The sequence below is a fragment of the Puccinia triticina genome, chromosome 6A, assembly GCF_026914185.1.
Source record: "Puccinia triticina chromosome 6A, complete sequence".
NCBI classification, from domain to species: domain Eukaryota; kingdom Fungi; phylum Basidiomycota; class Pucciniomycetes; order Pucciniales; family Pucciniaceae; genus Puccinia; species Puccinia triticina.
In genome coordinates, this window is record NC_070563.1 from 832,021 (window position 1) to 950,322 (window position 118,302).

The 118,302-nt window shown below is 47.0% G+C and overlaps 20 protein-coding genes across 20 annotated transcripts; 7 read left to right on the plus strand and 13 right to left on the minus strand.

Annotated features, from left to right (window-relative positions):
* Positions 1-18,758: 18,758 nt before the first annotated feature.
* Positions 18,759-19,157, plus strand: PtA15_6A93 (uncharacterized protein; the record flags this gene model as incomplete). Its single annotated transcript, XM_053170664.1, has 2 exons — positions 18,759-18,857; positions 18,948-19,157. 2 exons carry the CDS (start codon positions 18,759-18,761, stop codon positions 19,155-19,157), a joined length of 309 nt encoding a protein of 102 aa, XP_053021020.1.
* An 833-nt stretch (positions 19,158-19,990) lies between these two features.
* PtA15_6A94 (uncharacterized protein) lies at positions 19,991-20,906 on the minus strand (the record flags this gene model as incomplete). Its single annotated transcript, XM_053170665.1, has 4 exons — positions 19,991-20,089; positions 20,175-20,374; positions 20,460-20,541; positions 20,643-20,906. 4 exons carry the CDS (start codon positions 20,904-20,906, stop codon positions 19,991-19,993), a joined length of 645 nt encoding a protein of 214 aa, XP_053021021.1.
* Positions 20,907-21,117: 211 nt separating this feature from the next.
* Positions 21,118-23,405, plus strand: PtA15_6A95 (uncharacterized protein; the record flags this gene model as incomplete). The annotated part of the gene is made up of 9 exons (XM_053170666.1): positions 21,118-21,185; positions 21,380-21,470; positions 21,579-21,964; positions 22,099-22,220; positions 22,309-22,416; positions 22,504-22,788; positions 22,881-23,061; positions 23,138-23,282; positions 23,388-23,405. The coding sequence occupies 9 exons, from the start codon at positions 21,118-21,120 to the stop codon at positions 23,403-23,405; spliced, it is 1,404 nt and encodes a 467-aa protein (XP_053021022.1).
* Positions 23,406-24,847: 1,442 nt separating this feature from the next.
* On the plus strand, positions 24,848-28,466 carry PtA15_6A96 (uncharacterized protein; the record flags this gene model as incomplete). The annotated part of the gene is made up of 13 exons (XM_053170667.1): positions 24,848-25,387; positions 25,525-25,722; positions 25,794-26,208; positions 26,306-26,397; positions 26,483-26,688; positions 26,782-26,936; positions 27,052-27,187; positions 27,259-27,282; positions 27,377-27,472; positions 27,548-27,621; positions 27,710-27,824; positions 27,952-28,303; positions 28,410-28,466. The coding sequence occupies 13 exons, from the start codon at positions 24,848-24,850 to the stop codon at positions 28,464-28,466; spliced, it is 2,460 nt and encodes an 819-aa protein (XP_053021023.1).
* Positions 28,467-38,294: 9,828 nt separating this feature from the next.
* PtA15_6A97 (uncharacterized protein) lies at positions 38,295-39,393 on the minus strand (the record flags this gene model as incomplete). The annotated part of the gene is made up of 2 exons (XM_053170668.1): positions 38,295-39,088; positions 39,165-39,393. 2 exons carry the CDS (start codon positions 39,391-39,393, stop codon positions 38,295-38,297), a joined length of 1,023 nt encoding a protein of 340 aa, XP_053021024.1.
* A 725-nt stretch (positions 39,394-40,118) lies between these two features.
* Positions 40,119-42,030, minus strand: PtA15_6A98 (uncharacterized protein; the record flags this gene model as incomplete). Its single annotated transcript, XM_053170669.1, has 11 exons — positions 40,119-40,193; positions 40,284-40,372; positions 40,454-40,589; positions 40,666-40,723; positions 40,823-40,831; positions 40,925-41,019; positions 41,109-41,153; positions 41,263-41,317; positions 41,420-41,463; positions 41,560-41,588; positions 41,670-42,030. The coding sequence occupies 11 exons, from the start codon at positions 42,028-42,030 to the stop codon at positions 40,119-40,121; spliced, it is 996 nt and encodes a 331-aa protein (XP_053021025.1).
* Positions 42,031-49,914: 7,884 nt separating this feature from the next.
* On the plus strand, positions 49,915-50,487 carry PtA15_6A99 (uncharacterized protein; the record flags this gene model as incomplete). Its single annotated transcript, XM_053170670.1, has 1 exon — positions 49,915-50,487. The coding sequence occupies one exon, from the start codon at positions 49,915-49,917 to the stop codon at positions 50,485-50,487; it is 573 nt and encodes a 190-aa protein (XP_053021026.1).
* Positions 50,488-55,248: 4,761 nt separating this feature from the next.
* PtA15_6A100 (uncharacterized protein) lies at positions 55,249-55,509 on the minus strand (the record flags this gene model as incomplete). The annotated part of the gene is made up of 1 exon (XM_053169770.1): positions 55,249-55,509. The coding sequence occupies one exon, from the start codon at positions 55,507-55,509 to the stop codon at positions 55,249-55,251; it is 261 nt and encodes an 86-aa protein (XP_053021027.1).
* Positions 55,510-57,268: 1,759 nt separating this feature from the next.
* On the minus strand, positions 57,269-58,786 carry PtA15_6A101 (uncharacterized protein; the record flags this gene model as incomplete). The annotated part of the gene is made up of 7 exons (XM_053169771.1): positions 57,269-57,353; positions 57,425-57,506; positions 57,598-57,735; positions 57,798-57,844; positions 57,949-58,115; positions 58,186-58,395; positions 58,466-58,786. The coding sequence occupies 7 exons, from the start codon at positions 58,784-58,786 to the stop codon at positions 57,269-57,271; spliced, it is 1,050 nt and encodes a 349-aa protein (XP_053021028.1).
* Positions 58,787-59,516: 730 nt separating this feature from the next.
* Positions 59,517-60,095, minus strand: PtA15_6A102 (uncharacterized protein; the record flags this gene model as incomplete). The annotated part of the gene is made up of 2 exons (XM_053169772.1): positions 59,517-59,810; positions 59,907-60,095. 2 exons carry the CDS (start codon positions 60,093-60,095, stop codon positions 59,517-59,519), a joined length of 483 nt encoding a protein of 160 aa, XP_053021029.1.
* A 16,338-nt stretch (positions 60,096-76,433) lies between these two features.
* Positions 76,434-77,180, minus strand: PtA15_6A103 (uncharacterized protein; the record flags this gene model as incomplete). Its single annotated transcript, XM_053169773.1, has 2 exons — positions 76,434-76,478; positions 76,989-77,180. 2 exons carry the CDS (start codon positions 77,178-77,180, stop codon positions 76,434-76,436), a joined length of 237 nt encoding a protein of 78 aa, XP_053021030.1.
* A 2,689-nt stretch (positions 77,181-79,869) lies between these two features.
* PtA15_6A104 (uncharacterized protein) lies at positions 79,870-81,169 on the plus strand (the record flags this gene model as incomplete). The annotated part of the gene is made up of 2 exons (XM_053169774.1): positions 79,870-79,894; positions 79,965-81,169. The coding sequence occupies 2 exons, from the start codon at positions 79,870-79,872 to the stop codon at positions 81,167-81,169; spliced, it is 1,230 nt and encodes a 409-aa protein (XP_053021031.1).
* Positions 81,170-87,061: 5,892 nt separating this feature from the next.
* Positions 87,062-88,428, minus strand: PtA15_6A105 (uncharacterized protein; the record flags this gene model as incomplete). Its single annotated transcript, XM_053169775.1, has 5 exons — positions 87,062-87,101; positions 87,193-87,546; positions 87,674-87,773; positions 87,864-88,170; positions 88,309-88,428. The coding sequence occupies 5 exons, from the start codon at positions 88,426-88,428 to the stop codon at positions 87,062-87,064; spliced, it is 921 nt and encodes a 306-aa protein (XP_053021032.1).
* Positions 88,429-91,253: 2,825 nt separating this feature from the next.
* Positions 91,254-92,893, plus strand: PtA15_6A106 (uncharacterized protein; the record flags this gene model as incomplete). The annotated part of the gene is made up of 11 exons (XM_053169776.1): positions 91,254-91,287; positions 91,400-91,533; positions 91,604-91,655; positions 91,757-91,862; positions 91,934-91,960; positions 92,040-92,106; positions 92,169-92,240; positions 92,311-92,343; positions 92,506-92,625; positions 92,695-92,821; positions 92,883-92,893. The coding sequence occupies 11 exons, from the start codon at positions 91,254-91,256 to the stop codon at positions 92,891-92,893; spliced, it is 783 nt and encodes a 260-aa protein (XP_053021033.1).
* A 1,958-nt stretch (positions 92,894-94,851) lies between these two features.
* PtA15_6A107 (uncharacterized protein) lies at positions 94,852-97,066 on the minus strand (the record flags this gene model as incomplete). The annotated part of the gene is made up of 3 exons (XM_053169777.1): positions 94,852-96,122; positions 96,209-96,773; positions 96,860-97,066. The coding sequence occupies 3 exons, from the start codon at positions 97,064-97,066 to the stop codon at positions 94,852-94,854; spliced, it is 2,043 nt and encodes a 680-aa protein (XP_053021034.1).
* Positions 97,067-98,535: 1,469 nt separating this feature from the next.
* On the minus strand, positions 98,536-101,267 carry PtA15_6A108 (uncharacterized protein; the record flags this gene model as incomplete). Its single annotated transcript, XM_053169778.1, has 6 exons — positions 98,536-98,640; positions 98,733-99,119; positions 99,215-99,631; positions 99,726-99,863; positions 99,937-101,142; positions 101,217-101,267. The coding sequence occupies 6 exons, from the start codon at positions 101,265-101,267 to the stop codon at positions 98,536-98,538; spliced, it is 2,304 nt and encodes a 767-aa protein (XP_053021035.1).
* An 809-nt stretch (positions 101,268-102,076) lies between these two features.
* On the minus strand, positions 102,077-103,985 carry PtA15_6A109 (uncharacterized protein; the record flags this gene model as incomplete). Its single annotated transcript, XM_053169779.1, has 11 exons — positions 102,077-102,133; positions 102,233-102,292; positions 102,367-102,462; positions 102,566-102,657; positions 102,744-102,839; positions 102,948-103,022; positions 103,117-103,137; positions 103,214-103,409; positions 103,481-103,542; positions 103,635-103,785; positions 103,953-103,985. 11 exons carry the CDS (start codon positions 103,983-103,985, stop codon positions 102,077-102,079), a joined length of 939 nt encoding a protein of 312 aa, XP_053021036.1.
* A 3,367-nt stretch (positions 103,986-107,352) lies between these two features.
* Positions 107,353-108,966, minus strand: PtA15_6A110 (uncharacterized protein; the record flags this gene model as incomplete). The annotated part of the gene is made up of 10 exons (XM_053169781.1): positions 107,353-107,400; positions 107,494-107,553; positions 107,623-107,718; positions 107,796-107,887; positions 107,961-108,059; positions 108,144-108,218; positions 108,306-108,326; positions 108,436-108,631; positions 108,715-108,776; positions 108,870-108,966. 10 exons carry the CDS (start codon positions 108,964-108,966, stop codon positions 107,353-107,355), a joined length of 846 nt encoding a protein of 281 aa, XP_053021037.1.
* A 3,501-nt stretch (positions 108,967-112,467) lies between these two features.
* PtA15_6A111 (uncharacterized protein) lies at positions 112,468-114,676 on the plus strand (the record flags this gene model as incomplete). Its single annotated transcript, XM_053169782.1, has 5 exons — positions 112,468-112,510; positions 112,596-112,686; positions 112,763-113,028; positions 113,095-114,601; positions 114,670-114,676. The coding sequence occupies 5 exons, from the start codon at positions 112,468-112,470 to the stop codon at positions 114,674-114,676; spliced, it is 1,914 nt and encodes a 637-aa protein (XP_053021038.1).
* Positions 114,677-116,745: 2,069 nt separating this feature from the next.
* PtA15_6A112 (uncharacterized protein) lies at positions 116,746-117,090 on the minus strand (the record flags this gene model as incomplete). The annotated part of the gene is made up of 3 exons (XM_053169783.1): positions 116,746-116,869; positions 116,935-116,974; positions 117,048-117,090. 3 exons carry the CDS (start codon positions 117,088-117,090, stop codon positions 116,746-116,748), a joined length of 207 nt encoding a protein of 68 aa, XP_053021039.1.
* Positions 117,091-118,302: the final 1,212 nt, after the last annotated feature.

A 118,302-nucleotide genomic window follows, 5' to 3' on the forward strand; every position in this document is an offset into this window, starting at 1 on the left:
TCTTTTCACTACAATCTTTATTTCAGCGAAAGAATTTTGAAATAAAAATAATTACCAGAAAGAACTTTGATATATATTTCCAAGTCAAGTTGGAAATAGAAAATAAATGGTCTGATTGTAGATTAAACAAGATATATATGCAGGGTCGCCTTCTTTGCACATCATCTTCCAATTCTCCATCAGTGCAGGTCGACGGTGCACTTGATTTGGAATCAGCTTCTTCTAACTCAATGTTGTTTGACCAATCGACTTCGTCCGCATACCCTGGTACCCTCTGCATGTACCGCCTCACCTCCATAATTTTCCCTGGGGGGGCTACCATGTGAGGCAACTAGACTGTACAATGGACCTGTGATAGGGATGATAATCAATTCGGGCGCGCTCAAAAAAATAGTACATTTTTTTATTTTTAACATTAGTTTTGCCTTTTACTACATTATAATGTGTTCCTACCTTATAAGAAGGGAGGGGCAACCTGTGATGTGCAGGACTGGGTGTCCCCTGAGAATCAGAGCAACTTCTTCATTTTTTAAAAAATTGTTCATAAAGGCCTTAAAAGTAGCTCTCAAGTTTTATTTTTATCCTATTGTGAACCCCCCTAATGTTTTGTCCTGTCTGTTTGCGTGCAAACGGACAGGACGGAGCCAATGTTTTTTCCTGTCCGTTTGCATGCAAACAGACAGGATGGAGCCAATGTTTTGTCCTGTCTGTTTGCATGCAAACGCACAGAGCCTGTCAGAGGTCCTGTGACACTGTTTCAGACTTGTCACAGGTCCGTTGTTTGCATACATATCCAATTGCACTCACCACCTCAGATCAACACATCATGGCATCCAACCGCAAGAGAAACAAGCGACCTCGTGCATCATCAAGCTCCTCCCCTCAACCTTGCGATTGGGATGACAGCCAACCCACTATAATCCAACCACAAGAAATCAATCCACTCATCACTCCAAGCAGCACTCAGCCCCCTTCAGAAACAAATCATGAAGCAAGTGAAGCACAGGAGCTACGTGGGTAGTTTCTTTATCCAATTGCTAAAGCTCAACACTAACCAGAGACTTGCGCATTCAGGAAAAGCCCAGAGAATTGCTGCCAATGCCCTTAGTACCAGCTATAAGTCTTTCATGATACCCGAGCTCTCCAACCAAATTTGCAAGAACGGAAGGCGCATGATATCCTACCCATGTAAAATGTGAGCTAGCTTGTTCAACTCAAAATACGGAAATGATCTGATTTTTTAGCTTACATCAAAACTCAGATGTGGCACTTGCATAAACCGGCCGACCTCAGACTCCTCCTGTAGCAACCTCAACAAACATGCATCAATTTGCCTCCACAAGCAAAACCAGTTGAAGTCCAATCAGTCTCTTGTTCAATTTGGGATCAAAGGAACGGGAGACATCAATCCCCGAGAGGTAAGAAATTCTTTGAACCATTTGATCCATTTGTATGTAGCCCAGCTGGTTTTTTGAGCTTCATGATATTTATAGGTTAATCAGCTATGTGTGATATGGTAAGGGTGTTCAAAGTTGAAATCATAAAATTTTCAATGCATAAAATCATAGAATCATAAAACTTTCAAGTGATGATTTCATATGTACCATTCTAGAAATGTTGCTCTAATTTGAGTGCTTGGGTTCAACATATTTTTTCATCTTAGAATTTTATGATTTTATGGTGTTATGATTTTATGCAAGTAAACTTTGAACACCCTAGGTGTGCCGAGGCAGCTAGGCCTTTTTCACCTCTAGTCAAAGTTAGCCATAAAGCACTGTAGAGACTGTAAAATGAAGATGTGTCTGATGAGAGTCGAACTCACAACCTCAGCTATGCTGAGACACATACTAGAGTGCTGCCTTTACCAACTAGGCTACAGACGCTTGTGGCTGCCAGCTGGGTGGTTGGTTGGTAGTGCTCATGGGTCAATCCAACAGCCCTCCATACTGTGGTGATACATCATGGTAGCAGACTAACAGACAACTCAACATACTTCATCCAACAATAATAAAATTATTTCCCGGAAGACTGATGGTTTTGAGAGACATCCACATGATATACTTGGCTGTACAAAATGAGTATAAGTCTGTTCTGGAGGTGAGCTCGGATTTTTATTACAAACATCATGTCTTAATGATCCAAGATTATGATCCCACCAATTGCTAATCAAAATTTATCATGTTCTCAATTCTAGGCACACAAAGGAGTGTTGTACTTGGGTGTTGATGCCTGGCAGTCACCAAACGGATTTGACGTCTTGGCCATTGTTATCTATTGGTTAGCTGACGACAACAACTCTGGCAATCCAAAGCTTGAGGTGGTGCCTCTTGACTTTATTTGTCTTACAAAAAGTCACACTGGCAATTATTTGGCCCAGAAGGTAGTGTTGGTTGTGGAGAAGTTTGAGATTCAGGATCAGGTACATTTAATCATTTCACTCAGTATCCCATATCCCCTCTCAAGGCTGACCGGCAACCCCTTAGATATGCGGTATTGTCAGTGACAATGCATCCAACAACAAGGTCATGGTAAGCGAACTAAAGAAGAAGATGTGGCCATGTTTCAAAGGCGAGCCGCAGTGGATACGGTGTTTTGCGCATGTCCTCAACTTAATAGTTCAAGGTATCCACCGACTGTTTGGAACTCAGAAGAAAGACAATTCAAAAAACACATCAACGATGGATCTGGATTCCTCAGGCAATTCCGATGCTGAGGATGAAGATACCAATAGACAAATACCATTGTAAGTTGAACTTGATTCCCTTGCAATCACTGTTTTTTTCTCACTTGTTATTGATTTTGTGCACTATAGGTTGCATGAAGACAGAGAAGACTCATGCTCAGACAATCAAGATTCAGAAAGTAAGGCCAACTCAATAATAAACAACCAAGACAATACTGAATCACTCAGTCTAGACAATATTGAAAACAATAGTGATGAGGATGAATCCAATATGTATACAACACAGAGTTGCGGACAGACATTGGCAAAAGTAAGCATGTTTTGTTTGTTCTTTTTTGACAGATCACATCACCGACTGAAACAAGAAATTTTTTTAGTTTTGTGTGATTGCCAAGAAGCTCAGGAACTCCCCCAACTCAAAAATTGAGTTTATTCAGATCTGTCAGGAAAAGCAATGTCCAACTCCTCACACAATTGAACGGGACGTACAAACCAGATGGAACTCTACCAACTCCCAACTCATCAGCATAATCAGGGGTGAGAAAGCCATGTAAGTCCATCTTTGGATTGTTTATTATATGTATTGAACTGAACCAGAATTTTTACCCCAGTCTTGAATGGCAGCATCATAAAAGGCATGGGGTTGATAGGAAGTACCACTTGGACGAATCAGACTTTGACTTGGCCCGCGACCTGGTGGAGGTACTGAACCTTTTTCACAAGATCACCCTTCAAATCTCAACCTCTGGCTTGGCTTGATTATCAAATGTTGTTGTATTCATTGATCAAATAACTGACCATCTGTCAACAGCAATCAGTGGAAAAAAATATCCACCAGCCTTGAGGAATGTGTGTTGGGTTGGGTTGAAGATAACCAATAAGTATTATAGCTTGACCGATTCCTATCCCTTTTTAGGATTGCAATTTGTAAGTTTTTCTTCCTACTCTCAATTGAAATATTGATTCACTAACTCAATTGTATGCTGCAGTGCTGCACCCATTGTTCCAGGACAAGTATTTCAAGCTGGCTCACTGGGAACCAGAGTGGATAACCGAAGCTATACGGCTCGCACGGCATATGTAGTTATCTATTTACAAGCCTACACCAGTAGCTCCTTTGGCCTCAGCCGCGGTGGTCATCCACAAGGTAAGCATTCAGATTAAATCAATCAAACCAATCATTCTTTCCGGTCTTGATTGCCATCATCAATATTACAGCCCAAGACTGTAACACTTGCTGGCCTGGGAGAGGCAGCTGCAGCCCGAGGAGGCAACTCCTTATCTGACCCTTTGGAAATCTGGCTAGCAGGAGCGTCATCCTGGACAATAACAAACCAGTCAATGCCCTGAAGTGGTGGTTGCAACAGAAGCGGATTGGGAACACACATGGCGGCCTGTTACAAATGGCGTTGGATGTGCTGAGTTGTCCAGGTGGGTGTACATCATTGACCCTAGCCCCGGCCTGGTATGTTGCACAAACTGACCTCTCTTCATCTTTTTTCAGCCACATCTGTTGACCTTGAGAGGGCATTTAGCTTTGGAGGTGATTATGTTTCATCCAAGAGGCACCGGCTCTTGGCGCAGTCACTAACTAGGGGAATGGCTGTTGCCTTCTATTCAAAAAATGGGATGATCAAGGAGGGTGTTCTTGCAAAGTGGAAAGATAGAATTCAGACTGCCAAGAAGGCAAAATCCAAAATAAGGCCCAAGGGTAAAAGAAAAGTGATAGAATTAGATGATTAGTGATGACTGAGGTTTTAGTGAAACTTTATGCAATTCAGAATCAAAAGCAATGAAATTTACACTTCTGGTACCGCTTGTACCGGTGGTAAGTACCGCCTGCACAAGCTGGGCAGTGCCGGGTGCAGTGCCGGGTGCCTATTTTGGCCCAAAAAACACCCGGTACCCGGGTGCCAATGATCATCCTTAGTCCACAGCTGAGCATCAGCTGAGCCAAGGCTGGTCCACATCTGAGCATCAGCTGAGCCAATGCTGGTACACAGATGAGCATCAGCTGTTACAGGAGTGGTCAGAAGCTGAGCATTGGCTGGGCCAAGATTGATCCAAAGCTGAAAGACAGCTGAGCCAATACTGGTCCAAAGCTGAGCATTGGCTAGGCCAATGATAGTCCTAATCTGAGTCTAAGCTGAGCCATGAATGGAGTAAAGCTGAGATTAAGCTGGGCAAGGACTGGTTCAAAGCTGAGCATCAGCTGGGCACCAAAGCTGAGTATCAGCTGACCAGAAATGAGGATTATTGGTGCCCAGCCAAAACTGAGGATCTCCTGTGGAAATTCTGGAAGGTAAGTAGATGGGGGGGAGATGTGATTAGATGTAGGGTAGATGGTGGGTAGATGATGGGTAGATGGCGGGTAGATGATGGGTAGATGGTGGATAGTCCGCTGGAGCTGGCATCATGTCACTTGTCATCAAGTGACTATTTTTTTTCCTGGTGTAACTACCCTATGTTGGTAATGGGCCATTTGATTGGCATATGGTCAGAGTAACATGTCTCTTTCCAACACCAATACCCTATTTCATCACCTGGATAACGCAATAAGGAGCCCTCAAGGGCCGTTTTGGCACTGAAATTGGCTTGTTGTCTGGTGAGCCGCAATATTTAACAAGTGGAAAAGAATGATATAAGAAGTACCCAATGGCCGGTATTCACCAGCCATGGAGCTTGTTATGTAGCAAGGTATAAGACTTGAGTGGCAGCCAAAAACTTGAGTCATGTGGAAGTATTTGGAAATTGAAAGTTATGTGTATCACATTATGTGAGTGTCATAACATCATTGCTGCCAAACGGGGCCTTTATGATTTTATGGTCTTACTAGGGAACTCGCGGCTCTGCCGCGGATCACGACCATCCTCAACCTCTCCCACGCACATTAACATAAACATTGGCAGAATACATACCGCACAAAATGAGAGGAAATATGCTACAAGTACAGGAACCAAAATATATTCAGAAAGCAAAACTTACCCACAATATTGTAAAACATTGTGCTACTCCACCCCCTCTTCTACCACACCCAAATGAACCACATTTGAAGTTGCACATGATTTGCACGTGTCCGCGACTAAGCCTACCATGACACCGTCCACACTCCTTGTTCTGAATAGAGCCACGTACAACTGACCATGTGAAAACAATGGTTTTGGTAGAAAAACTCCAACTTGCCCAAGCGTTTGACCTTGAGCCTTGTTGATGGTCATTGCAAAAGCCAGGCCTACCAGGAAGTGATATTGGGAAAATTTGGTTCCAAATTCCTCATCCGCTTCATGGATGACCTTTGGAAGGGCAAATTCTGTTCCCACTGTTGGCCCATTCAGTATCTGGCACCTCAAAACATGAGTTTCAATACCTGTGACTAACAGCCTAGTGCCATTGCATAAGCCTGTACATATGGTCAGGTTTTGGAGACAGAATACCGGCATGCCTTCCTTCAGCCTGAGAAATGGCAAAGAAAAGCTAGGCAACACAACCTTGCCCAAAATTTCTGTACCCACTGTCTTGTTGGTGTCACTGAGAACTTGATCAACTGCCTGGACCACAAGACAACAACCCAGCAACCGGTTGAGGCAGAGTAAATTGTTGGAATCAATGCTGACATTCAGCGGTGTCAATATAGCCCAAGAACTGTAGTAAGCTGTTCCCATCTCAGTCCACCCAATGTCAAGGACTGATCCTAGAAAAAAAACTTGACCAATTCATCAAGAAATACCAAGTGGACATGACCCGTCAAAATGCGCACCTGGTCTAGATCCATGGACTCTGCATTAGTCTTCATGCCGGTACCAAATCCTATACCAAGCAACCAAGATCCAAAATGTCTCAAGTGCAGCTTGGCATATCCACCATGAATAGAAGACGCAGCCAGGTGCATTTTATCCAATAACCTGAATCAGGTGACCTGCAACCATAAATACAATCCAATCAAACTTGCTGAACCCTGCGCAAATATATTCCCACCTCAAAAAACTGGCAATGTCTGACGGAAATTCCCCCCCAAACACAACATGGACTCCTCTGAAGCACCAGTTTTTCTTGCGTAAATCTCTTAATCCATTTCTCAGCTGGGCATTCGCCAGTGGAGAGAGGCGGAAGAACCGCCTCACCTCTTAGAGTAATTTCCTCTCTAAATTTCAGCGCCTTAACTAAGGGCGCTTGGATAAACCCGGGAGCTATCACGATAGGTCCCCAAGTTCACCCGGTACGGGCTGAGGGGAGTAGTTTCTTTTCCCTTCCCTTTCTCCCTTTGCCTTGTGCTTTCGCGTCAGGGTCAGGAGTCCTTCTTCTAGGAAGGGAAGGGATGGCTTTCCTTTGGAGAAAGAGTTCATGACTCTCTCCTAGAAACTTTGACTCAAAAGAGATTGGGATCTCTGGCCTTAGCGCAGAGATCTCTCCCAAAGGTAGGAGCCCGCTCCTGTAACTCAGATTTTTCTGAGCCTGGCTCCGTGCCTCTGTCTCTCCCTCAGCGGCTGTATCACCCATTTCTGCTTTCCTATTCCTAGGTCAGTATTTTCATTTCATCCTAATGATCTACTTGTATGATTAGTTCTTCTAGATCGCGTGGAACCGTAATGTAAATTTGATCTATGGTTCTATGGCCTTCTCGGATTCCTCTGGATAGTGCGTCGGCGCGGTTTTCCGCTGACACGACTCTTTTTGCCACTAGATTAATCTGATGTTTGATTAGCATCTTTTGGATAATCTTCCATTCTGCGTTTACAAATCTGTCTCCCGACTTCCTTTTGGTGATCACGGACTCGGTTGTTGAGTTGTCTGTCCAGACAATGAAAGTCTTGCTCTTCTTGGCGCCGATCTTGATTAGCATCATTAGTCCCAGTTGGACCGCTATTGTTTCTAGCCTTGCAATACGCTCTTCTTCAGAGTTTTCCACTAATCCTCTTCCCAGCTTCTCTATTGAATGGAGACGGAATTGGGCCCATTTGCGGCCAATAAGCACGCCTATGCCGAAGCTAGTGGACGCATCCCCCACCCACCCAATCTCTGTTGGATAGGGATTTGCTATCAATCTTGTTGATTTGAAGTTTCCTAGGGTGTATAGCCATTCATGCAGGTCTTTGTTGACGTCGTCCGGGACCGGTCGATATGACCGCTGTGGTAAGCCAATCCTGATCTACCCAGAAAACCAGCAAACATCAATCACAAGGCTGTCACACCTCAAGACTAAATCCCATACCTCTGGCCCCCTTGTCAGCAAAGCCCAAGGTCCTCAACATCCCCACTCAATGGTCATACCCTGGATAATAGTATTCCCTCTTCCCACACTCCCCCTCTCTTGGATAAACCCTCTCCCTAGTCTCAAACATCTACCCAGATCACATGTTACCCCCTTCTTCTAGTGTTTCCTTAGAACCATGTGCTCAAAGATGTATAAGCAACCTTGAAACCCTTCACCCTCCAAACCCAACATGATACACATTATACTAGACATAGCCCCAAACCCCACCTAGATTTTTTCTCCCTGAAACACTTCCTGAAACGCTTCCTGAAACGCTTCCTGAAACACCTAACTCCTCCTATCTTCAATCCCTAGATGAATTCTTCCTGAAACACTTCCTGAAACACCTAACTCCTCCTATCTTAGATCATAGAATATTCTACCCCTGTTATGTCTCACATATCCCCTCCTCCAACTAGGAAGATTGCACCATATCCCCCAGAAGATGGCATCATCCCCACCCACTATTACACCATCATGTGACTCCTTGACCCACTACTCTGACCACAGGGCTGTTTCATCCTATAGAAGTAGAATGTTCTATGCTTCCCTTCAGGTTATCCTTGTTTCCTCATGGCTCCTCTTTCTTGTGTATATAAACTGGGTTGTTTTCCTCTTCCTTTGTTCCCCATCAGATCCTGTCAAAGTAATTCAGATCACTGGTCACCTATCATTAGCCTTGCTTATGCCAATAAATCAGATTGGACAAGCTTGTTATCTGTGTACAAAATATTAGATTAGTAGAAAAGTAACCCTCAAGACATACCTCAAGAATCCTCTATAGCCACACCTTTCCATAAGAGTCCACACTCTTATATCTTTTTCTTGTTCCCAGAGAGGCAGCCCATTAAAGCACCATTCCCTCTCCAGCTCTATTCATCCCAAGAGTAGCTCCACAAGTGGTGTCCCAACAGTGGCTTGAAGATCTTCAGTTTTCAGTCTTACTTTTGGAGTACTATTCTAATAGATAGTTACAGATTAGCTAGTGCATTTACAAAACTTCATATTTTAACAAATCTACATACCTGGACAGATTTCCCTGATATCCCAAGTTCCCCAGGATCATCTTCAATCAACTCTTACTCCTATCAACTCACTTAACAAACCTTATCCTCCCACCACCCAAGCATCCTTAGAATCATGTCTTACCAACCTAGAAGAAAATCCTTTTCTGGACCTGTCCCCAAGTGGACACACATACCCAACCTAGTAATACCCCCATTTGGTGGTCACACAAGACAAGCAAACACTGGATCAGTACCTAATCAATTTGGAAACCCTGGACCTACTGAACAGCCCTGGAATGGAAATTATGTCCCTGCAAACTTTGGAGTCAATTACCCTGGAAATCCATACCTACCCACCAATCCTGGCCCCATGAGGAATGCCAATCCTCCTAGTTCTGGAAGCCCTGCCTTGGACCCTCTCCCTGAACCATTTCAACCTGTAGCAGACCAGTCAGCAAGTATCTCTGCAGCCCAAAATTACCAGATGGGAACCAACACTAGCAATCCTCACCATTTCTTGGAAGCCAATATCCAACTCCCAGCCTACAACCCAGAACCTTTTGGAAGAAAACCTGTCAAGATCAAATCCATGGCCAAAGGCCTCTTTTTTGATGGTTCCAACATGGAAATCAGTAACTTCATCAAGAGGCTAGAAAATGCTGCTCAACTGGATGGTGCCCTAGGATGTGATATAGCCATCCAAATCACTGTCTTCTTGGAAGGAGAATCACTGATCAATGAGGTACAGGAAATGACTGAACAGGTTGGCCATGATTGGGAAAATCTTAAACTGAAATTAGTCCAAAGATGGGGAAAAATGTTACCTCTCCTCAAGTACACCAGGAATGATTTGGACAAGCTCCTTTTCACTACTCAGGCCAAAGGAATCAAAACTCAGAAGGAATTCCAGGACTTCAGCATCAAGTTGGACAACCTGGTAGCTTACCTAGTTAGGTGTCAGCATATGGCTAGTGCAGAAGAAATAAGACATGCGGTACTCAACTGTGTCAGCACCCCTATCAAGGTATCAGTCTGTAGAGAGCTCCTTAGGGATAGACAAATGCAAAGCTCTGTGGATGGTTCCCATATTCTCCCTCCTTACCTAGTCATTATGCAATACATCTCCAAGGAATTCAAGACCCTGTCAATTTTGGAGGAAGAAACAACCCAGGAAAAACCCTTAGGAATTCAACAGCCTGCAAAAATGAGTCAACAAAACCCAACTCAGGATAAATCCATGGATCAACTCACTAGGAACCTTGCCAGTTGGAATGTCCAAAAGCCTTCCCCCTTTATCTCTTCCAGTCATGTCCCCTACAAACCAGCTCAATATGAGAGGGACCCTGCAACCCTGAAGTGCAATTACTGTCATATGATGGGCCACACCATGCATAGATGCAACCTGATAAACCTGGATGAACTCAATGGCCTCTGCAAGAAAGAAGGAAATACAGTCAGACTTCCTGATGGATCTCAAGTTCCCTGGGACAGGAATACTCCCTACAAGGCAACTGTGGATCAGTTTCACCAAGCAAAGAAGCAACCAGGAGTTATCCACTTACCCTCTGGAACACTCAACCCAAATGCACAAGCAAGTAACCTGGAACCTCAGGTATCCTTTGGAATAATAGAGCACATGGACCAAGATGTGGAAGCCTTGATGATCAGTTCTAGAAGATTACCCTTGGATTCAACGCTGAAGATCAAAGTCAATAGTGAAGACCTGGAAGATGAAGACAGCTCCCCAGTTAGACTTATGACACCTTTCTTGTCAAAAATCACATCCCAGGTCTTTGGAAATCTTGGAACCTCAGAAAAATTGGACAAAACAAGAGCAGAGCAATTAGGATCAGCCAGTGGAACCAATGAAGAAACTTCTATCCCTGAGATTCTCTCACCAAACTTAATATTTAAAGAGCCTCCAGATACTCTATTTGCCTTTGAAACTAAATTGGAATTAACTGAAGAAGAGGCCACAGAAAATCTCAGCCAAAATTTTCCCCCAGAAGAAACTCACTCACCCAAGCATGACTCAACCATTGAAGCTAAATCTGAAGAAAAGAAAACCTCAAAAGAACCCACCCTTGGATGTTGCCAATCCTTCTTTCTAGAAAATTCTTTTCATTCAAGTCCACTACCCTTGGATATTCTTGGAGCCCAGGCAGCTTTTACAGATAGTAAAATAGACTCTTCCTTGGAACAATTCCCATTACTTTCCACTCAGAATTTTGAGCCCATTCATCTTTCCAACCAATCCTCAGCCAAATTAGAGACTTGCATTTTTCAGAAGGATCCTGGTAAACTTATAGACAAAATATCTTCATCAGCCTCCATCACAAAGAGATCAACCTTGGATTTAGTAGGAAAACCCACATTGGAATTTGGTCCACCTTTTTTTGAAGAAAATTATTCCCAGCCAAACTTGCCTTCCTCAAATTATCATGGTGCAAATTTATCCCTAGTTGATAAAACCTCCATTCCCAACTCAGAATCCATTTGTAGTTTGGGAAGACATGTTTTTCACAAAGACCCTGGTAAACCCACAGAAAGAAAATTGGAATCAGCCTCTCTAACAAACAATCCACAGGAATCACATTCTCTTCCAACTCACCAGTTTATCCCTATTCACCTTGAATATCCACTCTTCAAACCCCCTGACACAAGCCAAAAGGATTCTGGAGCTCAATTTTTTCTGAAATTCCTAAAGCAAATAATCAAGTCAACCAGTATTCAGCATAAACTTCCAGTACCTTGGTTTTCCCCAACTCCCCTTCCAAAAATCCAAAAAATTAATCAATGGAATATTTGGATCCTTGCTAACTTCAAGTTCCATAGGTTGAAGGGCATGTCTCATATTGGTTTTGGTAGAACTCCAGGAACTTTCATATCTAACGGACATGGACTATCCCTACTAGTCAGAATCTCATAAGCCTTGCTACCTAGTCACACTCACCCAATTTGGGGGTGGCTGTTGTTGTTTCCTCATTTCCCCAAGAGATCAGTCCCTTCTCTCAGTTTTTTTTAGATTAATCTTCACACCCCAGCTCAAGCTCACCCAATTTGGGGGTGGCAAGCCAATATACTTCCCTTTCCTCTCATGATTTCTCCCCTCAAATTCAAGTTCATATATAGGAAAAAGGTGAAGATATAAAAAAAACATGTCTCCCCCTCAGCCTTCACATAAAATCTTTCTCATCCTCAATTTCACTTTTTGGGCATCATAAAATCTACACAACATAGTTCCTTTTTTGCTTCAGCTCATCTCTTCCTTTGTCCCCTGTCATATGCTAGCTTTTCTTCTCTCCTCAGGATTGGCCTCTTTTCTTTTTTTCTGGATGATGGGGAAATCATCTAATTTGGGGGTGGATGTGGTAAGCCAATCCTGATCTACCCAGAAAACCAGCAAACATCAATCACAAGGCTGTCACACCTCAAGACTAAATCCCATACCTCTGGCCCCCTTGTCAGCAAAGCCCTGCAAGGTCCTCAACATCCCCACTCAATGGTCATACCCTGGATAATAGTATTCCCTCTTCCCACACTCCCCCTCTCTTGGATAAACCCTCTCCCTAGTCTCAAACATCTACCCAGATCACATGTTACCCCCTTCTTCTAGTGTTTCCTTAGAACCATGTGCTCAAAGATGTATAAGCAACCTTGAAACCCTTCACCCTCCAAACCCAACATGATACACATTATACTAGACATAGCCCCAAACCCCACCTAGATTATTTCTCCCTGAAACACTTCCTGAAACGCTTCCTGAAACGCTTCCTGAAACGCTTCCTGAAACGCTTCCTGAAACACCTAACTCCTCCTATCTTCAATCCCTAGATGAATTCTTCCTGAAACACCTAACTCCTCCTATCTTAGATCATAGAATATTCTACCCCTGTTATGTCTCACATATCCCCTCCTCCAACTAGGAAGATTGCACCATAGCCCCCAGAAGATGGCATCATCCCCACCCACTATTACAACATCATGTGACTCCTTGACCCACTACTCTGACCACAGGGCTGTTTCATCCTATAGAAGTAGAATGTTCTATGCTTCCCTTCAGGTTATCCTTGTTTCCTCATGGCTCCTCTTTCTTGTGTATATAAACTGGGTTGTTTTCCTCTTCCTTTGTTCCCCATCAGATCCTGTCAAAGTAATTCAGATCACTGGTCACCTATCATTAGCCTTGCTTATGCCAATAAATCAGATTGGACAAGCTTGTTATCTGTGTACAAAATATTAGATCAGTAGAAAAGTAACCCTCAAGACATACCTCAAGAATCCTCTATAGCCACACCTTTCCATAAGAGTCCACACTCTTATATCTTTTTCTTGTTCCCAGAGAGGCAGCCCATTAAAGCACCATTCCCTCTCCAGCTCTATTCATCCCAAGAGTAGTTCCACACCGCCTGTCTATCCACTCCATCATCCACTTGTAGAGGCTGCAGAGGTAGCAGCGCAACTGGGGGAGTACGTACGAGACGTGGTTGAGGCGGCCCACCAGGATTTCGACTTCGCTATATCTAAATGTTGCTCCCAGTTCAAGGAAAACTTGGATCTGTGTGATTTGTTTTGCTAATATATCCTCGGGCAGGCGGACTGTCTTTTGGAATCCATTCCAAATGAATCCCACGTACTTCTGTTCTTGGAGGAACGGGGAGAACTCCTCTTTATTCGTCTTCACTCCTAGCTCTGTTGCCCGCTTTACTATGTCTTCCATCTGCACATTGGATCGAGTGCTCTTCACAAACATGTTGTCGTCGACCCATTGGAAGATGGTCATCACGTCAAACTCCTTCAACATCAACTGTTTCCATGCGTCGGCCGGTCGCCCAAATGAGCCGCATCCCGCAACGCCTCCAAACAAAATTCTTGTATCCAGAATCATCTGGTTGTTGAAGGTTCTAGTCATCAGAAAGGGCCACTGGTCCGGTGCCGTTGGGATCTGGCGGTAAGCCTTCTCCCAGTCGAATATCGCGAGAAGTACCGGTTCTTTGAGCTCTCGGATGAATTTTGCTACAACGTTGAAGTCATCCCATGTTGTAAGTCTTCTGAATCAACAAAAGAATTTACCAAGGGGATTCCTTGATGTCCATGCGGGAATGACAGGTCATTAATCGGCCGGAGAGAGCCGTCACCGTTAATCACAGCTCCTAAGGGGCTGGTTTGGAAGAAAGGGAAGTGCCGTAGCACTTCTTCTGGGCTGAAGGGGCCAAACATTCTTCCGGCATCAATTTCCTTCCTTATTGAGTCCTCAATTTTGGCTCGCGCCTGGAGGGCAGACTTGTGATTTGGCGGGGAGTAAAAGCCGTCTAGAGTTTTGATCGTGTGGTTAGGAATACCCTGATTGAACCCCCTGGTGAAGCCTTCTAGTACATCTGCAAATTGTGGTAAGAGCTCCCACTTGCGGAGCGCCTTTTCCCACTCTTCCAAGTTCATCTCACAGCTTACTTTTGTTGGCCACCTATTTGCGGAGGGTTCCTTGATTTCCTTGCTTTCAGTTTTCCTCACTATCTTACAAGACTTGGGTGGCACAATGTGGCTCGGTGTGTTGTTACACATCTGGCTATGGATTGCGGACATACAAGCATGAAACTTATTAGATGACTATTCTAACCAGAAGAAAATATACACAGGTATTGGGTATATTCTATGCTTTGGGGTTACGTTCCCGCCCGTTGGACAAAAAGAGGGGGGGGGGGTTGAGCTTCCTGGTAGGTTGCTCACACCCGGACCTCAACAACAAAATTTGGGGGGTATAGGGCTAGACGACAAAGATGGTGTCAACGAAGCGCCTTACTAAAAGTTTCTTCCTCTCTCCTTTCCGCCCGCTCGATCCCCGCCCCGATCATTGCCTCGATTGCCTCCTCTGTCGCCACCCCGGTCGTTGTATCCTCCATCCCAGCGGTTGCCTTTGTATCCTTGGGACCGCGCCTGCCGCCCAGACCCTTGCCCTCGCTCCGGGGGGGACTGGCCTCGTTGGTTGTTCTGGTTCTTGCTGGTTGATTGGTGATTGCCCCCGTTTCCTTTCGCGTTTGTGTTACCAGACCCATTCTCGGCTTTTATTGGATCTTGACCGGTTACTGGGTCCCAAGTCCTCCTAGGACCCCCCTTTGCATAGGGGTTCTCGGGGAAATCGATCTCTTTGAATTTCCTAGTCCTTGCGATAATCTTCTGCGCGATTTCTTCATTGAGCACCGAGATGTTGCTGATCAAAATCTGCCCGTCTGGCATGATGACCCAATGCGCGAAGGCGTTCATCCGTACGTTTATGTCGTAGCGGAGGCCTGTCATAAACCCATGTTGGGTCACCAGTCGATCGCAATGCCTCTTGTGGGCCAAGAGCCACCCGGCAAACTTTGGGTAGTTGCAAACCCTGATCAAGGCAGCGTGAAATCCTTGATGATTAATTGACCACTCCGCGTATGTTTGGGTGTACTCGCATGGGTAAGGGTACCCCGTGTAGCGGTATCGATCGGTGTTGCTATCATCCGCTTTCGACCGTTTTTTGGCGTAGTGTATGATCGCCTTGTCCTGCCAGACCTCATTGAAGATGGTCAACGGCAACGGACTCCTGAGCTCTCAAAGGTTCCTTTCAAAGAATGGGGTGAATCCCACATCATGACTGGCCGGTCTTGCTGTGTCATCAAAGATAATCCCCCCTGGCATCGTGTCCGCTGGAAAATTAATCCTTGGAGGAGCTGTCCGCCTGGTGATCGGTTTGTCAAAGGTGGTGTTTGGAGCCGGACAGACTAGGTTGTGCGTGGCCGGGAGTACCTCCGGTATGACCCGCCTTGTGGGTTGCAGGCCGCAGCCGCAGTGCCCTCCAGGTGTCCCTTGCGGTGCCGCGCAGCTTCACCACGCCTTGAAGGTGCTGTGCTGCTAGCGCACCGGGTGGAGCTCATTAGGCGCCGCTTCATGGATCAGGCCCACATCCGCTGCGCTCCTGTAAACTAACAAGATTGATCAACCATTTCCACAGAAGAACAATGTGTCATGGTTATTTTGTCCCAGATCAAAACTTGGAGCTGGGGAAGTTGCTGACCCAATTTTGTTTGCGGGTCATAATTGGTGTGTGAAGATGATTTAACCTTCCGCGTAATCTTGAGCTTCAAATGTGCAGTTCCCCCACTGTCAAGAACCATGGATGCAACACCGGAGGAAGCAACAGCCATGACTTCAACTCTGTTGTTTATTGCAATAACCAATTGAGTTTAAGAAAGCCTTACTGTGAGAGCCCCACAGGGTCTCTGTCTCACAGAGAGGCTTATATGAAAAAACCTGTACCTGGCCTGAAAGCCCCAGCAATATCTGCCTGTATTGGGCTTTTTTCACTTTTTCATTTTTTCAAAAATCAACTGTTGGCCTGTGGAGGTTGCCCTTCTGGACTTAAGATTTGCTTGGGAGTGCGCTTCTTCTGATGCAATTTGGGCCTTGTAGCTGCTGATATAAGGCCTGATCCTCCTGATTGAAGTTCCCAATCACAGAGGAAAAGTGGCTGTCTAGGGAGTGAGATTTACTGTACAGAACTGTACAACTCTATTAGTCATCTGAAAGGATTCTCAGAAAGTGATCTCCTTTGAGCCCATCTCCAGCTCATGGGAGGAGGGCAATGGTAGCATGCCTACCACCAATTTGAAGAGGAGATGCAGGTCTTTCACTGGTTCAAAAGGCGGGCAACATGACCTCTGGGAAGTGGGGTATTTGGGGGCACAAAGTTGGCCACCTGCAAAAAACACCAACTGCATGCGGGGCTCTCACACCAGAAATTGTGGATTGCACGCAAGTCCCTCCCTGAATCACACTTTGTGCGAGGTGCTTTGCGCCCCTGCCCCCCGGCAGGCGAGAGACTTGTACTAAGTTTGGTTTACCAGGAGCATGCAAAACATAGCCCAAAGGTGGTTACAGCAGTGCATTGGTTATGCAATATCCCATCACGGACCAGTATGCGTTTGGTGCTGCACATGCCGTGCCAACAGACTGTTTGTTACAAGACTGCTCAAGGAGCTCGTCAACATGCTTTCAGGCGTAGCCAGAATCACGAACTTGACTCAATTTTTTGAGTTGAAGATCACAAACGCCGTCGGATATGGCAAGTTTGCGTGTGAATTGCTGTACACAGAAATACCAGATCATTTCTATTGGACAAGGTCAAAGGAATGAATTGTCCGCGAGAAGCCTTCAGACACAATAGGACGGCTCTATTTTGCGAGCCCAACCAATGGGGAGCGGTAGTTTCTGGGGGTACTTTTGCTTAACGTGCGTGGTCCAAAAAGTTTTGAAGATCTTCAAACTGTTGGTGGAACCGTGTACCAAACATTTAGGGAATCCGCCAAAGCGAGAGGGTCATTGATGAGTGAAAAGCACCATGGAGCTTGTCTGCAAGAAGCGTCCTGTTGGATGTGCCATGGCCTTTGGGCTATACCCACATAAAAATTGGAAAAGGGAAGAGTACCAACCCAAATAAAGAATGTGAATAAAACATGACGGAATCAGGGGAGTGCAGGTGGTCGGTTCAAAAGCGTAAGTGATATTCATTGCAGGTAAGCTGAAATCATCAACAAAAGCACTGTGAGGCCAAGCCGTAAGAGGAAGTAAGATTAACCATTTGGGAAATGGGAAAAGTTGCTGTAACAAGGAGGTGGACAATGTCGGAAGGTGTCCAATCAAGGAAAAAGCAATCTGGTGATTGTAATAGATGCAAAAGGAAGATAAGTGTGAAATGTGTTGAAACGCAGTTGCATTATTTTGTGTAGGCGAGTTGAGACCGGCGTGTTGAGCGCGCTCAAATCACTAACAATTCAGCTGAACCGGTTCGTGCAAAAGAGTGAGATGAACTTTTTGGGCAGGTGGAAAAGTAGCTAAGACAAGCAGGTGGACAAACTTGGTAGGTGTCAAATCAAGTGCATAGCAATTCGGTGATTGTGAGCAGCTGAGACATTTTAAAAAAGCAAATGAAAAGGATTTCAAGTTACCTAATTAAGCAATTGGAAAAGGGATAGGCACAATAATGAGTGCAAAAGGAAGATGAGTGTGAAAAGTATTGAAATGCAGGTGCATTGATGTGTGTAGGCGAGGTCACACCAGCATGGTGAGCGCATTTTCAGGAGACATAAAAGGAGGCCATCAACGCCCAGCAGGATACACCAAGGCTGCCGGGTGTATTGATTGGCTGTGTCCAAATTATCGTCTCCCTGCAATCGTGCCTTTGTACAGATGATTGCGTTGATAATGGGTTTTTTTTGGTCGGAGCTTCCACAGGGAACTGCTGCCAAAAAAAAAAAGCCTTATCCACGCAATTATCTGTTTTTAATGATTTTATTACAACTATAGGGGGGTTATTAGGTGGGTTCACAATTACTAAACTTTGGAGCCAAATTTAAGGCCTATATGAACAAAATTTTCAAATTTTGGGGAAATGCACAGCAGCAGGGGTAACTATCAATCAGTTCAGCTTATCAACTTTTTAAAAACATGTTCATAAACACCTTCAATTAGGTCCTAAAGTTTTGTAAATTTCAATTGTGAACCCCCTATTACACCCCCCAAACCAGCTTGAATGCTTTTTTTTGAAATTTTGTGCTCTAGAAGAGGCTTGAGCACCAAATTGCAAAAGTGCATGATGCATGGTCAACTTTGAATTCCCCTTTATTGCCTATATTTACCCGGGCCCCAGGCCCGTCAGCTTCCATGCCAGACTTAAGCTCGGGGTTCGGGACGACGTTGACCCCCCGCCCGAGCCCCCCGGGTCTCAGTCTCTCGAGAGCGGAAAAAATTAAGAAAATTACAAGTGCCTCGGACCACCAACTGCTCAACCATGGAATCGCTGCTTTCCCCACCCCTGAATATTCAACTGGTCGACACGTCCCCAGCCCAGTCCTACGAAGTGGTTCAGAATTCTCTTTCTGCTCCCCTGGTGAGTTATCTGCAATCTATCAGGATCGCGACTCCATCAGGAGTGAACGAACGTTTTCTCATAATTACATTTTATGCAAAACTTGTTCAGGACGATCACGAATTGTTACCTTACGTGATTGGTGGGAACACCCACCAAACTAAGAATCGTCTGTACCAAATGAGGGACGAAGTTACCGTACTCCGTCGAAATAGTAAACGTGGATCGAGCCGACACCCGCACACCTCTAAAAAGCAGAAGCACGACCCCAGCAAGCCCCGGCGTAAATCCAAGTCGTCGACTCAAGCCGTTGTCTCCTGAAATCTATGTACTTTTCTGACGCTTTCCCAAGCTTCTCGCCGTAATTGGCTGAATCAATCGATCGGAGAACCTGGTTTCGATGAGCGGCCCACAACTTTGTTTCGACGAGAGAATCGGACAAACACCTCGCAAACGTAAACACAACCTATCAGCGGCCGTTCGGCCAACAAGTCTACCACCACCTCCAGCCTGTCAGCATTTCCCCTGTTTAGAGTGATCCTGCCCTAGGGGGCTTGCTGTACAAAGGAGGGATTTGCTATTGTCGACTTGTTGAAGCCAGAGCAGAAATTATCACTTTTCCGGACCGCGGATTTTTTTTTTTTTAGATTTTCAGAACATGCAGTTCGCTACATCGGAGCAATAATCAAAGCTTTCTGAAACTTCAACATCTTCCTTAAATTTGTATTGACAGATTCGCTCATCAGTCACCATTGATATTCGTATCTAAACACAACAAAACTTCAAAGCACAATAACCAATGAATTCTGAAGTAAGGGTCTAGCCACCAACATTGCTGTTTGTTATTGTCAATTCTTCTGGCAATGATTTGGTGTAATTGGAAGTATTGAATATATTGTGTGATGTTTGTCTATCAATGGGCTGAGTTTATTACAACCTACGGTCAAAAAACTTCCTCCGATACAACCCAGGAAAAGAACTCTACAATTGTTCGCAGTGATGTTTGAAAGCGGTATTAGGCGATTGAAGATGATGGAAAATGTGGAAGAGATCAAAGACGACGTAAAGGAATTGGATATGCTGAGTGAAATTAAAGACGACATCTATTTTCTTCAAGATCAGGAGAGTTGAGGTGGTCTTGCATGTTCGTAAGGTCACACAGTACAATCTATTGCATGAATGTCTTCCTGAAATACGATTTCCCTGATCCCTTTCCAAACTGTGACCAAATATTCCAGTCGAGGTTGAAGGTTCTATCGATCGAATGGCAAAGTTGAATATGAATACAGTGGATAATTGTTCTTTACTGCAAGGTGGTGGGAATGACGGAAAGCTAACCTTGAAGACTTGATGGACATACATTGGAGCTCCATCAGGTTCGACCACTAGTCCAAGAAAGAAGACGATATCCCAGCCCACAATGGCTTCATGAATGATTGCCTGACGTATATGTTCACGTGCAACGAACCGGCGTGTGACCCCGATGAAGTTTGTAGAACTGAATTGGATACCTAGGGGACCGAGGATCAGGACGCTCTCTGTGAGGAGTGAGAGTGAAATCTTGTCTATTAAGCCGGGGCTTTTGTGTACTCCCTATGATTTAAGGGAAGCGGGAAAGCAAACCTGAGTAGACTCTAGCTAGCTTCCTATAGATCCAGCCGATCATGAAAAGTGATAATATAAACGCCGGAAGAGAAGGCCAAGTCTATGCACGAGGGACATGAAAATTTTTAGTTAATCAGCTTCAAACTTAGCTGCCAAGCCTTGTCAGTTGCACTGATGAAGGACCCAATCAAATTTACTGACTAGACAAGGGATGAAGGCTGCGATTGAGCCTATGAGTAGTCCATCCTGAACGGGACGAAAGACCGGCCGATTGGAGTGGAGCGAATAGAGTCTGGTGGTTGGACTGAAGTGCTGGATCGTAAGTGTCCACTCCTTGGACGGTGACAGCCGCATTCCATCTTTCCAAAACTGTCGTCGCCAGACTCGAGAGCTCTTGCGTCGGACGTGGGGTGGAGGTGGTTGCTTGCTCAAGGCGCGATGGACGAGCCGGTGCGCGAGCTTCATTTTGGCCCACCACCATCCGTCATGCAGCATGCATACAAACTGTAACAGACTCTAACAACTGATCGGATAATACGACGGGTATGCGAGCTACTCTGGAATCAATGTATCAGCTGATTTGTTTTATAAACGCAAGACTGACATGAGCTCCTCTTCGTGTAAATTTCGCCAGCAGACATTCAGCGTAGCTTGGAATTGCAAGGCGACTAAATAAATGTCGCAACCCAATCCGAGTTATCAAGATGCGCCATCATCTCCCGGGCGCCACAGGTTGAACATTGCGTGAGTTCCAGCGGACGCGTGTTATTATTTTTAGAATTAGGTACAAAAATGGCACCGGATATTTATAGCACTAGATTTGAGTGCTTGTTGACCGAGTCTACCAAGTTAAACACAGCTTGTCATGAACTTGTATAGTTCCGGGATCGGAGTAAATGGTGACGCTTGTTGTCTCGCAATCGTTGTTAATCCGCTAGGATGGTCTCCGATTACTTTTACCCTAACGTCGGGGGCGTCGAGTCTCACATCTACATCCTTTCTCAGAAATTAATTCAACGTGGACATAAAGTAGGTTTCTTTGTGTATTGCTTTATTTGCTCAATTGATTAATCCGGATCGGTCCCACAGTCCGAATCATAAGGCGGCTGAAGACTTACTTTGACTAACTTGTTTCAGGTTATCGTCATCACCCACCATTACGGTAATCGTTGTGGAATTCGCCACTTACCTGCCGGCCTCAAGGTATATCATATTCCGATTGGCACTTTACCTTTTTCTTCAACTGCGGCGACGGTCCCGAACATGTTTGGATGTCTACCCCTCATCCGTGCAATACTCCTTCGTGAACGGATACAAATCTTACATGCCCATCAAGCTCTTAGCTCCGTTGGACTGGAGTCCACCATGCATGCGAAAACGCTACAAATCGGAATCCGCACGATTTTCACCGATCATTCGCTCTTCGGTCTCGGTGGTGGTGGTTGGGGTGAAGTGAGCGGGAATAAGATCGTAAAGGGTATCATGAGTGATATCGACGGCGTGATTTGTGTCAGTCACACTGGGTGCGTGACAAATTTAAGCTGCCAATATCTCCTCTGCACATGGTCTCTGACATTTCTTGCGATGTTTCTGTGACCTCAAACTTGCTCAATTTGTAACGCTCAATTTTATATTCATCGGTGGATCGATTCATCAGGAAAGAGAACACGGTTTTAAGAGCTATGCTGAACCCCGACATAGTTTATGTAATACCCAACGCCATTGTTGCCGACAGCTTTCAGCCTGACCGCAAGAAATCCCGTTATTCCGGTGGTCCATGTACATCTTTCAATGTCTCTACCATTCACATATGAATCATTCGACTGAGATTTGGTGCTGGGCGACCTGTGGAAGCCATCCATTCTAGTGACCATTGTCTGTGTTTCTAGGTTAGCATATCGTAAAGGGATCGACCTTTTAATTGCGGCGATCCCAAAGCTGTGTAAAAAGTACCCCACGATCCGGTTTTTAATAGGTTGATTTCGATTTCTTTGGGCACTCAAGTTTTAGGATCCACTCAGCATTCTATCAACTGACTGCCTTGCTTCTTCTTACTAACCAGGTGGGACAGGACCAAAGCTAATTGAGCTGGAGCAAATGAAAGAAAAATATCAAACAGTAATCAAACCTGACCAAGTTAGAATACTGGGACCGATTCGAGCTGATCAAGTTCGGGATCTCATGGTCCAAGGAGATATCTTCTTGAATGCATCATTGACTGAGGCCTTCGGAATGACCCTACTGGAAGCTGCATGTACCGGCTTGCTAGTTGTGTCCACGCGTGTTGGAGGAATCCCGGAGGTACTTCCTGAAGGGTTGATCGAGTTTGCCGAACCAGAAGTAGATGGTATGTATTTCCATGCGGAAAGCATTAATCCATGTGTTCATCATGGTTCATAGCAATTAGCCCTGATGACTTCACTTTTGTACGTCTATAAGATCTTGTTCGCGCCACTGAGAGGGCCATCGAAGTGATCCAATCCGGGACCCACGACCCGCAGAAGGTTCACGAAAGAGTGCGGGGAATGTACAGCTGGACTGACATTGCAGCTCGAACGGAACATGTATATTATGAAGCTTTCAAGATCGAGCCTGCTCCATTGATTGAGAGATTTCGAAGGTCAGCAGAATATACGGTGATTTTGTATTGTCTGTGCTTCATCCGCTATGACTGAGTTTCTTGCTGAACTTTGTAGATTCTACGGATCGGGAAGTATCTTTGGGAAAGTAATGTGTATCGTTGTCATGTGCCAGTATATATTTATGGGCATCTTGGATTGGTGGCTGCCTCGGGAGAACATTGATTACGCTCCTGATTTCAATTACGATGCTTATGTTCAGGTAGGCCACTTCATGTATACTTTTTTTCCAAAAAAAAAACCTTCCTGATGTGATGGTCTTGTTGTAATGAATTGCTAATATTAATGAATGTCCATCTCTTATCAGGCGTACGGTATAGACTGATTTTATCCGGCCATATTTTTCTATTATCTGTCAAGTCTTAATCGACCTCATTCCACATGCAAGAGGATTGATTTTCGTTTTTTTGGACAGCAAAGCGGATGCTATCAATCAAACTGGGGCATGTCAAGAAATGAATGATGATGGAAAACAAAGTAAAATGTACGAGTAGTAGTTTCAGCTTCGTATACTCGACTGCCGTCGTTGCAAATTGCAATCCCCGAATACGTGATCGTTTGAGGAGGAAAGGTTCGCACTATTGGCGAAAAGCGGCATCGCATCGCATCACACCGAACCCGAGTTTAGCTAAGCCCTCGAAACAGTAGTAAGGATTGAAGCTGCCCACGACAGCAGATTGCTTCACGGCAAGCAGATTGACCAGACACTGACTAGATCAAAGTATAATGAGTCACGTGTACGTTATTTACAAACAAGATGATCACCAGTCCCTCGATTCAGCAGGCCGGGTGTTATCTGCTTCATATTCCGGGAAAGATTCGTTCAGTACATATTTTCTGTCAAGGTAGCAACCTGAGCAGCCATCTTGAGTATTAAAAGTTGGTTGGGCTACATTTCTGTGGAAAGTTTTTCATGCTGCCACCGCAAGTTTTTCTTGGACAGCTTGCCTGTTGAAGCAAATGATTGTACCCAACGCTTGACAGCTTCACAATAATCAGCGTGATGGCGACAGCTGGAAAGTGGTCAAAACATTCATACACTTGAAGAAATCACCTGCGACAATGTATCTTTGTCAACATGGGTGGCCTTGAAGGAAGCCTCGGTCGCTATCTTACCGACATGCTCGTTTCTGGGACAACTTGAATCCGGTAAACAAGGCTAAAACAAGGCCTCGGCGCCCGAGCACACCTCATTTGCCGGCTCCGTCTACTCCCTCTTCATCGCCTTCGTAGTGAAGAACATGACTTCAGAGGGTTTCATGAAGAGGAAGCTGCCTCTTTGATACATGATAACTGCATCATTGCTTCTCTCATAGGTTTCCCATTGAAGGAAGGGTGTTTGTTCATTCAGAATAAATCTTCGTATCAACACGCATAAGCAATTTTATTCCACAGACAACCGCAACAATTCGGACAATCAGCAGACGACCTGAGTTTTTATAAAGCAAGTGGGCATTCCTCCGTTTTCCGTTGAAAACGACACATCCTTATTAACTGGTAGACAGGCACGTGTGTTCACTTCACGTCCGACTTAGTCCTGATCAATTACGGCACTTTCCTCCAACCAATTCGATAACATCCTCAAGCTTGACCCTTCTCAAGAACTCGTGAAACAAGACTACTGAGAAGCTGTCTTGAACCTGCCAGGCGCCACCAGTTTGTGCACTTCTTCTACACGGTTGCGGGATATTCTGAGATACGATTTCTCCAGAAATACAGTTTCCCAGAGTTTCCCCCTGAACAGCCGATAAAAAAAATCAAAAACAGATGCAGAACCCCCAACATAAGTCAGGACATCGGTCTGAGTTGGACTCAACTGTCAACAGCGAGTTTGATGACAACGCGGACAAGTATAGAGAGCTCAGGACAGAATCATTTCTAGGTTACCTCAATCGAGGGAACCCAGACGGCCTGAATAGTCCAGTTCCATCATTACCGGAGCTACCGGACCCAATTCCTCGTACTGACAATCACTCAGTGTCGGCATACACGGTACAGGAAACATCTGAGGTTCTCAATCAGCCAATCAGTAGACCAAACTTTTCACATTATTCCCCTCAAAATCCAGACAATGTTTTCCAAACCGATCGTATAGACGACGAATATCGTCGGGCATCCCCAGCCACACCCTTCTCCGAGACGCCCACGCGGGATACAAGAGCACTAACACCATTGATCATCAATCCTCCAACAGCCATCTCTCGCTATTCGCATCACACTGTTGGATCCGGATTAGCGGATCCTTATGACTGTGAAGGCTACCGTTACTCAGGCATGAGCTTTGGAGATAAACCACTTAAAAGTAGGGTAAGCATCTCGCTTGAAGTATCAAGGCTTCACTTCGAATAATGCCATGAAAATCATCAATTATTGACACACATCCATGCGATCAAAAAAACCTCATTAATGTCTGTTCCGTCTTGTACCATTTCCCACATAATCAGGTCAACAGGACACTCAAACCGTCCCGTCGGAAACGTGTAATATTCGTAGTCTGTGTCGTAGTCGTCGTTTGCACCTGCGCCATTATTGGACTAGTAATTGGCGTGATAACCAAGGGCAAAGGGGTAAACGAGAGTGATGGTGTTACTCGGCTGCCGCGAGGTGATAAAATGTGGGGTGTTGGAGGGGATACCATTACTGTGAGTTTCGATACGTATGCATTCTCTATAAGTTTGAATGCTCACTGCGCTTCCTTTCACAAATTACAAAGACCGACAAAGGAAACAAATTTTTATATAATAATACCTTGGGCGGGACATGGGTTGGAATTCCTTACAACGATACTGCTCGTGCCCAGGGCAACCAACCAGCATTGAACGAACGGTGGGACTACTCGACAAACAAAATTATTGGGGTTAACCTGGGTGGTTGGCTAGTAATCGAACCGTTCATCACGCCTGGTCTTTTCGATCCTTATGTCCAAGAACAGAACCCTCCCAGTGATGAATGGGAACTTAGTGTTCGGTTAGGAAGTTCACTGGCGAAAACAGTCGAGGCGCATTATGACAGCTTTATAGTTGAAGAAGATTTCGCCCAGATTGCAAGTGCAGGCTTGAATTGGGTTAGGATTCCAGTGGGTTGGTGGATGATCGAGACTTTGGGATCCGAGCCCTTCTTAGCAGGAGGTAGGCTTTGTAACTAGCGCAAGTTTTTGGGTGTTCCCTAACAGCTTTGAATGTTTTTCTTTTCTTTCTTCTATTTTTCAACCGAAAATTTCGAAAGTGTCTTGGAAATATTTCTTTCGTGCTATCGTTTGGGCAAGGAAGTATGGTCTTCGAATCAACCTTGACTTACACGCGGTTCCTGGCTCTCAGGTGCGCGCCCAAATGCCAAGATAAATTAACAAACAGAAGCCATAACTGAAATCAAACAAGATAAAATATTTATTGATAAAATTAGAATGGCTGGAATCACTCGGGTAGATTAGGAACTGTTGGCTTCTTGTCAGGAGCCATGGGGATTGCCAATGCTCAAAGAACTCTCAATTACATTCGTACTTTGACTCAATTCATCAGCCAGCCAGAATTCAAAAACGTGGTACCTATGTTTTCTATCTTGAATGAGCCTGATGTCAGCTTGGGGTCAAACAAAGTCTTGGTATCATGGTAAGAACATGATTGCATCACTCCCCCAGAGAGTTCCTGGATCTATTCTGCCTTAAAGCGATGGGTTAAAGTTATTTTTTGGGGTCATCTTAGGTATTATGAATCTTACAAGTCGATTCGACAAATTGGTGGAATCGGAGAAGGAAACGGACCATTCATAGTCATCCATGATGGCTTTCAGGGAATCGGAACCGGTGGACCAGCCAAAAACCCTTGGAGTGGGATCTTACAGGGTTCAGATAGGATCGGTAAGATCGCAATACACTTGAATATCTAAAAAAGTACACGTATCTCTTGGCCAAATTGCTAATGTCGTCATGAACGTTTGAACTTGATAAATTTGATTGCGGTCGAATTATGCAGGACTAGATTCTCATACCTACTTTGCTTTTACCACCCAGCTGAGCGATGTGAACGCCACACGGCCTTGCAACGCCTGGGCAGCTCGGAGCAACCAGACTATGGAGGGATTTGGTCTCACGATGAGTGGAGAGTGGTCGTACGCAATTATTCAAGCGCTCCAAAAATTCGGTAAAATTGCCATGAGCTGACTTGAGTCTCTTTGCTTAGTTTGGCAATCAACGATTGTGGCCTGTAAGCCATTCCACATCACGATTCCTCCGTGGTTACTTATTTTAATCATCGTGGAAAATTTTGACATGTTTTTTGTTGTATTCACTCCACACAGATACGTGAACAACGTTGGTTGGGGACAGCGCTACGAGGGTACCTACCCTAATGCCACCAGGCCGGACCGTCGGTTCCCAAAAGTTGGCAGTTGCGAGTAAGTCCATCTTGGTTATTCTCCGGCTCCTTCACTTTTGCAAGCTACATTTCTCATCATATCCTACGTTCACAGTGAATGGCTTGACCATCGAAAATGGTCTGAAGCTCAGAAGAAAGGATTCGCGGAAACCGCCTTAGCTTCTCAAGGTGGGTTTCCCTGAGCGAACCCGGACTGGCTGCATGCTACCAAAGCTCGAGGACCCATGAGACTAAATTTTGTATCACCGTTTTGCAGATGCGTTGATCAATTCGTTTTTCTGGACATGGAAAATTGGAAAATCTATCAGGCAAGACTTCCCGCCAAATCCAATGTGGAACTATAAGCTGGGGCTTGAAGCTGGATACATCAGGTCAGAGAGCTACCTCATACAATAAAAAAAACCCGCTGATTTAAATGATTGCTACTTTATTGAAACAAATGTTCTTATCAAACCAAACATTCCAAATTTGGATTTTATTTTGCTGCGACTACGACAGACCGGATGCCCGAGCCAGCGCAGGGCGATGTGCGGCGCTTGCATCCGAATATCAGGTACCACTGACTACATACGATTGGTCAGGAACTTTGGCTTCATGGCAGACAGGTGGTGCGGGGGCAGGCAACATTGCCCAGAGTCAGATAGATGCAGTTGGACCGTTCCCGCCGGCAACCATTTTAGGCGCAGCTCCGAACGGCCAGGGGACCTACAATACTCAAAGTCTTCCTCAGCTTGCTCCAACGGGGGCTCCCATAGTCCTCAAGCCAATCCCAATCGTAATGGATTCAAAAACTTTCAGTGGCGGAGACGGCTGGTTCAATAGAGCTGATAAAGCCGGATACTTTGCTCCCGTAACTGGCTGCCAATATCTTGATCCTTGGTCTGCTGTTGATGTACCTGTACCTCCAGCTTGCAATCCAAATTCTTCAAGCTCAAAACAACCAAAACAATCCACAGCTAATACTTCAAATTCAGCCTCAAAAACATGATTATAAAGTAGAAACTTCAACCTAATTTTCCTTATTTCACCAACATATGTAACATAAATATGTCATTGCCTTAATTGGTCTTTTATGGGAGTTTTTTGTTGTGGCAAAGATTTGATCCGGAATGTTGGGCATCACAGCTAATGGGTTATCTGTGAGCTGTTAGCAGCTGACCTGTGCATGCGCCACCAAAAAGTGGTTGCAACAGTGCATCCAGGGTGTTCAAAGTTGACTTGCATAAAATCCCAACACCATAAACTCATAAAATTCTAAGCTGAAAAAAAATGTACTGCCCAAACACTCAGATTAGAGCAACATTTCCAAATGGTACATATCAAATCATCATGAAAGTTTTATGATTTGATGATTTTATGTATTGAAAATTTTATGATTTCAACTTTGAACACCTTATGGTAGCACTTGTAGGCAATTCTTTGCAGCTGGATATACTGTAAACATCTTTGTGAAAAAAAAGTGTAGCATCAAGTATTCCTATGATTTCTCTACTCAAGTGCAGTATCCAAAACCCGTGGATGAGTTTTTTGATAGAATGCCACTACTGCAATGGTTACTGTTTTTCTGATACAGTATGCATTTTTTTGGAGAATTAGGGGAAGAGTTTGTTGCGAGCAAATTGATGGTCATATGTACATACCAACCTGTGGACACTGGTGTGTTATATAATTCTATCTTAAGAATCCACCTAACTCACTTGCTATAAATTTCAGATGTAGCCGGTTCATGAGGCACCTACATATGCCCACTTTATTTCAGGGTTTTTTGAATTATGGTGTTGCAAGCGCGTCTGGGCACATACCCAACTCCTGCTTGGCCGAGTGCCTCCGGTGTAAGACTCAAAAGTGGTAATGAAACCCTTTTGCTGAATGGTGAAGGGTATGATGGAGTTGCAAGCTCTGCCCTTCTGTTATCAGTCAACAAGACCCACCAAGCTCAGCTTGGCAAGTTTTATTAAGTGATAGGTCTGGTCTGTTCCAGATGAAATCTGTTTGACTGGCAACGTGTAAGTGTTTCAATTACTTTGTTATAAGGGTTGAAATGTTGTTATAAGGGTTGATTTATTGTTATAAGGGTTTTAGGATTTGAGTGTGGATGAGTGTTGGGTGACTTGTGAGTTCTGGGTGAGGAACTGGGGAGCAGGCCACTGGGGGTGGAGAGAGCTCCTTTTATAGACAAAAGGGGAGCCCCTGAGGGGCTTGTGGGTTAGGGTTTCAGCTAATCTAGACAACAGGGTGAGGGATTTTAGCTGGTGGGAGTAGATACAAATGATGTCATAACCCCTCAGGGGCACATGAATGGTGTCAGAATATACAACAGAACATTCTAATGCATGCATGAGGTAACAGTAGACTGCATGAGCTGTCATACAGGGGGAATTAGTGTATACACAAAGTCTGAGGCTGCAGAAACAGTGTAAATGATGTCATGCTATGTATATAAAGGAGTGTATGTAGTTAATATGTAATGAGTGTAGCCTGACAGGGAGATGTATGTTTGTATCCTGTGATATGTATAAGTGTACTACTGTGAAACTCGGGTTGGGGCAGATGACAGCTGGGTTACTGGGGCTGGCCGTGTGATATGTGTCCATGAGGTGTAACTTCCACACTAGAGGGGGTCCAGGGGTGCTTCCAGTGGTGGCTAGGGGTGAAATTGGCCGTAGAATCCATTTCTGGGGTCCATTCAATGGTATCTTGAGGCCTAGTATGAGTAATTATGTGGCATAGAAAAAACTTTTTATTTTTCCACTTTTCCGTCTACCACACCGGGGGTTGGGTATGTGCCCAGCGGGTTTGATTGGGCAGGTTGCGCAGTCCCTCCCTCACACCTACGCTTGGGGGGGCCCAAAGGGCCCGCCTCCCGAAGGGAGGGACTTGCACCTAAAGTCCGCTTGCAAGGGGGAGAGCCACCAGCCAAAGGGTGTGGAATTGATCTCACCCCCCTCTTTTCCCCAGTAGCTCACCTATAAACCTCTGTCCCTTGGCACCATTAGGAGCACAAGGCGTCCAGCATACTGATTCCAGCTTGAAAAGCCCAAATATCTCTATCCCCTCCCAATAATCCACATGTAAATAAAATAACATTGTAACCAATCCAACCTATTCAAGCCCGGATATCCAATAGATAAATCCAGAGCTAAATGCATGAACAAGTATCACACAGGAGCCACAATTGTAATACATATTATCAATCTGGCCTTTTCCCTATGTACATGTGTATATATCTCCCCTCAAGACACAAATACACCAATTGTGCAACAAACATTTCACAGCAACACTGTGGATTTTTGTCCTGTGTATTATCTAAAAGGTTCCTTTTCTAATGATTTGCTTGGGAATTTTTTTGTTTCCCTTCTCCTTGAGAGGCGACTTGATAGTGTATATATGAGTTGCCAATGCTATACAATCTCTCTCTTTTGCACTTTGACCAATAAAAAAGCTATCCTTCATCAATTATGAACCTTGAAATGACCGCTGAAACCACAATTTTTCCAGACATCCAACGGACTAATGCCGCTCCCCCCCTGACTGAAGTTGAAAAAGTTATGATTATATGTTGCAACCTCCAACAAATGAACATGACCCCAAAGCAGTTCATCACTTCATTCCTTAATGATAATGATCCGGCGCTTGCTTTTCGCTGACGTTTCTGGGGCACTGCAACCGGTTGGACTTCTACCCAGGAGATGCTTAATGCAATCAAGGACGAATGCACACAATCTCAAAATGGAGACAGTGGATTCAACAAGAAGTGAGTTATCTACTTAATCAATCAATGATACTTTGAAAACAGCGGCTAAGTGGAATTGAATCACCGTCTGAAATAGGCAATCGAAATTCTGAATGGCCAACAACCACCAAGGGGAAATTTCCCAAATGGTTCATTCCATAGCACCTGTTCTGTTGAACCACTGTTCTTTGAAGAAGATGCAGCCCGAACTCGCGAACAGACACTCACTTGGAGCCATATGCCATTTCTCCTCAATATCCTTCTGGCCACATTGGATCCTAACGCGGAAGAGCCTGCCAATGAAGTTCCAGACCCAGCTGATGGACCTGACAACATCAATCCCAACTCCAAAGAAGAAACCATGTTGGACTTGGAGGAAGATTGCTACAAAGGCACCTCCAGTGTTTGTATTCGCAAGGAGAAGGTAAGCTTACATTATGAGGAAATGGAATCCACTGTCAGTAGGTCCTAATGCCTTGGTTTTGGAATCCACAGATAGCCTCAACAATCTGCTCCATGGTTGCTTTTGGAAGGAATCGTCGAAGTAACGGACTACAGCTGTTTAACAGTGTACGCTTCATGGCCGGTGGCGTCTTGGAAAGGATCAACGACTACTTGCACCTCATTGGGCTGACTTCCTCCCAAAAAACAGCTTTAAGGGCTCTGAGGCGGTTGTCAAACATGGCGGCACGGGATCTAAGGACTTCAATGGCTGTGGAGGAGGGAAGGCCACTACGGCCTTCAATTTGTATCGACAATCTTGACATCAAGGAGCATATTCATACAAACTCCATTGGCCATCAATCCATGATGTTTCATGGTACATGGGGCTATATCCTCCATCCCAACCCTGCGCTGCTCCAGTCACTTGATCATTCCAAACTTACTCTTGCCTTGTACTACAAAGCTCTTAGTAAAATTCCGAAATTGCAGATTGTCCCACGAATATTTCTGCCAACTCACCAGGATGACCTGCACTTTGAAGCCGTGTTGAAAAGCCAGATGGCTTGTGTAATGATGTGTTACATTGCTGAACCCTCCAACAAGAACTCCTTGATTCCCTTAAATCCCCCACCAATTGATCTGATTGATTTCTCCGTGCCTTGAATCCAGATGCTCAAGCTCATGGAAGCATCTGACAATTCAGCTGAAGGAATTGGTCAGGTTATCGAAAGCATAGTAGGACAAACCGGCCTCTCCCCGGAAGAATTCAGCTCGCAACTACAACTGATGGATGGCGATCTTGGTACCTGTGCAAAGCTCAATTCTCTTCGGGCCTTGAGAACACCTAGCGCTCATCCAGATCACAGCTTGCTCAACCTCTGCATGCAACTTGGCTCGTCTCACACGTTATGGAACATATCACAAGCCATTTTTGAGATGCACTTCGGTGATCCAAGCAAGACAAATGACTTAGGAGCCTGGCACTATTTGCATGCCCTCGGTATACCATCTGAGAAGGCCATACCTAAGAAAGATTTCAACTCAATGATGAATAACATCAAGAAGGTACACAAGGCTTCTATCTTTTATTTTCTTTGGTATGTTTTTTGGATTGTTTTTAAGCCATCTCAAATATGAAGCACTGATTTTATTAATTTATCTCAGGGTAATTATGAAGACAGAACGTGATCCGGTGACCAAAGAGCTACCAAAACTCCAATTTGATCAGTGGAACAAGGTTGTTGAGCAATGCTACAACCAATTCTTTGTGCCTCAAGCCCGTTGATCAGTATCCAAAGAAGATTCACCCAAATTGCATACTCTAATGAACCGCTTGCACGACTTTGCCACTATTGTTGAGGCCAATCGTGCGATGAAGTCAGGCGACATAGGACAACTGATGAATATGTGGAAGATATGGTCCGTTATGTCCCAAGCCCTCACTGGCCTGGTAAACTATTGATCATATTTGCCTCGCATGGTTCTCCTTCTCACCAAGGTGCTACCCCCTGCACTCCGAAAATATATACTCCACGGTATGCTGTTCTCCCCAACAGGCCAACCGGATCACTTTGTAGCCAAAGATTACTATCTTGAGTTACAAAACTATCTGCTGAAGTTTCTATACAACTGAAGTGGGATCGGTACCCAAGTCGAGCGGTTGCAAGAGGTGTTCTCTTTGAACATGCCAATAGTAAGTCATTAATCTCTATCTCACTGATTGTGAAAGTCAATCTAATATGTTGAATTGATCTCACCAAATTTATGTTCAGCTCCGCTCAACGTGTCACAGTTTCAAGATTGAAGGAGGAGCTTGGGTCATTTACCAATCACATAAAAACCACATCCAAATAAGGTCACTCAAAATGTTCCTCCAGATGGCACGCAACTACAATATTCTTGATCAGTGCCCTGGATTGAACGAATACACCATCCCCAATTGTGAAGATACTCTTACTGCTGGATTAAACAAGATCAAGTCTGAGATCGCGGAGAAGGGTGACTTATCTCACTTCAAACTCCATTTTATGTGGGAGATTTCTCCGGGTGAAATTAATGACAGTTTCATACAAGAACATGCAACTACACCCAATAATAAAGAAGGCAACAATGAAGAAGAGAACGAAGAGAACTCCTCCAATACCCCTGGGTCACCAATGGAAATCTGATTTTGACTCCTACTCAGCCATCAATCTATCTTCAACCACAGCTGCCCCCTGTTCCACCACTTGTAGCCCTGTTGCCTGTTCCGCCGATTGCCTTCCTGAACCGTCCAAAATCAATCCAATTCCAGCAACAGCTCCTGGGTCCCCAGAACACAAATATGATGCCAATTCCGAGTCCGCCGCCGGAGCCCTCAGATCTTTGGGTACCTCTGAAATAGGGGCCCCGTTATCCGATGCTGTTGCTTTTTTTGCCTCTGCTGCCGCTAGGTCTTGGGCTTGCTTGTTTGCCCAATATCGCGCGTTGGCCTCTTTTTTCTTTTGTTTCCTCATCTTGTCTGTTTGTTTTCCCTGTGTTTTATCTAGGTTGTTGGCCGGCATGTTTCTAACCGGTTCAATTGCTGAAGCCAGTCTAGATCTTTGGTTCGTGCGGTATCAAGCATCAGCTTCCCTTTTCTTTTGTCTCTTGATCTCCTTGGCTTCTTCTCTCATTTTTCTTTGATAATCCAACTGCTTGTGATATAAAGGATCATTATGAAAATCTTCAATTAGTCCCATTAAGAAATCAAGCTGTCCATCCATTGTTTCCCCACCAATGAGTTTGTTGAGCTTGACCATGTCTGGAATGTCGGATAAGTTGGCAACTATGGCTTCGGCTTCCTTGTCACCAAAAAGGTCTGCAGCTGATGAATGTCCTGATTTTCCAACCTTATTCTCATGAAACTTGCCGAACATGTAAATCAGGTGCTTTTTGAACTCATATATTGTTTGTGAATCACTTCCAGCCGTGTCATTTGGGGCTGTCCAAGTGTATTTTCTCTTCTTGACAGTGTTACTAATACCAAAATCTAAGCAATCATTGATTGCTTCATCAAAGTTATTCTTATTCAACTTGCGCAAATTCTCAATCAAATTTTCACCCGATTTGACCATGCAATTGGAGCAACAACAGTCTGGAAAGTTTGCGTCTTTTTGTCGGTTTAATTCTGCTATGTAGTGAGGGTCGTCCTTCAATAATGGGATGTACCCATGCAAGTTGTCCATGTTGTATAGCGCAATGCTTAGACAGACCGGTGTAACCGCGAGCGCATCCATACGGTCATTGTCCGACTGCTTGGTTAAGTTATTGAAATCAGCTATGCTGTTTTTTCCTCCCTTGCGCTTTGATTCCACGAAGAGGATAGCCAGTCCATCCCTCCCGCACCTGCATCCCAACCAAATCTTAGTTAGTATCTGTCTTAATCAAAAAATGAACCGTGTTGACAGTCTTACCTCCCTATCATCTGACATATATTTGCCAGGTTGCCTCTTCCCATGTGAATTACACTCCTCATGCGCTTCCAATTTTGTCCCAACCCAAGTGCCATGGTTGAGGAGATGATTGGAAACTTATCTTCTGAATAACTTTGGATGATCTCTTCCTTTTCCTTTGCTCCAGTGCACAAATGGAACCTCCTCAAAAATGTGTTAAATGGATCTAAGCAGGCCCCAGGTGTTCCTCATGCAATATCCAACACCTCTAAAACGGTGAGTGTTTGTGCTCGGGTTCTGCTGTAGATCAGCATAGGTACTATGTCTTTGTCTGAGGTTTCGTTCCTTAGCGCAAAAACATCCAATAGGTCTAGATTTGATTTCAAAGAATTGGACATGTTGATGCGGATGATACGAATTTTGGTCCAAGTTAATTTGCCTCAAATCACATTGATTAGCTTGGTCGTCAATTTCATGCTTCTCAAAATAGAATCCACAGCAATTGGCCGGCATGTTGCAGAAAGTAAAAGGATTGGAGCCTTGTTTTGACACTGTAGATGCAAGCCTATTTTACCATAACAGGGACGGAATATTGAAAAGTCTTGAAGTCGTACAATTATGGAGAATGACTTCTTTCCATGTGAGCTCTCAACAAGTCCCCATATGTAGATCATATGGGCTTTGTCAACAACAACAAGGCCCAGGCGTTGTTGAAATTCCGAGCTGAAGTAAATTTCATCCCACATTTTGTTGTTCATGAAAATCTCAGGACTGAGATACACAAAATTGTAGACTCCACACTTGATATCCTCGGCAACTTGCCTGTTGAAAGTAAGCTTTGTCAGATTAATTGCCGTAAAATTGGATCTTATCTTCTCCTCCACCTGGTTGTTGCCCAACGCATCCAGTGGGTTGAACACCAAAATGACGGGTTTTGCAGAGGATGGTAACAAGTTAAAATACATTTCTGAGATCCTTGACTTTTTGAATCCCGTGCTGGCTAACAGAAAGGTGTTTTGTCCTTGCGCAAGGCTGGCTACTGCCTGAATTTGAAGTGGCTTTAATGCCTCTTGACCACCGTAAAACTTCTTTGCTCGAGTGGCAATTTCCATCTCCAAGGCTTCACCTTTCTTTCGAGAGACCTTTTGCACGACATGAATACCAGTAGTGGGGTCTTTGGAGCTCTGTGATTGTTTGCGCTTATTTACCAACTTTTTCGAGCTAGATGAGGACTTGAGAGGTAATTTCAATGAGTTGATTGGGCTTTGGGATGACTTTGTTGGAAGCTTGGATGGAGTAGTCAAGCTTTTCTTTTTTATCACCATTCTTGATTGTTTGGTTTCACAAAAAAAAGTGTGATATTTGAAGAATTGGTTACTTGGATCTCAGCGCACTACATAACCAAACCGTTGTTCACTGGTATTTTGACTAGACTAACAATCATGATCATCAGATTCAAAAATCTATGGATTTAACACTCCCAACTGGCTGTATTTAGTCAAAAGCCCGTGAGAGGGTCCATGGACCAATGATCCAAATGGATCTGCACCTGTCAAACTCTAGTTCCGAAAAAACCAGGGGATGATGGACTAAAAATTACAAGCCACTGGCTATTTTTGGCCAATTGTTTCCAAAAAAAAAAGGGAATACACCTGAGACGCAAGGCTACAGCTTTGTCTGCTCAGAATTATTTTTGAGAGGTTCTGTATTTTTTAAACAGAGGTTGAGTTTAAAAAATGTGAAAATCAGGCCAATTTCTCAAAGTGCTCAGGCCGTGTGGCTGACTTTTGGGGTAAGCCTCTCCTACGGAGAGTCCCTTCGGGACCCCCGTTCGAGAGGCTTTGTTAAGCTCGGGTAGAGCTTGGCACACAGCCAAGTCCCGCTTGGCCGAGATCAAGCTCTGGGCCGATGGGATCTGTGACCTGGCATGCAACGCGCCGGCCCTCGTCTCTGCCTCAAAAGGCAAGAACAACGTATCCTCGAGGAGGGGAAACGTTCTGCCTTCTCGACATCGCACATCGGACATCAGGGAGCTTTTCCTTCTCGATGGCTGGTCTGTAGGCTGGTCATCGGGGAGGAAAGACTCCCTTCGCGGTGGGTGATACTAAGTCTTGTATCGATCATCAAGAAGGGAGTCTTCCCTTCTCGATGACCGGTTTGTAGACCGACCATCGAGGAGGGAAACTTCTCTCCTTGATGGCCGGCACAGCGTTTGGCGTGCGCGGCACCCTCGCTTGAAATCGGCCCAGCGGGGCTTTGTGCCGAACCCCGCCCACTTTGCGATATGCCAAGCGGGGGTTGGGAGTGTGCCAGGCGGGTTTGAGGATCGGCCAAGCGGGCTTTAGGGCCGGCCACGCGCACTTGGCCTTTTTTCGGCCAAACTTTGGTGAGTGCCCAGACAGGCTTGCAACACCATATATCGGGGTGCCCCTGCCTCAGGGCATCCAAATGGGGCCTGATTGGACCAAATTGCTGTTGATGTCAACAGTATACTCATAGTAAACAGTGTTTGCACAACAAGAGGGACATCTTGATTTAGTTGAGTATGGATTGATGGATAATGAAGAGGAGGAATTTGAGTGCAAAGAACTTCTCTACACATAGAGACCAATAAAAAGATAACTTAAGTGGTGAGATGGAGGAAATCGATAAAGTGGATTCTCGGGAGTGAAAGAACGAGGAGTAGACACTGGTAGGACTGCGGATAACTAAAACATGATATTATGTATGACAAGAGAAGCAAGGTCGGATGTTGGATCTCTGTAACTCCACAGAAACCAAAACTAAACGGACCCCCCCCAAAAAAAAACCTCTACTGATAAACGAAAAAGGAAACTACACATGTATGGATAAGAAAACAAGAAAAGTTACAGCAACTGCGCGACTTGGAAGAACATAAATCAGTGTGTGCAGCAAGGGGGTGTATAATTTACCGAGAGGCGATAGTCTGTGAGGGGGAATGAAAGATAGCCAGCAGGAAAGAGAATATATATATATATATATATATGCGTGTGTGCGAAGGGTGTAGATGATTTACAAGAGAAGAGAAAAGGAGAAGAAAGAGGGATGAGACTGGAGATTCGCCGAGGAGAGGGTGATCGATGTGTATAGAAAGTCTGGATCGAGGGCCATGTGACGCGCATAGACGATCTCGGTGAGCGGATCGTGCGAACCAGCGCCGCTGATATGGATGGGCTTGCGAGATGTATGAAGTATTTTGGGGGATATAGGTTGCAGAGGAGGCGATGGGGCTACCGTTCCCACCAGTTGGTGGCCGGCCTGGAGGCGGCATTGTCGAGGGCATGCTGGAGGAGCGAGAGGCTCGGGTCGAGGGTATGGCTCTGCGAGCGCCGATGGGCGGGGCTGGCGGATGGGGAGGGGGGGAGGAGGGGGGAGTGGGAGTTGGGGATGGGGGGCAGGAGGGGGGGTCTGGAGGCGAGTGCGGCCTGGCCTTGGACGATGAGCCCCTGGATCTGCGCCTTGAACGCCCGCATCTCCGGGTCGTCCTCCTCGTCCTCTTCCTCGGGGTCGTTGGCGTGCTCGGGCGAGAGGGGGTCGGAGGGCGGGGGGACGTAGGGGTCGAGGGAGCAGACGAAGTCGGCCATCAGCTCGTCGTCGATCTGGGCCGTGTGTCTGCGGACGGGGAGCCGGTGGTGGCGGGTGGGGTTGGCTGTTCTGCGAGGGGCGGGCATTGCGGCGGCGGCGGAGGGCTGGAGGACGAAGTTGATGGGGGGACGGAAGGCGGGCGGGCCGGGCGGGGCAGGGCGGGAGGCGGGGTGGAGGCGGGAGACGGAGGCGCGGAGGCGCGGGCGACGAGGGGGCGGATGTGGAGGGGCGGGGTGGTCGGCCTGGCGCGGCTCGTAGGGCGGCGGCGGGGGGGACGAGAGGATCTGGTGGGCGGCTGGGTGGGCGGCGTGGGTGCTGGCTGGGCTGGATGGCGAGGGCTTGGCGGGGATGGGCCTGGGGGAGATCGGGGCTACGAAGCTGTGTGGGTCCTGCTCGTCCTCTGCGAGTGTCCGGCCGCACCAGAACTGATAGGCAGCATCTAGACGCCAAAACAGGAAAGCTCCGTCAGTCAGTCAGTCAGTCAGTCTCTTGGGATGGTGTGTGTGCAGACTGACATCCGATGGCCGATGTGAAGAGGGCTGCGTCGAGTGCGGTGGAGAGGATGCCGGCGACGCCCTTGCGTCGTTTCTTGGCCGGCTGCTGCTGCTGCTCTTTCTCCTGCGTCATGGGCTGGCGGTGGTCATGGTGGGGGGGGTGCTGGGCTGGGGGGTGTTCGGAGGAGGCTGCTCGGGTGCGCTTGCGTCTGCTGGTCCTGTTTTCTGCGCCTGCCACTCCCAATGCCATCCTTCTTCGTCGTCTTCTCCGGCTCAAATAGAAATTAAAGTTTGCGGGTGCTGTCGCTGGGAAGAGCTGGCCTGATTGCGGTGGGGCTGTGAAGAATTCTCAAGCCCCCCAGCTCTATGGTCTCCTAACCCCCGCTGAGTCAACTCCCTCTCACTCTCACTTCAGCCAATCACACGCCACAGTAGAACAGAACAGCCCATCTTATGTACATAAATAAATAAATAAACATTCCAACCAGAACACTCAGCCATCAGTTACAGGAGACACGCCGTTCCCTGCAGTTCCAAGCTGCTTAGACTGGAGTCTTACCACATCACCCTCCTAAAAAAAAAGAAACATGCAGACCTCACGAGCCTATCAAGTTATGAACAAGAGCTTGGCAAATCCAAAAGGAACCAACCCATAACGAATCTTCTTGGATCAACCCATCTCTGATCATATCTATCCTGGAGATCGGTGAGAGTCGGATGGCAAACAAGGTTCTCTACTTGCAGCTGCATTGCGAAGATATAGAGAACAGAGATGGAACTTGGATGGAGAAGATACCAGAAACAAAAAAAAAAAACGAGACCTGAACTAGACAATTGATCAAGGAGATATAAAATGGTATAAAATTACAACGGGGTTTCCGACGAACAAGACTGACTCTATTGGTCTATCAGGAGCATGGCCCGGCGTCTGCTTCCCCGCGAGCCTATGGCTCCCGCTGAGATATCGCGAAAGTGTCATGGTAGTTTTGGCGAGCCCGACGCCTGGGCCAACTTGTTATGGGCATCAATATCCTTGGCTTCCCATGGATACTTCAAAGGCACATTCAAACCCCCACCGGAAGAAACAGTATCAGTTTTCTGGGACCAGGAGGCGGAACCAAGGATGGACGGCGGGCTTACATCGATCCACAGATCCCCGACGGTCTTGCCGGCGAAGTATTTGATGTGCCCGGGGATGCTAGCCGCCTTCGGTTTGTCCTTGTTGTGGACTACACAAAAGCCGCCAACTCGATCGTCAACACTGGGCCATCCCAAAAAAAAAAAGAGGATAAGGGGGGAGACGGACGGACCGACAAAGATGGCGAATCGGGTGGCCGGGAGCTGGGCCTGTTCGGCCGCACTGAGCTTAGCCAGCTGGCTCTGCACGTCTTTCTCCAGCTCGTGGATCGCATACGAGAGCGTCGTCCGGGTGTCGTCTACTTCGTCCTACACACGCGCGCGCTCACAGGAGTCGGGATGAGTATCAGTGGAGTGGGACTTATGAGGCAGCGACAGGACTTACGACTATCAATATCCTCTTGCCTAAAAGCGGGTTCCGGCCTAGAGTTGTAAAGTCAAGCCTGGACCAGAAAACAAGAAACACGGTTGTTTAGGTGTGAATTGGGGGCGATGGAGGAAAGAAGCGAGCAGGAGGATCGAGAGAGAAAAGTGGTGATTACCATTGAGTCCTGGAGGATCAGATGAATACAGACTCAGTCAATGCCTTTTTCTTGCCGATTATGATGACAAATTAAGACCGTAGCAAATGGAAGGCAACATACCTGACGACTTCCTTGCCGACTTTTTCCTCGGTAGTCGGCAGCCCGTCGGCCTGGTCGCTCGTCCCCAGCTCCTCATACAACGACAATCCGATGGCCTGCAATGGTCCATTCAATCAGCATAGCACATCGCTCGCGGCCTTCTCTTGAGCATGTCTGCGTTCTTCGGGATAGCGGCCACACATACCTGGATCGGGATGTTTTTCTTGCTGGGATCCTTCAGAAACGTCCGCTGCAAAAAAAACATGCGAAATGAGATGATACTTCTTGCCCCAGAAAACCCTCCTTTGTTCTTTCTTTGCGATTCCCATGGAGTTAGAAGATCGGTAAAGCTAACCAACCAATACTCTCGCTGGAAAAAACCCGCCGCCTCCAATGGCGATCATAATTTCGGGCCTGCAAAAAATTCAACGACGGGAGGTGATGGATTGACGGATATACATGAGTTTTTTTTTGTGCGTGTGTTTGGCGGGTCCGGTCTGAGATGGTGTAACTTGCCCGAACTCATCCCGGATCGTTGCAGAAGCGTTAGCGATAGTCGTCTAACCACGCCAGAAGGATAAGAAAAGAAGTGGAAAAGTTAAAGGTTATGGTCAGTGACTGATGGAGCGAGATAAATGGGGAGGGATTGTGCTCACGTGGATATCCTCATAGGTCACCCGAACATCTGCGAGTCCGGACAAGTCAAAAGGAAAGGATCGGTCAACTACAAGTGGTGGTTTCTGGAGAGTCGGGGGTGGGAGCTTACGTCCGTCGTCAGATGCCATTGTTTGGTCGCTTGTAGCGGAAGTAGGATACGCGTGTGGGCTGGGTTCAAGCAGGTGACTCGGTGTTGGTAAAGGAACCACAAGTTGTCGGAGTTTCAAAAACTTTGCGGCGCCGGAGCTCGGAAGACGAAGCGCCCCGGGCCCCGAAACTCTCCCAGCCGACACAACTTCACGTAAAACCATGATTATTTCTTCTTCTTTTTGCGTCAGGTGGTGTCTGAATCCGGACCGACACGCTTCGAGATCCCTGAATGGCCTCGTCATCGGGCTCCAAGAAAGATTTCCAACCGATGTGAAACAACCTATTTTCACCCGAGCAGCCATCCCCCCGCCGGTGTTCATCTCAATTCCCCTTTTCGAGGCAGGTTTCCGTTTGGAAGTGAGAATTTCCTGTGACTTTTCACATCCTACGTACGCTGAGGATTTCTTACCTCAATCGTGTTTAATTCTTCTCATCAATCAGGTTGTCATCTCGAGAGGCTAGATTCACCCAAAAATGGTCGTCCTCCTTTTAGTTCGTCAGGAGGGTTGACCATCAAGGTAAGTCTCAACAATACGAATAGTAACTCTCTTCATTCCCTTGGGAAGTAAACTCACTATGCTTATTCATTCCCATCCGTTGTATCTTGGTCCAGCCACTAGAAAACAGCGAAGAACCAGACCCTCTCTGATCCGGGCACAAGCACGAACCCAAGTGCAAGTTAGTCAAAGCTCCCCGGAAACAGAGCTATGATTTCGAGAAACTCACAGATAACAAAAATTACACTCCTTACAGATTGGAGCCGATGGGCCTTGATTATGCACTCTACACTCTGTCCGCGCACACACGATGTTTGAGGATGCGGAAGCTGATAAGGTGATGTTCGAGGGCATGGGCAAGAAAATTGAGCTGTTGAACATCATCGAAACCTGAACCCCGAAACAATCTTTGAAGATACAACAAATCTTATGAAATTTCAGCTCATATCACGTGTTTGGTTCAGAAAATGACGACCGATTCATCACCAGTCAACACTCATGTCCATCAGTTAGAAAAACCCGATCTAGCTCTTCTTCACCAAGATTGGCTCGCACCAGCACCATCAATCAATCCAGTACTTGAGCTTTTAACACCCATCCCACCCTAAAATCGAAGACTCAATAGTGCAGAAGATGGAACCAATAGAAAACATCTTGTTCGAGTGGGTCGATCGATCATACCGCCCCTCAAGCTAATCAGACTCTTCTCGTATAAGATCTCAAAACCAACATCAAGCACACTGCCGTTCACGTTTGATACAGCAATCAATACCGACACACTCAACCGCTTAAGCCGCAATCCCGGGGACATTGTTGAAATATTCAAACTGATTGTACAATTGCTTTTCCGCATACTATCAAAGAAAGCAGCAAATTAATCATGAAGATCAGCTTGGGTCTCACTTCGACAGGCTCTTTGCAACCTGTGATTCAACTCTACTTCTGCTATCCTTTTATCTGGTTCCGCTTGGAAATCGTCCCATATAAGAATCCCTTCAAGATGTACTCCTCGATTTGGCGGTTCTTTGGCGTATGGCTATGGGACGTTTTCAAGCCGCTCTTGGAGGATGTTATTGAGGAATTCGAGTAAAAAATGTACGCAACCTTCCTCTTCAATGGCCTGCATCCACTTAGCCATCCCATCTCACTGCCTCACTGACACTGCTGTTCAGATATACCCCAGCCGAACGTCCCTCCAGGTTCTGCTTTCGTTCCGCGATCTGCCACATCTATGGCATCGCAATGTGTATCGATTTCAATGGGGCTGTTGTTTGCTCTTGAAGCTGAGTACATATGTACAAACAAGAAATTCTGGTCCCGCTCAGATGTGTACCCACAAACGCAGCCGCCGTTGGTATATTCATGATAGCAGCAGCTCACACCGTGTTTGGTACAAAAAAATAAACTCTTACATCACTGCTTGATTTTGATGTGTGTGTTCGTGTTTGTTTGTCCATCCGTCTTGAGCTGGGGTTGTAGATTTTCCTTGGATGGCATGGCTTGAACCTAGAACCAATCTTAAATCGTGTCTTGCTTCTTGTCTTTACTTGAGTACACATTCCTCTTGATGATTGGTTCTAACTGGTCGTTGAGAGGGCTCAGCTTCAAACCATCACTGCATGAGTATCGCGTAGCCTCGCGTAGCACGGGTGCCCTTGAGAGCTGGCGAGGTCTGGCGAGGTGCAACCCAATTCGTGATTATACAAGCATCCTGCTGGTCGATCTGGATGGTGTTGGAAACGGGAATGGTACAGCCATGTCAGAAAAGCTTGCCGGCTCGCGTGGCTGAAACGATTTCAGCGTTTCAGCCACAGGCCTGTACAGCTTCACTGTACAGGCAGACAAAACCCGTTCGGGCAGCCGGTTTCGCCTGACAAGGGTGCCGGGCCGGGCGAGGGGCGAGGGAGGCAGGGGCGGAAAAGTTGGGCCTGCCCGAAAGCAAGCTTTTCTAACATGGCTGTATACATATCTGTTCAGCTTGTACAGCAATATCGAGAAAGCTTGCGTTTCCAGCGGTCCGACTTTGGACCGCCAACTTGACTTCAGCCACAGCTGACTTCAGCCAACAGAAGAATACAGCTTCTGTATCTCTCTGTCCCCCTCCTCTCTCTCTCTCCTCTCTCCATGCCCCCCCCCCCCCCCCCGAATCCGGTCAGCCGCTGTGCCTCCCCCCCCCCCAAGCCACCGACCCACATTCCGGCCGCCGGAGTTTTTATCCAGCAACCGCCGAGTTTTTTTTCCAGCAGCCCCCGCCCGCCTGCCGTCCATCAATCGGCCTCACTAATCGACCCAAAATCTTTTGACCGGCCGATCGTGAGCTCCATTTCTCTTCCCCCTCCCCCATCGGCATCCTCTCCAGACTATCAGATCTGACAGTCCCACATCTTCAATCCAGCCTAACCGTCTCCCACCAACCCAAGTTTTGGACCCGCCCGCCCCAAAATCCAGACCCGGCAAAGAAATCTATTGTATGTTTTTATTTTTCACACTTGTGTTCCCTGCGCCTTCACATGCTGATCCGGCCATGTTGTACACGGCAGGGACCCATGTATACCCACCAAAGCTCAACCATTCCGCCCCTCCCTTTCCCTAATGATCCAAATGGATCACAGGAATCCTACTTGGGGCCGTCCCTCGGCGATGTCGGCGACTCGCGATCGTATGTCTTGTTTGGGGATTCGCAAGCCCCCTCTCAGTCCCAGCCAAACCAACCCGTGCCTCAGTCCCAGCCAAACCAACCCGTACCAACTGCGCCAAAAAAGGTAGAAAATGTCAGAACGATCGCCCTTGAATGTGCGGTATTTGCCCCCGCGGTGGCCCACCAGCTTGCGGTGGCTCATAATGGAAAGGCGGCGGCGTCGACCCCGGAATGGTCCAAGTTGGGCCACAGCGCCACGGATCGGCCTACTTGGACGACCAGCATCACCTCGCATTCGTGGACCAACTTCAAGTCGGAGGTCATGAACCGCGTCGGTGGCGAACGCGCCTACGTTGCGTTGCACCTCCGTACTATGGAGGCACAAGGAGGTACCCTGCAGTGGAGGTGCATCATCCGCAACAACCGAGTTTTTGGTGTCAAGGCCAACGTGGCAATTTCGACCGAGAAGGAATTCAAGGCTTTTGTCGCCGAGGTAGTCCGCAACCCTTCAAACGATGTGGTCATTAGGATCACTATGGATGATCCCGGGGCCCAGCAGAAGCAAGCTGCAGCGGTTTGTCCCTGCGCCAACATATTTTTACGTTGATTGCTTCAAAGCTAATGTGTTTTTCGTTTTTCTTTTGGATTCTAGGCAAGAGCTCAGGATGAAAACCTGGCTCTGAATTATGCCCCAGAAGAGACCCGGTTAGCACTGCAACGCAAGGCCAATTGGTTGGTCATGAATGTATGTTTATTTTTACCTTTGGTTTGTTTTATTCTAACCTTCTCCAAAGCTGATATGTTTGGCCACACATTCAGCCCAAGTCAGATGTGGACTCGGCCGAAATTATCAAGCTTGTTGGGGCAATAACCGCACACATCGTGACGAAGTATGGCGCGAATGGCGAGACTAAATTCATCAAAGATCCGATGAATCCGACGCATAACTCAATTGGGATATACACCAATAACCTCTGGATTTGGGCCCGAGCGCTCTATTTCTCGGCCCCCCACGTTGACATGGATACTCCCCCGGCGACCAAAGATTTCCCAACAACCAAAAAGCCAGTATATACCCTTGAAGAGCTCGCCAACCGGATGCCTATTAATGCACGCACGGCGAAGGGGGCCACAAATACCGGCCAGACAAACGAGCACCCTGTGAAGGTCACCCCCAAGTGGGTTTCATCTTCTGGTCGCATTTTGCCAACCCGTGTGATGCCTGCCAGTCACGCTGCAACACCCTCAGGTTCAGGAACTGACGCTCCACCCTCGGATCGACTCACCGCCGATGACTCGCCTTCCCTGAACACAAAGAGAGCGACGTGTGCCCCGCCTGCTTCGACTACTCATTGGGGCGAGCCTTACAGTGGAGATATGGCACCTATATCTCAACCACGGGTCCTCTCCTCGGGCCCCGTGGGGATCCCCCTGGCCTCACCCACATCCCTCGGCCGCGAAGATCTCCCTGAATTGGATCAACTTGTGCCTCCCCTCAATTCCCTCCCGGGCTCGCCACTCCCGTCGAAGGGCCCCTCCCTGTCCGTCAGTGACATGTTCCCTGCGGATCTCGGCCCAGAACCCGATGAGCTCGAAAGCTCTCACTCCGCCTCGGCCTCGGGCCTGCGCTCTCAAGCGAGTACGGATATAGAATACATCTCAGGCGGTCAAGACCGATCACCTGTTTGCAAACTTCCGCGGAGCCCTGCCACAGACGGCATGGCACACACCATGAGCCGGCTCAAATTCAACAATCGCCGGTCCCCGCCTCGTCCCAGTGGCTTATCTCCGACTCGTAAAGCCCCTGGTTCAGGTTCTACCTCAGCGAAGCTGGCCGCCCCCCCGCCCGTGGCGATACGGCCGCACCAGTTGACTCTCTGGACGGCTGGGTATCTGATTCTAGTCCGCCGAGGGTGATTCGCAAGCACGGACCCGGACGACTTAATGCAGCCGGCCGCGCGCTTGGAATGGAGGAGTTCCTCGATCACTGCAACTTCAGCCGAACTAACCCCAACCCACGTGGTTTAATCAACATTGCGCTGGTCAGCCACTGGAGTTTTTTCGCAGAGACCGACTTGCGCGAGTTGAGAACCATGAACTTCCCAATCCCGATTGCGCGACAGCTTCTATCTGGGGCTCAAGACCTGATTCCTACTCACTACAACGAATGAGTCGGTATGAATAACTCACCGGGCATTTGTGAGCTGCTGAGTATCCCAAGGTTTTTTTTGGAGGCATGTGCCCTTTTTTTCCTTGCGGATCAGCCCCATAGCAGCCACAACACACGCTCTTTCTTATATTTATCTTGATCCCATGATTGATTTCTTTTGATGCCTTGGAATTTTCTTGCTTCACTACTAGTAGTTTATCATATCTCGGATTGTTTTTGCTTAACAATGATTGACTTGTTTTTATATATTGATGATATCGGGAATACACGCATAATTCTCTCTTATGTTGTCATGCACTGCACCCGCGGAAGTTACGAGTGCATGTCTGCAAAACAGACAAGTCCCACACTCCCACATGCGGGCAAAAGCAAATTTGGGGTAAGTCCCGCGTTTTTGACTGGCAGACAGGCCCCTCATAAACGAGGCAAAAACGGACAAGTCCCTCACTCCCAAGGGGCCTGTCAAAAACGGACAAGTCCCTCACTCCCTCATGCGGGGGAAAGCAAATTCACATTGGTGCACTCATCACTTAGAGCTGGTTCACAGCGCCGTCGGCGCGGTCCAGGCCGCTGGAAAACAGGGTAAGAGTATGTGTTGAGAGTTCTGGCCCCTCGGGCCCGTGGATTACCAAATTTATTGAGACTAATGTGATAACTCAATGATATGGGATACAAGGCAATAATTGACCATTGAACAAGGGGGGTAGCAGATTAGGAAGCAAGCAAAGGAGGTGCAGTTCCCCGTGGTTGGGATCTAGGGTCGATACCCACTGCCCCTGAAGAGGTTGCTCATCATGCCAGGGTTCACCAGCGTGGGGAGGAACGCCTTGATGATGTCGGCGTCAATCTCGGTACCCGTGAGTAATCGCTGTCGTTTCAGTTGAGATTTGAGGGCCGAAAAAACCTTCTCAATCGGATTCATATCCGGAGAATAAGGCGGTAAGTACACCAACAACACCTGATTGTCCATACATATGTCGGCGATCCTACCCCGGTGATGGATCGCCGCGTTGTCCATGATAAGGACACTGTTGCGGCCGGGGAACGGATTCATGACAGGCATCTAAAACCCAAGAAATTGACAAATGTTTAGCTTGTGCGGATGCGCATAAGGGGACATTCGAATGATATGGCCTACCAGGACGTCCTCCAGGAAATATTCAATGTCTATTCGCCGCATGGACCCCTCTTGAGCCATCACACAGAGCATCCCATCAAGGGATACCGCAGGCAACACCGACACGCGCGTGGCATTGTGTTCTCAATGAATCCGACTTGTCCGACGTCCGCGGGTAGCCCACGCCTTGTTGCGGGAGTGTGTGCCAAGAGACACACCACACTCATCTGGGAACAAACAGGAATTTCAGCTGCGTCGGTGGGGAATATGTGAGCATCAGAAAATAACAGACGCACCGATGAAAACAAAGTAGTTTGACGGGTATGGGCCGATAGTGGCCGTAAATACCGCCCTTTTGTGAGGACATTGCTTCGGGTGAACCGTCCGGGCTACTTTCTTCGTAAAGTTGAGCCAGTTCCTCAATTCGTCCGATATAGAAGAAAGCGGGTGCAGTTCCCCGGTCATGGCTGCAAGGTGGGATTGGATCTCATCCAAGTACAGCGTTGGTTCTAAGTCCAGCGCGGCTAATATAAAATCTCTTTCCTCCGCGGTGAAAGATAGGGGACGGCCGCGGTCGGCGTATAAGGCGGGGTCGCGCACAACATCCCGGGTGGTCCGGTACAGCCGATTCCAACGGCCAAGCAAGTCTGGAGACACCTTGTGGTCAATGGTGCTGTTGATCTCGTCGAGCATGAGTCCTTGGAGGCTAAGCTTTACCACAATCACTTTGACGTCTCGCGAGTATTTCACAAATACCATTCTGGTTACTGCATTCAGCGGGTGTAGTTGGAGACTGGTCAGTATCCTTGGTGTTGCGGAAATGATATCTAATGAGTACTGGCCAACGGAGAACCCACAGGGGGGTTCCGTTGATTCTGTCGGGTAATCAAATGGCGGCTAGGTGTTGCGGCTCCTGTGATGGGAGAGGGGACTGTCAGATCTGATAGTCTGGAGAGGATGCCGATGGGGGAGGGGGAAGAGAAATGGAGCTCACGATTGGCCGGTCAAAAGATTTTGGGTTGATTAGTGAGGCCGATTGATGGACGGCAGGCGGGCGGGGGCTGCTGGAAAAAAAACTCGGCGGTTGCTGGATAAAAACTCCGGCGGCCGGAATGTGGGTCGGTGGCTTGGGGGGGGGGGGAGGCACAGCGGCTGACCGGATTCGGGGGGGGGGGGGGCATGGAGAGAGGAGAGAGAGAGAGGAGGGGGACAGAGAGATACAGAAGCTGTATTCTTCTGTTGGCTGAAGTCAGCTGTGGCTGAAGTCAAGTTGGCGGTCCAAAGTCGGACCGCTGGAAACGCAAGCTTTCTCGATATTGCTGTACACATAAGTAAATATGTATGATGACTGCAAACAACTTTCAAAATCCCATCAGGAGGATAAACACATGTATTGATCCAAATGGAAAAGGTCTCTATCCTTTGGAGTTGAGATGCTCTTCTCCCGGACCCCAGCCTCTTTGCTCTTCAAGACAGGTTTCGAATAAGGTGTGCACTTGCTGTTACCTATTTGCTATCTGAAATAGTCCCAAGGCTCATCTCCATTATTTAGCGTGTTAAGATTCAGCCCGAAAAAGTCGTCCTGACCATGTCTGATCCGGATAACAAAAGCAATCCAGGGAATCCAGGTCAGTCACAGCTTCGAAGCAAAAGTTGAGAAACACATTGATTGATAAAAACATGCTTTGACATCGTAATTATTTAGAAATTGTTTCTTATGTTAAGGAAAGGTTGGCCCAGATGGGCTTTCAATATACACTGTTACATCTATTGGAGCATACAATGTATGGATTTGGGTTCGAGGATGAGGATGAGGAGCCATTGACGGTTGAGAGCGTGGGCGAGAAACTCAAAGTGTTGGAGCAACTCGAAACACTCCATCTGCCATCGTTCAAAGACACGGTCATCGGTATTTTAAGCTTACTCAGCGGCTGCCCACCAGATTGCGGCGAAACTCATGAAAGTCTGAAAGGCAAATTAATCTTAGAAATCTTGGAAAGGGTATTGGATCTCATGGAAATTTTGTGTGAAATAATGGGTGTGGTGAAGGGCGTGGCAGCCGAGCCACCCCTACCTGTCAATAACGACGACCATCACTTGACTTCATGCAAAAAATTTCGCTGTTCTCGTCTCCAAGAAAGAACTCGGACTTTCCTCGGAACAGCCACAAAACTTTCCGGGGAAGCGATGGAAATTGTGAGGGTCTGGTCACGCATAACCATTGAACCAGGAAGCTCGGACGATGAAGCGAAGATATCTGATCTCACCAAATCAGTAATCCTCTCCAACACATTGATCGTCTTCATCACTTGTTGCAAAAATCGGATTTCGCTCTTCTTCAAGAAAACTGGCTAGCGACAGCCAAATCAATCGACCCGGTACTAGGACTTGTAGCTAATATTAACAATTCCAATTGCGCAGACAACAAAAACAACAGAAAAAGTATTGTTAAAGTTGGACAATCAATAATGGTGCTCCTCAAGCTCATGCGAGTCTTCCTGCACAAGATCTCAAAACCGACGTCAAATAAACTGCCGTTCCAATTTGATAGTGCAGCCAATACCTGTTGAATTATGCTTATATTCATTATACAGTATGCTTCAAACATAACACTAGCAATCTTGTATATAGTCTATACTAGATTGCCGTAGGCGTTTCTCTCCTTAGTGAATCAGAATCATCTCTTTCCTCACTCCTGAGTGTCACTAGACTTCACGTCTGTGAACTTCAGTGTTCATCTCCTGTCACCCTCAACAGGTTATGAGGCCCATCACTCAGCCTGCTCGCGACAAAATTTTTTATCATTCACCTTTGATCTCGCTCCCTTCAAAACTGAATCCGAAACTTGCTTGATAAGTCTTCACTAAGCTCACCAAATCGAATAAAGAAATGCCTCCACGATCAATCCAAAACCCCTCGGCCCTCATCAGTAATGTGCCAGTCCTCGATGGGAACTCGGTCGGATTTCCTTCTTGGCGCACTCGACTAGAGGAGCTCTTTGCGATTGTGGGGGTGCACAACATTGTTACCGGCAAACTCCCTCGACCCGAGACGGATTACAAGGACAAGGAAATTAAGCCACTCACCCAGGGTTCCCAGCGCCTTTACTACGCCGAAGAGTCCGGTTCCGACTGGGACACCCTCTCTGACATGTGTTGGGCAACCCTGAAGATGACTCTATCAATCGATCTGGCCATTCGCTACAAGGAAACAAAGCCGGTGAACGTCCTCTTCAAGACTATCTGCGATGCGTACAAGAAGAACACCCGAGCTAGACAGATGATGCTCCAAGATGCTTTCTGGTCAGCTCGTCACGACCCGAACAAACCCATTGCCACTTGGATCACCTGTGACACTCAAATTCTTTGGTCCCAAACCAAGAAAAAAAAGTACTCATCTCCGGTTTGGGACCGTATTCATTGCTGAGCTGGGGAGGCTGGCTCACCAGCACATACCTCATGGCTCATGCAGCTCACCGAATGCAGGCACTGAGTCAGCTCCTCCAGCTCCACCCACCACACACCTTTTCAGCTCTCCCAGCTCTGGCCCAAGGCAAGATTGCCAGCTCTCCCAGCTCCACCCACCACACACCATCCCAGCTCTTCCAGCTCTGGCCCAAGGCAAGACTGCCAGCCCTGCCAGCTCTGTGACCAACAACACACCATCACAGCTCTTCCAGCTCTGGCCCAAGGCAAGACTGCCAGCCCTGCCAGCTCTGTGACCCACAACACACCATCCCAGCTCTTCCAGTTCTGGCCCAAGGCATGACTACCAGCTCTCCCAGCTCTGGCCCCAACCACCATCCCAGCTCTTCCAGCTCTGGCCCAAGGCAAGACTGCCAGCCCTGCCAGCTCCGTGACCCACCACACACCTTCCCAGCTCTTCCAGCTCTGGCCCAAGGCAAGATTGCCAGCTCTCCCAGCTCCACCCACCACACACCATCCCAGCTCTTCCAGCTCTGGCCCAAGGCAAGACTGCCAGCCCTGCCAGCTCCGTGACCCACCACACACTTTCCCAGCTCTTCCAGCTCTGGCCCAAGGCAAGATTGCCAGCTCTCCCAGCTCCACCCACCACACACCATCCCAGCTCTTCCAGCTCTGCCCCAACGCAAAACTGCCAGTCCTCCCAGCTCCACCCACCACACAATCCAGGCTCTTCCAGCTCTGGACAGAGGCCTGACTTCCAGTCCTCCCAGCTCCACCCACCACACACCATCCCAGCTCTGGCCCAAAGCAAGATTGCCAGCTCTCCCAGCTCCACCCACCACACACCATCCCAGCTCTGGCCCAAGGCAAGATTGCCAGCTCTCCCAGCTCAGGCTTCCAAGACTGCCAGCCCTCCCAGACCCACCCACCACACACCATCCCAGCTCTTCCAGCTCTGGCCCAAGGCAACATTGCCAGCTCTTCCAGCTCCGGCCGTCACACACCATCCCAGCTCTTCCAGCTCTGGCCCAAGGCAAGACTGCCAGCCCTGCCAGCTCCACCCACCACACACCTTCCCAGCTCTTCCAGCTCTGGCCCAAGGCAAGATTTCCAGCTCTCCCAGCTCCAGATGCCAAGACTGCCAGCCCTCCCAGCTCCACCCACCACACACCATCCCAGCTCATCCAGCTCTGGCCCCAGGCAAGACTACCAGCCCTCCCAGCTCCACCCACCACACAACATCCCAGCTCTTCCAGCTCTGGCCCAAGGAAAGACTGCCAGCCCTGCCAGCTCCACCCACCACCCACCTTCCCTGTGAGCCTGAGTCTCTAAAGTGACACAAAGAAAAGGTGGGCACTGTTTGTATTTCTTGGGATAAAGAACTACAAACAAAAAGAGGAAAGAAGAGAGAGAAGAAAATAGAGAAAGAGAGAGATATGATCTGGAGGTGGTCTATCTACTCTTTATAAGAGGATCCTCAAAGTCAACTTGAACAACCTGGAAAAGTTGTAAGGAAAGCTGTGCCAGACCAAGAAGGGCTACAGCCTCTGTGCGCACCAGTGAGACTGTGGGGGGACACTGAACAGTAAACTACTCAGCTCTGATTTTTAGACAAAGTCTAGGTTTAACAGAGGAACATTTGATCTTGAGAGAGTTGGGTAAAATGTGAAGAAAGAGAAACAGTCAAGAGACAACAGAGTTTTACTCTGAGATAATCAAGGTTCAAAGAAAGGTATACTCACTGTCAATATCCTAGGTGCCTGTGACAGTACGTGTATCCTTTTGGGGTGATCCTGGGTTATCTGGGGGTGTGGTTCTGGTGTGCTGAAGTCTGTAGATCCTTCTCAGGCAAGGGGGATCCTGACTTCGAAAATTTTCAGAGTTTGCTTACATAATTACATATGTACAAGTGGTTGGCGCGCCTGGTAGCGCTGCCACGTCACAACTGTGCATGCACACCATAACTCAAGAACTCAGGGAAGGAGTAGAGTTACAAGGAATTGGTGAGTTGTAACTAGGGTTAAAATTGCATGAGGAAACAGAATAAATATGCAGTCAAAATAAGTGTAACTCTTGAGATTAAAAATATATGAAGTAATTTATATGTAAGAGTGTAGAAAAGGCAGACTTTATGGCAGCTACACTGACTCTAAGGCTGACATTCCCAGCTCTTCCAGCTCTGGCCCAAGGCAAGATTTCCATCTCCCCAAGCTGGGGCCGCCACACACCATCCCAGCTCTTCCAGCTCTGGCCCAAGGCAAGACTACCTGCTCTCCCAGCTCTGGCAGCCACACACCATCCCAACTCTTCCAGCTCACAACCAGCTCATCCAGCTCCTCCTGCCACATAAATACCCAGCTCTTAGGCCCCCCCCCTTCCACACCAATATCTCAATATGCACTTCTGCCACCTATCCAGCTAATAGAGCTCCTTCTGACACACATATACAAAGCCCATACCCCATGCGCCTAGCTCTTGTAGCTCCTCTGGCCACATAAATATCCAACTCTTCCAGCCCTTTTTCCACATATATAACCAGCTCTTACACCCATAAAGGGTAGTGGCATTACAGATAACAGTAATGTAATGTTAATTTAAGTGTTTTACACTGTAATAGTTACAGTTAATATTAACAGTGGTGTGCCACATTATTGCACCCCTGCTTTCATCATTTTTTTCTACTCTTTATGTTATTGGGGAAAGCCTTGCACCAGATAAAAAGCTGATTTTAGCGCCAAAGAAGCCTGTGCAGGCTTCTTACCACTTTATCCAAGCAATAAAGTAGCATAACAGCTTCAAAAAAAACCTGGTATGCTAACCATATGCCTATCAAATGTCAGTTAGTAGTAACATAACATCATTTGGAGTGTATGTTATGTATTTTTGAACTAAATGCATGAAATTTATGCATATGAGTGTGATCCCTATACATTTTGGATTTAGTGGAGATCTGTTTGGAAAACTCAATCTGATGCAGATGTTGGGTTAAACTTGCCTTAATTGGAAGTAACGCTCTGTTTGGACCCCATTTTAAACTTCCTAAATGGCAATGCTGAAAAAAAGTGGTCTTTTAGCACAGCGCAGCTGGAACTGCTGCGCAGTCAGCTTAAAAAGCAGTAGCACAGCCCCATTCCTGCTGTGCTACCAGGCCCTGCTTTTTACCCACAGAGCAGTAGCTCAGTGGGCAGCGCAGCTCCTTTCAGCACTGGGCAGCAGCCACCAAACAGCTGCACTGTGCTTTTTTGGCTGGCAGCTGGGCTATACTGCCAGCTCAAAAAGCTGTAGCGCAGCAATGGTTTGGCTGAGCTACCGGATCCCTGCTTCTTGCCAGACCCAAAAAGCTGTTGCGCAGCGGCGGCTACTGTCAGTGCCGGAAAACAGCTGAGCTTCACGCTGCGCTGCGCTTTTTGAAGCGCAGGGCTTTCACCCTTGTAAAGGGGTTAATTTCTCACACTGAAGCCCTGGGGGGGTCCGGAACATGAACCCAAGATGGGGGGCAAACTTTGAGTCACACTGAAAGTCGGTGCTCAAACCACAAAGAAAAACCAAGCAACTCAACCCAAAAACCACCTAGGCTCACCCAAATTCACCTGAACCAAACAGCAAATCACCTCACCAATCAACTCAAAACCTCTCACCAAATCCAATTCATCTCACCATTATTTCAAATACAACCATGCCTCAAACCCGATCAAGTTGCCAAACTCAATCCCCAAATGGTGAATTGAGAGGTGGAAATGGAAGTGACATCAGACAGGGCGTAGATCGCAGTTGCGGAAGTGGTGGCAGTCGCGGTCCTGGCGGTGGTCGTGGTGGTCGTGGCGGCAGTCGTGGCGGTACTGGCGGCAGTCGCGGCGGTGGTGGCGGCGGTCGTGGTGGTTGTGGCGGTCGTGGCGGCGTTTTTGGAAGTCGCGGTGGTCGTGGCGGTGGGGGAGCTGGTGGCAGTGGTCATGCTGGAGTGGGTGGTGGTCCGGTCAGAAGCAATTCATCAGATGAAGAGGAGGGGGAAGATTACAATCGGACCGATTTAACACTAGAAAACTTTGAGAGCCAACTACCTTCGTGGACTGAGAACCAACTCCGGCAGGTGATGGCAAATCAAACTAGACCCTCCAACAAAATATCGACTCAAATTCAAGAAGTACTCCTATTCCACAAAAAGAACTACATCAAGACCAAATTGATGCTTGCTTTGATTGGGAACATTACAGAGAAGATGGTCAATTCTTTCTTGTAAGTTTGCTTGCATTAACCTCCAACTTTCCGAAGATACTGATCAAACATCTACTCAGAGGAGAAGATCAGCCCCCAAGACAAAAAAGCAATTGGAATCGATATGTTGCTTTCAGCAGAGAAAGTTTGATCACACCAGGTGGGGGCATGTAATTACAATTTGGTTTTATGTAACAGCTTGTTGATAAATCTTGATTTTAGTTCCTCCAAGGGGGACCTCGTTGGGATGGGATGAAAGGAATGTCCATCTTGGCCATGCGTGGGCTGCTCTCTCAATTGATGAGAAAAAAGTATTTGATGCAAGAATATTTCATTACTTTTCAAAACTTCCGACTTCTCTGGAGGAGAATGAAGACAAAAATGATGATGATGAACAGGACAACCCCGAAGATGGAGAGGATGTTCAACCCAAGAAGGGTCTTAACCCGGATGAAGAAGCCCTCTATGGACCCCTTTATCTAAAATTAGTGAATCACGAGAAGATCGAGTTCTTAATTGGCGAATCTCAGTCTCCTAGACCCAAATCTGGAATTTCGAAAAGAGCTTTAAACCACATCCTCCGAATCAATTCTGAGGTGAGTATTTTTCATTTACTTTACCATATTGCTTCAAGAACTAATATTGGTTTTTATTATAGCTTTTCACGGTGTCAAATATCTACAACTTGACATTCTACTTGCTGTCAGCCACTTGTTCCCCTGGACCTGGAAGCTTTTGTGAAGAGCTAACCAATGATTCAGCCTGGTTAAAAGTTGCAAACAAAAAGTGGTTGGCAAAGGAAAACTTTGAAGCCTATAGTCAAGGAAGAGACATTCAAGCTTTCCTTGAAAACGACAGCAGCTCTTCCCACCCCCTGCAAAGACCCCTGCAGCTAAAAGACCCAAACATTCCGACGAAGTTAGAACCCAGCTGCGCGGAGAACTTAATAAATTACTTGGTGAGCCATCCAAACCGATCCCAAACTGGATCGATATCATATGCTAATGCTTCATTTTTCTCCTAGCTGATGCCCTTGGGTGTGATAAGGCGACTTTCCCCAAGATGAAAGATCCTATAGCTCTTGTGGCAAAGGATTACCCCACTGTGAGGATTGTACGCTCTGAAAATTCGACCCTTGGGGTGGAAGCTTTAGCAATTGGTTTAGAAGCTATGATTAGTAAATATAGAGAAATGTGGCTAAAAGATATTCAAACTGGTGCCTTTACCATTGTTGCAAACAGCACCGAAGAATTGTAGTTGTGTTTGTTTTTTTCTGACTTGCAGTTTCCCATTACACCAAAATGCCAGTATTATTTTTAATAATACGCACAAGTCTTTAGCTAAATTTTGAACATGCTTTGGTTGATTGGTAGTTTAATTGAATATTAAGAGGAAAATGTGCAGCACAACCAACAAAAACAATAAATTCCGTAAAGAAAAATCAATGATGAACTATTTGGCAATTTTAACCTTCTTTGCACCACGTTTTGAATTGGCAGTCACTTGAGCTTTGAGGAGACCTGTAACTTTTGCAGAATCATATTCTGGATAAACCGGAAGCCAAAATCTACAGTCGCTAAATTTCTATACATTTAAAGGATAAAAATATTCAGTTTTATGTGAGAACAGGGTGGGCCTATCAATTTTCTGCGTACCTCATTCCCTTTTTGGTAGGCTGAAAATCAAGCAATTGATGAAAAGGAGGAAGCTCTGCTCCACATGGCCACTGAATATCGCCTGGGATGGTTGGTAGCTTTGGAAAAGTAGAATTGGGCCACCCCATGGAAGAGAATACGAAAGGGTCCATGGAACGAATAACCGTGCAAACCTGGATAAGCTAGGCCTAGTGAAGGGAGAAGAAACTGTCCCCCAAGATGATTTCCAAAGAAAAAGACGCTGTCCATCAACAAGGCGTTTTTTTTGTCTCGGTGGGTGTTGGGGAGCGTATTGACTGATACTGTGCGTGCTTTGGTGATTAAATGTCAGAAATGATGTATTATAAAATCCTACAATTGGAGAAAAGCATACCTGCAATTATCACATTGTCCTCCAGCCCATTGACTTCTTTCACCGAACTAGAAGCACTTTTTTCTAAGTAATCAACGGCTTGCTCAGCAATTAATGAAGCTTCAGGAAGGAATGCCTTGTTTATCCAGTAAGACAATCTATGATAAAATACCATATCGTGTCGAAGTTCAACAAGCCCGCATGCCCGTGGACCGGTTTCAGTACGAAGAGGTTCCGGAAGATTGGGTTCAGGTTCGGATTTCCAATGGTCCCCGTGGCCCTGTAGCTCTTCTTTCTTGATATCATGGGTGGAACATTTGATGGTTTTGTCCGCAGCACCTGCAGAGAGAGGCTAAATTGGAAGCTCTTAGTCCAGTCTCACTTTGGAGAGTTAAGATCATGAACTTACACTTCCCAAGCCATATCCATAAGCTTGATAGGAGACTGTTGATTTTTTGGCCCCCTCGCCTGCACGTACCTCCCCCTTGGTATCCAAAGAAAGAGGCAAAGTAGAAACTGGGAACTGATTAGACATATGACTGGACCGTATTACACTGTCTTCATTGCTTTGAAGCACGTTGTCTACCACAAATCGATCCAATTGCTCCCTGGCCCTAACCTGAGAAACCAACATGGTCAGCCCACGTATAATTCAAACATGTAAGTTGGGCAGCATGGATTATACTAACATCACGAGGGACATGCAAGCTCTTTGTTGATTGTGGCTTTGGAGGGAGGCCTACCCCAATACATATTCCCCCCTCATCAATAAGAATGACCATTACGTCACCAGGTAGGACCTCACACTTATCCTCAGAGGAAATCGAGTGCTTGATTACATCAATGTAGGTGGGATATCGGAGACAGAACGGCTTTTTTACAGTTGGATTGGCTTGTTGATTTTTGTGGTAAACTTGCATCCGATGTTCAACCAATTTTGCAGCACCGACCAACTGACTTTGTAAGGTCGTTTTGGGTGGAAAATCTTCATCATATGTCTTTCGGATCATCCTGACAATCTTCTGGATAGAATCGGACCTCCCGAACTCTTGCATCAAGAAAACAGCATGTAAGTAGAAATCAACTACTTTCCTGGTGGCTCACATATGTTGAGAGTGGAGAAATCCAATTGCTTGGGAATTCAACGAGTCCGTATTCAGGTAATCCGATCCCCGCTTCAGATCTTCAATTTTGAAGACCTCGCCTTCATCCATACTAAGCCAAACAAATCATTATCAGCCCTCCATATCTGCTGGGATTGCGTTGGCAGGAGTCAAACATGGCAGAGTCTTCGCGACAATGCCTCAGTAGCCCCACAATGTGATGGCAGGCGAGCTTCGCGTTCAAACCCACCATCACACAGCACCAATGCAATCCGGCATGAAAAAAAAAGTGAGGTTTGGGGCGAGGATGTGGGGTTGACTTACTTTTGAGCCATTTGAGTTTTTGGTGGATAGTAATATTTTGTACAGTCTGGCAAAAGGGACAAAAATCACAAGGTCAATTCTACCCTGTGTTTTTGGAAAGGGTGAAAGGGGGGGTTAGTTAGCGTGGAAAAAAAGGAGTTGTTAGCTTGTGTGCAGGGTGGGAATGGTTCGGGGTGGCCATGGGAGCAGTGTGTGCAGGAAGATAGGCGTCAGGAGAAGATGCCGGGGCAGCAAGGCGCGAGCTCTGTGAGCGGAGAGGATCGCAGCAATGGCTGTTGAGGTTGGAGGCGCGGAGATTGGCAGACCGGTTAGACTACATGGTTCGCTGGCGGGCCATTGCAGCAATTGGCGGGTGCTTTCTTTGTGCTGGGGGGATGGAGACATGTTGAGCAACTCGGGTTTGGAGGTCCTGATGGACACAAACGGCCGGGTCTTCACTGGGGATGGTACAGACAGAGGACGAGTCAGCTCTGGTGTTGAGATTGGTGGAGGGGGAAAGCAAAGAAGGGGAGTACTCGCGAAGGGGAAGCGAATGAGTGGAGTCCTCGCAGGAGTTAGAGTCCTGCTGATGATGCAGTGCTAGTGTGCGAGCATGCTGAGAAGCTATCTGCTGGGAGATATGCTCGAGGGTCGGGCAATCAGGAAGACCAATCAAGAATGATCAACAGCCCGCTGACAGTTGGAATTGGAGAAACTGATGTACAAGCACCAGTAGCATCCCGGCAGCCTGAAGTTCGTCAGAGCGCCCCAAGTTTGTCGGAGCGAAGGAGGCCCTTAAACAACTGTTGAATGCTGACCAGCGCCAATTTGAACGATCACAATGTGTATGAGCAGGACAGACGATGGCGGTTGATTTGGGGGTTGGCGGCCAAGGGGCGACCTTCCGAATCATATGTTGTTGGGGCTTTGATCGCTTCATGTCAAGATTGTTGTCTCCGATTAAAAGAAAGCTGGCCCCAAGTCTCAAGCCGCAAGGGTAGAAGTGTCGTCTCCGTGGTCCTTCTCGATGACCCACCTCCATCGGACGGGGCACCCATCGCCAGCCAACAGTCCTGCTGTCGTTGAAAACGAGGCTATGGTCCTTATCAGTCGCTCAGCGTTTGTCATTGCGGCCTTCATGGGGAGATTGAGCCGGGCACCCATCGCCAGCCAACAGTCCTGCTGTCGTTGAAAACGAGGCTACCGTCCTTATCAGTCGCTCGGCGTTTGTCATCGCGGCCTTCATGGGGAGATTGAGCCGGGCACCCATCGCCTGCCAACAGTCCTGCCTTCCTTGAAAACAAGGCTACGGTCCTTATCAGTCGCTCGGCGTTTGTCATTGCGGCCTTCATGGGGAGATTGAGCCCGTCCATCTTCTGTCGGAACTGATTGGTCGTCTGCTGGAGCTGTAGTATCTAGATGAAAATCTTGTGATAAAATGGAACTTACTGGGTTTGGCGAAGCTGATTTTCTGGAAGTGGAGTCGGAATTGGCCAGTTGGGCACTGGGCGAGTGACTTAACAAGTCTCCCCTGGGCGCAAGCACCTGCCCTGGCCCCCTTTTGCTTAGCCCCCAGGAGGAACTTTGTTGAGATCCACCAGCAAGTCTGGCTGAAAGGGAAAATGGTCCTTGTTTTTGAGAAAGGTCTAACAAGTCATGTAAATCCCAACATGAAATTATTGAATCCTTCATTCCTACTCGAAATCAAATTTGGCAATCATAAAGGTATAATCACTTCAAACAGCCATTTTTTGGGAAGCATTTCCCCTGAAGGGTGTTAACAAAAAACGGCCTGCTGGTTGTTATCATGCTTGTTGATTGAAGATGACTGTGGTGGGAGAGGGACAATCACCCCTTAGCAAGTCAATAACTCCCAGCAGCCTTACTGGTTATCTCTTGGAATAGCCCCCAGATTTTATATTGGGGGGCTGAAACTCATGATTTTAGTTGGCCTTTGCTATTTGCTATCTGTGAAACACAATTCACTTTTATGTTGTACCATAGATGCAAATTACTATTGTGCTTAATTGCACCTCCCTAAGATATTGTCTCCACTTATTCCCAACTTAAATTACTATGTTTTGGAAACATATTCCTTTACCTGTTAGGTCTTGACTGGTGCTGCTTTGACAACAGTGCATTTGGGAAAGTGGGAATTTGGTTGGATGGCAAAATCATTGGGCAGCTTTGATATTATGTCATTACTGTTATTTTTAAGAATAACTGGTTATTTCTGTGGAATTTTCATTTGACTTGCTCTGCTCCTCAAGATTGCACTTTGAAAAGTGGATTTTGGGTTGGAAAAATAATCAGAGCCTTTTCAAGTTGTTTCTCTAAATGTGATACCTGCTCTATAGAACAAAATCTTATCAACAGTTCCAAACATAATCCCTACGCAAAATCCCTTGAAATTGCCAAGGCACACAATTATTGCACAATTTGCCTTTTTGCTTGAGAATACCTTCAGAAAAGGGCCTCTATTTCAAACTTCCTAGTAATAAATGATGGTAAAATTATTTTGAATTTTCACAACCCCCTTGACAAGATGTCCAAATGGGAATTTTATAAGTAGCTAAGCAGAAACTTCTCACCTCAATGATTGAAAAATTCATGGAAAAATGTGACCAGAATAAATTTCCCCATCAGAAACAGGCTTGTCAGAACAGTTCCTTCATGTTCAGAACAATTACTTCATGATGAAAAGTTATATGAACCAACAACTGTAAAAACAACTGGTATTGGCTTGATTCCAATGCTGTGGTAAATTTGCCTTGAATTTCACAATGAAAAGCTCCAAACTTGGCCCAGATAAGCCAACCATGGTGAAATCTGCTAACATTTAGCTTAGTGCAATTCCACTGGATCTTTGCTAATGCTACTGGTACAGGGCGCCAAAAAGCGCCTGTTAAGATGTGCTTCTGACAGTATTTTTGGTGTTTTTTGCTGATAATAAAACTGTAGGTTAGTGTAACACAGGAGCCTCACACCTTTGACAGTGCCCCCCTACTATAATTTTTGGTTTGTCCCAGACATAGGGAACTAGTGGGGACCTTTGATCCATGTGGGTTTCATCCAATTGCACATGTACTTGTGCAAATAATCAATTCCATTCAAGTACAACCAGGGTGCAAAAGCGTGCAGCAAGATCTGGATCTCTGATTCACTTGTACATGTAAGGGGGTTGCAGTGCCATTGCGTTCGTTGTTCAAGTGCTCAGGATGGGTAGCTCATTCAGTACTGTGAGAACAGAATGGCAGATTGCTGTGCCTGCAGAGTGTTGGACTTCTTTTTTTTTGAAGGGGGAAAGGGAAATATTTGCAATGCCAGTGTAAATATGTATATACATGTATTGGAATGGATTGGAATTCAAGCAAGTGCGGTCTTCTGGAACAAGTCTCCCACACATTATCTTCCAGATTTAACGGTAGCCTACAACCACAAAAATCAAGTCCACCAAATCTGTAAGTCGGTTTAACTTTCATTCATTCTTTGTTAAATCTTCATCTACTTGTTGACTTTTGTTGTTCTTCTGGTTTCTTGAAGGCAGGTAATTACAACCATTGAAGTCGGTTTTTGATGTTCAATATTATGGGAGAATAAATTTTAGGGGAGTGATCCTTGATCTAACATTCATAATTTGTTTTGTTTTGTGGATTTATCTAGTTCTGAGGTGATTGTCAAATGAGAGGATTCAGGGGGGAGGGGGGCAAGAAGCCACGAAAACACAAGAAGCCTAGAACGGAGAAGGGGAAAATTTTACTTCGAGAAACCGAGGAACAAAGCCGACAGTTTCTAACACCAGTCGAGGGAGATTCCAGTACCCCATCTCATCATCGAAATCAGCAAACAGCCTTGAACAATGACGAAACACCCAGCCATCAGACGGATTTCTATAGACAACCAGATGGACAAGAAAATGAACAAATCGATCCTCAAGTACAGAGCCAAACCTACCGGAGAAGGAAGGAATTGGAGGAGAGAAACTGGGAAGATGTATATGATTCAATGTTTTCTTGCTTCTTTCAGTGTTCAGCTAAAACATCGACTTGGGGGAATCTTCAAAAATGGGATCATGACTGGAAATCACCCTGCACATGTGCCCAGAAGCGGAGGAGGTTTGTGGTACTTGTGGATATTTTAAGTTGAGTTCCGATTTCAGATTACAATCCAAGACCAACTCTGATTCAATTTTTTGAGAAATTTCAGCCCGAAAGGAGTCTGAAGTGGAATTTTGTCAATGCCAAAATGATCAAGTTCGACTGATACAGATGGGATACATTGGAGGATCCCCCATGTACCCCAAGACAGCTTTCTCTATTCGGCTTTTGCGACTTCACCACATCCTTTGGAAACATAGTGCAGTTGCAATGTCTCCTTTCTCCAAAGCCATTGACGAGTTTTTGGATGCACACAATCCTCTAATTTTAGTGCCAAATCGGAATGGAGAGTCCGATGTTTCCTTCAGTGTGAGTCGTTCTCCAGCAATACAATCTACATGATTTTATATGATCTAATATTTTTTTACTAGACCTGAGAGTGGAGGCGCACACTTTCTTCTGCGGTCGATGCTTTCAGGGAAATGATTTCGAGGGAGGAGACCATATCAGCTGAACTTCTTGGACCGCGACCAATTGATAAGATGGCTGACATATGTCCACCATGTTATGGCCCTCATGTTACTGGGAAAAGGGAAGATGAACCGGACTTCATTGTATGCATGGATGGCAACTTCCAGCATCGGAGACACCTAGCTGCAAGTATAGAAATACCAGGATCTCTGAAAACACCTAGCCTTTTTATAAATCCTGTAGAGGTATCCGAGATGAAAGCATCAATGGAAGGAGAATTACAAGCAGAACCAGAGACAGACAGGGTGGTGGGTTTATAACCTACTAATCATCTTATACTGCAGCTTTAATTCTTACTCATTTGCAACGCAGGATCCATGTACTCAGCAACACACTGCAGCAGACGATATCCGAAACCAGAATACCTGGAAGGAGTGCGACGATACTGGATTGTTTGGAATGGCTTGTAGACATGATCAGATGTTGCAAATGATCAACATTGTGAAGAGCGGTGAGAAGTGTGTAAAAATTGAACCAGTAATGAATTTATCTCATTTTTCTCACCCAAAGTTCGAAAATCTCATTCCAATATTCAGAGCGTATTACCCTATGACCATGATCAATAACCTGATTAATAAAACCAAACAACACCCGGAGCGGAGAAAGTTGGGAATCCTGTATGATATTGGCTGCAACATTGAAAAGGGAGTAATACGAGTATGTTTAAATTCATCTGTAAGGTGCAAACAATGTTTGGAAGCACTGATTGTGGTTTTTTGGAAGCGTCATCAATTTCCTGAAGAACAAGAACTAAACCTTTTAAAATTTGGGACAAGTGTTTTCCATGCGTATGTGCATGAGTGGTCTTGTCAACTGCAATATAATCCACGCTTGAATGAAGGTTGGGGAATGTCTGATGGAGAGGGTATGGAGAGAAACTGGGCATTTTTGTCGCCGTTAATCAGTCAGCTACGGTATTCTTCTGCAAATCACCGTCTTGGGGGACTAAATATTCGTCTGGTCCATCATAATGACATGGGAAAGATTAATTCAGGTGGGTATCGATTATTTCTCAGGGTGTGAACATGCCTGAACTAATTAAAATGCTGCCTCAGTCCGCCTTCTGTTAGAAAGAGGTAAAAATATTGAGCAGGTCATGAGGGATTCTCAGGATGTGTTGAGAGCTCTCGAGGCACGGACCGGCCACCAATTTGAATATTTCCAGACTCAATGGGAGCGCCAAAGGGAGATGCAATTATCTGCAATTGAGACTCCAACCAAAAAGGAAACCAGGGAACTAGTGGAGGAGCTGGTATTATTGGAGGATAAGCTTCGAGATGCACAGTGAGATCCCTTTGTCTTCCCCATAAGAAACCACAATTACAATTCTTTGGAAATCAAATTAATTCAACTCTACATATTTATTTAGTCAAGAAATGCTTGAACTTTGCCAGACTCGCAGGAGGAACAGGACCAATTTGCAGCTGAGACAGTTGGAGCAACTTCCTGATACGCTAGTCATGTTGGAACACCAGATTGAAATTATTGTGGATGAACTTGGTTCAGATTACTTTCATAACTTACCAGGAGGTTCTGGTCTGTAATTTTTACTTTCTTGAATCGAACAAAATAATTTGAAATTGACAATATACTTTCACCTCACCCAGATGCCCAGATAAAAGCTTTGATCAAATTGAAAATAAGCAAGTCCAAGCTTTATGAAGCCAAAGTGGGGGTTATTGAGATGCAAAAGCGGTGGGACCAACAACAATCAGGTAAGATTACATTAGATACCAGATTTTGGGCTGTCTATCTGATGCTTTAAGTTAAATAAATTCACAGGAACACGAGTGCAAGCACGTTTCAAGAAACAAATGAATTCCAAGATGAATATTTTTCGTAAGAAAGGGAACGCCTATAACAACCGAGCTATAAATTTCAACAACGAATTCTCCCCTCAACTTCCGCTAGCTACACCTGCTTTCGATGAAGTGAAACTTCTTGGAATAGAGAGTCCTTTTTGGAATACCAGTCAGCTTGATCATCCCAGTGAGCCATGGGCTGTTGATCCCGACACCCAAAGCGGAATTCAGGCATACCTTACTCTAACACATTGCCAGGACGAATTGCACCGGATCGCACAAGAGACCAGACAGGCATTGAAATGGGCTATTGCTAAGTGGAGAAACATGGAACAAATTCTTCAAGATTTGCAAGTTGGTTAGTATCTTTTAATGAATATAATGTTAAATCACTCTTAAAATCTAAATTTATTTCTTGTTATGCTTCCAGAAAATCTAGAAACAGATGTCCTCAACGAAAGGCAACAATGGCTTCAAAACATCTGCTCCCAATTCAACTGCACCAGGCCAGTTTTGCAATCAGTCTTGGACAATCTGGCCAAAAAAAACTTCCGTCTTTGGCTGCCTTGGAACTCTCAGAGTCTGGAACTTTTGAAGTGGAGTAAGAGCTACCTGGATGTTTCCGAAGAAGCTGAAGCATCTCTAGAATATCAATGGGATTTAATAGTCATGCAATCCAAGGCAATGTGGGAGACACTTGTATCTGGGAACTCTGACATGATGGAGTATGAAAGTGGAGAAGATCAACTAGAGGAGGATATGCTTGCTCAAGAACAAAATGATTTTTATGAACAGGATAACTTGTAATCATCATTTAATAGTATATAAATACCACATTGATCAATAATTACAATGTGAAAAATCAATCTATGAAACACAAACACAAGACATCCAAGCTAAAGATGAAATGATACATGATGCGCAGACATGATACATGATGCGCAGACATGATACATGATGCGCAGACATGATACATGATGCGCAGACATGATACATGATGCGCAGACATGATACATGATGCGCAGACATGATACATGATGCTTGCATCATGTATATGGTGTGCACCAACAGGATACATCATACATGATGCACAGACATGATACTTGAGCGCAGACATGATACATGATGCACAGACATGATACATGATGCGCAGACATGATACATGATGTGCAGACATGATACATGATGTGCAGACATGATACATGATGTGCGGACATGATACATGATGCGCAGACGTAATACATGATGTGCAGACATGATAAATTATGCGCAGACATGATGATACATGATGCGCAGACATGATACATGATGTGTGCATACATGATGCACAGACATGATACATGTACATGATGCACAGACATGATTGCGCAGACATGATACATGATGCGCAGAGATGATACATGATGTGCAGACATAATACATGATGTGCGGACATGATACATGATGCGCACATGATGCACAGACATGTCCATACAGGATGCACAGACATGATTGCCCAGACATGATACATGATGCGCAGACATGATACATGATGTGTGCATACATGATGCACAGACATGATACATGATGCACAGACATGATGCATGATGTGCAGACATGATACATGCTGCCCAGACATGATACATGATCCACAGACATTGTGTGCATCATATATGTGGTGTGCACAGACATGATACATGATGTGCAGACATGATACATGATGCACAGACATGGTACGTGATGCGCAGACATGATGATACATGATGCGCAGACATGATACATGATGTGCGGACATGATACATGATGCGCAGACATGATGATACATGATGCGCAGACATGATACATGATGTGCGGACATGATACATGATGCGCAGACATGATACATGATGCGCAGACATGATACATGATGCGCAGACATAATACATGAGGTGCGGTCATGATAAATGATGCACAGACATGATGATACATGATGCGCAGACATGATGATACATGATGTGCAAACATGATACATGATGCTACATGATGCGCGGACATGATACATGATGCGCGGACATGATACATGATGCGCAGACATGATGATACATGATGCGCAGACATGATACATGATGCACAGACATAATACATGATGTGCAGACATGATACATGATGCACAGACATGGTACATGATGCACAGACATGATACATGATACCTGATGCAAGCATCATGTATATGGTGCGCACTGACATGAAATGTGATGGGCAGACATGTTGCAAGGTGCGCAGACATGATACATGATGCGCAGACATGATACCTGATGTGCAGACATGATACATGATGCATGGACATGGCACATGTTTCATGATGGGCGGACATGATACACCATGCAGGATGCAATATGGCATGCGTGGAGGTGTTACAAGGTGTGCGCACACACTTTCAAGAGTGCGCCAACATGTCAAAGGGTGGGCAGAAATGTAAAAGGGTGCGCGCAAACAATTCAAAGAGTCAGTGGACATTTAAAGGGGTCCAAAGGGTGCGCGCGCACATTCTAAAGAGCACACAGACATGAAGCATGATTCAGCACGTATGTCAAAGAGTAAACAGACATGTAAAAGGGTACACAGACCTGTAAAAGGGTGGGCCCACATGTTACAGGGCGAAACCACATATTTTAAAGAGTGCGCAAACATGAACAGTGGTGCGCAGACATGTAGAAAGTGGTGTGCAGACATGTAAAAGAGTGCACACATGTTGGTGAATCATATAACATGTCTGTACATCATGTATCATGTCTGCGCACCCTTTAACATTTATGCAGGCACCCTATAACATGTCCACACATCAAATAACATGTCCACAAATCTTGTATCATCCCTGCAGCATGTCCGCGCATCACATATCATGTCTGCTTTCATGTCGATGTGTCACATGTCATGTCCGCAGATCACACATTGTGTCTGTGCAGGCTTTTATGTGTAGGGGCACTCTTTGAATGTGCTTGCACAACCTGTAACATGACCATCAATCACATATCATGTCCGCGCATTGTGTATCATATGTATCATGTCTGCTCATCATGGATTTCTGCAGGATGTAAAATTTTTGTGGGCTTTCAGTACCCCAGTGAGGGGGTATGATTTTTGTTAAAAAAATTTCATTTTTGGACAAAGTACATGCCTGACTCCCATTTCATGCAGCGGAATTACATTCCAACTCCCAAAAAAATATGATTTGGCAGTTGGAAAGTAATTTTTGGGAGTTGATTAGTTAAGCCCCTATGTATATTATGTATATATATACAGCAGACAGCCATTCAAGTGCCAGGGTTGTACAGCTTTGGCAGCCAGAAAATTCCTCCCTGCTGCCAAGGTCATACAACCTCTTTGACCAGAAGAATTCCTTCAGGTTGCCAGATATCAGCAACCAACCGGAAGGAAATACTCCTGATTGCAGATGTTATACAGCCTTGGCAACCAGAAGGAAGTCCTCCTGGTTGCAGAGGCTATACAGCCTTGGCAACCAGAATGAGACTCCTGGTTGCAGGCTATCCAACCTCTGCAACCAGAGGTTATACAGCCTCTGAAACCAGAGGGCAATATCCTTGGATTGTTTCATACCGCCAAAAATGGGGCACACACCCGCAGGTACCTGGGTGCCAGCCCTTTCTTCCCTGTGGGGTGCCAGTGCGCAAAATTTCCGGATTTTAAGGCTGGTACCCGTACTTGTTGGCAGGTACCCAGGTACAAGGGGCCATCTTGAATTCAAGCAAGCTTGGCAGAATTTAGCCTAAATACAAGATGAAAACTGGCATAACACAGCAAAGAAGGCTTGGTTTATGCTTTGCAGAAATTAAACAGCTAACAGGGCACTGGTTAGTTTTAGCGGAATCAAGCTAAACTCAACTGGGTACAGGGAACATTTATACTAGCATAGCCTTGCTAACAGTGGCCCTGTTTAACCCGCTAGAGAGTGCTGCAGAGCAGCTTATTGGGTACATTTTTTGCACCACTGGCAGATAGTGTTAGCACAGAGACAGCTGAATTGCACTAACACTACATTAAAAGGTAGCAGATTTCCACTATGCTACCCTACACTGGGAGGGCTGGCAGTCTTGCCTTGGGCCAGACCTGGAAGAGCTGGGATGGTGTGTGGCTGCCAGAGCTGGGAGAGCTGGCAATCTTGCCTTGGGCCAGAGCTGGGAAGGTGTGTGGTGGGTCACATAGCTGGCAGAGCTGGCAGTCTTGCCTTGGGCAAGAGCTGGAAGAGCTGGGATGGTGGTTGGGGGCCGGAGCTGGGAGAGCTGGTAGTTTTGCCTTGGGCCAGAGCTGGAAGAGCTGGGATGGTGTGTGGTGGGTGGAGCTGGGAGAGCTGGCAATCTTGCCTTGGGCCAGAGCTGGAAGAGCTGGGAAGGTGTGTGGTGGGTCACAGAGCTGGCAGGGCTGGCATTCTTGCCTTGGGCCAGAGCTGGAAGAGCTGGGAAGGTGTGTGGTGGGTGGAGCTGGCAGGGCTGGCAGTCTTGCCTTGGGCCAGAGCTGGAAGAGCTGGGATGGTGTGTGGTGGGTGGAGCTGGGAGAGCTGGCAATCTTGCCTTGGGCCAGAGCTGGGAAGGTGTGTGGTGGGTCACGGAGCTGGCAGGTCTGGCAGTCTTGCCTTGGGCCAGAGCTTGAAGAGCTGGGATGGTGTGTGGCCGCCAGAGCTGGAAGAGCTGGCAATGTTGCCTTGGGCCAGAGCTGGAAGAGCTGGTATTGTGTGTGGTGGGTGGAGCTGGGAGGGCTGGCAGTCTTAGCATCCGGAGCTGGGAGGGCTGGCAATCTTGCCTTGGGCCAGAGCTTGAAAAGCTGGGATGGTGTGTGGTGGGTGGAGCTGGGAGGGCTGGCAGTCTTGCCTTGGGCCAGAGCTGGAAGAGATGGGATGGTGTGTGGTTGGTGGAGCTGGGAGAGCTGGCAATCTTGCCTTGGGCCAGAGCTGGAAGAGCTGGGATGGTGTGTGGCGGGCGGAGCTGGGAGAGCTGGCAATCTTGCCTTGGGCCAGAGCTGGAAGAGCTGGAAAGATGTGTGGTGGGTGGAGCTGGAGGAGCTGACTCAGTGCCTGCATTGGGTGAGCTGGATGAGCCATGAGGTATGTGCTGGTGAGCCAGCCTCCCCAGCTCAGCAATGATTACGGTCCCAAACCAGAGATGAGTACTTTTTTTCCTCGGTTTGGGACCGAAGAATGTGGATGCCAAAACTCACGTGGATAGCTCGAATCCGCAACACCGCCTCCGATCTGAAGTCGGTAAAGCTATCTCCAGCCGATCAACAGATCTGTGACCGGCTCCTCCGCAGCTGGAAACCAATTCGCGGTCACCTTGTATACTCGCCAAACGAGATCTCGCTCGACGATGCCATTGGGGCCCTCGAAGCGCACGAAGTTTCCATGCAGGTCTCCTTTGATCAACCCCCGGAAACTTTTGCAGCTCCAGCAGTCGTTAGGAAGAAGAAACCCGGATGTTGGAACTGCGGCCAGGTTGGCCATCACTCCTTGGCCTGTCCCAACCCTCCGGCGAAAAACAAAGGAAAAGCACGATTTGAAACTCGGGCTGGTGCGACGTCGGTGGTACAACTAGGTGGAGGCGATCAAAGCGAATATGAGGATGAAGAAGAAGAAGACGATTTCGACAGAGAAATCGACGTCGTCTGGGGATGAACTCTGAAGTAGAAAGAACTTTTAATTCGTAGGAAGGGCAACACCGGCACGACCTGATAGCTAATTCCTCATGGCGATATGTTTAGTATATTTGTTGTCATGACAGTTCCCTGCTTCATATTTCCACTGGATCTCTGGCTTGATTATACTTTTCATTTCTGTCCCCCCTTAGGAAATATCACTACCAGTCAACTTATGTAGTTCTCATTATTTCAATTAACTTAGTTCTGTTTTCAGCAAGGGGGTGTGTTGAATTATGCTTATATTCATTATACAGTATGCTTCAAACATAACACTAGCAATCTTGTATATAGTCTATACTAGATTGCCGTAGGCGTTTCTCTCCTTAGTGAATCAGAATCATCTCTTTCCTCACTCCTGAGTGTCACTAGACTTCACGTCTGTGAACTTCAGTGTTCATCTCCTGTCACCCTCAACAATACCAGGTCGGCAAACCGCCTCTCCACAACTCCTAGGGGCATCGTGGAAACGTTCGAAATGCTTGCAAAATGGTTACCAAGATTTTATCAGAGCAATGAAGTTGATCAAGATCAGATGCGGACTCACTTTGGCCGCCTCACGGAAATATTTGAATCAATCTTACTTCTTCTCTCGTTTTATCTAATTCCGTTGCCTGACGCACACCAAACGGTCCCTTCTGAAAGCCCCTTCAAAACATATTTCCTCAATCTGTTGATTCTATGGCGCAAGGCTATGGCCAATCTTCAGGCGGCTTATGGAGGCTCTGAATCTCAAGACGGCGAGGTCTAGGAACAACAGTAAGTGAATTTCCCATTTTCATTATGCTTGATCATGTTGTCAGATTGGCCCACTAAAAACAAGGAATCCCTCATAGTCTGATCAGGAGTGAAAGTTAGGATTGGCGCATAATGCTTCCGAGTGAAAACATAACTTGTAGTTAGAAAAGCATCAGAAGGAGTCTCTCTGAAACCAGATGAATATTTGTGGTGCTATAACATATGTACGTTTCTTCCACAACAATGCAGATCAGTCGATGAAAACAAAAGTATAGATCACAGTGGGTGATATAAAGACAAAAAAGAGCCAGATCATCCGGATGAGGAAGAGAAAAGTAGATCAAGCGCAAAGTGTAGAACGGGACCCATAACTACCAATACCGTCTTGTCCGACAGGCGGTTCCGGCCTGTTCCGGTCCAGAGCAAGCAGGAATACAACAGCAGATGAGAGATTTGAAGCAATAAAAGATAGAGCCAGTCCAGAGAATTGAGAGCTAAGAAGTGATTGCCATTGAGTTCTGGAGGAGAATATAAGAGCCTCGGTCAATGACCTTTTTTTCTTGGCGGATGACGCTCAAGCATGACCGAGATGGAAAGCTAGTCCCCGGACGACTTCCTTGCCAACATTTTCATCGGTAATTGGAAGCCCATTGCCTCGGTCAGTCGTTCCCGCCTCCTCACATAACAACAATCCTATGGCCTGTAGCGGGGTAGATGATCCATTCAATCAGCTTCAGGACCGCTCGCTCGTTGTCTTTTTTAACCGTATTGCCCGAGCTCATCCCAAATCATCGTTGAATGGTGGTCGTCTAACCAACAACAACGAGTCAAGTAAGGGGATTGAGAACAAGGAGTGGCGAGTGAGTGATAAAATGGAATGTCCAAGAAGGTAGTTTGCTCGCAACATGTAAAGGATCAAGCAGCTCTGAGCGTTGATTTCCGTATACATGGTCGTGGATGAGAGGACACTCTTACATTTGTATCTATCCACTCCCCGGCTGGGTGTTCGCTGGTGTGACAGGTGTTGTCGCCGCCGGACCCCTTTTGGGGTGGCGTTCTCCCTCTGTGGGGCTTCCAGACTGCTTCCTGTCTGGGTGGGTAGTCCCGGGAGCTACTCCTGTAGGTCCCCAAGGCTACCCCGTACGGGCTGAGGGTGAGGGAGGTCTTCCTTCTCTTCCTTCACTCAGTACTCCTGAGCGATGGGAGAAGCTGTTTGGGGGAAGTGGTGCTTCCCTCTTCAGTTAGACCTGCCTCCTTAGGCGGTAGATCTCACACGTCAGTGTGGAACACTCTTGAGAAAAGGCCGGAGCCCGCACCCATAACTCAGGGGGGGGGGGGGGGGGAAATCCTGAGCCTGGCTCCGCGCCTATGCCTATCCCTCAGCGGTTGAACCCGCCTGTCTGCTGGTTTACGTCAGTTAAGCCTATGGCTCTCCTAAGTTTCCGTGGTTGGTATATCATTGCACAACTTGAGAAATTAGCTCCTCTAGATCACGTGGTACCGCTATGATGAGTTGATCTTGTGCCCTGTGGCCGTCGCGTCGTCCTCGCGAGAGCGCGTCTGCACGGTTTTCTGCGGATATCACCCGTTTGGCCACTAGATTAATCTGGTGTCTGATGAGTATTTTTTGAATTATTTTCCACTCCGAATTTACGAAGCGATCCCCGGATTTCCTCCGGAGGATGACTGATTCTGTGGTCGAGTTGTCGGTCCACACGATAAATGTTTTGCTACTTTGCGCTCCTAGCTTGATGAGCATCAGCAGACCCAGCCGCACGGCGATGGTCTCTAGTCGTGTGATGCGTTCCTTTTCTGAGTTTGAAGGCAAGCCTTTCGCCAATAGCTCAGCCGACCGCAGTCTGAATTGCGCCCACTTCCGGCCGATCAGAACTCCTATTCCGAACTTCGTCGATGCGTCTCCTACCCAACCGACTTCTGTAGGGTCTGGGTTTGCGATGAGCCTTGTTGCCTCAAAGTCCTTCAGGGATGTCAGCCACTCGTGCAAGTCCTTGTTGACGTCCGCGGGTACTGGTCTGCGCGACCTCCTGTCTTACCATTCGATCATCCATTTGTACAGGCTGCAGATGTAACAGCGCAGTTGTGGTAGCGCGTAGGCTACATGGTTTAATCTTCCCGCTAGTATTTCGACCTCCCCGTAGCTGAATTTTGCGCCTTGTCCCAGAAACTCCTGGATCTGCTTGATTCTCTTCTCTAACTTATCTTTAGGAAGTCGGACTGTCTTGTGCTGGCCGTTCCATACGAATCCGAGGTACTTTTGTTCTTCTGCAAATGGAGAGAATTTTTCCTTATTCGTCTTCACCCCCAGCTGGTCGGCACGCCTCACAACATCGGTCATCTCTAGGTCTGAGTGTGCACTCTTGACGAATAGGTTGTTGTCTACCCATCGAAAAATGGCGAGGACATCGAATTCCTTCATCATGAGTGTCTTCCACGCATCTGCCGGTCTACCAAACAATCCGCATCCCGCGACGCCGCCAAAGCTTATCCTTGTGTCCAGCAGGAATTAATCGTCGAAAGTCCTTACCATTAGGTAGGGCCATTGGTTTGGTGCCGTAGGGATTTGGCGGTAAGCCTTCTCCCAATCAAATATGGCGAGAAGGACCGGCTCTTCCAGCTCGCGGATGAACTTAGCCACCGTGTTGAAGTCGTCCCACGTGGTCGGAAATTTGGCGGAGTTCACGAATGAGTTGACGGAAGGTATGCCTTGCCTTCCATGCGGGAAGAAGAGGTCGTTTATGGGGCGTAGTGAGCCATCCCCGTTTATCACGGCGCCGAGTGGGCTAGTTCGAAAGAACTCAAAGTGCCAAAGAACCTCTTCCTTCTTGAAGGGTCCAAACATCCTCCCGGCTGCTAGTTCTTTCTGGAAAGAGTCCTCAATTTTTGCCCTGGCTTCCCACGCCGAGTCGTGGTTTGGTGGTGAGTAGAAACGTTCTGCTGTATCTACGAAATGTCGAGGAATCCCCTGGGTGAAACCCCTCCTGAAACCTTCTAGCGCGTCTTCGTCTTCGGGCAGCAGATCCCACTTCATGAGTGCTGTTGTCCATTCTTGGATGTTCATCTCGCAGGACACCGAGGTTGGCCATGATTTGCTATCACTTCTTCCGCCTCTCTGGTACCCGGTGTCCTTGCTCATCCTTGGACCTCGCTCGGATCTCACAATCTCACAGGGGTAGGTGCCTGGATTCATGGCCTCATGACCTATCAGCCTAGGGTTGCGCAAAAATAAAATTGTTGATTGTATGCATCAGCCCATTGCAAACATACATGGGTCAGGCAAGACGGGATGGTGGCCAATATGTACAAGGCAAGCGTGGGGGGGGGGGGGGGGGGGGGAAGGGTGTGAACACATGTAGTGGATGGGGGATATCCATGCCGTTAACCATGGTTAATGGAGCAACTATTGCTTCGTCTCCCGACCATGCGCAACAGTCGATGATGGTATCAACGAACTGGGCCTTACTGGTTTTGTCGGCCTCTGCCTTTCCCATTCCCGCGCCAATCTCCTCTGGCCTCTCCTCGCTCGTTCCCTCGCTCCTCGCAATCTCTGCAGCGGTCGCGATTCCTCTCGTTGTAGCCGCCATCCCACCGGTTACCTTTGTACCCTTGAGTTCGCCCCTGCCTGCCTCCGCTCGGTCCGCGGTCGCCTGGTGATTGAGCTCTGCTTGACGATGCCTGGTGTCGAGCCTGGTTGTTGTTGTTGTGCTTCTGACTCGGTCCGGGGTTCGCTTGGTTGGCGGCCTTCGCTGGATCCTGGCCGGTTACCGGGTCCCACGTCTTCCTTTCGCCTCCTTTCGCATAGGGGTTCTCGGTGAAGTCCAGTTCATCGAACTTCCTCGTTCGGGCGATGATCTTTTGTGCAATCTCCTCGTTCTTGATGGAGATGTTGCTGATGGAAATCTTCCCGGTGGGCGAATGCGTTCATCCGAACGTTGATATCATAACGGAGCCCGGTCATGAACCCATACTGGGTGACGAGCTGGTCGCAAATCTTCTTGTGGGCTTGGACCCACCCTGCGAACTTGACGTAATTACACACTTTGATTAAAGCTGCCAGGAATCCCTGGTGGTTGATGGACCATTCAGCGTATGTCTGGGTATACTCGCACGGGTACGGGTATCCGGTATATCTGTATTTATCGGTGTTGTTTTCATCCGCTTTCGAGCGTTTCTCTGCGTAGTGGATTATGGCTTTGTCTTGCCAAACCTCATTAAAGATCGTCAAAGGCAGGGGGCTCCTCAATTCCCGGAGGTTGCGTTCGAAAAACGGTGTAAAGCCGACGTCACCGCTAGTCGGTCTTGCTGCGTCGTCAAAGACTACACCAGAAGGCATGGTGTCTACCGGGCCTATGGTCGGGATTGTGTCCGCGGTTTGGGTATCCGTGGGGTTTGGCGTGGGAATCAGAGCGAGCAGTTTGTTGCTGCTGGAAAGTGCGCCGACTTTTTCTGGCAAGCGCTTGACGGTGTCGATCAGAGGCGCTTGTTTAGAGATTGTTTTGGGATCGGCTTTCCCCAGATTCTCGCTGATCTTGAAGAACATCAGTGCCAAGTCGGCATTCCCTGCTGCCTCTGCCGCTAGCGCCCGATCGACCATAAGGGACACCTTCGATTGGACCTCGGCTCCTTGGGTCAGGGGTTGCCGTGGGTTCAACAATTCGATCTCGTCGTGGTCGACGAGATTGGCAGCTAAGTTGTGGTAGCAACGTGCGCTCAGTTATTCCTCTGGGTCGATCCGCGCCATTTGGCTATCACATTCGAATGCTTACCTTTTGCGCTTCCTTTCGCCTGGGATTTCTGCGACTTATCCCCCAGCAGGTCTCGGTAGAGTGCTGCTGCCGAGGGAGCGCCGTCGGTCAACGGACCTTCCTCCTGGATGGTTTGGTCGTCCCGGGGTGTGTTCGATCCGGTTGGTGTCTTAGAGGATGACCTCGTCGCGCGGTCCGTCGGAGGAAAGACCTTCTTCGAGGGCTTGGCCTTCCCTTTCTCTAGCTGTCCCGCCTCTTCGCCTCCTTGAAGGTTAGGTGGTTGCTCTGCTTCTTGGTCTTCGTCTTGCGTTTGGGTCGGTCCCCCTTCTGGTTCCGGTGGTTGTCGGTTTCCAGTCATCGAGGATCTGGCAAGGTTTGCGAGGTTGGATAGTCTGTTGGCCATTGGGCAAATTTTTCTCTCGGCGGTACGGCGACGGCGAAAAGGTTGCTGATCCTGCGATGAGTTCTCGGTGCTGGGTCCTAGATCTTCTAGGTTCAGCTGCCGGGACCTTGGCGCTAATGTCTGCGTCGTGGTTCCTCTCCCGCAGCCGCAACTCTTCTCTCTTGGGCCGGGCTGCGCCGCGTCGCCGGCCCGCGCGTATTTGGGGCTCACTGGTCGCCGCTCCATGGACCGGCCCACATCCGCTATGCTCCTGTAAACTACCATCACTCATAGCGGGCATACAATGCGTGTGCTAGGTCGAAGCTGAAACGTGACCCGGGTGATGTGCAATTGCTAGCTTAACACAAGCCCCTCGTTTTAGAGTGAGGCGCAACGAGGGCATGATGTTTGCAGGTTACGCCGAGCTGCACACATGGACGTTACCTTTTACTTGAAGATAGGAGTCAGGACTGGGAGCCCCGGGCCCCGAAACGATAGCCGCTGATATTTCAAGGGACAAAGGGCGCCACAGATTTACGTCAGGATTTACACAGTCGGCGGGGCCCTCGAGCCATGGATCGAAAAAACAACTTGCCACCCTTCGATTATAGAGGGGGACAGCCGACCGTCGGATGGATCATGATGACAAACTCGAGCGATTGGAGGCGCTCAAGTCCAGTCCTTCAAGGAGTCCATACCACGACTCTCTCACAATCATTTGGACTCAACAATCCAAGGAATCAATCAAGACGAGACTTCGAATCGACCTTGGAAATCCCATATGGTTTTATCTTTCGAACTCACTCCGCCCTATTTCTACCATCCGAGAGCGAGATCTGAAGTTTTTTTTAACGATTTCGGCGCTTTAGTCTGCTAATGGGACGTTCAAGAGTATCTGCATGCATCTAAATTTTTTCGAGTCTGGCAATGCTGCGTTCGCGATATAGGAAACTCGAGACATGATCAAATCGGGTTATCTCGCAAGCCAAAAGATAGACTGATGAGTGCAGATTTCTAATCACCCTTATTAATCCGACCAAAGAGCTAGCAGCAGAATCGGGTCCGATTGATACATATACTCCAGATGATGGACAGAAGAGAGGACATATCCTCAAAATAGCTCCATCAATTATACCGTTCCCCAAACGCTCCAACGAGAGCACTGGAAGCCTGCCGTTCTTGTTGATGCAAAAATCACTAGCAAGGTGCTGAACCAGTTACATGGTGCAAAAACTTGTTGAAACGGTTGAGAAACTGGGGCCAGATCCCTCTAGACATCTTACCAGAAAATGGATGACTCTCTGTATTGGACGTTCTTTCGATGGCCTCACCGAAATCCTCGAAGCCTTTGGCTCATCCTATAGCCTTCTGAATCATTCCTCTGCGTCACGTGCTCGAAAATGCCCGAGCCGGAAGTGTATTCAGGCTCTGGCTACGCATTCCGGGATGCTGTTAATGGCTAGTTCTGGGTAAATGGTCCCAATCTTGTCCCACTTTTTCGCTTGCATGTTTATCTTGAACACAACTTTTTGACTCAAAAAGGCTAAAACAGTCTCCAAGTATCTTGGATCTGAAAAAGCAGCTAGCCACCGGTATGGATTTGGCCTCTATGAAGCCAATTTCAATCATATGCTGCCCATTGTCCTACCTACACACTTGGCTGTCCAGTTCCAAAGCATCCCACCTTAGCGTTTCAGGGCATTCAAAAACCACAAGCTTAGATGACGTACCACGGGTACCGTTGAGAGCTGGGAATGAGAGCTTTGGAAGGGCCGCACTCCAAGCAGCGTTCCAGGTGTGCCCACTCCATGTACAAAAGAGTATGCATCATGGCCAACATGTCTTTGGAGAGTGCTGGCGGAGATGATACCTTCCCAGTGCGGAGCTTTTAGAATTCATCAGTTTCGATCATGAATTAGGCATCATTCGAGATACTCAAGTTCTACGGAATATCCAAGTAAGATGACTGCATGTTGACCCAGATCCACGAAGAGACTACATATAGAGGGCATCGCGAGACTGCCCGAATAAAATGGCGCAAACTTTTTGACTCAGTCTCTCTTGTCCCCCAGACTTCAGATTGATTTTCCCCTTTCGACTGCAAAAGTAATCCTCGCTTAAAATCAGAATCCCGAGTTCACATTCAGGTAAGCATGGAGAATCCGAAAATCAGCTACTTTTATGTTTTCAAGCCTCCGAGCCCAATTCTTTTGATCCCATCTCTTACCCTTCTTCCCTTCGCTTACATGCCAACTTAATTTCTCCCCGAATGACTCTTTGAAATGATGATGATGATAATGACCGACTTCCACACTGTTTTCTTGCATCTTACTCAGTCCGATAACCCATCACCGATGGCCTTGATCAATCAAGTCGTTCCCGACTGAGATCACCATCATCACATCCTCGAAGTCAGTATATTCAGCAGTCTGTATCCACGCAAGAATCTGTGGAATTGAATTGGTTTTGGTTCCAAAAACACGCCCGTGCTTTTCAGCTCTGAAAACTCACCCAAACATTCATTACCTGCCTTTCTTCACAGTTATTTTGCAGGCCGAGTTCTACTGTCAACTTGGTGAGCAATAAAAACTCGATAGAAAATGAGAGGATATGAATACATGTTACCAGCAAACTTACTATTCTTAGCCATCAATTTCTTTCTCTGTGATCTCTATCTCGCTCCGGCCACCGCGAAAGAGTAAACAAGACGATGGCTGATCCGGACACAAGACAAGGTCAGTCAACCTTCATGTTGATGAAACAGGGAATTTGAGAAACCAGCTAATCAGAACAAGCCATCTGTAGAAGCCGTTGACCTGCTGCAACTGCTATACAACAGACACTCCTTGTCATTACATCTGCTATTATCTGAGGAAGACGATGCAACTGAAAATCTAACAATTAATGACATGAGCATGAAAGAGGGGCTCTTGAATGAACTCGAAACAATCCTTTTACCTTATCTCACAGCGCGAATCGCCGCTCTTTCGAGCTCACTCAACCTAAACAATTTCGCCAATAAGGATCCAGACCTGAACCTCACGCTAGTCTTGATAAATACATCACATCTCGATATAATATTAAGCGAGATAATGTATTGCATCGAGAAGGTTACGCTCGGGTCGCCGCTACCAACGGAAAGCGACGATCATTACTTGAATCGCTGCAAGCGATTTCGATTTTCTCTCCTCCAAACTAGAGCTACAATTTTAGTTAGAGAAAACGTCTCTCTCCTATTCCAGAAATCTAGCGAACTTATCCAAGCCTGTACAACCTCACGCGATGATCCAGCAAACTCCGAACATCAAGCAAGGATATGCGATATCAAGGAAGCAACACTCATGATTGTTAACAATTCTTGTAAACTAACCAGTTCTCTCACCAACCTGTTGCAAAAAACTGATGTCGCTCTTGTTCAAGAGGAATGGCTGGCGACAGCACAATCAATCAATTCGGTACTAGAGCTTCTAGCTCACATCAACAATCCCAGCATAGAATCAAACCTGGAACGTGATCCGACCCATATCGTAGACAATGGAAAGAACAGAAAACATATCGTCGAAGTGGGGCGATCATTCATACCGTTTGTCAAGCTAATCAGACTCCTATTATATAAGATCTCGACGACAAGCGAAAACAAACTACCATTCATCTCCAATACAATGAATACTGACAAACTCGATCGCTTGAGCCGAAATCCTAAGGTCATCATTGAAGCGTTGACCCTACTCATGCAAGGCTTGGTAACACTTTATCAAACAAATCAACCGATCCGCGATCAAGATCAGATTTGCGCTGATTTTGACACAATCACGGAAACCTTTCATTCAACATCACTTGACATCTGTCGTTATCTGGTTCCTCTGCGTGACCCATCGGCAGATTTGCTATGGGAAAATATCTTCGGGGATTACTTTGTGGATTTGACGATTCTATGGCATAAAGCTCTGCTCAATTTCCGAACTATTATTGGTGGCTCTAGACCTGAAAACGAGGAACCTGTGGAATAGCACTATGCGGTAAAAGGAGCTCAGCCAATGTATACTTGATGTGATTTGTAGAATTGGGAACATCCGCTCTTATCTCTGTACATCAAATCTTTTTTGGACTACTGGTATTATCCTAGTAACGGTTCAACATTAAACAAACCGGAGGCCACCGCTCAAAAAAATTGAGCAGCTCTTCCCCCCTCCCCCTCCAAGTTTGCCAAATGCGGGTATTGTCCGCTTGACTCATAAGCGATTGGCGCCCAAACAAGAGGCAAGCGGTGCCGTTCAAATCAATTGAAGCCTGCCCTTTAAATAGTTTCCAGCTTGCCTTTTGCTCCCATTCAGAAAAACTAACACTCAACCCTTTTTTGCAATATCCTTTGTGACTGAGTATGGCCTTTAGCTTCCTTCCAGCCCCACTTGCAGCAATGCAAACCACTTCTCATGGCCATTGCCAGCTAACTAATTCTGTTGCCCGCTATATGTCTTCCTTCACTGGGTATGTGTATCTATCCACTTAAAGCAACATATCATCAATCACTTCTAATGGTGAAGATCAGCCCAGCTTCCCAGAATCAGCTCCTATCTGAGACCTCTTCACTGTGAAAAAAACTCAAGAAAGCGCTGCCAGTTGACATGCAGCATACTCAATTCAATACTCAATTAGAACCAGGTTCATACAAACTAATCCCAGGCTGGAACACTGGAATATTTGGAAGTTGCTCAACTTCTTGTAGGGCACAGTGCACTAGACAAGCTGAGCTTTGAGGCAATTGCTCAGCTGGGATCTGCATGGTGTCTGAGGGAAATGCTCAGCTGGGATCCATTGGGCTTGCCAGGCAGCATCAGCCCCTCCTCCCCGGTCAAGAGGACCAGACAAACAAGCACTTTGAGGACTCCCCTCCCGGTTGACATCAGCATACACATGTCGACCGGAAGGAGTCCCTCCCAGTCGAGAATCGCATACCACAGTCGACCAGGAGGAGTCCCTCCCGGTCAACAGTCACCTCCAACAGGCGACCGGGAGCGGCCCCTCCCGGTCAACATCAACATCCACATGTTGACCGGGAGGAGTCCCTCCTGGTCAACAGTCACCTCCAACAGGCGACCGGGAGGAGTCCCTCCCGGAAGACATCAGCATACACATGTCGACCGGGAGGACTCCCTCCCGGAAGACATCAACATACGGTCTATTGGGACTGTGGTATGCGATTCTTGACCGGGAGGGACTCCTCCCGGTCGACATGTGTATGGTGATGTCGACCGGGAGGGACTCCTCCCGGTCGGCATGTGTATGTTGATGTCTTCCGGGAGGGACTCCTCCCGGTCGACATGTGTATGTTGATGTCAACCAGGAGGGGCCGCTCCCGGTTGCCTGTTATAGGTGACTGTTGACCGGGAGGGACTCCTCCCGGTTGACATGTGTATGGTGATGTTGACCGGGAGGGACTCCTCCTGGCCGACATGTGTATGTTGATGTCTTCCGGGAGGGACTCCTCCCGGTTGACATGTGTATGTTGATGTCAACCGGGAGGGGCCACTCCCAGTTGCCTGTTGGAGGTGACTGTTGACCGGGAGGGACTCCTCCCGGTTGACATGTGTATGGTGATGTCGACCGGGAGGGACTCCTCCCGGTCGACTGTGGTATGCAATCCTCGACTGTGGTATGCAATCCTCGACCGGGAGGGACTCCTCCCGGTTGACATGTGTATGTTGATGTCGACCGGGAGGGGCTGCTCCCGGTTGCCTGTTGGAGGTGACTGTTGACCGGGAGGGACTGCTCCCGGTCAACATGTGGATGTTGATGTTGACCGGGAGGGGCCGCTCCCGGTCGCCTGTTGGAGGTGACTGTTGACCGGGAGGGACTCCTCCCGGTCGACTGTGGTATGCAATTCTCGACCGGGAGGGACTCCTTCCGGTCAACATGTGCTCCCGGTCCACTGTTGTGTACAGTGGTCAACAAGGGGGAATAGTTGACCCTTGTCCCAGCTGAGGACTTCTTAGGGGGCGCATTCATGAGCACTAATTACTGAGCTGCACAGATCTGGTGGGCTTAGCACCAGGCCATGCTGAGCAATTCTGGAAGACTCGTGGACTCAACAGGGAAGGAACAGGGAAGAACCCTTGTACAAATCAAAGTAATATCAAAGACATCACATGTCAACTGACACCGATTTCTTGAGTTTTTTTCACAGTGCTTGTGCTTTGTATGATATGTTTGCTCTCATCACAGCAAATGGATACATTCAGACCACATTTTCCAATCTCTATTTTACTTTAAACCTCCTGGATGGGCAAAAAAACATTCATATCACTTTTCTCTCCCCACAACTGTCTTGGTTCTATTTTTTCTACCCATCTACACTGTTGTTGTTCTTGGCAGCTTCATGTTTTGTCAACAGCTACCAATGGAACTTTAATTGTAAATGGTGTACCTCTGACCCAAAATGAGCATTAAAATTTGAAGGAATACAGAAGAATATGATAAGATTTATTTCTTTCATTAGAATCTGTAACAACTTTAACAACTTGAACAATATTTAACTGAAGTTGTGATCTGAGCATCTACCTAGGAGCAGGCAACTTACCACTCTCTACTGAGAATGATAAAGAAACAGGTAGAGAACAATAGGAACACAGATTGGATTGAGTTGATCTGTATTCCATTGAGTCATATCAGTTCTCATTCACTCTTCTGATGTAGGAGAGGTACAATGGTCCTGAAACTTGTAGAGCTTTTGGCCCTCATGCTCTGTCTGTTTTGGCTTTGGTGAAATGGTGGAGGAGCAGGGTGATATTTTATAGAGAAGTGTATTGCGCCTCATGAGGGGGGTTCACTTAAAGCTGATTTCAAAATAAGTCATCAAAACCATCACCTGCAGCTTTCACTTATGCTGAGAAAGCTACAAGGTTCTGGTGGGCAGCTCCCCTTTGGAAGCAGTTCACCATGGATAAACCTTGCTGAAGGCTTCATGAGTACACAAAATCAGCAGTGGAATTTTGCCAACGTGGAACTCCCTATTAGACACTTGTTCCTTTTGCCTAGCTTGGACTCAATTACTTACCAAGATTTTCTCCTTCTCTTTGAGAGGAATCAGTTTGAGAGGTCTTTTCCTTTTCAACTTTGTCTAAGGAAAGAAGGATGAGGTTTTAGCACTCATCTAGTCAGTTCTGAGCTTGAGCATCAGTTGCTCAACTTTGGTGCTGACTGATATTTGTTTTCTCAGTGACTGGGGACCAGGATTTCCCATGATTCTAACCTTCCTGCTCACATGGGTGGAACCTGCATGCATCCAAGAGATGCAATCAGTTTTAAGCCCTGCTGTGTTGGTTTGGACTGTGGTACATGGTTTGCTTTGCTCACTTGTATCTCCAGTAATTTGGAATCCCAGCCTCTTTGTCAATTCATGAGATTGAGACCGTTCACTTAGGTATGTAACTTCACACAATCTTGTGGTTGTTAAACTCTCACACTAAAGATGGGCATTGGGTACCCGCGGCAGGTAACTGGCACCCGCCAGGCGGGTACCCCCCATACCCGCCAGGTGGTGTCAAGTAAGGGTCTGGGTGCCTGATTTTCCAGAAAACAGTGGTTGGACCCGGGTACCTGCCTTCTGTACCCGCCCCAAGCCCCTTGGGGGCCTTGGGTGGCCCCCAGCCCAAGAATGCCCCAGTGGACCCGGGTACCCCCCACTTTCCTATTCTGATTGTTCCAAGCGGAACAATCTACTCAGAACAATCCATTGAGCTTCCTGGATGTCCAAGAAGCTCATTGGATATTTAGCTCCATTGGCAGGGCTGTTTCAGCCCTGCCAAAACGTGTATCCATCTCCATTCATGTGAAAATCAAACAGAGTGGATACCTTTCTTGCCTGTCCTTGAAAGGAAGGGCAGAAACAGCCTTGTTTATTGTTCCATGTGGAAAAATCTGCTTAAAATGATCCATTGATCTTCCTGGACATCCAGGAAGCTCATTGGATATGTAGCTTTGTTGGCATGGCTGTTTCAGCCCTGCCAAAACATGTATCCGTCTCCGTTTGGATTTTGTGCAACATTCAGGGAGGATGAAAGGGGCCCTGGTTGGAGCTGGGAATTAACCAACAACACCGCCAGGGGACACCCTGGCCAGAAGACAATGCCGCCTTGACCAACCGGGGTGAGGCACCAGAATGCAGGAAGAAAAGGGTCAGTGGGACAACAGTGGATATTGGGAAGGAGTTGGTTGGCTTGGGAGGGCTCCAAGTACCCGCCCGCAGGTGCTGGGTACACCACCTGGAGACCACCGGTACCCGCCAAACGGGTACAGGTACGGGTCCCTGTGTCTGGTTCAGGCAAAAAAGTCACCTGGTACCCGCACCCGGGTCCAAATGCCAATCTTTATCTCACACTGGCATTGGATACATTATTGCTCCTTGTAATCTGTTTCCCTCACCTGTATTCAAGAGAAATGTTCACTCAGGTATATAAATTTAAACTTCATTTAATCTTTTTCCCCCCTTCCAAGTTTTGACATTTTTCTATATTCATTTTTTCTTGGATGGAAAAAAAGGTGATTGGTTTGTCATCATTTTTTGCCTGCTTTGGATTGGTATATATTATGTTTGCATTGGCAAAGTATAAAAAAACCTTTGCACTGTTGTTTAACAGTTTGCAATCTTTCTTTGATAACCCTGCAATTTATCTATTTAGTGCATTCTTATTGCACTGCGTACACCAGCATTGAATTATTCACTTGCCTTGCTTAGACTACAAAAAGCATCATTCTCTGGGTTTTAATGGATTTAACTGAATTTCAGTGGAAATTCATTCATTTGTGCCATGTTTTGTGTGTACCATTTTGGGTTTTGAAGCCAATTCATACCCATTTTGTGCATAACATTTTGTAAACAAAACTGCAAAAATTCAGAAATTTAATTTCAGCTTACCCACCTATACTAGGGGCTTCCAGGGTCCTGTATAAATTCATAAACATGCTTTCATGCTTTCATAAGTTTGATTTGCAGGCAAAGTTGAATTTCAAATTTTCAATTGTCTGCAAATTGAGTTTATGAAAGTGAAATTTATCTGTTTATGAATTATGGTCTTCAAAGTTGAAATTTATGCAAGTATAAATGTGTAAATCATAAATTCAAAAAACTTTGTTTTTATGTAATGTTTGGCTTTCCCAGCCAACAAAGATTCATGAATTTTGGATTGATGCTTATTATATGATACTCAGCTTGACCACTGTTTTGGGGGCAAAAAGATGAGATGCATCAAGCTGACACCAGTGACCACATTGATTTGATTTTTCCCAACTGACCAACTCAAAATCCTGACTATCTTTATGCACTACCATTGGGATCAGCTCTGAAACAAATTCCACTCTGCTTGCCTCCATTAGACAGATAACATGATGCTTTCAATTTTCATCTATCCAGTCTTGAGCACAGGGAGCGGAAATCAGGTGGGCTAAGCCTTATACCCAATGGTAACAGGCGCGGCAATCAGTTGCATGTCATTCAAAAATGAGTATCTCTGAGCTGGGGAGCCTGATCAGTTTTGAAAGTTGGTCGGAAATATATGCGTGTCTTGCATCAAGATATAAAGTGTATGAACGCAGGAAACAAGTGGGAATGAAAATACAAGAATGAGCCGGATTGACCAAGAAAGATGTAAAAATCGATGAGTTGAGTTGAGGAGGAAAGAATCATGGAACGCAAAAAATTCACATATATAACTTAATGAAAGACTTGTGACTTTCTTTTCTTGTCTTTGATGTAGAGATTTTCGAAGTTGATGATCATTAGCTTTGTCCACTGGTCTAGGTGCCAAAAAATTGGAAAATTGGGGGTAAACAGTTTCAAGACAGATTCCACATCCTTCTTGTTTTGATGGGTTCTAATGACAATGAATACTATTTTTAGTGATCAATTAATTGGTTTCACCTAAAAAGAACATTTTGAAGAATTCACTGTGAACGCGAGGCAAAGATAGCATTTCGTTCAGTTCGATGGGCTGAGATGAATTTTCGGCCAAATCGATTGAGAAAACGGAGGACTCACTAAGAGAGCCAACATAAGGCATTGCTTGGCATGAATGTCAAGACACGAGGTACGATCCCCCGAGTAAAACCTATCAGCCCCATGTTACGGTGGATAAGCTTGCAAGCCTCCAACATTCCACGACAGTTGCGAATTTCCGGGTTTGTAGAAGTTCCTTTAGTTTGTAGCAAGGTCTTGCAGACGTCGAGTGGTGTTGTTACGGCGGCCCCGAACGCGCCAGAAATCCCCCCACAAAGGACGTGGGTGACTGGAGAGTAGGCATCGACCGGATTTGCCAGACGCTTGAGCTCTTCGTATGTTGAAAATTGAACCGCGGTGAATGGTATCGACATCGTCAATGTTGTGGGGTAAGAGCTTCAATTGGGTTTCCGTTGAACCGTTGCGTTTGATTAGTTATCTTTGGTCGTCAACGTGTGTGTAGACCTGGAATCGGTGAAGCTCAAGGACGTATTCCTTTAATCGTGCCTTCCGTATCACTCACATATAGAACGCCCTGAGCCCTTCGGCCCGATACACTGCCCTGGCAGCGGAAAGAGCGGTTTTGTGCTGAGAGCCTTGGATCTGCATTCTTTGCTTGATGACTAAGAAAAGAGGGTGGGGTGAAAATCAATATTTAGTGACTCATGGCAGGTGACAGATTTTTTTTTTGAGTGAAAAACTGAGGAACAGACCATCAAAAGGGTTCATTAGGGCATCGCTGGCAATTGTAGCCATCGAACCAGCCGCTCCAGTGGCAAGGATCTGTTGACCTTGCTGATTGCCGCCGAAGGCCTCTTTTGTCATTTCGTAGGTTCCGAAGTAGACCGCATGTGCTGGACCAGCGCCCATGAAAACTGAGCTGACGCCCTTCCACAGTCGTTTTGTTCCTTCAGTCGTGGCAACCGACCGGAAGGTAGAGGACATAGTTTTGTACACCTCGCTCGTCACGCCGTTATTCAGGTTGGTCATGCCTGGGCCTGTGACAACTTGCATCCTCGTCTAAAAGAAGACAGAAACCAGACAACAATTTGTCAAAGATTTGCCTCAGCTCTCTTAATTCCGAACAATTGTATAGCGTTCTTATTTTTGAAGACGCGGTACCCGTTGGGGTGCATGCAAGCTTCAACAAATGCTGACCTTGATACTATCGACAGGATACATGACCACATGCTCGGAGATTCCAGCTAGCGCGCCCGCCATCATGTTGACTCCCAGACTAGCATTTTGGAGGCCTTCATAGTCGACTTCTTCTGTCATTATAGGTGGGTGTTGAGGATCGCGACGGTACCAGCTGCTTTTCTTAACGGGACAGACTGTACGTTAACCAAGTCGATCGAGAGTTGCACTGCGTTGTTTTCGTTCGTCCGCGGCCCGCAGGAAGTGGAAAAAAACGTGTCCTTCGTCAATTGGCCGGCCGACTACGCTGGATTACCTTGAGAGACCCAACAATTTCACAGTTCCTCAGACCATCCGCACCGGGCGCTAAGTTAGCCCGGATTAGGGCACTTAGTTCGACCCCGCACCCGCATCGGGTTGGATCAACCGGGGATTAACTTAGCCCGGAGCTCCGTTTGGAGCTAGTGGGGTCTAAATGTAGACCCCACTAATCCTGGGACTAATCCCAAAGTGAATATGCATCATGCTTGTTAGCATGAACTTTATGTGTTTAGGTGCCAAACACATAACACATAGGCACCTAAACACTTAACCTCCGACGGCCTCGGACTCGCTAATCCCCACCCATGCGGATGGTCGATCGGATTATCCTATTCCGATCGTAATCCGAGCTAGTTAGCCCAGGCTAATCTAGCCACGGATGCGGATGCCCTCACGCTGTGAACGTCGTCGAGCTACCATGCGCAGCCGCTCTCACATTCAATATGAACTGCACAGATGCATATCGATGCAGCAGAACCAAGTCCACGGCTGCATTTGAATTTTGTCGTGTGTACCGGACGTCGGGCCGCCCCGGAATTAGATAGTGGTCGGCCCGACCTGCCTGACCTTCAGCGGGTCAGAGTTGCTGTCAGACCGGGCCTAATGACGCCGGACACCCGCTGATATCTTGCATCCCTGGAGCACAGGTGGCGGTTGCAAACATCCGCGTCCACATTTGGCTCCGAGATGGTTCTACCCCTCCAGGGTTGCTTTCATTGACAATCACAAATGTTCTCCAAGAAGCGAATGTAAATAATCAGATTTTACGGCGGTTATTCTACTCGGACATGGTGCTTTGGACCGGAGCTGTCAGCTTCAGTAGTTGTGAATCAGAGTTTGCAGCCTTTGAATCATGAGACTCCCTGACCAGAACTCGGCTCATCTATGACAAGACTATTGCGAATAAGAAAAAAAAACTACAATGAATCATAGGAAACATCGAAGTGAGGTGAAACTGATGCTGAGCGATTGAAGAATCAAGAGCCGCAAAAAAATAGGCGAGATAGATCCCGCCCGGTGGCTCCAGGGTGGACATCCCGACCTAGAAATCCCTGAACCAACAACATTTGCCCGGGTGGAGCCAAGCTTGTGGGTTTCGGTCTGTTTCGGTTGGGCGGCCGGCTGGCCAGCTAAATATGTTTCTGCAGGCCGGTAGGAAAGCGGCTGACCAGACGCGCCCAATAAAATTTGGGGTCTGTACCGGCCTGTACCGGAAGCAAAGCTGGTGACCAGGTGTGCTCACTTGGCTCGTCCTCAGACAATTGTTAGAGCCTAGACCATTGGGCGCGCCGGCAGCAAACCTTCTTACCACTACTAGGTTTGCTTGCTCGGCTGGGCTCGGCTACCGAGGGCTGCATGCATGACATTCGTGCATTTTGAGCAACCTTGACAAATGCGCGGGGGAGGGGATGAATATCCGATTAACCAATATTGTAGAGGCAGCCTGCATGCGGATTTTGGCTGGTTTTGGGGGCCCATGGAAAATACAATCACCTAACTGCGGTCGGGAATTCCATCTGTTGTAATTCCATCCAAAGCAATCAAGCTTTCTGATCTTATGCTGCATATGCATCTGTGATTGGGTTTCAGTTGTGCATCACTCGGAGTCGGTTTTGGGAAGCGACTCAGCGAGCCTGAGTTTTTCTTTGACTTGGACGTAATGAAACGACTGTAAATCAGGTCCAGCCTATTCCTGCATTTAACCACCTGCCAGTTTAACGCCTTCCAACCCGCGCCTGCCTACCTATCTGCCTTTCTAGTGCGTCCCGGAGCAACGCTAATAGTCAGTCTAACTTTCCGTTTAGGTTGTCTCTCCCCTCGCATCCTAGATCCAAGGGCATACCCCATACCCCCTGCGGCACCTCTTGGTACATAGACATCATATATGGACACTCCATAGGGGTAGACAACATGCTTGCTGGGGGAGATTACAAACGTGGGTGGTACATTGCTGATCGAATCTGATGCTTCGTGTGACATGAGCCTGAGGCAGGGTCAGCAGGTAACCATGACGGCAAGCCGGGCTCACAAGACAATGAGCATTGAGGACATCTGAATCTATCTGAATAGTGATGCCATATGTAGAAGAGACATGCAGTTTGAGATCTTGGGTATGCTATGTTAGGTCACATTCCCTCTGGATCTTCCATCCGGGCCTATCCGGGCCAAAAATTGTGCTGGATTTGCCCATCTGTGTGCATCCCAAATCAGCGTTGGATGCAACGATATTCATGCATGCATCATCTACTTATGCAGCATGCCTATCCTAGATATAGCCCCTGATGAGACTGGCAAGCGTTCCGTTCTTTGGGTTCAGGTGATTGGACTTCAGATTCGTCCGTTTGAGCCGATTGCGACCCCCGGCACTTTATCGTCCGAATATGTTTTCATGCATGCCTCTTTGTCGGTCCAGCTTGCTCCTTTTCTTGCTCATAGTTCTTGTCGATCTAGTCCCTGGACAGCCCGTGGGTGGTCGTACCTGCGCTAAAATCACTACAAGGAAGGAATGGCGCCAATTGAGTAGAGAAACCCAAGCTTCCTACATCAGGGCCGTCAAATGTTTGACGACGAAGCCGACCACACTGAGGACCCGATTCAGATTGAGACGTTACGATGACTTTCAATACGTTCATTCGACTCTATATATGCAAGTCCATTTCGTTGCCCGGTTTCTCCCTTGTAGGTTTTCTGCTTGTGCCTCTTTGATCACTATTCATCCTAGACGAATAAAGCGCCATGAGCGCTATTCCACAGCATGCCAGAATGCTAATTGACTGGCTCAATTATGTAGGGCATCGACATATGGTATTTCTCTACGACCAAGCTCTCCGTGAATGTGGTTATCAGGATGGCATTCCACACTGGAATTGGAGTTTAGACTCTGCCGATGCGAGCCGATCACCGGTCTTTTCAAGTGACCCACAAGTACGAGCTCCCCGCCAGGCTGCCTCTCGTACTGGGCCTCAAGTAGTGGGCTGATGCTCTTGTTCTGCAGGTTGGCTTTGGTGGCAATGGCACGGGCCGCGTCGATCCTCGATTGCCAGATGGTTTGTTATCCTACTCACTCGTGTATATGCGGAGAGACAATTTTGTAGTGGGTTTGGGGTTGACAAATCAAATGACCTTTCTTCTGCATAAAACTTCTCAGATGGAGGCGCCCTTCAGACAGGTGCATTTTCCAACTTCCAGTTAATACATCCGCTCCCTCACCTTTTACACCGCAAGTTCGATACCATGTCGGATTTGTCCACAAAGTAAGCCACTGGACTAGCTTTGTTCCCCACGGAATTTTCAACTGAAGTGTCATCGCCTCTCACACTTCCAGCGACGTTCCATACTTGGGTGAATACTAGTGAGTCGCAAGCGGGCATGCATCATGGTTAATTCTAATGGATGAGGGACTGATAGCGAGTCAGGGGAAATTTATGAAGTACGAGCAATAGGGTAGCGGAGATCCAGAAGATACCGGAATTCTTGGCCTACTCCAACGAACTGGAGGTGAGCCTTGACGGCCTTGGCTTGCCCGACATGACCACTCTGACAATCATTCTGTAATATAGGGCCACAACCCAATGCTTTTCCCAGATGCCACTACCTCCCCTCATGCTGCCATTCACACGTTCATGGGTGGCGTAAGCAATCTATCTCGTTCATTTGAGGATTCCCAAGGCTCTGACAAAAAATGACATCCCAAAATTTTAGGAAATGCCCTCCTCAGTCTATGCCGCAAATGAAGTTAGTTCTGACTGCAAATCCAAGGGTTCCACGGTTCCTCAAGTGCTCAAATTTACTGATAGTGACTAATTTTTGACGGGACGGTTACAACTCCCAACACTTATGTGTCATCTTTTTTCAGCCGTAAGATTATAATCAATCGGATTGTGAATTTATTTAAAGATTGATCTTGATTGTTTTCCTTCCAGACTGTTTTTCCTCCATCACGCGCACATTGACAAACTATGGGTCGATTGGCAAAGGCGAGATTGGAATAATCGCAAAAGAGCCTACCATGGAAACGTCAGTCTTAAACCTGTGCACTTAGACACTCTGAAGCAGCCACGCTGAATCTTACTCATGATTTACCAGAACATCCGGGGAGATCAGACAGAAGATGCTTCACTCAATGATAGGATGCCTTTCTTGGGTCTAGGCGGTCCAGATCCAACTGTCCTTTCAGTGATGGACACAACAGCTTATCCCTATTGCTATACTTGTGAGTGCCCTCTGCTCCAAATGTTCTATGCTTCATTCTGAAGTGACTATCTTGCAACCAGACGCGGATTAATTTCATAGCGCCTAATTATCCCAGACCGCAGCAAGACCAGATGAAGACCGTTGGTGTCGTTACCCGTCATGAACATAATCTAGGAGAAGTAACTCATTTTATTTATCACGAATATATATCTACTGGTCCATACATTCACTTCTACATCTTCCTTTCGTTGAGAAGAACAAGTAAGAAACTACACGAGCCTACTTGGAAGGCGCGGAATAATTCGCAACTACCCGCTCGCAAACCATTGATAGCTCATCATGACATTAGCTTTTCGCCTGAAAAAAGTAAGGTGGATGAGGAATCTGGTTGGTTGGGATGTTTTTCCGTTTGCTTGCAAATCAAATGTTTTCCATGAGATGATTGCTTGTAGGCTTTTTTTGGATACGCACCCTAACCCCGTGACAAAGCGTAGCTCAATTTTAATACTTTCCCATGTATCGAACGGATCGGCTGCTCCAAGTTCTCCATGTTATCATATCCACAAGGACAAATTATAACTCTCTTTTCCTACACCTTCCATCATTTTTTGTTACATAGTGATTTAATCGAAGTATAATCAAGTTCCTCGCAGTGAGTGATTTCCATCCAAAAAGTATGATTGCTTTCACTTCACCAAGTCCCTCTATAATCGGAGGGGGGACAATGTGCTGGAGCCTCCTACGGTTGGCGCAATGCAACCCGGGTTTTGCCATTCGAATTTCTGCGATGGAAGGGAGATTATGTTGGATGACTGCTGTTGGTTGTCTTTCCAGGGCATGACATAATCAAGATTGGAATGGAATAATTGTCAATGTCGTATCAGGTTAAAGAAACTTATCGTTGAAAACTGCTCAGTGGGGAGGTCAGTGGGGCGCTGCATTCTCTTGTTCCGCTCATCATCAGGTTCACCGTTCCGGGAATTATTCGCCAGTCAAACTGCAATGTATGCATAGCATAAAGCGATGAACATGCACTCAGTCAGATGAGTCATGAAATACAAGTCATGTGCTCTGAGTCTCGACAGGTTTGGACTCCTCCGCCTTTCAGAAATTGAAGTGAGCTGCGGTGCTAATGTAGGCCGCATTTTCCAACACCTGCACCGAAATATTGATCATTTTTTGGACCACAAGGTAGGATACAAGCCTAGTTAACAAGAAGCTAAATCACAAAGGCAAAGGCAAAGCGTTGTTCCAAGTAGCAGAGATGAAGCAAGCACCCTCTGGATGTAGCGATGAGCAGACATACATATAAATAGGGAGAAAGCGAAAAAAACACGGAACAAGTAAGATTATATACAGGGATTGAAGGGATGACAGCTGAGCAAGACGAAAATGATATATCGTGGCGCTGCCGCTTGGTGGACCGGACCCCAGATGTTGTTTTTGTCTTATATGAACATAGTTGTCAAGAAATCTTATATGAACATAGTTGTCAAGAAAAATGAGTGGTACAACAGGTCTATTTTCGATTTTTTAGGCTTTAGTGGCAAGCGTGGTAGGTGGGATGGTTGTGAGCGGGATGAGGATGAGGAATGGGAAGGATACAAATTGGGTACAGTCGGGTGATAAATATGAGCAAGGAGGGTACCTGTGATGATGGCGAGTAAGCCAAGTTTCTGGATCAAGCAGAACGGGCTGGGGGCTTTATGGGGGAGGAGAATACAAAGATGAATAGGGATTAGGATCGGGATTGTAAGATTCTATGGATGTATATGACGATGGCTGAGAACTTCAACGCGTAGGTACGGACGAATGGAGAGTGTGAAATAAATATCAAGCGTGGTGAAATCAAGAAGACAACAAGAGGGGACATTCTATTCCTTCTGGAGATCCGGGGGAATTTAGGGGTACAGGTCAACTTTTTACTTTATTTATCCCAAATATATATGCAAACTGGGTGAATTGTCCGAGCTGAGAAATGCGAAAAAGGAGACACCAAACCTAGGTTCCTGGTGACTAACGAGTGGACTCCCATCTATGCGCACAGGATTATTTGTTTTGGGAGGAAGGGTTTGATTTGCGGGTGGAAGGAGAAGGCAAGAGTCTGGTGGAGCCTCGGAGGAGCTCGCTGAACCGGGTGGTAGAATCGTCGATGTAGTGGTTCTCGGTGCCATAGAGAGTAGGGTTGCTTGGCGCACACTCTGGCGACGTTGCGGGGGATGGTGAGTCCGGGGGGATAGCGGGGGCCTTCTTGGCCGTGGGGAAGAACTTCAAGGGCTTGAAGTTGTAAGCAGGAGCCGGGGGAGTGACCGAGGGAGTGGAGGATGCCATCGACACATCGGATTGGGTCGCGGGGGCAGGAGCGCTGGTCCCAGAGGGGCCGGCAGAGGGGCCGGCAGAGGGGCCGGCAGAGGGGCTTGGAGCACTGCTGCGGGAGGGACCAGCAGCGAGACCAGGAGCACTGGGGCGAGAGGGGCCAGGGGAGGGCGGGGCGGGCGTGAGCTTGGTCTTTTTGGTTGAAGGAGGAGTCGGAGACTCGTCTTCGGCTGCGCGGCGTTTGCGTCGGGAGGGGGTGACACTGGGGCTGGGCTCGAGGAAGGCCGTCTCAACGGACAGCAGGTTTTCCACGAAACTGCGCGATTGGGCTTCTTCTTCGGAAGATTCAGAAAGCGAGCTCTCCAGCAATTCATCGGCGTGGAGTAATGCGGGTTGCGAGCGAGTTGGATCACTGATGTTCAATCGCTCGGTAGCAAAGGAACGCGATAGTTCTCGTGGCAGGTCGATCGAATCGATCGAGGGCGGGTCAAACGGTCCGGCGGGGGGAGTCGAAACTCGTACTGGCGAGTGATGTTGTCGCGTAGGAGAAGGCGACGGGTTGGGTCGCGTGGGAGAAGCTACGCGGGATTGTGGTCGCGCAGGAGAATGTACGCGGGATTGTGGTCGCGCAGGAGATTGAGCGCGGGATTGTGGTCGCGCAGGAGACGGTCCGCGGGGTCCTGGGACTGCTGGGGTAGCTCCAGTGGGCCATGGTGTTTGAGGGTTGACGGGGGAGCGTGCGAAACCGTAGTTGTGGTAAGTGGTGGTGTCGACTGGGTTGGAAGGTGAAGCAGGAGGATGACGGGGGAACTGCCGCATGGGCTGTCTGCTAGCCGAAAGAACCGCCCAGACATACTTGCCGCGGTCGAGTTCTTCAAGGGTGTCCCGGATCAAGAAGCTGATGAAGTCGATGTTGGTCTGGGTGATGCTTCTCGGTAGGCCGAGTCGTTGGGCCTCTCGTCGGATAGCAGCTGGTAGTGCCTCACTTCCAGCACCAACAGCATCTGGACGGGCGGGTAGAGACAAGCCAATCATTTTGAGCTTCTGGAAGAAAGAGAATAAAGGATGAGATTTTGTAAAAAAAGCTCACTGGTGTACTCGGATGGTGGGACTAATTGACCTCGCAGCCTTCCCCGCTCGAGAATTGCCCTGATGAATTTGGCGGTAGAGGCGGTTGTAGTCTCACCAGAAGTTTCACCTGTGCGGCCTGAGCCCTGTGCTTGGGCCTGAGACGTGGAGGCATGGGGAGCTGGTGACCTGGCCGAGGCGCGCAGGGGAGAGCGAGGAGGTGAACCAGCTGGGGTTTTTGAGACGGGTGATGATCGAGGTGCAAGGGGGCGGGGTGACTGGGCGGTGACAGGGGCGGGAGCAGCTTGGGGGCTAGGTGGGTGTTGGGAGCGCCGGGCACGGGAGGCTTCTGGGGATGACGGTGCGAGGAGGGTGGCTTTTTTCTTTTGTGCAGCAGTGATACGAGCATTGGTTTTGGTAGCGCGGGCAGGTTGGGGTGCTTTGCCTTGGGCGGGGGCTGGCGTAGGTCTCGCGGAGGCTATGAACCATTGCGGGGGTAAGTCGGCAGAGTCCGGATCACCGCCCAGAATACGCTTGAGCGCTTCACGGAGCTTTGCAGCCCCTAGGTTACGACGGATGGAGTGTTTCTGGTAGGGTATGGACGAGTTGGTTAATCAAAGGTCAGAATGTGACCTGCCGGGTGCTTTTTGGGGGGTGATGTGGGAGGACTTACTGCCGCTTCAGCTTGCAAGGCATGATAAGGCAGGGAATCGATGTCCTCGAGCGATGGGGTTCGGGGCATGTTGGCGATGGATTTCAGGGGGGCAGGCCGGGACAGGGAGCAGGCGAAGCGCGAGTAGGGTCCGGGTATCAGATAAAACGGTTGGGGCCTGTTCGAATTCATGATCATCGTATGAGAAGAGTGCGAAGAGGGAGGCATTAGATGTTAAGTCAGCGGGATGAAGGACGAGAAGAGATGATGAAGGAGCTGAACGCGCGCGAGACGCGTGGAGAGCGAGGAGGCGTGTGGCCGCGTGGGTATGAAACTACAATGGCTCGGGGAGACAGTGCTACTGCATACGGGGTGTGAACAGAACTTCGACACTTACAGAACTGCCGTGCGACACTTGGCCAAGGGGGTCTGGGGAGCTTGGAGACAAGAACTCTGTTCAAGAAGACGACTAGCAGGGCTCCTGAGAGCAGAAACACAGGGAACGAGCTACAGGGAACAACAGCGGGCTGGTGACTAGCAGTGGGGCAGGGTGACGGCTATCCTGGGGGCAGAAGGGACTGGGGAGGAGGGGGGAGGGCATCGCGGTACCAGGGCAGTTGGTAGGGTCCTTATATAGCCAACCAAAAGCGCCGACTGTCCCGGCTGAGCTGGAGCAGGAGGGCGGAGAGATCAGCCGAGACCTCAGTTGTGCTAGCCAAAGACCGCGAAAGGATAGAGGGTTATTGGACTTTCACTGGCTGCTTCTTCAGTCTGCCTCCCTCGAACCTTGAATCTCATGCAGCCTAGCGTAGCCTTCGCTGGTAGAATGCTCCTATTTGCTGCATCCGGCGAAGGAATTCGCCGGCGAGTTTGCCACGTAGACGGCATCCCCTTTCCGGAACCGGGCAAAGCAAATGGCCATGCATTCGTTGGCGGCTGCCTAGGTAGGCCGGAACACTCCATCACACAATCATCAAGCGGCCTCATCGGCCTCGGGATCCGCCGGCTCTGGAATTTCCCCGTGTCAAGACTCTTTCGCCACCCTCGATCCGTCTGAATGCCTTCCTTTTCCGTTGCAAACTCAACTCATATCCGGTCTGCCACCCTTGCAACCTTAACAAAACAGTGGAACAATTCCCCATTCTAAAGCAAAGCTAACGCACGACAATGCAAACACCTTGCAAGTATGTATGAGCTACTATATGGATCTATGTAGATATGTTCTTAATGAGATTGTGATTCACCCAAGTTTTCCTCAGCAGTGTGTCAGACTCATATTCGCAGAAGGTTTTGTTAGGTTTTGTTAGTTTGGAGACAGAAATAAAGAAAAGCATATATTAGTAATCACATACACATTAGAGTGGCATCGTTCTTGCATTTCATTAATTGTCCTCGCCCAGTTCCTCTCGAGCCTTGCACTCCCCCTAGTCTGCTAAATGTCCATTTGATTCTTATCTTCTCTTTTTCAATTGATGTATTTTTTGAAGTTTTTCAATCACTTTTTTTTTGGCTGAATGGAGGACCAAACATGAAGGTACGAACAACAGAAGCAGAGAAAGAAGATGTTGAACATGAACAAAGGTATGGACACTTCAAAAAAACAAAAAAAAACTCAAGGAAGTGTTTGGGTCAAAAAAGAAAGGATTAAGTATACTACAACGTCAAGAAGGAAGTATCAAAAAAAGAGGGGGAGATGATTATAATCTCAGAGGTTTGAGCCAATCGTTGGCTTTTTCGAATCCATCTGATAGATTGGAATTGATTACTTTTTCATCCTTGAGTGTTCGGACTATTTTCATAACCTATGATTGATCATCGAAGCAGGTGGTCAGAGTCATGAGAGGTTTAGAAGGGTGTGGGGATAGACAGATGTGAGAAAGAGAAGAGGACGTACGGCGTCCCAGAACCTGAAGCCTCTATTCAGCTCTGCCCTGACGTCTCTGACCATCGGGAAGCCGTCCTGAGCGCCGGCGATGATATCATTCTTGAGTTCCAACAGGAGCTCCTCCGCGTTCTCCTCGTTCTCGATCTCCGTCTTCGTGCAGACGATCGCGTCGGCATAGCCCTTGAAGAGGATGCCCATTCCCGTGTTCGGCTCGACCTGGAACGGCAGCGACAGACTCACCTCCATCCCGTCTTCCCGCGACCGACGGGTGTCGTTTCGGAGGACCATCGAGAGGACTATCGATTCTACCAGTAGGCGCATCGACTTGCTCAGTGATCTCACGAACGAGTTGAACGTTAACAGGTCCCGTGACAATGGTCCCTGCCAAGCCATCGACTAGTTTCAAAAAAAAAATAAGGGAAACGTCAATCGAATTAGCTCGCATGCTCCCTCCATGCAAACTTGAATATATACTATATACTCTAACTCACCTTGAACGAAAGGGGGACGATTGAGAGGACTCTCATGACGAGTAACATGTTACGTTTATCATCTTCGGTTCCGAGATGAGCGGTACCAGTCCAAGTTCTACCGCCGAACCAATTGGAGTGGAGACAGCCCATGCGCAACATCTCGATGACGAGGAGCAGAGACTCCTGGAGTTTGTCGTTCACCTTGGCCTCCTTGAGGGCCATGTAGAGCGCCTTCCCCTGGATCGTGTGCTGGTGGTTCGGGTGCAGATAGCCGCGCAGCTCGAGGAACCGCCAGATCGTGTTCGCCACTACCTCGTCCTTCTTCTCTAGCGGCTTGTGGTTCGTCGCTAGTGTCGATCGCGGTGTCCGGGTACGTCCGGCTAGCTGCGATTGTGATGTCGCGCCTAGACAGAGTGAAATGTCGATCGTCGATGACTGGGCGGCAGATAGGTATCCATCTTGCTATCAGTCCCAATCCACAATCTTCCTGATTTTCATCCTTAGCCCTCCGGAGAATTTGGTACTCAACGTTTTGCCGCTTTAGCTCCTCTTCAACTACTCCAGCCGGTACGTTCCAATTCGAGATTTTTTCGATCAAGTTCATCGTCACATTTGAGGTGTGAGGAATCGTGTAGTTGTTGTGAGGATCGAAATAATAGATGGCAGACTAGAGGTGAATGAGACAAATAAGTATTAGGGTAGCAGACTGAGCGGATTGAGGCAGGTGAGGATAGACTTACCACTGGTTTTTTCTGCCAGAAGGGGTGCAATGGGGAGAGAACGAGGGCCAGGGCGACACATCTCGGACCCGAAGGGTTCTCAGTCAAGCACTCCTTAACAAATGAACAGTAGTCCTCGGTTTCGCCACCACAGAGGGGGGGTTGTTCGACCCACAGGCCGGTGAGGAGGACGTTGAGGAGGGTGGGGCTGACCATCGCCCGGCAGAGTTGGAAGTAAACCTCATCTGGGAGCTTGTAGGAGAAGACCTCGTGGAGATCGGCGGGGACATCGGTGATGGAGGGCGGGGTGGAGGTGGTTGGGGAGGCGATGGGCAGGGGCAGGACTTTGCCCTCCTCGGCGACGGTGACCAGCGAGAATTTGATCATGCACTTGGAGCGGCAGAACTGGTCGAAGTACCCAGTCTTGGCGACCATCGGATGTTCGGCGTAGGCCAGGACGGTGGCCAGGCCGGTCTGGTACCGTCTGACGAGCTCGATGGCATGCTTGAAGGAGTGATCCTGGCGTTCGATGAATGGGGGGAAGATCGGGGACATGTCGAAGCCGGAGAGGATGGCGACGTCGAGGAACTGTTCGGGGCTGAGGCCGGTCTCGATGAGGATCTCCTTCTTGGAGGCAAACTTGATGAGCCCCTTGTCGAAGTCGACAGAGAGGATGACCTTGTCGACGCCATCGAAGAGGAAGAGTTCGGTTGAGCCGTAGGTTGAGTGGATGTAGGATTTCCTGGGGTGGCGTTCGAGATAGACTAGCTGGGCCCAGTTGAGATAGGGTGCTACGAGATATTCGACCTGGCGGGTGCGGAAGAGGCGATGGATTTGGTTGAAGACGTCGTTGGGTTGGACGCTCGAGCTCTGATCGAAGAGGGCCTTTGCGCCTTCGAGGTCGCCTGAGACGTACTTCTCCCAGCCCTTATCGCGGGTCCTTAACTTGAGGATCGGGTTCTCCTGGAGGTCGGTGGCATTGGGCAGGAAGAAGAACGGACGGTCTCTTCGGGTGGGGGGGAGGCCCTGGAAGACGAAGACGGGCTTGATGCGGTGCTGTTCGAGTGATCGCAGCTCCCGTTCCATGTGCTGGTAGATATTAAGTGGGGCGCCGCCGGTGACGGATACGAAGGGTTCCTTGTAGGCTGGATTGGACAGCAGGTTCTTGAACCACTGTTGGGCATCGATCCCCAGACGGGTATCCTTGAGTGCAGTGATCGGAGCAGTCTAGGGTCGAGATAGAGGATTGTCTGTCAGCTAGTTACCCACACGCAGGGAGAGTGCACCCATTTCCCACTGACATGGACCAGTCCATGCTCGTAGAGATACGCATCGAGATTCCGGACGGGCATTGTGGGTTCTGCTGGCTGGGCTGTTGCGGGGTGGTTGGTGCCTGTCGAGAGTGGGTGATATTTTGGGTGGGAGTGGTGGGCTGGAGACTGTGGCCGGCTGAAAACAGCTGTATGGGCTTATACAGAGGCCGGCACACCTAACCCCATACCTAGCACCACACTTCTGAGACTGACTGTCCAGCCAACAGTCGATCAGCAGAAGACCTGGCAACCAAATATTAATCAAAATCTAGCTTATCTGATGACTTGTGATTGGCTGTATGTTTATTTATTTATTTGATGCCAGGATTATAACGTTCACCATTCAAAGAACCAAGAGATATCAACATAAATAGATGATCACTGGGGACGTTGCTAGGAAGATTCAGGAGGGGTTACTTGAAGTTAAACAATCTCAGGTGAACCAATCTGGGCCCACCAAGAACATGGCAGCCTTCGACTGACACGAATGTAATGTATGTACCAAAGTGCATCCCTTATCAAAAATGAGTTCCATGTTATCACAAGGTCGAAGCGCAGTTGCTTTGGACAATGACAGGTTTGGACATTGACACCCACTCAAATTTTATCTAAATGGATTTCTATGTCTCCAAACCTTGGAGAAAATACAGTCAAGGCACACGCCATCTTGGTTACAATGATCGAGGAAAGGGAAGCCGGTGTGTCCATATACAACATAGCTTAGTAGAACAGCCTCAATGCAACAACTAACCGCATTGTTCTCTTTATTCGAAGCAATACTTTTTTTGAGTCTTGGTTGAATGGAATCTACATAGATCACGTACATTGAATTTCAGTCTGGTTTTCTTCTAGAGTTTTGTGTGCCCGGAAGTCGAGGCCAACGATCCGCCGTCGGTGAGGATGTACTGTTTCAGATGTTCACGGGGGTGTTGTTGCAAGGCTTAATGGTCAGCAAGCACTCCAACATAATCCTTTGGAGTGATTATTCGACTGGTTATACTGACGTTGGCAGATATGTGAGCTCCCGCCCGAGTGGCTAAGAAGAGAAAGACTCCGGCCATGTCCTACAGGGATATCAGTCCGATCGGTGAGCATGTATTTGGCCACCTCGACACCCATAAGGGGAGAGCGGATTCACCTCAGGCGTGCCGATACGGCCCATAGGGTGCTGGCTATTGAGCATGTCCGATTGCTTCTTAAGACCGTATGCGGTCATCCGAGACGGGTAGACTCCCTGGTTAATAAATCAACAGGTTTTTTTTGGTAGGATGTGAATTACTTGTCTCAAAGACGAAAATCATCAAGTCAAGAATCGAAACCAAAAACAATCTGCTCACGGGACAGATTGCATTGACGGTGATAAATTTAGGCGCAAGCGTGACGGCGAGGTTATTTGATAAGGAGATCGCAGCTGCCTTGCTTGCGTTATCTGAGAAAATTTGTTTTGTTTGTCGGTCAAACGATCGGAATTTTCTCAGCACGCGCGTCACTGTCGATCGAAGATAAAATCCTCACATGACCAAAGTCCATGATCTGCCGCTCCAAGGCCGGTCGATTCGGCTCTGCTGGCCAATCCGGCCACCGAAGAGATCACAATCACTCTTCCGGGATCTACGAACACACACACACACACAGAGATTCCGTTTATGCATCCTCACCGATTGGCTCTAGGCAGTTGTTATGGGATTGAGGCAGAACACATCAACAGTATCAACTCACCTATATTGCTTGCATCTTTCGCAAGTAAAGAGGTGAGCTCCGACGTCATGTAGAAGATCGATTTCACATTCATGCCTTTTCGGATTGGAGCCAGGTGCGGGGTTTTTGGCAGATTAATTGAGACGATCGTGCGTAGGACGATTGAAGAAACAAGCTGTCCGCACTCAACTGAGAACCTTGTCCCAGCCCTCTACCAATTGGGCAGCAGAGTAACAATTCAGCCGCTATGTGATTATAAGAAGAAGAAAAAGTGGAGGAGAACACACCTTTCTCGGGCACATTATCGTATGGTGCACCCCACGAGACTCCAGAGTTGTTGACCAGCACGTGTATCTTGTTGACCTTCTTCTTGATCTCGGCACAAAGTGCTAGACATCCAGCCTTGGAGGATACGTCACCGACGACATAGTCGGCCTTTCCGGTGCCCAGAGCATTGAGCTCCTGGCATACTTTTGAGAGGGCCTAACCAAAAAGCCAATTGCGAGCTCAGCGTGATGGCTGGACGAAAGGATGAGATGGTTAATCTGGCGGACCTGCTCTTTGCGCGAGGCGATGATCACATGTCCACTGTTGACGACCCAGGCCTTAGCCATCACTAGAAAAGAACGGCCGATGTCAGTACTAGCGGCCCATATCTGTACTGTTTATACTCATTCGTCGAAATCTGTTGAAACCCAGACACTCAACTTTCCCCCAAGCCCGATCCACCTCCAGTGATGACCGCCACCCGGCCTTTGACGCCAAAGAGATTGTTGATCGATAGAGAGTCGTCTCGAGAGGCCATCTTGTGCACTGTATGGGTGGTGGGTCCGGCGTGCTTGTGGTAAACTTGCTTTTTCTGTGGGTCGATTCAACCGGCTCGGGCTCGGGTCGGAAAGCCTGGCCCAAGCCCGACATCAGTTCGGGTCTCCTTATGTGTGTTTTTTTCAAGTTCCAGGCTCTTCCTATGAACAGCCCTGAACTGCAACCAACCTCCCAGGCCTCCGCTCCCCAATTTCAACCAACCAGGGTTTTGGGGTGCACTTTAGTCACGACCATTCAGCCGCAATTGGGTGCCAGTTAAATTTCTGGTCTGCAAGTCATCAAGTGGAGTGTACTCCACTTCATGGGCCCAGGGTGCACCACCGTGAAATTTTGGAGTGACAATCTTAGTTCTAATCCAAGCTTGCTAGATTTCAATGGCCAGCAAGGTTTTCTTGTAGTTAGATAGAAAAAGACCTGAAAATGTTGCAGCCCAGATGAGTAAGAAATGGAAAGTACATTGATTGATAGATAGAATCAAGAGAAAGGCTTTAAGTGAAATAATTCCATAAGATTAGCATCTAAATTTGATAAGTGTTTGAGCTGTGGCATACAACTTGCCAAGATTAGTCAACTGACTCTAACTATGCTTCTTGTCCTGAGATGAAATTAGAAAATTAATATGATCCAGAGCTTCAGAGAATAACTTGCAGTGAGATTTTGAGACAAAATTTAAATCCTATTGAGTTTCTGTACTGCACTTTGTAAATAATTCCATCTGCCAAATACAAAGACTATATAATCAAATCTTGAGTTTGAGAAAAATGTGGAATCTCTGGAGGAAATTTCATCACATTTTTGTTGAAATTTGGAAAGGGCATGTGACATTTCATCTAGTGTTTCTTTGTAAATGTTTCTGTTCCAACTCATATTGGGAAAGGTTTGGCAATCCCTGAGGGAATAATACCGTGTAGCTTCCTCTTCTGCCATAAAATATCTTTTTTTACATGTAACCAGCTCAAATATTTCATGATGATCTTGATAATGCTGTGTATGTTGAAATCCTACTGATTTGTGCAATATCATGACAAATTCAGGTGAGCTCAACCTACTCAAGACAATTAAGCATGTTTATATTTGTTAGCCCAGTGATTCAATTATTCAGAAGAATGATATAACAATACTTACAGCTCAGAGATAGCCCTTGGGTATAGCTCCTCCTCTAATAATAAAAATAAATTGATAATATCAAAACTTAGATCTTCTGCCAAATAACTATATTTATCAAGTGATTTGGTTGTTAAGTTTTCATCAACTAAGCTTCTTATGATATCTTTTATATCCTTTTGATCAAACACAGAATCAACCATGGAGATTTTGGAAGTTGCTTGAATGTTTCCAGCTTGAGAAATATTTGAATCAATTGATTTATGAAGCAAACCAATTTTATCCATGTATCTTTGGCATGAAAAGGACTCTTTTTCTGTATTTTCTGAAGGTGGATAGGTTGCTGTTGGCTTTAAACGCGCAACAACGGAAGCAAAATTGACTATGGTTTCCTCTGTTTTTGTAAAAGCTGTTTGTTTGTTAGAAAGAGAGGTAAGTCGCAATTTCAAGCAAAATCAGGATGATGGACTCTTTTTTTAGAAAAATAAAGAAAAAAAATCACCTTTGGAGAACTTGTTATAATATGGCCAGTAACAACTTTCTGTCAGCTTTCCAATTCTGGACAAATCACCCAAATGTTCATTTCCTTTTTGAAAAATATTTGTAGCATAGTGAACATACTGGAAGACAATTTTCTCTTCTGAAAATATATATCTGATTGTTTTATGGTTGATGAATTCATTTTCAAACAAAAAATCAAGTATCTTAAAAACATAGCCCCAAGCTACAAGTGTATCAAATTTATTTCTAAATTTTATATCATGATGTGAAAAGATGAAACTGTAATTGGTGATTATTTTACTGATCTTCTTGAAAAAACCAAGGGATAATTGGTTTAATATTGATTCCCACAAATCATCAGGGAGAGATGGTGGAATTGGATCAGCTGTGAATTTCTTTTCTCCCAAACCTCCCAGCTCCATGAGTCTCCATGTTTTGAGTCTTGCAATCCCTTCTTTTGATTCTTCAAATAATTTCATTGCCTCAGACAGCTCTTCAACATATTCATTTGATTTGTTCCCTTTAATCCAGTCAAACTGCTTTTTGAGTTCATCTTGGTATTTAAACAAATCATCTGAGTACTTGTCAAGCGATTTCACCTTGTCTGAAAATCAGAGCCATATTGAATCAAACAAGCAGAAAAATATCACAATTCAGCAGAAAAAAACTTGCCTTGATTTAAGTCCCACATATTTCTTAAACCTATGGTCTCAAAAAAAGTTGAAAAAAACATAATTAATCACACATCCGGGAGATTTAACAATATGAGGAAAGAACTCACATCTTGAATTGGTAGAAAGGTCTTGAACTTGAATAATTTTTTCAGATGGCTTAGCCTTGTGCTTTCCTTCTTTGACAAAATCCAGTGCTTTAAGTATCATGTGCAAAATTACAATCAGTAATCAGGTATAATTATAAGGAAACATGTCTAATTGACTCTTGTAAGGATATTTACTTACCACTGAAAGGGCTGGCAGTTTGTTCTGCTCCATTTACAATTGAAATACCCAAACTGGAGCATTCACTGGGGGCACTCAAGGTAGGTGTGATTGAGGTGGACCTGATTATGAGAAGGAGAAATTGAACTATAATCATGATTCTACTAATAATTTTTGCTCCAAAGATTATGATTATGGTAATGATGAACTTGACAAAGCTGCCTGTGTGCAATGGGATACTTCAAACCATCAGAGCTTTTCATTAAACCTGTTTTTCAGTGAATATTGTACAAGGTGGTGGTCATCTATTGGCCACTGCAGTTCACCTTGAAAAAAAAAGAAGAAAAAAAATGCAATCAAACATCTGTATCTCAAACACTCAATGCAAACAGACAGACAGATGTGTAGATATGTGCCATATGTGTAAGGTATGAATGCAACAAGTTTTTTTTGATGTTATAGGTTGATATAATTGTACCAACCAGAGCGAGGGACTTGAGTGCTCAACGGAGTTAGAGGCTGAAAGCATTTTGTTTTGGAGTAGAGACCTTGTTAAAACAAGTTTGGATTTACATAATGGCCACAGCCTCCTCCATCCATGTACTAATGCCATCTATCCCCAACCCATTTCCTTGATGTGCAATCCCCTGCAACATTATGAGTTTTGGCTTCTGTACACTAAAAAATGTGCACAATGAAGCGGAACACATGACAGTCACAAATAATGAATCCAACAGGCAGGCGGCGCTGAAGGACACAAAAAATCAAGAGAAAAAAATCTGGTGAGATTCTCCATGATCTTGCTTATCTTTTTTTCAATGAGAAACAGTGCAGCCAGAAAGGATTCAACAATTTTGTATTTTTCTAATTCTCAGGCCAAACTTGGGAATATGGTGTAAGTCCCACCTTCGGAGGGTCCCTGCAGGCTGCGGGACCCGGGGACAGCGCCCCCCTCCAATTACGCAGTTAAGTTAGAATTTGAGCTGCTCTCTCAGACCTTCCCAGACTATGATGGCACAATTCTATACCATTTAATGAATTCAATGTTCCAATTGCGTTCAAGTGAATTTTCCAGCCGCAATAGCCCCGCCATCCGATAAGATATGCTGCCAGTAAAAAAGTATCCATCAACAAATCAGAAAAGCCGCTGGTTTCGTGTCATCAAGTTGGTCAATGGATGAAAGGTCAACGAAACAAACATTGGCAGACACATGGGCGCCAGCCCGACTGGTCAAAAATAAAAATACACCCGCAAGATCCTAGCGGGATTCGTAAAGGACTTTTAGTATCTCTTCTTGCTAAAAGGTGTTTGATCAAAGCGTGAGTACCTCGGGCGTTCCGCTTCGACCCATTGGATGCTCCTTGTCAATTGACTCTCCAATCGAATCAAAAAGTGTCTTGGTCATGTTGGAAGGGTAGAAACCCTACGCGTAGCCGAAAATCAGTTATCAGTCCCTATGATTTCTCCTTTGAGAATGTATCATATCGATGAATTACCTACCGGGCAAATGGTGTTTACGGTGATGAACTTTGGACCGAGTGTGACGGCCAAGTTGGTGGATAATGTAACGGCAGCACCCTTACTAGCTTTGTCTGTGGTCATTCATTTTAGTCAGTGGAACATTCTTTAGCTGATTTGTATGAAAAATAAATAAGAAACACTCACAAGACCAATTCCCTTTGCCGCTGATACCGAATGCTCGCAGTGGCTCGGTGTTGAAGTTGAAGGCGGCGGCTGAGGAGATTACCACGACTCGTCCTGGATCTATCAATGGTCACCAATCATGTCAAACAAATGCGTGGAACAAATTTCAGTACCGGGGGTCAAGAAGTAAGGAAGTCTACGCACCTAGATTTGTTGCATCTTTTTCTAACTCTGGAGTGAGTTCCGATGTCATAAAGAACACTGCTTTAACATTCAAGTCTACGTAAATTTTAAATATCCGAATAAATCCACAATGATTAGTGTCTACTGGCATAGAGAAATTTATCGGGGGGATGTTCGACTCACCAAACACATCATCCCACCCTTCTATGAAGTGCCTCCGTGGGCGCCAAGGTCAACATGGTAGTAGAAGCATTAGCGATTATACGGCACCATTTGAAAATGACGGGAACATGATTAATCAAATTGGCATTACCCTTCTCAGGAACATTATCAAACGGGGCAGAGAGTATGGTACCAGCATTATTGACTAGCACATGAATTTTCTGGAACCTTTTCTTGATCTCTGCACAAACGGAAAGGCAGCCCGCTTTGGAGGACAGGTCGCCTACGACATACTCAGCCTTTCCAGGGCCGCATTGGTTGAGCTCTTGACAAAGTTTTAAAAGTGTCTATAGGGATGTCATCAAGAGGACTTATCAAAATCTTGTCTACACAGAGAAATATACGTCAACAAACCAGTACGAATACTTACCTGTTCCGTCCGAGAAGTGATGAGCGCATGTCCTCCATTGACTACCCACGCACGCGCTAAAACTGTTTATCGGCTCGCGTCTGTCAGAACAACCTCTGCCGAAATCTTTGCTACCTATAAGCCCAATCATCATGTGAGAGTTTGATGTACGCAACTTTCGCCGAGCCCTTTGCTGCCACCAGTTATCACTGCAACCCGACCTTGAAGACCGAAGAGGTTTTCGATTTTAAGTGAAGAGAAGTTGGCGCACATGATGATCACTGCCGGCCCCGTGCTTGTAATTACCAACGGCCTGTGCTGATGATTTGATTCCGCCTGTTTCCGTTGTGGCGCGAAGTATATAGGACAAACGAACTGTCTGTGGCCAGAATAGCGGGATCGATAATCGATAGAAGTATCAGCTGCTTGGCAAAGCTTGCAGGGTGCAAGATGGAATGAAGGGCTCTTGGAAAACGCCTAATCTGCTGGTGACTCGTTTTCTGACCAAATTCCAATCAAATTCGAATTTGAAATCCATACCCTCAACACCGCCAAGGTTGAGGCATACATACATAATCGATAAACTGCGTTCGGAGAATATCCTGCCAACACAAGCCAACACATCCTAACACATCCCAGGAAGCCCTAACTTAATATGTACAAGTCCCCCCTGGTGGGAGGCTCGCTGTGGCTGGCCGCAAAGCGGCCCCTCCCGCAGGGAGGGACTTGCGCGTAATGTCAAAATTTTGGCTGGGAAAGAAATCACAAATGGCTGGAGGGAAAATATTAAGCATCACCCAGCCTCCCCCTCAGGCCCTGTGGACCTGCCCCAGAGCCAAAAGATACTTCTGGACCTCAGCTTTCATTTGGCACCAGTCTCATCTCCTCAATCCAAACCGTCTGCACTATACTAATGTTTTAAAAATAAAAAAACATGAAGAAATGTAAACTAAGGATGCACAACCATCATGCCTGGTGGATCCTGGATCCGCAAACCCGCAGATCCTACACATGTAGTTTTGCATTTTGTTGCAGATAGGAAACTCAATTGTGCATATTATCAGAAAATCCAAAAATGGATCTTCAGAGCAATGTAATATCCTTCAGGATTCCTTTGGCCTTCAAAATGGATTCCTTCAATCAGTTTTGGAGCTTTTTGCTCAAAATTTTGGGTGAGGGTGCGCATCAGCACTGCCAATGAAACTATCTATTCAGTTTTTTTTTTGTACATATTTTTCTGATTTTTAAATAATTATTTAGTGGTTTTGGGGTTGATATCCTTCCTTTCTCTGCCAGACTTCAGACATTAGGCGTAAGCCTCTCCTGCGGAGAGCCCTCCGGGCGGGGTCCCCCGGACCCTCCGTTTGAGAGGCTTAGTTAAGCTAGCAGGAAGCCCGTGAAAAGTGCCTTCCCAGGCGGCTCTGGGGACCTGTGATGTCGAGTATGTTGTACTGTTACAGTTTTGGCATTGCCATGGTCTGGCCAGGGTCACTTGGTCAGAATATGGGGCCGCCTGGGCAACGGGCCCGTCATCTGGGCAGTCTTGTTTGAAGTTGGCCCTGCCATTATCAACTCTCCTGTTTTCTCATCTGTCATGCACACACACCCATTTTAACCCAAGAGCTGAGTGGAGTGTACAGTGGGTCATCTAATGTTTTTGGCACCACATTTTTGAATGCAGAAGCTCAGGCCACAGCTGTTAAGTCATGAGGTTGGCTACAGGGGTGGAAAATAAGTTCCTAAGAATGATTATGAAATAAATAAAAAATTAAAAATAGCAAAAACAAAAAATGTGGAAATTTTCAATTTCTTGCAAATTTCTCAGAATGTTCATTACTGTTCAAACCAAGGGGGGGGGGGGGGGGGGAGGGGAAATTAGAGAGCAAAGTATGGCATACAACAAAAATGATAAAAAATGAAAATTTTCGAAACCATTTTCAATGATTTTTTGGGTGGATGGGTTATCAACCAATTTCATTTGAACTCAGGGACTGTAGCCCAAATCACCACTAATTTGAATCAATTTATTTTATCCAATAAAGATCATTGGCAATGGTTTCAAAAAATTTCATTTTCTATCATTCTTGTTGCATGTCGTACTGTGCTCTCTCATTTCCCCCCCTTGGTTTGAACAGTAATGAACATTCTGAGAAATTTGCAAGAAATTGGATAATTTTCACATTTTTCATTTTTTCATTTTTACTCTTTTTATTTCATAATCATTCTTTGGAACTTCTTTTCCACCTCTGTGGCCAATCTCATGACTTAAAGGCTGTGGGCTGAGCTTCTGCATTGAAAAATGTGGTGCCAAAAACATCAGATGACCCACTGTACATCCTGTGTGGAAAGCTGGAATGTGGTTTCCATAAGCAATCAAGCCAATTGTAACCTCCTGATCATATATCTCAAAACCTCTGAAATCACTGCATGTAATTAAGGAATGCTGGATGTGTGATTATTACCAGGACAGATAGTTGAAGAACAATGAAAATTGCCTGAAGAACAAAGCCTATTATTGTACATAAGCTTGGTTCAATGAGCTGGCCAAGTTCTCATTTCGACACCAAGGAAGCAGTGCTCATGTGCTGGTATCCCGATTATCCCGGTTGCTCAGCACAATTGCAGCTGGATGGATGTCTACTCGAAGCCGTATAATAAAGACTGTAGCTGTCAAGGCGATTGCCATGTATTCTATGAAGAAGACTGTACCGGATTCGAGCTTGACTGTTACCTTGTTGACCAAGTTGTTATCTGATGTGTTGCAGCCCAGCGAAGTATAAAAACATTACCCGGTATCTACTGTAGTGAGGACGCTTGCCATAAGTGATGGAGATATGTTCACGCTCAAGCGCGTACATATTCCCGTTGTTGCAAGTTCTGGCTACCGGTATGACTAAGGGACCGTTATGTAGTCGGTTAAAGGTACGATCGAGTGATTAATACATAATAACGAACAGGAGACCCGGAAAACTTCAGCTAGGTAGTGGAAACGCTTTCATTCTCCGTTAATTGGGCCAGCGCACACAGCACTACATTTCACTTACCCATCGTCGTGGGTGAAACGGCAAGTGGATGATGACGTTGTGGAGATGGAGCATTTGATCGCAAGTCAGGTGATGGGGTATCAACTTTCCAGTGGTGTTTCAACATATTTATGAAGTACTTGTATGGAAACCACAGTACTACGACAATCCGTTGACAGGCGTCCGTGGCGAAGTAAACAAATATCTGCATATCCTTTTGTCTTTCTGCAAATCTGTGTAAATTTACCTACTCCAACGGATTCTTGTTGGTTCTTGTGTCCTTCGCCTGTTCTCATTTTGTTTTGGCTTGGTGACAGGCGCGCTGGGTTTACTCTGGTGAAATATTCATATTCATCTTGCTCCCGCAGCCACCTTTTTTCTCACTGTTTTCCCGGGGCCGCTCTATTTTTGGAGCTTCAGCAGCGCTCACTCTGAATCTGCGTCGGTCGTTCCGATACCGATTCCTGCTGGGCGTTTTCCCTTCTTCCTCCCACCATCCTCTCTGAATCTGATACATCCATCCCATAGAACCCCCTTCCCTTACCTTCTCGCAATCGATCTTGATTGCTTGTTTCCAGCTTTCCATCGTTTTTCTCGGGCCTATCTTCCTGAGAAGATCATCCTTCGATTCCCCTGTCAATTCTTTCTCCGCTGCCCTCTTGACCACCTTTTTTTCTTTTTCTTACTCGCCTTAAACCTGCTGCCTACATCCCCCTCGATTCGTTGCTTCATCTTGTGAAACTATTCGATCATGCAAGGAAACGCAACCGTCGATGAGATCGAAGGCAAAATCGGTTGGTACTCTTCTGCCCACTTCTCCATCTTGGCCCATATCACTGACCCTGACTTGCTGACCATTTCTACCACTACTAACCGTAGCCGCGGTCACACTCAACCCTACCAGACCGGCCTATGTTCCGCCCCACATGAGAAACTGTGGCCCTGCTCCCCCATCCAACGCGCCCAACGTGTCAGTTTTTATATATTCCCATTATCCAAACCAGTGATCGACACCTTCATTCTGACGTGGCCCTTGTTGTTGATAGCCCATCAGGCGGTTGGGTCACCCCCTCCATGCACGCCCCCAATCCGAACAACACCTGGACTCAGCCCCCAACCTACGCTTCGTCCCGCAATGAGGGCTACTCCCGCGGAGGTGGAGCTGTTGGAGGAGGTCGTCGTCCTGATGGCTATGGTGAATGGAAAAATGGACAACATGTCCCTGGTCCTGCCAACGCTCGAACAGAGAAGGAGTTGTTTGGCGACGCCGAAGATCCCAGCAAGCAACACACTGGAATCAACTTCGATCGCTGTAAGCTCGCTCTTTTCACCTACTGACCCTCCCGCAGATCAACTAACCCTTCCCCTTGGACCTCAGACGCCGATATTCCGGTCGAGGCCACAGGCAATGGAGTACCCGAGCCAGTTCTCGAGTTTTCCAATTCGCCCCTCGACCCCCATCTACTCGCTAACATCAAGCTGGCAAGATACAAAACTCCAACCCCCGTTCAAAAATACTCTGTGCCAATCGTAGCCAATGGCCGTGACTTGATGGCTTGTGCCCAAACTGGTTCCGGGAAAACCGGTGGATTCTTGTTCCCCATCATTTCCGCAGCTTTCTCCAAAGGTCCGCTCCCAACTCCCGGCATGCAAGCTCAAAACTCCCGGGGTGGCTACGGCAAGCGCAAAGCATTCCCCACCGCACTCATCCTGGCCCCTACTCGTGAACTGGTCAGTCAAATTCACGATGAAGCCCGTAAATTCACCTACCGCTCCTGGGTCCGTCCTGCGGTTGTTTATGGTGGTGCCGACATGGCCACTCAACTCCGACAAATCGAGTCTGGCTGCGATCTGCTCTCTGCCACCCCTGGTCGATTGGTCGATCTCATTGAGCGTGGTCGAATCAGCTTGAGCAACATCCGATTCTTGGTCTTGGACGAGGCCGATCGCATGTTGGACATGGGATTCGAACCTCAAATCCGCCGAATCGTCACTGGCGAAGACATGCCTGGAGTTCATGAGCGTCAGACTCTGATGTTCAGCGCTACTTTCCCCCGTGACATTCAAATGCTGGCCAAGGATTTCTTGAAAGACTACATTTTCCTTTCTGTTGGACGAGTCGGTTCCACTAGTGAGAACATCACCCAGAAGATCGAATATGTTGAAGATGCCGACAAGCGTAGTGTCCTCCTGGACGTACTCAGCTCTATGCCAAAAGGTGGTTTAACGTTGGTCTTCGTGGAAACCAAAAGAATGGCCGACATGCTAGAAACCTTCTTGATCCAATCCAACTTTGCAGCCACTTCGATCCATGGTGATCGATCGCAGCGAGAACGAGAACGAGCTTTGGAGACCTTCCGATCGAGCCGTACTCCTGTGATGGTTGCCACAGCTGTTGCCGCACGAGGTCTTGACATTCCGAATGTCACTCACGTCGTCAACTATGATTTACCGAACGACATTGATGATTATGTTCATCGTATTGGTCGTACCGGTCGAGCTGGAAACACCGGAATCTCAACCGCCTTCTTCAACCGCAATAACAAGAATATTGTCAGGGAGCTCATTGATCTCCTTCGTGAGGCGAACCAAGAGATACCCACCTGGCTCGAGACCGTCGGGCGCGAAGCTTCCTTTGGTGGTGGCGGCGGCGGTCGCGGTCGTGGTGGAGGTCGCGGTGGAGGTCGAGGTAGATCTGGGAACCAAGATTTCCGACGTGGCGGTGGTGGCGGCGGCGGCGGCGGTTATGGCGGAAATCCCTACAGCAATGGAGGCGGCTATTCCCATGGCGGCCCGATGGCCTATGGCGGTCAACCAGGTGGTGGCCAAGGTGCCTACATGTACGCTACTGGTGGCAACAACGGTGGTGGGGGCGGTGGATCATGGTACATGCTTTTAATCTTCTTAATTTTAACTGGTCCATCACTGACATTCGATATCTTCTCTATTTCAGGTGGTGATCACTGCTATTCGGCCCGAATCATTAGAAATCTTATGCCCCATTCTCTTCTATTTCTTCCTTCCTGTTATCTCTTTTTTGCTTGTCTTTTTTCCCCCGCCAAAAATCTACACGCCAGGTGGTATTGTCAATCAACTCGTGCAAAATGAAACACTTTCAAATCTCTTCAATCCCGTCGGTTTAGGCAATCACTTGGCCAGCTTTCGTTAGTCTGATGTCCCAAGTGTCTACTCTTCACGGTTCCAATCAAACTCCCCCACTTCCCACTCGACTCTTGATATACTCTAGATAACTAGCAGCGCTCAACACAATCCAGACTTGTTATTTGTACATCCTTCCTACTATGTTTCCCCGACCTGTACAACTCTACTGGGCGACGTTTCTTGGGGTGTTTTTATTATAACTCGCTGACGATGACACGACACGATCATCAAATTTTGGGTTTTGGCAGTTCTCGAGTTTTGGGTTTTTTTCGAGATGCTCGTGGCCTCCTGTTCGGCCTTATAGACGTTAACTGGTCAACATATCCTCTCAGATCAGCAAATGCGACCGATAATTTACTTCCGGTCAAAGTCTACCGGGGCCAAATCAACATCTTGACAAAAATCAATAATAATCAAAAATTCAAAAAATTCCAACCTTCAAATCAAGTCTCCCATTCGTCTCCAACAGCGCTACATCTTGTGAATGATCTCTCCTATCATTGGGTCCGAAGGAACGACTGAAGATACAGAATCGAGTCACCCTTGTCCCGCGAACGCTGCCCAGCTTCATAGAACGATCGATTGAGGAAAGAAAACAGAGTCACTTACACCTTATTCCACTTTTTTGCACCATAGACGGCCGATTGCTCTTAATAATGAAATACCCAAATGTTCCAAATTATTTGTTTCACTAAGCAAGCGTTTTGTCTGGGCGAGGAGGGACGGGATCTGTTCATTCTTCTCTCTTTCTCTCCCTCTCTTTTGTTTTTTTACCGTTTGATAAATATATACATAGATTTGTCTTTTTTTCCTTTTCTTTCAGATTGCTTTATTTTAGAACCAGCTACAAAAAAGAATAATCAAACTCATCGTGCACGCGCATGATGTGTCGTGTATTGGTGATCTTCGTTGTTCTAGTATCAGTTGTTCATCTTCAGTTTTTCCTTGGCTGTAAGGAACGCTCAGCGGTCAAACAAAGGAGACACTTGCTAAGTCATGTTGCTTGTCAAGGCAGAGTATCCGCCGCTCCCCGCTATTGATCCTCCTCCTCAGGAAAACATGGGCCTTTTTTCGGGCACAGATATTGTCAGAGAATGGCTAAGCCGCTCGACAAATAAGCACAATTGCTGGAGAATGGGAGAAGGAAACAATAGGATATGTAGGCGACTGGTAATGCTAGTTACAAGAATGCAACTCAGCTGTCCTTTTAATCAATCTGGGTGGTGGGAATAAAAGGCAAACAAGCACGGTCACAAATAAAACACCAACTATATGTATGGCTATTTCGTTTTACCTGGTGGATGCGGGCATGATACATAGACCATATTTCATTCCATTGGATGAGCGCAAGGGTGCAAGGAAGCAGCTGGCAGGAGCGCGACTCGCTTGTTCCGCTTCGTAACTCAGTGTATGGGCACAAGCAGACAGCCAGCTGGTCAAACATACAGCGCATTCTCTTGCATCATACGGACCTTATGTCGGCTTCCACAGAAGTGTTTGGCTCTGCTGACATTGCAAAAGTGGCTTGCCGGTGGCATTTTCTAGTCACTTGTCTAATCGGTTGAAGCAAGCCTCTCATCAAAAGGGATCTCTTCCTACCCTCCAGCGATATTGTTTTTGCTTTCACCACCGTGCCATCAGGATGGGTAACCTGTCACGAAAATGTTGGGTAATAATCACCGTAAATTGCGCAGTAGCTAGCTACTCAAAGGCATCACACAGTGGACGGGGAGAAATCAGAAATATAAAAATAGCGGCTGCCATCGCTCGCTGGGAGTGTCCAAACGGGCAGCGCCACTGAGTGAAGCAAATCAAAGAGTCAATGCTACTCGGGTGAGTGTGCGGGAAGGGAATGGGTGCGCGCACATTAAAAGCCCCATGGGTAAGCACCACCGTATCCGTACCGGTAGCCGTAAGCGCCGGCTCCGTAAGGGTAGCCACCCCAGCCGAAAGGTCCCCATTGAGCGGCTTGACCAGCCTGGGCAGAAGCTCTGCTCGGGCAAAACAGCAGATAATGAGGAGGCGTGATTGTCTTGGCAAGCGCAGTGGTACTTACTGGGCGTTGGTCTGCTGGGACAGAGGGCTGGCGAAGGCACCTGAAAAAGTAAAGTTTGAGATTCAGCGTGATGACGGGCTGGGGAAAGCCAAGTTCGCCGTTCAGCAACTTACCAGTGCAGACGGCAAGGGCAGCGATGAGGGTGGTGAATTGCATGGTGGCGGTTGGGTTGGTGTTGTAAAAACGTTGAGCCTGTCAAGCGCTAAAGGTGATTATGTCAAGTTGGGGTTGAAAGTAAAGGTGTCGAAAGCGGGTGCCGAAAGGATCTTGGGAGTGACCCAGATGCCCTTTTTATATCTGAGAATTGGCTTCCACCGAGTCACTCCATCACGACTGACACGAGGAAAGCGCTGAGAACCGAGACACATTGTCCGACTTGTGGACGGTTTTTCCGCGGTTCACGAAAGGCCCTCGCTTCCCGAGGCGATTTGCGGCTGCACTCTGGAAAATATTCACATCAATTCATCCATCCACACTCCGCTTATCCTGGCAGTACATACCGGCCATGGAAAGACGCCCACATGATCTCTCTGTCTACTCTCTTTACGGACTATAGGTTTATTTGCACTCTATCAGTTTTCCTCTGGTGTAAGCAATCAACATAATAAGAGCCGAACTTAACAAGTCCCGCCTGAGGCTTGGGTTTTTTCCGATCATTGAGGGCATCCGCATCGGTCGCGGGTTAAGGGAGGATTAGCGTAACTAATCCTCCTCGGCAACCGCACCGGGCCCGATTTAATCGGGCTAAGTTGCTCCCAGGAGTCCAATTTGGACTAGCGAGGAGTAGATTTCCTCCTCGCTAATCCTGGGAGTAATAGCAAGATGAATATTCAAAACAGCCTGGATTAAGCTGGATTAAGCTAGGAGTGCCGAGTACGCACCCCACCTCAACAAGTCTTTGTGTATACGCCAGCCCAGCCCAAGCTTCGAACAGCATGCCAGCAGCCAATTCTGCACCAGCTCCAGCCCCTACCTCCGAGTCTCCCCCTGCCTCAACCAATCCAACAAAACGCCGAGGACCCAACTTTACCCCAGAGGAAGACCGCGAACAGCTTGCGAAAAGCTGGGTTCATATTTCCGAGGACGCAATCAAATCAAATAACCAAAAGATCGACAAGTTCTGGGAGCGTGTTTTCAACGATTTCACCAAGTTCAGTCCAGGACCCGTTCGCGATGCTGCAGCTTTACAAACAAGGTGAATTACTGTTCATATTGTGATTCTATTTTTTATGGCACTTATTTGTGCGTTTAATGATTTGTTTGTTTGATTTCTGATGCAAACAGGTGGAAGAATTTGCAGCAAGCTTGCCTGAAGTTCTCAGCGCTGTACGATCGAATTGAAAAACACCCACCGTCTGGCTCTTCCCC